The following is a 143,336-nucleotide window of genomic DNA, read 5'->3' as shown; positions in this document are numbered from 1 at the left end:
TTTCCTGTACTTTTACAATCCTTTCCATCCAAGGATCTCAAAGCATTTTACAAGAATTGATTAATTTAGCCCCACAACCCCTCCCCACTGTGAGGTAGACCAATATCATGTCCCCCATTCTCAAGATGAGGAAACTGAGGTTAAATGACTTGTCCAGGGAGTCTGGGACCCAGGAATAAGACCGAGTCCCTCTGGTCTCAGATCTGTGTCTTAAAACACAGCACTGTCCTTTCTCTAGTTTATTGTTGGAATCACTCAGAGATCTGCATGATAGTCTCTCAGCTGCTATCCTTAACTGGTCTCATTAGGGGACCCTGACCCACCTGTGTCCCATCTCCAGTCACTACGTTAAGTCACGGGGACGGACACACACACCCCCGCATCTGCAATTCCTATGGATTTTGGTAGGAACATCTGATGAAGTGAGCTGTAGCTCACGAAAGCTTATGCTCTAATAAATTGGTTAGTCTCTAAGGTGCCACAAGTACTCCTTTTCTTATTATTACTATTATTTACAAGATTATTATTTTCAAGTTGCAGTGGGGGAGATTTAGGTTGGATATTAGGAAAAACTTTTTCACTAGGAGGGTGGTGAAACACTGGAATGTGTTACCTAGGGAGGTGGTGGAATCTCCTTCCTTAGAAGTTTTTAAGGTCAGGCTTGACAAAGCCCTGGCTGGGATGATTTAATTGGGGATTGGTCCTGATTTGAGCAGGGGGTTGGACTAGATGACCTCCTGAGGTCCCTTCCAACCCTGATATTCTATGATTCTATGATTAATTACAGTGGACAGCAAATGGTGCTTCCCCACCCCCCACCCCCAGCAAACTTTTGAGAAAAACAAACCATAATAATTTTTGTCATAACCTTCAGCTGAAAATACCAACTTTTCATCAAAAAAACGGGTTTGGGGGTTTCTGACAAATATGGAAAATTTCAGAGGAAAGCAGCCACTTCCACAAGCTACTGTCGTCCAGACAAAGCCCCAATTCACTGTCCAGAACAGTCTGGATGGAAGATTTGTGACCATCCCTAGTGTGAATAGCACTTAGCGTGTCAGACCGAGTGGAGGTGGATGTGTGTGCGTGTGTACGTACGGCCCCCAGCACGGCAGGGTTCTCACTCTCTGGAATGTCTATGCCCTGCTGCAGTCCATTATAATGATACATGATGGGGACACTCATACGTGCTTGGGTGCTTTCCAAACATAGGAGAATTCACAGCCTGTGCCTAAAGAACTTACAACATCCCATGCTGCTAAATAGGGCCTCGACCACCAAGGCACTTAAGCACATGAGTCAGCCCATTGGCTCACCTGTGCTAAGTGCTTTGCAGGCCGAAAAGGGAGTGCTCTTGTGTGCAGGGACCTGGCTGGAGGCCAGGAAGGACCACAGCCCAGGAGGCTGAGAGACTCACACCTAAATACTTTTTCCCTTTAACTGATGGATTCACTCCTTTCCCTGCCTCTAACCAAGTCTTTACAGCTGCATTTCCAAGGCTATTCCCCCTGAAAGTTCTGTTGTTTGGTGCGTGTAACTGCTGCTTTGCTCCCCTCCTTCTGGTTAATGGCCCATTAACTAGTTCTCGCCACACGAGGGGAAGGGTGTCCAGGAGTTGCTGAGCGCTGGGAAATCATCACAATCAAAGCACATTAACAAACAACACTTTCCTGGTTCTGAGAGTGGCTGATAATTGTGCTGGGGTCCTGGGGAGGGCGGGATCTGCGGGCAACCACCAGGAATGGGGGGTCAGCGTGTTCTCTGCTTCTTAGAAGAGAAAGTGACTGTGGAAGAAAAAAGAGGAAGACAGGCATCAGATTGTTAAAGGATTCAATGAGCTGTGCCCAATGTATTCGAAAGGTGCTTAAGCTAGGCACAGCGACTCACCAAACATACCCAGCAAAGAAACAACACAGCCACACAGCAAACGCATGCAGCAAAGGAACAACCGAACACACACACACACACAGGCACACACACATACACTGCAAAAAACACAGCCCCTCAGTCCAAATCCCACACCCAGCAAAGACACAAGACAGCGTATAGACACCTCTCTGCATACAGCACACACAGCACCGCCCACTCAGAGTCAGTACCTACACCCGCAGTACACACCTCTCACCCAGTGACCAGACCCAGAGGCCCACCGGGTTTTCAAAACACAGCCCTACCCTTCCTAAGAAACGGAGCCACGCAATATAGCTCCAGCACCTCCCCATTGCATCATCCTTCCTCCTGTGGACCCCTGCACACTCACTACGCCTGCCACAGACAGTTCTACACCTAATACAACACACAGATACACCCAATGCAACACAGTACGCCAATGCCATGTCCCTAATGCCCACACAGAACACGTGCACCAGAGAGTACACACACATATACCAACTAGAACGCAGAGAACATTCCCACCCCACACTGCACACACTACACCAGCTGAGATGCTGTACATGTCCTGTTGCGTGCACGCACAGAGCCACAGCTCGTACACCCGCCGCTGGGCACACACACACACTCACAGCATTCCACCGCTCGGCACATGCAGACACCCAGAGCAAGTACACCGCGGACTGCACCCGCACACACACCAGACCGTGCACACCCACCGTTGAGTGCACAGACACCCCAGCATGTACACCCGCCACTGGGCGCATGCACACACCCACACAGCACGTACATCCATCTTCGGGCACATGCACACACCCACAGCACGGACACCCGCCGCTGGGCGCACGCAAACGCCCGCACCATGTACACCCACCGCTGGGCGCACGCAGACACCCGCTGCATGTACACCCGCCGCTGGGCGCACGCACACGCCCGCACCATGTACACCCGCCGCTGGGCGCATGCAGACACCCGCTGCATGTACACCCGCCGCTGGGCGCACGCACACGCCCGCAGCATGTACACCCTCCGCTGGGCGCACGCACACGCCCGCACCATGTACACCCGCCGCTGGGCGCACGCACACGCCCGCTACATGTACACCCTCCGCTGCGCGCACGCACACGCCCGCAGCATGTAACCCGCCGCTGGGCGCAGGCACACGCCCGCAGCATGTACACCCTCCGCTGGGCGCACGCACACGCCCGCACCATGTACACCCGCCGCTGGGCGCACGCACACGCCCGCTGCATGTACACCCGCCGCTGGGCGCACGCACACGCCCGCAGCATGTACACCCACCGCTGGGGGCACGCACACGCCCGCACCATGTACACCCACCGCTGGGCGCACGCACACGCCCGCACCATGTACACCCACCGCTGGGCGCACGCAGACACCCGCTGCATGTACACCCTCCGCTGGGCGCACGCACACGCCCGCTGCATGTACACCCTCCGCTGGGCGCACGCACACACCCGCTGCATGTACACCCTCCGCTGGGCGCACGCACACGCCCGCTGCATGTACACCCTCCGCTGGGCGCACGCACACACCCGCTGCATGTACACCCTCCGCTGGGCGCACGCACACGCCCGCAGCATGTAACCCGCCGCTGGGCGCAGGCACACGCCCGCAGCATGTACACCCTCCGCTGGGCACACGCACACGCCCGCAGCATATAACCCGCCGCTGGGCGCACGCACACGCCCGCACCATGTACACCCACCGCTGGGCGCACGCACACGCCCGCACCATGTACACCCATCGCTGGGCGCACGCAGACACCCGCTGCATGTACACCCTCCGCTGGGCGCACGCAAACGCCCGCACCATGTACACCCACCGCTGGGCGCACGAAGACACCCGCTGCATGTACACCCGCCGCTGGGCGCACGCAGACACCCGCACCATGTACACCCACCGCTGGGCGCACGCAGACACCCGCTGCATGTACACCCTCCGCTGGGCGCACGCACACGCCCGCAGCATGTACACCCACCGCTGGGCGCACGCAGACACCCGCTGCATGTACACCCTCCGCTGGGCGCACGCACACGCCCGCAGCATGTACACCCACCGCTGGGCGCACGCACACGCCCGCACCATGTACACCCACCGCTGGGCGCACGCAGACACCCGCTGCATGTACACCCTCCGCTTGGCGCACGCACACGCCCGCAGCATGTAACCCGCCGCTGGGCGCACGCACACGCCCGCAGCATGTACACCCTCCGCTGGGCGCACGCACACGCCCGCACCATGTACACCCACCGCTGGGCGCACGCACACGCCCGCACCATGTACACCCACAGCTGGGCGCACGCACACGCCCGCACCATGTACACCCACCGCTGGGCGCACGCAGACACCCGCTGCATGTACACCCTCCGCTGGGCGCACGCAAACGCCCGCACACGCCCGCACCATGTACACCCACCGCTGGGCGCACGCAGACACCCGCTGCATGTACACCCACCGCTGGGCGCACGCACACGCACGCACACGCCCGCACCATGTACACCCTCCGCTGGGCGCACGCACACGCCCGCACCATGTACACCCACCGCTGGGCGCACGCACACGCCCGCACCATGTACACCCACAGCTGGGCGCACGCACACGCCCGCACCATGTACACCCACCGCTGGGCGCACGCAGACACCCGCTGCATGTACACCCTCCGCTGGGCGCACGCAAACGCCTGCACACGCCCGCACCATGTACACCCACCGCTGGGCGCACGCAGACACCCGCTGCATGTACACCCACCGCTGGGCGCACGCACACGCACGCACACGCCCGCACCATGTACACCCGCCGCTGGGCGCACGCACACGCCCGAACCATGTACACCCTCCGCTGGGCGCACGCAGACACCCGCTGCATGTACACCCTCCGCTGGGCGCACGCACACGCCCGCACCATGTACACCCGCCGCTGAGCGCACGCACACGCCCGCTCCATGTACACCCGCCGCTGGGCGCACGCACACGCCCGCACCATGTACACCCTCCGCTGGGCGCACACACACGCCCGCAGCATGTACACGCGCCGCTGGGCGCACGCACACGCCCGCACCATGTACACCCACCGCTGGGCGCACGCACACGCCCGCACCATGTACACCCACCGCTGGGTGAACGCAGACACCCACTGCATGTACACCCGCCGCTGGGTGCACGCACACGCCCGCAGCATGTACACCCTCCGCTGGGCGCACGCACACGCCCGCACCATGTACACCCTCCGCTGGGCGCACGCACACGCCCGCACCATGTACACCCACCGCTGGGCGCACGCACACGCCCGCTCCATGTACACCCGCCGCTGGGCGCACGCACACGCCCGCTGCATGTACACCCTCCGCTGGGCGCACGCACACGCCCGCTCCATGTACACCCGCCGCTGGGCGCACGCACACGCCCGCACCATGTACACCCTCCGCTGGGCGCACACACACGCCCGCAGCATGTACACCCTCCGCTGGGTGCACGCACACGCCCGCACCATGTACACCCACCGCTGGGCGCACGCAGACACCCGCTGCATGTCCACCCTCCGCTGGGCGCACGCACACGCCCGCACCATGTACACCCTCCGCTGGGCGCACGCACACGCCCGCACCATGTACACCCTCCGCTGGGCGCACGCACACGCCCGCAGCATGTACACCCGCCGCTGGGCGCACGCACACGCCCGCAGCATATAACCCGCCGCTGGGCGCACGCACACGCCCACTGCATGTACACCCTCCGCTGGGCGCACGCACACGCCCGCTGCATGTACACCCACCGCTGGGCGTACGCACACGCCCGCAGCATGTACACCCGCCGCTGGGCGCACGCACACGCCCGCTGCATGTACACCCGCCGCTGGGCGCACACACATGCCCGCAGCATGTACACCCGCCGCTGGGCGCACGCACACGCCCGCTCCATGTACACCCTCCGCTGGGCGCACGCCCGCACCACGTACACCCGCCGCTGGGCGCACGCACACGCCCGCACCATGTACAGCCTCCGCTGGGCGAACGCACACCCCCGCTGCATGTACACACGCCGCTGGGCGCACGCACACGCCCGCTGCATGTACACCCACCGCTGGGCGTACGCACACGCCCGCAGCATGTACACCCGCCGCTGGGCGCACGCACACGCCCGCTGCATGTACACCCGCCGCTGGGCGCACACACATGCCCGCAGCATGTACACCCGCCGCTGGGCGCACGCACACGCCCGCTCCCTGTACACCCTCCGCTGGGCGCACGCACACGCCCGCTGCATGTACACCCACCGCTGGGCGTACGCACACGCCCGCAGCATGTACAACCGCCGCTGGGCGCACGCACACGCCCGCTGCATGTACACCCGCCGCTGGGCGCACGCCCATGCCCACACCATGTACACCCGCCGCTGGGCGCACGCACACGCCCGCACTATGTAACCCGCCGCTGGGCGCACGCACACGCCCGCACCATGTAACCCGCCGCTGGGCGCACGCACACGCCCGCAGCATGTACACCCGCCGCTGGGCGCACGCCCATGCCCGCACCATGTACACCCGCCGCTGGGCGCACGCACACGCCCGCACCATGTACACCCGCCGCTGGGCGCACGCACACGCCCGCACCATGTACACCCACCACTGGGCGCACGCAAAAGCCCGCACCATGTAACCCGCCGCTGGGCGCACGCACACGCCCGCAGCATGTACACCCACCGCTGGGCGCACGAACACGCCCGCACCATGTACACCCACCGCTGGGCGCACGCACACGCCCGCACCATGAAACCCGCCGCTGGGCGCACGCACACGCCCGCACCATGTACACCCTCCGCTGGGCGCACGCACACGCCCGCACCATGTAACCCGCCGCTGGGCGCACGCACACGCCCGCAGCATGTACACCCACCGCTGGGGTAACGCACACGCCCGCAGCATGTAACCCGCCGCTGGGCGCACGCACACGCCCGCACCATAGTACACCCACTGCTGGGCGCACGTACACGCCCGCTGCATGTACACGCAGCGCTGGGCGCACGCACAAGCCCGCACCATGTACACCCTCCGCTGGGCGCACGCACACCCACGCACACGCCCGCACCATGTACACCCGCCGCTGGGCGCACGCACACGCCCGCACCATGTACACCCGCCGCTGGGCGCACGCACACGCCCGCACCATGTACACCCGCCGCTGGGCGCACGCACACGCCCGCTCCATGTACACCCGCCGCTGGGCGCACGCACACGCCCGCACCATGTAACCCGCCGCTGGGCGCACGCACACGCCCGCACCATGTAACCCGCCGCTGGGCGCACGCACACGCCCGCAGCATGTACACCCGCCGCTGAGCGCACGCCCATGCCCGCACCATGTACACCCGCCGCTGGGCGCACGCACACGCCCGCACCATGTACACCCGCCGCTGGGCGCACGCACACGCCCGCACCATGTACACCCGCCGCTGGGGGCACGAACACGCCCGCACCATGTACACCCGCCGCTGGGCGCACGCACACGCCCGCACCATGTAACCCGCCGCTGGGCGCACGCACACGTCCGCAGCATGTACACCCGCCGCTGGGCGCACGCACACGCCCGCACCATGTACACCCACAGCTGGGCGCACGCACACGCCCGCACCATGTACACCCACCGCTGGGCGCACGCAGACACCCGCTGCATGTACACCCTCCGCTGGGCGCACGCAAACGCCCGCACACGCCCGCACCATGTACACCCACCGCTGGGCGCACGCAGACACCCGCTGCATGTACACCCACCGCTGGGCGCACGCACACGCACGCACACGCCCGCACCATGTACACGCGCCGCTGGGCGCACGCACACGCCCGCACCATGTACACCCACCGCTGGGCGCACGCACACGCCCGCACCATGTACACCCACCGCTGGGTGCACGCAGACACCCACTGCATGTACACCCGCCGCTAGGTGCACGCACACGCCCGCAGCATGTACACCCTCCGCTGGGCGCACGCACACGCCCGCACCATGTACACCCTCCGCTGGGCGCACGCACACGCCCGCACCATGTACACCCACCGCTGGGCGCACGCACACGCCTGCTCCATGTACACCCGCCGCTGGGCGCACGCACACGCCCGCTGCATGTACACCCTCCGCTGGGCGCACGCACACGCCCGCTCCATGTACACCCGCCGCTGGGCGCACGCACACGCCCGCACCATGTACACCCGCCGCTGGGCGCACGCACACGCCCGCACCATGTACACCCGCCGCTGGGGGCACGCACACGCCCGCACCATGTACACCCGCCGCTGGGCGCACGCACACGCCCGCACCATGTACACCCGCCGCTGGGGGCACGCACACGCCCGCACCATGTACACCCGCCGCTGGGCGCACGCACACGCCCGCACCATGTAACCCGCCGCTGGGCGCACGCACACGTCCGCAGCATGTACACCCGCCGCTGGGCGCACGCACACGCCTGCACCATGTACACCCACAGCTGGGCGCACGCACACGCCCGCAGCATGTAACCCGCCGCTGGGCGCACGCACACGCCCGCACCATAGTACACCCACTGCTGGGCGCACGCACACGCCCGCACCATGTACACCCGCCGCTGGGCGCACGCACAAGCCCGCTCCATGTACACCTGCCGCTGGGCGCACGCACACGCCCGCACCATGTAACCCGCCGCTGGGCGCACGCACACGCCCGCACCATGTAACCCGCCGCTGGGCGCACGCACACGCCCGCAGCATGTACACCCGCCGCTGGGCGCACGCCCATGCCCGCACCATGTACACCCGCCGCTGGGCGCACGCACACGCCCGCACCATGTACACCCGCCGCTGGGCGCACGCACACGCCCGCACCATGTACACCCGCCGCTGGGGGCACGCACACGCCCGCACCATGTACACCCGCCGCTGGGCGCACGCACACGCCCGCACCATGTAACCCGCCGCTGGGCGCACGCACACGTCCGCAGCATGTACACCCGCCGCTGGGCGCACGCACACGCCTGCACCATGTACACCCGCGGCTGGGGGCATGCACACGCCCGCACCATGTAACCCGCCGCTGGGCGCACGCACACGTCCGCAGCATGTACACCCGCCGCTGGGGGCACGCACACGCCCGCAGCATGTACACCCGCCGCTGGGAGCACGCACACGCCCGCTGCATGTACACCCTCCGCTGGGCGCACGCACACCCCCGCTGCATGTACACCAGCCGCTGGGTGCACGCACACGCCCGCACCATGTACACCCACCGCTGGGCGCACGCACACGCCCGCACCATGTAACCCGCCGCTGGGTGCACGCACACGCCCGCACCATGTACACCCGCTGCTGGGGGCACGCACACGACCGCACCATGTACACCCGCCGCTGGGCGCACGAACACGCCCGCACCATGTAACCCGCCGCTGGGCGCACGCACACGCCCGCACCATGTACACCCGCCGCTGGGCGCACGCACACGCCCGCTGCATGTACACCCGCCGCTGGGCGCACACACACGCCCGCAGCATGTACACCCGCCGCTGGGCGCACGCACACGCCCGCTCCATGTACACCCTCCGCTGGGAGTACGCACACTCCCGCACCATGTACACCCGCCGCTGGGCGCACGCACACGCCCGCACCATGTACACCCTCCGCTGTGCGAACGCACACCCCCGCTGCATGTACACCCGCCGCTGGGCGCACGCCCATGCCCACACCATGTACACCCGCCGCTGGGCGCACGCACACGCCCGCACCATGTACACTAGCCGCTGGGCGCACGCACACGCCCGCAGCATGTACACCCACCGCTGGGCGCACGCCCATGCCCACACCATGTACACCCGCCGCTGGGCGCACGCACACGCCCGCACCATGTAACCCGCCGCTGGGCGCACGCACACGCCCGCAGCATGTACACCCGCGGCTCGGCGCACGCACACGCCCGCAGCATGTACACCCACCGCTGGGGGCACGCACACGCCCGCAGCATATAACCCGCCGCTGGGCGCACGCACACGCCCGCTGCATGTACACCCGCCGCTGGGCGCACGCACACCCCCGCTGCATGTACACCAGCCGCTGGGCGCAGGCACACGCCCGCACCATGTACACCCACCGCTGGGCGCACGCACAAGCCCGCACCATGTAACCCGCCGCTGGGCGCACGCACTCGCCCGCAGCATGTACACCCACCGCTGGGAGCACGAACACGCCCGCACCATGTACACCCGCCGCTGGGCGCACGCACACGCCCGCACCATGTAGCCCGCCGCTGGGCGCACGCACACGCCCGCACCATGTACACCCACCGCTGGGCGCACGCACACGCCCGCACCATGTACACCCACCGCTGGGCGCACGCAGACACCCGCTGCATGTACACCCGCCGCTGGGCGCACGCACACGCCCGCACCATGTACACTCGCCGCTGGGCGCACGCGCACTCCCGCACCATGTACACCCGCCGCTGGGCGCACGCACACGCCCGCACCATGTACACCCTCCACTGGGCGCACGCACATGCCCGCTCCATGTACACCCGCCGCTGGGCGCACGCACACTCCGACTGCATGTACACCCTCCGCTGGGCGCACGCACACGCCCGCACGATGTACACCCTCCGCTGGGCGCACGCACACGCCCGCAGCATGTACACCCGCCGCTGGGCGCACGCACACGCCCGCAGCATATAACCCACCGCTGGGCGCACGCACACGCCCGCTGCATGTACACCCGCCGCTGGGGGCACGCACACGCCCGCTGCATGTACACCCTCCGCTGGGCGCACGCACATGCCCGCAGCATGTACACCCACCGCTGGGCGCACGCAAACGCCCGCTCCATGTACACCCTCCGCTGGGCGCACGCACACGCCCGCACCATGTACACCCGCCGCTGGGCGCACGCAGACACCTGCTGCATGTACACCCGCCGCTGGGCGCACGCACACGCCCGCTGCATGTACACCCTCCGCTGGGCGCACGCACACGCCTGCACCATGTAACCCGCCGCTGGGCGCACGCACACGCCCGCTCCATGTACACCCGCCGCTGGGCGCACGCACACGCCCGCTCCATGTACACCCGCCGCTGGGCGCACGCACACGCCCGCTCCATGTACACCCGCCGCTGGGCGCACGCACACGCCCGCACCATGTAACCCGCCGCTGGGCGCACGCAGACACCCGCTCCATGTACACCCGCCGCTGGGCGGACGCACACGCCCGCACCATGTACACCCGCCGCTGGGCGCACGCACACGCCTGCACCATGTCCACCCGCGGCTGGGGGCACGCACACGCCCGCACCATGTACACCCGCCGCTGGGCGCACGCACACGCCCGCACCATGTAACCCGCAGCTGGGCGCACGCACACGTCCGCAGCATGTACACCCGCCGCTGGGGGCACGCACACGCCCGCACCATGTACACCCCCGCTGGGCGCACGCACACGCCCGCACCATGTAACCCGCCGCTGGGCGCACGCACACGCCCGCAGCATGTACACCCGCCGCTGGGCGCACGCATATGCCCGCTACATGTACACCCGCCGCTGGGCGCACGCACACGTCCGTAGCATGTACACCCGCCGCTGGGCGCACGCACACGCCCGCACCATGTACAACCGCCGCTGGGAGCACGAACACGCCCGCTCCATGTACACCCGCCGCTGGGCGCACGCACACGCCCGCTGCATGTACACCCTCCGCTGGGCGCACGCACACGCCCGCACCATGTACACCCACCGCTGGGCGCACGCACACGCCCGCACCATGTACACCCACCGCTGGGCGCACGCAGACACCCGCTGCATGTACACCCGCCGCTGGGCGCACGCTCACGCCCGCACCATGTACACCCGCCGCTGGGCGCACGCACACGCCCGCACCATGTACACCCACCGCTGGGCGCACGCAGACACCCGCTGCATGTACACCCTCCGCTGGGCGCACGCACATGCCCGCACCATGTACACCCGCCGCTGGGCGCACGCACACGCCCGCACCATGTACACCCACCGCTGGGCGCACGCACACGCCCGCTCCATGTACACCCGCCGCTGGGCGCACGCACACGCCCGCACCATGTAACCCGCCGCTGGGCGCATGCACACGCCCGCGCCATGTAACCCGCCGCTGGGCGCACGCACACGCCCGCACCATCTAACCCGCCGCTGGGCGCACGCCCACGCCCGCAGCATGTACACCCGCCGCTGGGCGCACGCCCATGCCCGCACCATGTACACCCGCCGCTGGGCGCACGCACACGCCCGCACCATGTACACCCGCCGCTGGGGGCACGCACACGCCCGCAGCATGTACACCCGCCGCTGGGCGCACGCACACGCCCGCACCATGTACACCCCCCGCTGGGCGCACGCACACGCCTGCACCATGTAACCCGCCGATGGGCGCACGCACACGCCCGCAGCATGTACACCCACCGCTGGGCGCACGAACACGCCCGCACCATGTACACCCTCCGCTGGGCGCACGCACAAGCCCGCACCATGTAACCCGCCGCTGGGCTCACGCACACCCCCGTTGCATGTACACCAGCCGCTGGGCGCAGGCACACTCCCGCACCATGTACACCCTCCGCTGGGCGCACGCACACGCCCGCACCATGTAACCCGCCGCTGGGCGCACGCACACGCCCGCAGCATGTAACCCGCCGCTGGGCGCACGCACACGCCTGCACCATGTACACCCACCGCTGGGCGCACGCACACGCCCGCACCATACTACACCCACTGCTGGGCGCACGTACACGCCCGCTGCATGTACACGCACCGCTGGCCCACGCACAAGCCCGCACCATGTAACCCGCCGCTGGGCGCACGCCCATGCCCACACCATGTACACCCGCCGCTGGGCGCACGCACACGCCCGCACCATGTACACTAGCCGCTGGCCGCACGCACACGCCCGCAGCATGTACACACGCCGCTGGGCGCACGCCCATGCCCACACCATGTACACCCGCCGCTGGGCGCACGCACACGCCCGCACCATGTAACCCGCCGCTGCGCGCGCGCGCTCACCCGCACCATGTACACCCGCGGCTCGGCGCACGCACACGCCCGTAGCATGTACACCCACCGCTGGGGGCACGCACACGCCCGCAGCATATAACCCGCCGCTGGGCGCACGCACACGCCCGCTGCATGTACACCCGCCGCTGGGCGCACGAACACGCCCGCACCATGTAACCCGCCGCTGGGCGCACGCACACGCCCGCACCATGTACACCCGCCGCTGGGCGCACGCGCACGCCCGCTGCATGTACACCCGCCGCTGGGCGCACGCACACGCCCGCTCCATGTACACCCTCCGCTGGGCGCACGCACACGCCCGCTGCATGTACACCCTCCGCTGGGCGCACGCACACGCCCGCTCCATGTACACCCTCCGCTGGGCGCACGCACACGCCCGCAGCATGTACACCCTCCGCTGGGCGCACGCACACGCCCGCTCCATGTACACCCTCCGCTGGGCGCACGCACACGCCCGCACCATGTACACCCTCCGCTGGGCGCACGCACACGCCCGCAGCATGTACACCCGCCGCTGGTCGCACGCACACGCCCGCAGCATATAACCCGCCGCTGGGCGCACGCACACGCCCGCTGCATGTACACCCGCCGCTGGGGGCACGCACACGCCCGCTGCATGTTCACCCGCCGCTGGGGGCACGCACACGCCCGCAGCATGTACACCCTCCGCTGGGCGCTCGCACACGCCCGCTCCATGTACACCCGCCGCTGGGCGCACGCACACGCCCGCTGCATGTACACCCGCCGCTGGGCGCATGCACACGCCCGCAGCATGTAACCCGCCGCTGGGCGCACGCACACGTCCGCAGCATGTACACCCGCGGCTGGGGGCACGCACACGCGCGCACCATGTACACCCTCCGCTGGGCGCTCGCACACGCCCGCAGCATGTACACCCGCCGCTGGGCGCACGCAAACGCCCGCTCCATGTACACCCGCCGCTGGGCGCACGCACACGCCCGCTGCATGTACACCCTCCGCTGGGCGCACGCACACGCCCGCACCATGTACACCCACCGCTGGGCGCACGCACACGCCCGCACCATGTACACCCACCGCTGGGCGCACGCACACGCACGCACACGCCCGCACCATGTACACCCGCCGCTGGGCGCACGCACACGCCCGCACCATGTACACCCGCCGCTGGGCGCACGCACACGCCCGCTCCATGTACACCCGCCGCTGGGCGCACGCACACGCCCGCACTATGTAACCCGCCGCTGGGCGCACGCACACGCTCGCACCATGTAACCCGCCGCTGGGCGCACGCACACGCCTGCAGCATGTACACCCGCCGCTGGGCGCACGCCCATGCCCGCACCATGTACACCCGCCGCTGGGCGCACGCACACGCCCGCACCATGTACACCCGCCGCTGGGCGCACGCACACGCCCGCACCATGTACACCCGCCGCTGGGCGCACGCACACGCCCGCACCATGTAACCCGCCGCTGGGCGCGCGCACACGTCCGCAGCATGTACACCCACCGCTGGGGGCACGCACACGCCCGCAGCATGTACACCCACCGCTGGGCGCACGCACACGTCCGCTGCATGTACACCCTCCGCTGGGCGCACGCACACCCCCGCTGCATGTACACCAGCCGCTGGGCGCACGCACACGCCCGCACCATGTACACCCGCGGCTGGGGGCACGCACACGCCCGCACCATGTAACCCGCCGCTGGGCGCACTCACACGCCCGCACCATAGTACACCCACTGCTGGGCGCACGTACACGCCCGCTGCATGTACACGCACTGCTGGGCGCACGCACAAGCCCGCACCATGTAACCCGCCGCTGGGCGCACGCCCACGCCCGCAGCATGTACACCCGCCGCTGGGTGCACGCACACGCCCGCACCATGTAACCCGCCGCTGGGCGCACGCACACCCCCGCTGCATGTACACCCACCGCTGGGCGCACGAACACGCCCGCACCATGTACACCCTGCGCTGGGCGCACGCACACGCCCGCACCATGTAACCCACCGCTGTGCGCACGCACACGCCCGCAGCATGTACACCCACCGCTGGGGGCACGCACACGCCCGCAGCATGTAACCCGCCGCTGGGTGCACGCACACGCCCGCACCATGTACACCCACTGCTGGGCGCACGTACACGCCCGCTGCATGTACACGCACCGCTGGGCGCACGCACAAGCCCGCACCATGTAACCCGCCGCTGGGTGCACGCCCACGCCCGCAGCATGTACACCCGCCGCTGGGCGCACGCACACGCCCGCACCATGTACACCCGCCGCTGGGCGCACGCACACGCCCGCTCCATGTACACCCGCCGCTGGGCGCACGCACACGCCCGCACTATGTAACCCGCCGCTGGGCGCACGCACACGCTCGCACCATGTAACCCGCCGCTGGGCGCACGCACACGCCTGCAGCATGTACACCCGCCGCTGGGCGCACGCCCATGCCCGCACCATGTACACCCGCCGCTGGGCGCACGCACACGCCCGCACCATGTACACCCGCCGCTGGGCGCACGCACACGCCCGCACCATGTACACCCGCCGCTGGGCGCACGCACACGCCCGCACCATGTAACCCGCCGCTGGGCGCACGCACACGTCCGCAGCATGTACACCCGCCGCTGGGCGCACGCACACGCCTGCACCATGTACACCCGCGGCTGGGGGCACGCACACGCCCGCACCATGTAACCCGCCGCTGGGCGCGCGCACACGCCCGCACCATGTACACCCGCCGCTGGGCGCGCGCACACGTCCGCAGCATGTACACCCACCGCTGGGGGCACGCACACGCCCGCAGCATGTACACCCACCGCTGGGCGCACGCACACGTCCGCTGCATGTACACCCTCCGCTGGGCGCACGCACACCCCCGCTGCATGTACACCAGCCGCTGGGCGCACGCACACGCCCGCACCATGTACACCCGCGGCTGGGGGCACGCACACGCCCGCACCATGTAACCCGCCGCTGGGCGCACTCACACGCCCGCACCATAGTACACCCACTGCTGGGCGCACGTACACGCCCGCTGCATGTACACGCACTGCTGGGCGCACGCACAAGCCCGCACCATGTAACCCGCCGCTGGGCGCACGCCCACGCCCGCAGCATGTACACCCGCCGCTGGGTGCACGCACACGCCCGCACCATGTAACCCGCCGCTGGGCGCACGCACACCCCCGCTGCATGTACACCCACCGCTGGGCGCACGAACACGCCCGCACCATGTACACCCTGCGCTGGGCGCACGCACACGCCCGCACCATGTAACCCGCCGCTGTGCGCACGCACACGCCCGCAGCATGTACACCCACCGCTGGGGGCACGCACACGCCCGCAGCATGTAACCCGCCGCTGGGTGCACGCACACGCCCGCACCATGTACACCCACTGCTGGGCGCACGTACACGCCCGCTGCATGTACACGCACCGCTGGGCGCACGCACAAGCCCGCACCATGTAACCCGCCGCTGGGTGCACGCCCACGCCCGCAGCATGTACACCCGCCGCTGGGTGCACGCACACGCCCGCACCATGTACACCCGCCGCTGGGCGCACGCACACGCCCGCACCATGTAACCCGCCGCTGGGCGCACGTACACGCCCGCACCATGTACACCCGCCGCTGGGCGCACGCACACGCCCCCTGCATGTACACCCGCCGCTGGGCGCACGCACACGCCCGCAGCATGTACACCCGCCGCTGGGCGCACGCACACGCCCGCACCATGTACACCCTCCGCTGGGCGAACGCACACCCCCGCTGCATGTACACCCGCCGCTGGGCGCACGCCCATGCCCACACCATGTACACCCGCCGCTGGCCGCACGCACACGCCCGCACCATGTAACCCGCCGCTGGCCGCACGCACACGCCCGCACCATGTACACCCGCGGCTCGGCGCACGCACACGCCCGCAGCATGTACACCCACCGCTGGGGGCACGCACACGCCCGCAGCATATAACCCGCCGCTGGGCGCACGCACACGCCCGCAGCATGTAACCCGCCGCTGGGCGCACGCACACGCCCGCAGCATGTACACCCGCCGCTGGGCGCACGCACACGCCCGCACCATGTACACCCGCCGCTGGGCGCACGCACACGCCCGCACCATGTACACCCGCCGCTGGGGGCACGCTCACGCCCGCACCATGTACACCCGCCGCTGGGGCACGCACACGCCCGCAGCATGTAACCCGCCGCTGGGCGCACGCACACGCCCGCAGCATGTACACCCGCCGCTGGGCGCACGCACACGCCCGCAGCATGTACACCCGCCGCTGGGCGCACGCACACGCCCGCACCATGTACACCCGCCGCTGGGCGCACGCACACGCCCGCACCATGTACACCCGCCGCTGGGCGCACGCACACGCCCGCACCATGTACACCCGCCGCTGGGGGCACGCTCACGCCCGCACCATGTACACCCGCCGCTGGGCGCACGCACACGCCCGCACCATGTACACCCGCCGCTGGGCGCACGCACACGCCCGCACCATGTACACCCGCCGCTGGGGGCACGCACACGCCCGCTGCATGTACACCCGCCGATGGGCGCACGCACACGCCCGCAGCATGTACACCCGCCGCTGGGCGCACGCACATGCCCGCTGCATGTACACCCGCCGCTGGGCGCACGCACACGCCCGCACCTTGTACACCCGCCGCTGGACGCACGCACACGCCCGCAGCATGTACACCCGCCGCTGGGCGCACGCACATGCCCGCAGCATGTACACCCACCGCTGGGCGCACGCACACGCCCGCACCATGTACACCCACCGCTGGGCACATGCACACGCCCGCAGCATGTACACCCACCGCTGGGGGCACGCACACGCCCGCAGCATGTAACCCACCGCTGGGGGCACGCACACGCCCGCAGCATGTAACCCGCCGCTGCGCGCACGCACACGCCCGCAGCATGTAACCCGCCGCTGGGCGCACGCACACGCCCGCAGCATGTACACCCGCCGCTGGGCGCACGCACACGCCCGCACCATGTACACCCGCCGCTGGGCGCACGCACACGCCCGCACCATGTACACCCGCCGCTGGGGGCACGCTCACGCCCGCACCATGTACACCCGCCGCTGGGGGCACGCACACGCCCGCAGCATGTAACCCGCCGCTGGGCGCACGCACACGCCCGCAGCATGTACACCCGCCGCTGGGCGCACGCACACGCCCGCACCATGTACACCCGCCGCTGGGCGCACGCACACGCCCGCACCATGTACACCCGCCGCTGGGCGCACGCACACGCCCGCACCATGTACACCCGCCGCTGGGGGCACGCTCACGCCCGCACCATGTACACCCGCCGCTGGGGGCACGCACACGCCCGCTGCATGTACACCCGCCGATGGGCGCACGCACACGCCCGCAGCATGTACACCCGCCGCTGGGCGCACGCACACGCCCGCTGCATGTACACCCGCCGCTGGGCGCACGCACACGCCCGCAGCATGTACACCCGCCGCTGGGCGCACGCACATGCCCGCTGCATGTACACCCGCCGCTGGGCGCACGCACACGCCCGCACCTTGTACACCCGCCGCTGGACGCACGCACACGCCCGCAGCATGTACACCCGCCGCTGGGCGCACGCACATGCCCGCAGCATGTACACCCTCCGCTGGGCGCACGCACACGCCCGCACCATGTACACCCGCCGCTGGGCGCACGCACACGCCCGCAGCATGTACACCCTCCGCTGGGCGCATGCACACGCCCGCACCATGTACACCCGCCGCTGGGCGCACGCACACGCCCGCACCATGTAACCCGCCACTGGGCACACGCCCGCACCATGTACACCCACCGCTGGGCACACGCCCGCTGCATGTACACCCACCGCTGGGCACACGCCCGCACCATGTACACCCGCCGCTGGGCTCACGTACACGCCCGCAGCATGTACACCCGCCGCTGGGCGCACGCACACGCCCGCACCATTTACACGCGCCCCTGGGCGCACGCACACGCCCGCACCATGTAACCCGCCGCTGGGCGCACGCACACGCCCGCAGCATGTACACCCGCCGCTGGGCGCACGCACACGCCCGCACCATTTACACGCGCCCCTGGGCGCACGCACACGCCCGCACCATGTACACCCACCGCTGAGCGCACGCACATGCCCGCTGCATGTACACCCGCCGCTGGGCGCACGCACACGCCCGCAGCATGTACACCCGCCGCTGGGCGCACGCACACGCCCGCTGCATGTACACCCTCCGCTGGGCGCACGCAGACGCCCGCACCATGTAACCCGCCGCTGGGCGCACGCAAACGCCCGCACCATGTACACCCGCCGCTGGGCGCACGCACACGCCCGCACCATGTACACCCGCCGCTGGGCGCACGCACACGCCCGCACCATGTACACCCTCCGCTGGGCGCACACACATGCCCGCTGCATGTACACCCGCCGCTGGGCGCACGCACACGCCCGCACCATGTACACCCGCCGCTGGGCGCACGCAGACACCCGCTGCATGTACACCCGCCGCTGGGCGCACGCACACGCCCGCACCATGTATACCCTCCGCTGGGCGCACGCACACGCCCGCACCATGTACACCCACCGCTGGGCGCACGCAAACGCCCGCACCATGTACACCCGCCGCTGGGCGCACGCACATGCCCGCACCTTGTACACCCGCCGCTGGGCGCACGCAAACGCCCGCACCATGTACACCCACCGCTGGGCGCACGCACACGCCCGCACATTGTACCGCTACAGCTGCACATATATACAGCTAACACACAGACACCAGTCAAGATGCTGCACACAGATGTACACCTGAGAGCACACACACATACAAGTGATAAAACACACTCACACAGACAAGTTGGGAGAGGCAATATCTTTTACAGCACTATCTTCTGTTGTGAGAGAGACCAGCTACACAGAGCTCCCCTTCAGACCCTGAAGCACGAGAGCTTGTCTCTCTGACCACCAGGAGTTGGTCCAATAAAAGCTATTTCCTCCCCCACCTTGTCTGTCTGATCTCCTGGGACAAACACAGCCACACCACCACTGAGCATGGACACACACCAAACAGGATCCTGCACACTGGAGCACACAACACTGACGCTGCAGGCACATGGGGATCCCAGGGCAGCACACGCCAGGCCCACGTGAATATGGCCATGCACCCTCTGGCCAGCTCCTTTAAGGACTGCGGATGACACTAAACTGGGAGGAGTGGTAGATACGCTGGAGGGGAGGGATAGGATACAGAGGGACCTAGACAAATTGGAGGATTGGGCCAAAAGAAATCTGATGAGGTTCAATAAGGATAAGTGCAGGGTCCTGCACTTTGGACGGAAGAACCCAATGCACAGCTACAGACTAGGGACCGAATGGCTAGGCAGCAGTTCTGCGGAAAAGGACCTAGGGGTGACAGTGGACGAGAAGCTGGATATGAGCCAGCAGTGTGCCCTTGTAGCCAAGAAGGCCAATGGCATTTTGGGATGTATAAGTAGGGGCATAGCGAGCAGATCGAGGGACGTGATCGTCCCCCTCTATTCGACATTGGTGAGGCCTCATCTGGAGTACTGTGTCCAGTTTTGGGCCCCACACTACAAGAAGGATGTGGAGAAATTGGAGAGAGTCCAGTGAAGGGCAAAAAAATGATTAGGGGACTGGAACACATGACTTATGAGGAGAGGCTGAGGGAACTGGGATTGTTTAGCCTGCAGAAGAGAAGAATGAGGGGGGATTTGATAGCTGCTTTCAACTACCTGAAAGGGGGTTCCAAAGAGGATGGTCCTAGACTGTTCTCAATGGTAGCAGATGACAGAACGAGGAGTAATGGTCTCAAGTTGCAGTGGGGGAGGTTTAGATTGGATATTAGGAAAAACTTTTTCACTAAGAGGGTGGTGAAACACTGGAATACGTTACCTAGGGAGGTGGTAGAATCTCCTTCCTTAGAGGTTTTTAAGGTCAGGCTTGACAAAGCCCTGGCTGGGATGATTTTACTGGGAATTGGTCCTGCTTCGAGCAGGGGGTTGGACTAGATGACCTTCAGGGGTCCCTTCCAACCCTGATATTCTATGATTCTATGACTCTGGTTCTTAGCAGGTCAGACTCTCTCAGCTAGAAGGCAAGTGCGGTACCCTTAGATGAATTCAGATTGTCAGCTGTTTGGAGCAGGGGCCGTCTCTTGGCTCTGTGTTTGTACAGCACCTAGCACCATGGGACCCTGCTTCCTGGATGGAGTTCTTAGCTGCTACCACAATACAAATAATAATACCCTAAGCTGGCTTCCCACACCTTTTGTTAACGACTGCACCCAATACCTTGCTACCCCAGGTGCTCTAAATAGAAATTAAATAGCTCTCTGGATTTATTATGATAAAGCCTAGCTTACATACCACTTTTCATCAGTAGGAGTACAAAGGCAGTCAGTCTCACTGTGGAGATGTCAGTATCCTCTATGGGGAAACTGAGTCACAGAGCTGGAAAGTGATTTGCCCAAGATTATGGGAAGAGCTTGGAATAGAACCCTGGGCTACTGCATACCAGTCCAGTGCTCCATCCCCTAGGAGTCAAGTATCCAGATCTTTGCTGTGAGGATGCAGTTCTCTGAGTGCTACCCAGCTTGTTCCTGGCAGAGGTTCGGGTGAGGGTAGTTCTTGACACAGGGTTGTCCAGGATGCCGGGATATGCTACAAGTCTGATCCAAATGGGAAGGATTTGAAAAGCAGCCACCTTTAGTTCAGCCCAAGGTCCCCGGTGAGACAAGAGTCGCCGAGCCCACCCGCGCTGGCCTCCGTGCTCACTTCCAAGCAATGAATTCATCAGGCTGGAGGCCTGGGAAAGTTTAGACAGAAACTCACCCGACAATCATTCACAAAGTTTGACATTAAAAAGTGCTGACAGCAGCGAGGGGGAAAGGAATGGAAGAAGGGCCACTTTCATCTTGTGATAGCCTCCTCCTGGCCCCAGGTCACCGCTGTCTCCTCGTCCTCCCCCCCACCTTCCCAACACCACCTCCCTTCACCCCACTGCTCCTAGCCTCCCTCCCGCGCTCTCGGCATTTTATTAAATAGGGTCACAGCCCACATTCAGGTCCCTCCCACCTCCCAGCCGAAATGAAAACACTCATCCCTTTGCTCTTACCCTTGGCGCAAGGCACACGGCCCTCTCTCCTGCCGCAGCCTTGAACTTTCCCTGCGAAACATCAAGGCAAAGGCTGCTTCTCCCCTCTCATCCCCCACCCTTTTCCCTCCATTAATTATCTTCTTCTGTTGAAAGAAAAGTAAAAATTGGAGCCTTCCTTGGGCAATTTATGACGTCGGGAGACTGAGCGATCATTTATTGCTTGATCCAATTTTATTTTATGCGTTCTTTACAAACACACACACAAAGGTATGGGGAAGGGGAAGAGACACTAACCTGAATTGATCTGCCACATACCTGCCTGCTGGAGGTAAAGATTGGATGTAATTTACAGGGCAGGAGGGGGGCATTTAGCAGAGTTAATATTTGAAAGCTGGACTTTGAAGGTGGGAGGGGAAAAAAGCCCCAATAATTAAAACTGATGGGTCAATTTCAGAGGAAGAGTGTGATGGTAATGAAAATGCGCATGGGTGCCAGCAACAGTGGGGTGGTCTGCCCAAGAAGGTTAGACACCCACTAGGAAAACAGCCCTGAATTAAACATCAAAGTAGCTAATGAGAGCGTGTATCTATTTACAGGCTCATGGAGCCACTCACCGAAGTAGCAAGACACCAGGTGAGCCCTACTCAAAGCAAACCGGATAGGCCCAGCAGGGGGCACCCTTGCCACACCTGTATACGTGTTGTACCAGAACTTCCCTCAGGGTAGCCACCCTGTGTACCCTCGCCCCACCCAGAAACATGCCTCTTGGGCTAGTGAAGTTGCCAACAGATTCCCCAGCCATCCCCTTTGAGCCCTGTGCACTTGATGGTCATGGAAAGAGTTTCCTGCACCCTCTTTCTAGTGCATTCATGTAAGTGCAGGCATGATGTAGCCCTACATATGAATGAATGAATCACCTCACACAACACTGAAATCCAGCTACCTCTGGGGTGGAAGGAAGCAGCTGCAGAAATACTGCATAACAGTTTGAGACAGGAAGTGAAAACACAAATAGAAACGCACACCCAGATGCTGGTGCACATGCACGTACTAGATAAATGTCCTCTTATGAAAACTACAATGAAAGCTTTTTTCCAATTTCTCATCAATTCTTCTTGAACTTGAACTTCAGATTCTTAGTCTCAGGCCCACAGGTGAAGTCTGAGCAATGAGTTATCAGATATATTTTTTTGCAGTGTGTACATCCAGCAAAAAGTTAATTATGTGATATGGGTTCATTAGAATGCCATGTGCCTGTACTAAACACTGCCACTGTTGCAACTAATGTTCCAGCATGCACCTGTGTCCAATTAGCTTGGAGTGCGAGCTTGGGGGAAGAGCGGCTTGAGGGCTGCTGTTAAAAATTTTGCTGGCTTCTCAAATGATTTCATTGCTGTTTTGATGCCTGGCTCACTGGAATCTCTTTATTGCACTGGGTAAACGGGAGACCCCACAAAGTGGCTGCTTCATGAGTTTGCAGTACACTAACGCATAGGGCGAGACAGCAAGCAGAACGCATAGCTTTGCTATCTTGGAAAAAAGGGCTTCCATCCAGATCCACAGGGGAACTTCAGCTCCTAACTTCCACTGAAATCCCTAGAAGTCAGCACCAAAACACCTGGGAGGATCTAGGCCTTAGTCATTTTAAATAGACCCCGTCAACTTGGAAAATCACATTGGCCCGATCATTTTGTACCTATTATAGCTACAAGTAACACCCAAGATCACTCTAAAAGAAAGAAGTTGAGTGTATCTATCTGCCTATCTATCCAAGTACTTATCTGGCCCTCATCACCACACCATCTGAGGGCCTCACAATCATTAACAGATTGTATCCTGGGTATACACACACACACACACGAGGTAGGGAAATATTATCCCCTTTTTACAGCTTGGGGTCCAAGGCCTGCGATAGATCAAGTGAGGTACCTAAGGTTCCCCAGCAGGACAGTAGCAATAAACCCATGTCTCTTGAATCCACATCCAGTGTCCTACCCAGTGGCCAACCTTTCCACCCCAGGGAGCCCTCCAATTGACTTCAATGGGCTTTAGATCGGGCCCTGAGTTTCTTTCATCTGTGTAGAGTCAATTTCACGGTTTCTCATGTACAGTTAGTTACCTGTACATTGCAAAAGCCCTTAGAAACATCAAGAAGAGTACAGGAAAAAACCTTAAAACTTTTTTAAAGGATTTTTTGACACAGTACATTGGGAGATAAAGTTTAAAAGGGATCTCTGTGACAAACGGGACTTCCTTTCCATTTGTCACTTTAAAAATAGATCAGGGTGACATCGTCCCTTTAAACTTTTGAATTGTTGCAAAAGCGGGTGAGGCATTGACCATGCCTATTAGCCTATGATAGCAGATTCTGCTGCAAAAAAAAAAAAAAAAGTGATTTATACACGGATGCAGAACTACTGTGCAATTCGTAAGGATAAGTGTTATTTTTTCTTATTGTTTTAACTGTAGACTTCAGCTTACTCACAGATCTTACACCAGTATACAGCAGTGCTGTTAAACAGGTGAGGAAAATAGGGTTTTTCCTTATTGATTTAGGGATGGTTTCATTTATAAGCAAAAGGGCATCTGTCAGTACAGACTGACCAAAGGTCCAGCAGTTAAGCATGCGAATAGTCCAACTGATTTCAAGCAAGCATATGCTTAGATGCTTTACAGAATCAGGGCCTCAAGTCTCAACCTCATGGTACATTGACTGTTTACATTTCAGTGTAACAGATATGAGTGATCACATGAATGCAAAGGAGTTATACTCATTATTAAATAGGAAAAGGTGTCTATTTCTAGCTATTTCTATTCCAATAATATTAATAATACATTTATAAAAACAAAACAACATTAACCTTCACTCTTCTAAGCTTTCCACAAAGCCCCATCTACACTGTTTTGTTTAAATCCTACAGCAGACTATCCTAATTTGGGTCTGGTACAACAGGTAGCTCTTTGTAGAATAGTAATAATCTATCAGGAAAAAGAAATCACGGCAGGCAGTGAAGCTGCAGAACTATTTCTGCCTGGAAAGAACAGCAGTGAAGCTCGGGAAAAGTTTCTACATTTGTTCAGATAAAGTGGGTGTGAGAATTTCATTAGGATCTGCAACCCCCCAGCACCCACAGAAGTCCCAAATGCATCAGCGTGAGGGCCTGGGGTATTAAGAGGTACATCCAGTAGCATTTGAAGTATCAGACGCTTATGAGAGTAAAACTGAACTAAGGTTTGAAATTTCATAGAATCATAGAATATCAGGGTTGGAAGGGACCCCAGAAGGTCATCTAGTCCAACCCCCTGCTCAAAGCAGGACCAATTCCCAGTAAAATCATCCCAGCCAGGGCTTTGTCAAGCCTGACCTTAAAAACCTCTAAGGAAGGAGATTCTACCACCTCCCTAGGTAACGCATTCCAGTGTTTCACCACCCTCTTAGTGAAAAAGTTTTTCCTAGTATCCAATCTAAACCTCCCCCACTGCAACTTGAGACCATTACTCCTCGTTCTGTCATCTGCTACCATTGAGAACAGTCTAGAGCCATCCTCTTTGGAACCCCCTTTCAGGTAGTTGAAAGCAGCTATCAAATCCCCCCTCATTCTTCTCTTCTGCAGGCTAAACAATCCCAGCTCCCTCAGCCTCTCCTCATAACTCAATTTAATTTACTTTGCACCAGGTCAGAAAAATATGGCAGCATGATCTAACAGTCAGGGCAGAAGACTGGGAGTCAGAGGTCAGGATTCTATTTCCCACGCTGCATTGACTCGCAGCCTGGCCTTGGCCAAACCACTTAAAGTCACTCCGGGCCTCAGCTGCTCCCTCTCTAAAATGGGGATGATGCTACCCACCTCTGCAAAAGGCTTAGAGGAGAGGCATTATATAAGGGGATCCCTTATGCCCACTGGGTCTAACGCTAGGTGTGAAATATCAATATTTTGCTGCTGAGTTACTTCCTGAGCCAAAAAGAAAAGGAGGACTTGTGGCACCTTAGAGACTAACTAATTTATTTGAGCATAAGCTTTCGTGAGCTACAGCTCACTTCATCGAATGCAACTGAGCCAGTATCACCAACTCTCATGATTTTTATCACAAATCTGGATATCTTGGGTGTTACTTAAAGTGCCAGATCCTAGAATCATGAGATTAGAGGGGAGAATCTCCGCTTTCATTTAATTTAAAAAAAAAACGTTTCTAATCCTTGTGTTTGCAGAGAATATCTCGATTGCAAAACATGACTGCAGTCCACGCTAATGGCTATGCCACCAGACAGCAGATAAAAACAACCCCACATTTCGTATTGGTGGTTTTGAGATCTTGTGATGTTTTTAAACTAATCTTATAATTGTGGGGAGCTTTGCTTATGATTTCTGAACATCCCTTGGGGTTAGCCATGCTGGTTTAGCTTGTAAAATGAAACTAGCTTGGTCAATTTCACTTCCTGGTTCCCTCAGCCTAATATGATTTCTACTAAATGCATCTGATGAAGTGAGCTGTAGCTCACGAAAGCTTATGCTCAAATAAATTTGTTAGTCTCTAAGGTGCCACAAGTACTCCTTTTCTTTTTGCGAATACAGACTAACTCGGCTGCTACTCTGAAACCTGTCACGATTTCTATTGTGTTTGGAATGACAATGAGAACAAGGCGGAGGACAGACGTCCCATTTTGTGAACGATTTTGAAATCTGGCTTCCTTCCAAACCGGAATGAAAACTGAAAATTTAAAAACTCTCTGTGAAAGAAAACTGCTTCCGGTTGATCAAAGCATTTCATTGCAATTTTGACTTTTTTTTACACTTTGTGTTATATGAGAAAATACAAACTAAACCCAATGAAAAGTCATTTCGAAAGGAAAAATCAAAACTTTTGGTTCCAAAAATGTCAAAATGAGCCATTTTGCCACTTTCAGAACATTTTTCCAATTTTCTTCACAACGAAAAATCAGAAAAATCAACCTGATTTCAGAGTGTTTCAGCTTTGATGGAACCACATAAATCTGATGGAATATGGTTCCCCCGAAATTTCTACAACCAACTCAAGAAACAACACAGCGCTGCTGTGCTCGGGGTAATGGTGAATGTGGTGGTGCCAATTCTTGTGATTTTACTGGGAGTTGCACAGTTTAGGTTGCTGTTTTTTTCTGACAGCCCCCAGCTACTGGAATCTGGTTATTAGCTGAGAATCTCAGCTTTCATTTTTTTTAAAAATAAGAAGTTCCTGGTTGCAAAGAAAAACTCAAAAGTGTGGCCCCCCTAAAGTCTCTAATGTTAGAAGGCAAATAAAATTAACCTTAAATATATGACAGTACTTTTACATGATCATGACTTTTAGCACGGGATCCATGATTTGTGAACATTTGGGGTTGGCCATACTAGGAAGGGGAAAGGGGGGGTGGGATTAGATGCAAAATAGTTTTCATTGACATTTTTAAAGAAAGATCATGAAAACCCATTTCTCGCCAGAATATGTTTTCCAAAAATATATAGATGTATTTAACTTCTTTAAAGCAAAGACCTAAATTTGAGCCTTAAACTCCTTTCTACTATCTTTTTAATAGTGGCCTGGAGGAAGTATTGCTAATAAATTAATAAGAATTGTGACCAGTGATATTTTTAGTATTTATTCATGTTCTCAGGAAAACACTTAGGCAAGAACTTAATTTTAACCTACTTGCTTAAGTCTGCTTGATTTCAGTGGGACTAAAGCATGGGCTTAAAGTTAAAACCCTGTTTAAGTGCTTTGCTGAATCACTTTTGGAAAGGACAGACGGTCAGCCTGCAAAATTTACCAATGCCACAAAATTGTTTGATTTAGTCATTAATCCTAATGCACCAGGGCAACAAAGCAGCAGATGAGAATCATCTTGGATGGGGTAAGGCAAGGTACATTTTGGCAAAAAGAATCTAAGCTATTTCTATACAGATTGGCTCTGAACCTGTGCAGTCCTCAGAGGAAGAATGATGTAGGAGTCTCCTTGGTTAACAAAATGAACATGCCACCAAAATGTCCAAACCACAGTTTAAAATGAAAATCAACGGATTGTTTGGATGCATTTAGCATAGAAACCGGAAACAATACAGGAAATATTAACGGCCTGATCACTTGATCCAACACTGGGCAAAACTCCCACTGATATTCTTCTTCTTCCCCTTTCACAGAGGAGGAAACTGGGGCAGAGCAGGGATGCTGTGACTTACTAACGGTCACAGTGAGTGAGAGCCATGAAGAGAACTCAGGAGTCCTACACCAAAAAGACCTGGGACAAAAGTCTCTGATCTGTAGGTGCCATTATGTCTCTCACTTACTACTTTGTCAGATCACACCCTGTGCTGTTCACTCATCTAAATTTCAGCTTTGTAGTTTGCATCATTTTCAGGTTGCATGTACATAAAGCCTCAACTCATCCACATTAGGTTACCATCCCGTCAGGTTATACACTGGAGAGGGGGCTAGGAGAGCAGGCAGGCCATGCAGGGGAGGTGCCTTCACTTGCTATAAAGTACAATTCCATGGAGGTTTGTGAAGAACAATTCCCATCCTCACCTAGACCCTTGAAATTAGGATCATATGTGCTGATCTGTTGTCATTTTAATGCCTTCATTCAAATAGTGAAAGCCTGCTCCAATCTCTAGCTCCAAAACCCTCCAGAAATGGTAACTATATTTTGCAAAATATTTTGCATTTTTTCTGTTGATGTGTGTGTAAAAAAAATAAACCAAATTTTTGGGAGGTTTGGAGGTTTTCTCTCTTTATCCCCCATCTCCCGCCCCCTCCCCCCTTTGCTGGCAAGGTAGAAGAGCCACAAAAAGTCATTCAAAAGCGCGGGGTGGGGGGGAGGAGGAATGCCTTTCCATGCAAGACTGAAGGAGCTTATCAAAAAGATCAAGAGGTGATTTGATGACAGTGTTTATGTACCTTCACAGGGAGAAAATACCAGATATTCTTTAACCTAGTAGAGAGGGGCATAACAAGAACGGCTGGAAGCTGAAGCCAGACAAATTCAAGTCAGAAATGAGGCACACGTTTTCAGCGGTGAGGGTGATTAACCACTGAAACAAATTACCAAGGAAAGTGGTAAATGCTCTCTCTCTCTCTCTCTTGCTGTCTTCAGACCCAGACTGGAGCCTTTCCAGGAGAGACGCTTTAGTCAAACACAAATTAAAGGGCTCATCACAAAGGTAAGTGGGTAAAATTCTCTGCTCTGTGATATACAGGAGCTCAGACTAGAGGATCTAATGTGCCCTTAAAATGTATGAAGGGAAAAACCAGAGACCCCTGGAAAGAAAAAAAATTGGGTTCCCCCCCAGACAAAACAATAGAAAAGCTAGGGAACAAAACCTATTTTTAAAGCCATTTTTATCTGGAAAAAAGTTTTGGATTAAAAATGTCTAGCAGCATTCTGAAATGGGCAGCAGGCTCAAGAATTGGGCCTGTGACTCTAGAGAGGGGCTCCCTGGTCACCCACGGCCAGTTAAGTTGCACCCACCCCCAGAGCACAGAACGAGCTGCTCAGAACTCTCTGGTGAATCCTGTGGATTTCCAGCAGAACAGCTTTCCACACTCATGTTCTCTGCTGGTTTCAAGCAGGGACCTTCACTGGCTTGGAAGAACTGGTGCCATTTAGATAGCCCACTCCCAGGGTTTCCTCATGCCTTCCAATGGGGCCCGTCATTAGGATCTGTGAAGGGTTGGAGGAGAAAACATTATTTTCTTTTTACAGAGCCAATTTGATCACTCGCCTGTGATAACCGCTCTCCTCTTCTGACACCGAAATTCATTTCCTAGGTACATAGCACACAATAGGTTTCCAGTGCAAACAAAATTAAAAAATTAAAAAAACCCAAGCCCACCACCGAACAACACAGAAGAGTTAAAAATAGCCACGCTGTGGAGCAGGACGTCAGAGCAGACACAGCACAAGCAGGGGGCCATGGGAGACGGGAAGGAGTTTTGGAGGTGATGCAGCAGGAGCAGGCAAGAGCACAGGGCAGGGAGATCGGAGTGGTAAGTGGCGGAGGAGGGGGCAGGGGGAGGGTTTGGATGTGGTGATAATGGAATGCAAAGAAGACTGGAGGATAAGGGTGACCTGTGTGGCCATGGGGTAGCGGAAGAGACACAGGGGGTGGAAGGTGTAGTAGAAAGAAAGCTTAAGATCTAAGTCCGTGTATCAAAGGCCTGGTATGAGGCCTGAGCTAAAGTAGTGGGCAGGCTTTGCTAATTTAAAGCAAAGTTAGCAAAGTCAGGTTGTGAGCAAACCTCAGGCTCTGCCTGCTTGCGGGCTCACAGAACCCGGCAAGCACAGGGCTGGTATTGCAGAAACACACACTCCTAAGACGTGCTCGGCAAACCCATCCCAATATCAAGTGGTACCAAAACATCCCCATATCAAAAATGGTACAAAACCAGGATAATGAGAACACACTGACCCCTCCTAAAAGATAAGGTCAGGATGACAGTATGTAATAAAAATGTTTTAATCAAACCAACATGTATAATGCGATGGGTGAAAACTAGTCATGTCAGAGGGGCAGTACTAACTTGTTTGTATTAGGGTATAAAGATGTATCTCAGAGGGAGTCTCTTTGTCCGGTCTAGGGAGGAATGGAAAGTCCCACCGTTCACTGAGCTGGTCCACTGTTACATGCATACATGTATTAGCGGTCCCGTAGAGTCTGCAGGATAGTAGTACCGTGCTTCATCAACAACAAACCTGGCTGGATACCTTCATCCCTTAATGGATCTTGTGGTCACTGGGCAGTTTGATTGAGGTCTGCCGTGCCAGCTGTCTGCGTGGGGCTGGGGCGGCACACAGAGGGAACACACACACAGCCAAACATCTATCAACATCTAACCACAGAAGGAGTGATACACGGCCAGTGGGTAGCAGAAGGCTGGTTGGGGGTGTACAGCAGGTGTGACAGATATCATGGTGTCACTTGCCCCACCACCCAAGCTGTGTATTGCAGTGGGCTTGGTCTCTGCACTGCCGTGGGTTTCTGTCCTTGGAAGTCCCCCATCAGGGGGTTATTCTTAGGTCCTGTGCTGGATGGGAGGAAAGCTGCCAATTCCCAGTCCCTGCCAGGAAAGTCCCTCCCGACTAGTTTATCAGAAACCAATGCTTCAAAGAGCGATCAGCAAAGCTTCCGTACGTTTGACATTTCACACAACGTATCCATTTGGCAGAGCCAGGATAAATGACACAGCGTGAAATATACTCCACCGCATCAAACCCTATAAATCAGCGAGATTCCTGGTTTCTAAATGTCATGTGTGGAATATGAACTCCTTGGGAACATCTGAATCAGGCCAGAGGGCCCCTCCCTCCAGCACACTCCCCCGCTTTGAACAGGGGGCTCCTCGGCTCCCCTTTGGAGCCAACGTGTCCCCATCAATTCTTGTGTGGGCCACTGCCGACTGTTGGCCCAACATGGCAGCACGTCCACATAGAGCTGCTCACAACCTGCACGGGATGTAGCCGTATGGAAAGAAATCTGCACCCAGAGGACACAGCTGGAGGACTCTGGCCGTGATGGACCAATGGGCCGATCTGGAATGGCAACACCTATGTGTCAGTATAGGTACACACACACAGGCCAGAGAGAATGGAGTCTGCATCCCTAGCGCTGCTCATGTGGATCCGCTGGAGGGGATGGATCCGCAGATGGACGGGGAGGGCAGAGGGGCTCTGCTCAGCAGGAGGAAGAGCCTACAGAATTGCTCTTTCCTCTTGAGATCTCCTGATGGGTAGGAGTGGGAGCTAGGCTGGGCTGGGCTAGTTACACAGTACTTTGGGGCTATGTGGGCGCTGAGCACTACTGATCAGGCATCCCAGAGCGCGGTGTGAGCAGCAAGCAGGAGTCACTGGCCGGAAAGCAGGTGCAGGCAGGTGTCATTGACGTGCTGAGGGTACAAGAGAGAAAGTGACTAAGGGGGAAGTGTCAGACACAGCAGCCTCCTATCCCCATGTCCTGTCCCCTACACTGGGCTCTCTGATCTCACTCATTCCTGTGTCACTCTGCTGGCTTCAGCAGAGTCACTCTGGATTTATACCAAAATCCAAACCAGATCCACTATCTTACTCCCACCTCCGGCCTCCTGCGACCAGCTTCCTTGCTACAGGTTCCATTCCTGTCTCAGCAGAGCTCACTCACCGAATGCCAAGCACCTCTCCTGCCTGCCGTGCAGCGAACACTGCCTTTTGCTGGCCCTGATTCAGGCCAGAGGAATGCTCCCCAGCTCTGACCTGGGCGTGTTCTTATGGTGAGCATCCTGGGGCCGGGAAGTTGATCTGCTCTAACTTGTCCCTGCAAAGCCGGGCTGGGACTCTCAGGAGAAGAGACATTCCCAGGAGATCTCTATCGCTTCCTCGTGTCTCGCTGGACTCGAAGAGAGCAGGAATGCAGCGGCCTCTGTTGTGGCCTTTGATGCTGCTGGTGCAGCCAGCTCCTGGAGATGTCAAAATTCACAAAGAAAGAGAGACAGCAACAAAAGTACCTTGCAGAGCTCCAGGTCATTTGGGGTTTGTGCTTGAGGCAGAGGGGGGACTAAATCTTAGCTGGCTTCCCCCACATACATGGAGAGGTGGTGACACAGCCTGATCCTGCCCATATACCACCTCCATCCCCCAAGAGCCGCTAGCAAATGCCCCTCCTTGTGGTCTCCTGCTGGGGCACGAGCCAACTCAGGTGGAGAGCTTCCTGGTCTCTCTGCCCCTCCTAGCACCGGGAGGCAGAATTCAGTCCCAGCTGTGGACCAGCACCTGGTGTTATTCAGGCACTCCTGGGGCTGGGCAGAGACCTAGAGCCAACCTGCCAGCCCTGCCTGCCTCTCCCTTCGGAGGGGAAATCTGCACACATATTAATCTCATCTCACACACGACCCCACCATCCTGATCCCAGAATCCATCTATTAGGGGATTTACATAAATTACCAGCTATCAATAGGGCGCACAAGGTGCCGGGGCTCTGATTCGAGGGGCTTGGAAACTGGCAGATAGGGAGGGGGAGGGCTCAGCGGGGCTGGAGAAAGGTCGCTCCCCAAGCGAAGGAGAGATTGGGGTGCTGGGAGCAGGCTGCACAAGGAAACAGAAGAGATTAACCGTCACCCCCACCTTTGTTTTAAATCCATATTAGTTTCACTGCATTCCTCAAACGCTGGGTCCCCCCAGCACCGCTGACGCAAGAGCCTTCTCGTCTGCGTTCAGCCCAGCCATCCCAGACTCCCTCACCCTCAGGAGTGGATTGAGCCTCATAACCCCCGCCCCCCATGGGGAGTACCCTCCCCATTTTGCAGATGGGAAACTGAGGCACAGGGCAGACTAAGCGACCTGCCCAAGTCTCACAACACTGCTGCAGAGCTGGGCATTGAACCTGGGTCTCCTGACTCCCAAGTCAAATCCCGCACCACTAGACCACCCTTCCTAACCCCACGCTACCTCCTTTCCAATCTCCTCTGCACACATCTCTTTTCTCCATCACCCCCTCCCATTGCTTGTGTTGTTTAATGCTGCGAGGCATTTGGGGATGCGGCTGTATGGAAACCCTGGCCCTAAAGCCAGCTGGTATCATGGGTGGGAGGCAGATGATGGACTGGACTGGGCTGTTCCATCTCTAAGGCCTCCACGCCTCTGTTCCTAGGCCTCCTGCAGAGACACATGGGGATTCCATGCAAGCCAGACTCGGGTAGATGGGGGAAACGTGCAGATGTGAACGGCCGACGCAACTAAGGCCTCGCCCACCTGGCTCTGGAGAGCGCTCTGAGCGGTACGTTCATCCCAGTTTCCTTTAGCACTGTCACTCAGGGAGGCCTTCTGCAGCATCGCGTATTCACTCTCTAAATTGATGCCCAGTTTCGAGTTCAGTCACCTCCTTTCTAAGCCACAGGAACTCCTGGGAAAAGAGATCCAGGGCTGCACAAGAGCAATGAATGGATTCTGGTGCCAGCTTGTGTGTAACATGGATTTCTCCGGGTTCCTTTAATGTCTCTGCCACTGACTCACTCTGGGGATTTTGGCATGTCATGTCATTGCTCCGTGCCTCAGTTTCCCCATGGATGAAATGGGGGTAATTCCATTTCCCTCCCTTGCAGTGCTGTTGAGGGGTCTCAGTTAATGGTTGCAAAGCCACTTCGGAGCTGTAGCTGAAAGGCTGGCAGGAGAGGGCACAGATACCTGCAAAGGTTTCTCTTTATTCTATCATTTCCTGAAGCAGGGCCTTGTGCCAGGGCACACAAACTGAAGGACTTCTCACTGTGCCAGACTAATGACTTGGCGTATGGCATGCCATGACCTGCACCAGCATCTCCACTCATGCTCCCGAGCCCTGTGCAGATTGGCATAATGCGCCCATGTTCCTGTCTTGTTTGCCCACTCCACTTCTCACTCTACTTGGGATGGGACACATCCACCATCCCAGGAACCTCCCCTTAGTGTGGGCCTTTTTAAGTGGGAGACGGGCTATATGTCCCCTTCTTGTTAAACTCTACAATGGTTCATCAGCTCTGGGGGTTAGGGATAATTCTTGGATAGGACAATGGAGCCGACTTCTCCCTCAATGCACAGCCCTAAGGTAGAGAAACCCCCATTACCACCAGCCCTCTGGTCCATCTGGAAGGAGACCCAGACCCTGTGTATTAGCAGGGGTAAAAGAGCAACTTTTCCCATAGTGTTTTGCTGCCCCTTTGAGGCCAGTGGGGGGATTGCACCCTACCTGACTTGCAAGGGAAGTGACTCCATAAAAGTACATCTAAGCAACAAGTCATTCGTTCACACCCCAGACAGACGTCGGCGGGAGATTACTGGTCTAGGGGAAGAGCGGTGGAAAGGGAAGCAGAGCCAAGCGGGCAGCCCTGGCTGAGTGACAGATCAGTTGTGGTTGTTGCTTGGGCCCCTGTGTGGAGTGAGTTGGTGGATCTCAATTCAGTTCCTAGGGACAGATGTCCACACATGACAAACCCACTCACACAGCTGGCACCCAGGGGCCGTCTCTGGCAGTCTCAGCAAAGAGGCCAAGAATGGAATGAGTCAGAGAGTCAGACCCCTCGAAAAGGATATAGGCAGCGTGGGAGGAACTTGCCCTGCAGCTGCCTGTGCTCCATTCCTTCCTCTGGATGCACAGAGCCCTCCTGGCTCCAGGGCCGGCAGAGAAAAACCTGACAGACTATAAGCTCTTTGGCGCAGGTGCCAGCTGTTTGTGAATGTACGGCACCCTGCGGAATGGGGCCCGGTCCATGGGTTACTGACAGTGATCTGCAACCTTTCAGCAGCCTCTGAAATCCACCACAACTTCCTTCATACCATGGGGAAGAGTTCAGTCTACTCCAACTTCTCCACCACTGAGAAAGCAGCTGGTGATGCAGAAGAGGTGTTGCAATCCGCCCCAGGCAGAGCAGTCCTGAAGCTGAGTTACTGTATGGAGAAGCCAAGCAAGAAAGGCAGAACTTTTCCTTGAGCTTTTCTCTCCAGCTGCATCTACAGTAAGAGCCCAAAAGGAGGAAGACAAGCAGATCCTGGGGCCTTTAAGCAAAAGCATGGGCACAGCGCGCCTAAGCAGAGAAGGGGTCGGCCGGGAAAACATGTGTGACTGCAGGACAGTGGCTGCATCCATATGTGGGTATCTGCGTGTTTGCATGTATTAGTGCATGGTGTCTGGATCCTGGTTTCACCTGTATGTTTTTATGCGTGCATGTCTGGGGGTCTCTGCACACACATGCATGTGAGTTAGTGTGTGTACGCATATGGATGTGTTGGTACAGGAGGGTGTATGTGAGCATGCACTGTTTCTACAGCACCTAGCATAATGGGGTCATGGACCAGGACTGGGGCTCCTAGATACTACTGCCATGCAAATAAATAAGGAATGTGTGGGTATGATCCTGTTTCCCTGTGTGTTCACAGCTGTGTCTCTGCCTAGACAGAGGTGGAGCCAGTGCTCAGCTCTGGCTCAGGATTAACTCCGGGCTAGTGTTTGGCCTGTGAAGTAAAACCACAGATAACATTGGGGCCCTGATTTGAGGGCACTGAAATCTCAAGCTGTGCTCCCCTCAGCTCAGCCCCACGTAGTGAAAATCTCATGAAAACAGCTGCTCTTGAGAGATTGCAGAGGCATCCAAGTTGGCACCAGAAACGATAGGCTCCCTCCAGCTTCTTGGTCAGTCTCAAAGCTGGAACTAGAGGGTGGTTCGGAGCCAGCTGGATTTCAGACTGTCCCCTCCCCAAAATTCAAAGGAGCTGAGAGTCTGAGTCCTGGGTTTGGCCCATCTCTGTTTGTGTTTCTGAACATGTGGGCATATGTGAACACTGACCTGCTAAATGCTGCATGAAGACAGGCCAAGCCTGAAATACCCTCTCCAAGCATGACAGGTAACTCCAATGCCCTTTCTCAGCCTTCAGCAACTCACTAGGCACAGAACTACTGCAGATCAGGGGTCAGCACACTCCAAAACAGACCCAGTAACTGCCCAACACTGAAGCAGGTTCCTTTAAAATAGCTTCTCACCTGCCCCAAACAAATACTGCCCTGTTGAGCCCATATAGAACAAGGGCGCCACTCTGTGGCGAGACGGAAGAATTTCACTTTCACAAACTGATCACAGTGGCTGGAAGGTCGGTGACCATGTGCCCCATCTCCTTGAGGATATCCTGCAGTGCAGCCGCTGTGCCCAGGAATGCACATTCCTGCTGGTCGCGCATTCAGCCAAGTTAGCAGCTGCTGCTCGTTCAGTGCAGGACTCTCCTGTGTGCTGACCAGCCGGTGAGTCAGAAGTCCTGATATTCTCCCTTTATCCTGGCTAACTAGAGCTTTACCAGCTTGACAAGCTTGAACTAGAGCTTGTATCCAAGCCCAGACACCTTAAAGCCATCCCAATTTCTTTACTTGTTTCCTCTTAGCCCTGAGTACAAAAGGCCGCATGGGGCCCAGAGCTCCCTCACCCATAGGCTGGACTGTAACCCCATTACTGGGCTCACTCAGCCATTCTCAAATGAGCCCCTTAAAGCAACCCCAGGACTGGGTTGCACTTACCACTGCTGCCCAATGCTGGGCCAGAACTTCCACTGCCAACTGCCCCTTTAACCGCAGAACCAGGACGTAGCTACCAGCCTATTCAACAAGCCACCCCAATGCCAGGCTGTACTGCATCACCAACAGCTCCACCAGGGATCCACCTCCAATACCTTCCCTGCTGCCCCTCCCAAGGAAAAGTTAGTTAGCATGCACAGACCTTACGGGTGCTCAGGGGGGAGCCAGGCACATCTTCAGCACCATACTTGGAAGATGACAGGCAGTAACTATACCATTGTTGCAGAGATGGTAGGCCATAACCTGACAGCTGCACAACTCCTCCAAGGGTGACATGGTAAGCTGGCACGTGCTCCAGGAGTGAAAGGTTGCCTGGAAGCAACAGACATTAGCCGCCTAGCCGTACAGCTATGGAGTAACCATGCCGCTGCTCCAGGAGCAGTCAGAAATGCCCTGACAGCTGAACAGCTCCTGTCAGAGGTGACAGGCAATAACTGCCTCGCTGTGCAGCCACTCCGGGAGGGACAGGTAATCATCACCGTACAAACACACCAGCGCTCCAGAGGTGTCAGGCAATCACTGCACAGCCACTCCCGAGGTGGCAGGCAACAATCTGACAGCTGTACAGCTACTCTAGAGGTGACAGGTAATAATTGTAGAGCTGTGCAGCCACTCCAGGAGGGACAGGTAATCATCACAGTACAAGTACACCGCCACTGCAGAAGTGACATGCAGGGATGCAACAGCTTTACAGCTGCCCCTTGTGTGCAAGGCAAAAACGGAATCTGAAAAGGTGACCAACAACAATCTGACAGCTGTACAGCCACTCCAAGAATGACAGGCCTATTTCACCTAGTGGGATCACAACAGCCTGTGACATGCCCAGCGGTAAGAGGCTGGCATGGCACTCAGTGCAGCATCACCACCTACAAGACTCCTACTGCTGGACAGCCTTCTCGGGGTGACAGGCACAGCAGGGTCAGTGTACACAGTGATTCTGCAGTTGCAATCTCAATGGTTTATTCCAAGGGTTGTGAAGAAAATCTTGCCAAACAGACCTGAGTGTGCATCCCCCCAATGACGTCTGCAGACAGCCTGAACTAAGATCTCAGAAAGGTGTAAACTGCCCCCATCCACCACAATAGGATGTTGGCTCTGGAACTCAAAAGGGTTATTTAAAATGACAACAATGATGATTTCAACGCTGCTGATTTTAGCAGAAACTTCCAGCTAATGTGCTTATTCCACAGCCCTAGACTGCACCTAATAACTTCTCCAGTTCTAATAACTTCAGCTGCCCCTTACAAGCTGTCCAAACCTCCAGCTTGCCCCCGGACAACTTTGGCAGTGCCATCAGCATTGTCAAGATCAACATTTTTGGCATGCTGAAGACTGGAAATTACCTTGTCCCTACAAACGAGTTGAACTGACCATCAACCCCTCCCAAACCAGTTCAATCAGTTCCCGATTTAATTCAGAAAATTCATCCATTTCCTAATTTATGCGCAGTGGGAGCAACGCAGAATCCAGGTGTCTTGCTGCAGAATCCAGCGGAGCTGCGCGTGGAGTATGCAGAACCCAGGCAATGACTGAACAGCTGTACAGACCCCCTGAGACGGGCAGACAGTAGCCCCAGGGGTAACAGGCCAGAGTCATCCAGAGTGACCTTAGAGTGGTATTGCTGACCTGGTGTAAGAGACCATAACCAAACAGCTGCACTACCCATCCAACCACTGCAGGCACTTACTGTGCGGCAGCATGGCTCCCACAGGCAATAGCCAGACAGGAAGGGCCTGATCTTCAGAGCTGCTCAATCCCCGCAACCGTGACTGAAGCCAACAGGAGCTCTAAATGCTCAGCCCCTCACAGGCAGGCCTGGGGTGCCTTCAAACCAGCAGCAAAGCCTCGCGCCAAGCAAGGTGCCCAAATGCTGTGGAATTCCGGGAGACGGCTCAGGGATGTTGGAAAGTATCACCCGCTCCATGGATGAGCCCTGTTCCTTCCCACTCAGATCTCAGGCGCTTTCTCTCCAGATGAGCCCAAGCCACAAAGCTGAAGGGGTGTCTGAATGAGAGGTTCTCCTAAGCCCCATGGTGGGCCTCTCCTTTCCCGGTTCGCCCACCCCCTGGCGCCACAGCAATGCTGTGACCTGTGCTCACGTCAGCTGTCAGTGTGGTTCCTACAGTGCCAGGGCATGGCCCACATGCCAGCTAGTGCTCCTTAAGCCTGTCCGTGGGCTACAGTCACCTGCCCACTCCAGCAGCTGAACCCTGCCCTGACTGGGAACAGAACAGGGTCATGGAGGCTGGTTGTTGGCAGTGGGACTCAGAGCCTCTCACCTCCAGCCCCCAGTAGCAGGACTGAGAGGAGCTGCCTTGTGATGATCACTGGAGGTCCAGGGGAAATGTGGCTGGGGCTCGGTCCCATACCCCGTGCACAAGGTATCACCATCAGGAGAAACACAAGCACCAGCCGGCAGCCTCTGAAGAGAGGCCATGGGGGTACAGGCCAAGGAGACTGGCAGGTGAGGATAGGGTTGCTGGACAGGAGCATGCAATCCAGGGGAAATCCCCCTACAGCTGTTTCCCTGCAGACCTGCCTCCTCCCCACACGTACTCACGTGTACCTGGGAAACTGTTCCCAAGTCACCTGCAGGGCTCTCCATTAGCGCTCTCCACCTCAACTTGAAGAAGCTGCTCAGAGGAACCTGTCCCTGGGGGAACCATGTGTCTGGAGAACACAGCTGGGATCCATCCCACTCACCACTCCACACATGAGCCATGGGGACAGCTTGGGGACAGCCCATGCCAGTGCACATGGATCACACACACAATGGACAGATGCCTCAAAGCCAACCTTCCCTTCAATGTTTGCTCACATTCATAATGGAATTGGCCTGTGTTTGCACTGCCCCGTCATTTGGCCTTCACTCTCCCCCAGTCCTCCTGTCATTCAGCCTCCCTCACACCAACTGTGGGGAAGTTTGAGCTCCAGTCGTCAATTTCACACTTGAAGGTGCTACTAAAAATTTACTCTGCTCTTGGTTGTTAACCTAAGCCATCCAATCAGGGAGCAAAACTTATATCACATGACTTATGGAACTCATCACTAGCACAACTCAGATTCTGAATATTCACACATGAATTCTCGCTGAAGAGGTCCACCAGCTGCTTTGAATGCAGAAGGACCCTGAGAATTTCACCATCTTTGCCCAGACAATCCACAAACGGGCTAAGTGCATCCAGTAAACAATCCATCACAGATTATTCAGCCAGCTCTAAACAGGACCTGGGAGAACACTCCCCTCTACTGCTGCTCCCCAGGATCCTGGAAAAATTGTGTCGTTCTCCCCACACACACAAACACACACACATAAACGGACAGCAGGCAATGCTAACACAGTGATACTTTGGAAAAGGCTACAGTGACTCTCAAAAGAATGAAGCTGGGGGAGCGGGGGCTTTCTAGGTCCAGAGCATAACAAGTTGTCATGTGGCCCCCAAAGCTATGAAGAGCACAGGGTTGGGTTCTCAGCACTGCTGAGCGGTCTCAGGTCCTATCAAAGCGGCTGGAGTTGTGGGAGGCCAGCACTTGGGAAAAATCAGGTCCCTACTGTCTAGCAGGAGTGACTCCCATCAGACCCTGGCTATGCCGTGCACTGCTGCAGACACAGAATCAGGCTGTGGGGTCTGATTTTCAGAAGCAGCCAGCCCTGGTTTCACTCTGTTTCCACTGAAGTCCTTGGGAGTTTTCTCACTGCATGTAGTTGGAGCAGAGTTAGGTCAACCTGAGTGCTTTCAGAAAATCCCAGTGATACAGTATTTCTACAGCATCACACGTAAGCAAACAGGCTTTACAGAGAATGGGCCTACACAGAGGTGTTACACTAGGCGCTGGGCATGCACAAAGTAAGAGACAGTCCCTGCTCCACGCTCTGTTTGCGGTCTCAATGGACAAGACAAAGGATGTGTTCTCCCCATTTTGCAGGCGGAAAATGGAGGCCCAGAGAGATTCAGTGATTTGGTCAAGGTCATAGGAATCCTGATTCCCTGCTGAGCACCTTATCCACAAGCTCTCCCTATCGGGGCAGGGGAGAGGAGAGCCTGCATCACCACTGCTAAACCTTCTGCAGGAGCTTGAATGTCCTGAGCAGCCAGCGGATTGGTGGGGAGCGCCAATCAAAAGTAGGGAATTGTGAATGCAGCTGAGTTTGGATCCAATTCAGGGGGCCACAGCTCCGTTCAAAGGATATATATGCCCTATAAAGGACAGTGTGTTGCATTTAACTTAGTCAAGGTGTGAGGGGGGTGTGGGTTTTATGGACAGCACTTTTGGGCTGGCCTCGTCACCATTCCTAAATACAGCCAGCAATTAGGATGGAGGCTGGGTCCATACCTGTCATATTGGCAGATAGGTGTTCAAAGCCCTGAGTTTGAAGCCAAGTGTGTATGTCTGTACTGACCATGTATGGATATCCACAGGGATTCATTAGCCGTTATCACAATGGGGGCGTTATTGCATGCATCTGATGCATGTGTGTCCGTTTCAGCGTTGATCTTTATGAATCAGAGACTGCAAAGTGAGAATCTGGCTGCCCCTCATCTCAGAGTGCAGACGGGGCACTGCACAATAAAGGGACAAAAGTAAGAGAAGGGTGGAAGGGAAGGCAATATGGTCTAATGGAGAAGGCATATGATTAGGAGCCATGGGTTATATTCCCAATTCAGAGGCTTACCTTCAACAACTCACTTCATCTCCCCCTGCTACCGTCTGTCTATTTAAACTGCAATCTCTTCCTGGCTGGGCCTGTCTCTTCCCGTGTTTGCACAGCACACAGCACAAGGGGCTCCTGAACTCTAATTAGATTAATAATTAAAATTACTAGGATTATTTTGTAACTAAACTGAAGTGGATGAAAATATAAACAGAGCCATTTATTCAACACTCCCACCATTGTTGCCCATTTATTATACACAGAGTCGAAAGTGGGTGCATGACACGGCACAAACAGAAGATGGTACAGTCCCTGCCCCACGGTCTAAAGGCTTGATCCTGCAAAGAGATTGATGCAGCCCTCATACTGCCCTGCCAGAGTGCCTCAGCGCAGATCCAGAGAAGCCACTACCAGAGAAAAGGGAGGAGATCAGCCTCTGTGGCAGATTGGCTCCTTGGCTGCTCAGCTGAGCCCACAGTCACACACTGGCCAAGCGTATCTTCGTCCCTGTCATGGCTGCACCACATCTATGGGCCCATGATTTTAGATCCAGAGGACCGAGGTTCAAGCCCCATAGAAGACCCACCCAGGTGGTGGCTTACATGGGGATCTGAACTGCTGGTCCTCTGATGTCTGGGATGAGCTTCCCCAGCCAGTGAGTGCTGGTGGGGATGAAGCTTTGAGGGATTAGCAGGGGTGAATGTGGGCCAGTATGGTGTACCAGTAAGAAGCCAACGTTAACGCGCTGCCGCGGCAAAGGACCCTCTTGGGTGCTGCCCCAGGGCCAGCGATTTAAAAGGGCAGCAGCCAGAGCCCCCATCCCTTTTAAATCACCACCAGAGCCCCGGACAGTGCGGGCCAGGCAGCATGGTTGGGCTGGCTGGGGGAGGTTCACCCCCCCAACCCCGCCCCTTCCGCCCGAGGCCCCACCCCTTCCAGCCAAGCCCCAGAGCTGGGCCCCATACCGGTAAGTGTTTAATATTACTTTCATCTCTAGGGATTAGCCACTAATCCACTTGATCCCGTGACCGTGACAGGACAGTTCTGAGTCAGTGACTACAAACATCCTCTTCAAAACGTAGCAGTAAATGGCCAGGCTCTTTCAGGAGCAGAGGGGTGGGCTGGACAGCCACCTCCTGGCTCCCTCCTCTCTAGGCACAGACACCTGGCCATGGGACTGAAACCCCTGGCAGCTGCCTTGCTCTGGAGGACAAGGCTTGTTGAGCATGGCTGAGTGATCCCAGCCGCTCCTGTCATCACAGCTGCATGAATCCTCGTTCTCCCAACACAAGGCTCGCTGCCTCTCTGTATCACCCCATTACATTGCTAATATCTTATTGTTCTTTAAGATTTTGAAACTTGCTGGGAAACATTTACAGATAATTTTTTTTTTTGCCTGCAGTCACTGTGCCTAATGCCCAGTCATTGAGTGCCATATGTGTTTATATGCACTGCAATTTTCCACTTGATTACATTTTACCACAAACAGTTTCATCCACTCTGCAAAGACAGCAGCAACATATCCATAAGGTTCAGAGCAGCCCGAAGAGCGCCACCAGCCCAGACCGACAGAGCTCAGACAGCGGCACGGCCAGTGTCCAGAGCAGCCCAAACAACCGACTGAACCGACGCCCAGATACCTCCAACATCATATCCCAGGATGTCTCGAGCCTTCCAGACCCCTAGATGGAGCACACAGAGTTACCCTGCCGTCCCTAGCTTGCACCTGGAATATCTGGCTGTCTGAGAGGCAGCAGAACACCTGTAAGAGGAGGGCACACCTTAGACAACTCAGGCTATCCACGAGATACAGACTCTCCTTGGCGTTCCTGGGCACCTGGAGCTGAGCACACAGCTGTTCTGTGAGAAGGTAATAGCACCACATGCCAAGAATATTTTGTTCCCCTCTCTGTCCCTGGGCCCCAGACCGTCTCTGTCAGCGGGTTCTGCATGCCTAGGCTCTAGCATGGCCTCTAGGCAATCTGTCTGAGTGGTACCTTTCCCCCAGGGCAGAGGTTGTCAAGCTTTTCTAAAGCATGGCTCACATCTCACGGGTTGTCTCATGGAGCACGTCTTTCCCATTTGCAATCGGGTGGGCCATCTTTTCTCCCATTCACAACCACACAACATCCTGGCAGCACCTACAATTGCTTGCATGGGAAAAACTCCTATTAACAGCCATGAGCTTTGGATCAGGCCCACTGTGACTGTTTAGGCCCACAAGTCTGTCCTGCTCTGAAATGATCGATGTCACCAGCAAAGTTGAGGTACTGGATGTAGGAACATAGAAGCACAGAATCATAGACATTAAGGTCAGAAGGGACCATTATGATCGTCTAGTCTGACCTCCTGCACAACGCAGGCCACAGAGTCTCACCCACCAACTCCTGTAACAAACCCCTAACTTATGTCTGAGCTATTGAAGTCCTCCAATCGTGGTTTAAAGACTTCAAGGTGCAGAGAATCCTCCAGCAAGTGACCCGTGCCCATGCTGCAGAGGAAGGCGAAAAACCCCCAGGGCCTCTGCTAATCTGCCCTGGGGGAAAATTCCTTCCCGACCCCAAATATGGCGATCAGCTAAACCCTGAGCATGTGGGCAAGTCTCACCAGCCAGACACCCAGGAAAGAATTCTCTGTAGTAACTCAGGTTCCACCCCATCTAACATCCCATCACAGGCCATTGGGCATGTTTACCGCTAGTAGTCGAAGATCAATTAATTGCCAAAATTAAGCTATCCTATCATATCATCTCCTCCATAAACTTATCAAGCTTTGTCTTGAAGCCAGATATGTCTTTTGCCCCCACTGCTTCCCTTGGAAGTCTGTTCCAGAACTTCACTCCTCTGATGGTTAGAAACCTTAGTCTAATTTCAAGTCTAAACTTCCTGATGGCCAGTTTATATCCATTTGTTCTTGTGTCCACACTGGTACTGAGCTTAAATAATTCTTCTCCCTCCATGATATATTTATAGAGAGCAATCGTATCTCCTCACAGCCTTCTTTTAGTTAGGATAAACAAGCCAAGCTCCTTGAGTTTCCTTTCATAAGACAGGTTTTTCATTCCTCAGATCATCCTAGTAGCCCTTCTCTGTACCTGTTCCAGTTTGAATTCATCCTTCTTAAACATGGGAGACCAGAACTGCACAAAATATTCCAGATGAGGTCTCACCAGTGCCTTGTATAACAGTACTAACACCTCCTTATCTCTACTGGAAATACCTCACATGATGCATCCCAAGACCGCATTAGCTTTTTTCATGGCCATATCACATTGGCGGCTCATAGTCATCCTGTGATCAACCAATACTCCAAGGTCCTTCTCTTCCTCTGTTACTTCGAAGTAATGTGTCCCCAGTTTATAACAGAAATTCTTGTTATTAATCCCTAAATGCATGACCTTGCACTTTTCACGATTAAATTTCATCCTATTACTATTACTCCAGTTTACAAGGTCATCCAGATCTTCCTGGATGATATCTCGGTCCTTCTCTGTATTGGAAATACCTCCCAGCTTTGTATCATCCACAAACTTTATTAGCACATTCCCACTTTTTGTGCCAAGGTCAGTAATAAAGAGATTAAATAAGATTGGTCCCAAAACCGATCCCTGAGGAACTCCACTGGTAACCTCCTTCCAGTCTGACAGTTCATCTTTCAGTGTGACCCGTTGTAGTCTCCCCTTTAACCAGTTCCGTATCCACCTTTCAATTTTCATATTGACCCCCATCTTTTCCAATTTAGCTAATAATTCTCCATGTGGAACCGTATCAAATGCCTTACTGAAATCAAGGTAAATTAGATCCACTGCGTTCCCTTTGTCTAAAAAATCTGTTACCTTCTCAAAGAAGGAGATCAGGTTGGTTTGACACGATCTACCTTTTGTAAAGCCATGTTGTATTTTGTTCCAATTATCATTGATCTCAATATCCTTAACTACTTTCTCCTTCAAAATTTTTTCCCAGACCTTGCGTACTACAGATGTCAAACTAACAGGCTTGTAGTTACCAGGATCACTTTTTTTACCTTTCTTTAAAATAGGTACTATGTTAGCAATTCTCCAGGGGTACAACCCCTGAGTTTACAGATTGATTAAAAATTCTTGCTAACAGGCTTGCAATTTCATGTGCCAGTTCCTTTAATATTCTTGGATGAAGATTATCCGGGCTCCCCGATTTAGTCCCATTAAGCTGTTCGAGTTTGGCTTCTACCTCGGATGTGGTAATATCTATCACCATAGGCCTTTCTCACTTTATCCCTACATGTTCTGACCTCAGTAAGGTAGCTTTCCTTGCTAATCCCTCCCATCTTCCCTTCCTTGTAGGCTTTCTGCTTTTTCTTAATCACCTCTCTGAGATGCTTGCTCATCCAGCTTGGTCTACAACTCCTGCCTATGAACATCCAGACTAACAAAACTGTCCCCGCTCCACAACCAGGGCCCCCGGTAGAGAAATGCAGTGTGAATTCTATTCCTTTCTTTGCATCCGTTGCCCCTGGAGAACAGAGGATGTAGCAGAGGATTTCCAGCTACTGGGGACATCTGCACAGACACTACAGCTGGGGGACATTTTTTTGAGGAATAGTTTATTCACCAAAATATGCAGCTTCAGTTGATCTCAAACCATTTGCAAATTTGACACAAGTTTGGCCCAAAAAATTATTTCAGGCTACAGTCACAAGGGGACGTCAGCTTCATTCACAACCCAACTGGAGAAGTAGGTGGTGGTACCAGTGCTAGCCTTATAACCCTTTCCCAAGTAGTTAGAGCACTCACCTGGAATGGGGGAGAAGGCAGGTCAAACCTCACTCTGGAGCAGGGGTTTGAACCCGGGTCTCCCCCGTCCTAGGTGAGTGCCCTAACAGTTATAGGAAGGGCATCACCAACACCTTCTCCGTGAATCTAGCTCTTTAAAAATACCTGGACACAAAACATTTCGAGTCGAACAGTGTTTTGTTTGACCTGAAATGGACTTTTTGATTTGCCTAAAATCCTGAAAGAGTTCACATTCGATTCAACCCAAACCAATTCTTTCTTTTCTTTAGAGCTGCCAATGAATTAAAAATCAGTTATCCTCCCAGCTCTACTAGACATGTCAAATAATCTGTCTAGGTACTTCCCCTCCATATATTCTAGGTTACATGGACTCTGTGTTCTTAGTTAGAGAAAACCAAGAGCTCTCAAACCTAGCTCAGGGGAGTTTACTTCAGAGCAGCTTCCTGGAAGAGCTCCTTCTACACTTCTATCGCTAGGTCAGAGCTGGGTGGGAGACAGTTTGCAAGTGGGGACCACAGCTTCAAGCAGTACAATTCAGCTGTATACTCAGGCTGCAGTGTTTGTTATTCTCCCTTTATCCAGATCTGTGCATGAGATAGCCAGTAAGAGGGGCTGCATACCCAAGGCTCATTATTCTATTACATGAATAGGTTTTCAGATGGGTTTTGGATCTAGCTCATCTCACTGCAGACCTTTAGGGATTTTGCCCAGGCCACCTGGTCCTGCACGGATCACCTGGCGTAACATGATGTGGCATAGGACAGGCATGTGCTAGGCCTGGTTCTGCTCTCATGCTGGTGTAAACTAGGAATAACTCCACTAATGACACTGAAGTTGCCTGGTGTCAAACCAGCATAAAGCCAGAACACAGTCAGGCTAAAGCCACTGTGATTTTAGCAACATTTGGACATTCCTTCCCCCAGCATGAGGGAGAGTTTTCAGATGTGACCTGTGATTTTGGGCATCTCACATTTTGATTACCAGCTCTCAGAAAGTATACTGCACATCCACCCTCTGAAAAATCCGGCCTTTTTAAAGGGTCTCACTTTGGGTTCTCAGAGTCACTAGTGACTTTTGAACATCTCAGCCATAGGATGGCTAGGTAACTCGTGTTACTATTTCACATTAATGTTTTCCATCATGGTCAGTCGTCATTTGTATGAGATGGTGAGAAAAAGGCGATTCCCTCTTTTAAAAACAATGATAAAACTGAGTTTGCAAACAAAAGTAACAATAGAATTCAAATGAACTGCTGGAGTTCAGAGCTACCCTTTCCCATGTTAGTATACTCCCTTTGAGCTTGGAGGGAGAGAGGAAATACTGCAGTGAACTGGTGAACGCATGTGTGTCACCACTGACCTCTACTGGTTGTGGTCAGAACTGCTCAACTGTGCATCACCAGCCCTATACTGCAAAGTCCCTGAGGATCATCCTTTAGCAGTGGCTTTGAAGAAGGGGGTGAGATTTACCCCCCAAAGAAAGCCATGACATTCTAAATGGCCAGGGTGGGCAATTTAGAGACAACCATAAAATCCATAGCTGTCTAGGACTTGTTACCATACTTTTTAGCCAGCCAAGCTGATCAAGGTCCAGGCACTGATAGCATTTCGTAAGCTGGCCTGTCTCATTACTCGCATAGATCCTTTCTGCAGGTGACTAGCACTGGATAAACGCTGTTAAGGACACTGGACAATTTCACCTCTTTTTACGTTTTTATATTTAGGAAAAGTTACTTACTCCATTTTCTTGGCTCTGACAATTCAACCACCGGCGTGTCGCTCAGACAATCTCAGGCTCCCTCTGGAAAATACAGATCCACTAGACAATGATCTGTGGCCCCAATGGGCCACCTCCGAGCAGCTAGAGGACTTACCCAAAGTGAGTCAGATTCGGAGCTGGGAGTAGCGCTCAGGTCTCCTGACTGCTAGTCCTACACTATAACCACAAGGCCAGCCGCCCTCCCCATCAAGCTGTGCAGTATGGGCATGGTTGTTCATGGTGTGTTCCCACACAAAGGGCTCTGGTTGGGCGAAGTGCGATCACCTGCCCATGGCCCAGTGGGGAACCACCACAGCTCTGCCCAGCAATTGCAATCCTCTCTTTAAACTCTGCTGTGCAGAGTCTCAGGCACAAAATCAATACCCCCTTTAAGGAAACATCAGTGTGAAACAATGAGATGGTGACCTCCTCACCAGGCTCTTTCTATGCTGCTGCCGTTGGAGGTCAGGGGCATGCTGCGGGCTGGCTGGGAGGTACATGCAGCTGTCTTTCAACAAGGGTGCCCAAGAGGAGCTCTGCCTTTAGACACGTTGCTGCAGAGCTAGCACCCCCCTGGCTTTGTGTCACTTCATCCTCTGGAGACACAATTTGTCTTCAGTGCCAACAGGCGAGGAAAGACATGGTGAGGGAGTCCCCACTCACCTTTCCTAGTAGCTGGTGGCCACACCACTTTGAATTGTGACTGTATCAGCTCACGCCACCCTGGGATTTCTCCGGTCTGGGGAAATCACAGGGTGCTGCAGAAAGTAGGTGATGCTCTCCGCTCTGAGTCTGTTGGGAACTTATCTACACCCCAGCACAGTGCCAGGGAACCCTGAGCCTACTAGAGATACCATCTTTCAGTTGGGATGTGTTCCTGAGCCCATCTAGGCACTAGTGATCTTGTGTGTTTCACAAGACGAGGCATGTCAGCCTCTACCTATGTGAAAGGGGGTAATTACATCCTTCCTGCCTAAACTCCTCCTCGAGTTTTATCAGACTAGAGGTTTCTTTTCCACTGTGTCCAGAAGTTTAGTGCCACTGTGCTGTAGCTGCCACATTTAGTGCCACTGTGGTGGCTGCATTTCAGTGTTGGGGAAAGTAATCCCTGCCTTCATCCGGTCTCCTTCATGCTCATGCCTGGCTCACGCTTACAGTTCCATACTGTAGCCTCTCATCTAGAAGGACCCTTTTGCTGTCCTCTAGGCTCAGCGTCAGGCACCTCTGCCCAGGTCAGCCATCTTTCATCATTTTCGACTCCCTTTTCTCTTTCTCCAACTTCCCATCTCTGGGATTTTTCATTTCAACCTCTCGCTGTATGCTGGGCCTTCTGACCCCCTCAGACTCCACTCTGAGAGGAGGAGTCATGTGATGCTGGGAGGTGGAGTTTGTCCACCCTGTGAAGAACAAGTCCTTCTAAAAGCCTGTGGAGCTACTGGCCTAGGGAGAGTGGCCAGGTTAAGAAGCCCCTCTAGGAGCAGAGCAACCCCCGTCCCATGCTGAAGCACTGGGATTCGGAGATCATTCCTGTTACGTAGAGGAGAGAGCCCCTCCAGCAGCACAGCACCCCTTGACCCCTGGCTGAGGTAGAGAGATGCTGCATAGCCAGCTGAGAATGGATGGACCATACTTCCCGCAGCACAGCTCTCTGGCCCTAGTCTGGCTCAGGCTCTGAAGGGCGTACGTACCGCATGCTCTCCCCAAGACTCTACTGGCTGTGGAAGCATGTAGCACATCCAGGCCATGATACAGTGTGTCCATGGGAAATGAAATAGACACACAAAGGCAGCCTTCTTCCGGTATAGGGCAAAAGGAATTCTGGGGGTAGTGATTCAGGCCAGCCTCCAGCCAGATACTGTGATCACAGGTGCCCTCGATAGTCCATACGCAGATGAGGTTAGAGTCTATAGCTAGATCGGGTGAGATTCCACAGAGGTGGGCGCCAGGGGGAGCCATAAAAGATGAATAGATTTTAAAGCCAGAACAGACAGTTATGACCATCTATCTTAACCTCCCCAGACACATCTATCCTTTCCCTTTGCTCCTTTCCCCTCGCCACCCCTCTCCTCCCACATCTCTTCCCTCCAGCCACTTGGGTGGATGCTGTTATTTCCTCCCTCCCTCCCTCTCCCCCCCCCCCCCCCCGCCGATTTCTTCCCATCCAACTTTGCAGTGAAACCAAGATTCGAGAAATGACATGTTCAAGTTGCAGGGAAACGACAGATCCATCACAGCTAACAGTAGCCCACATGGCGCCCGGCCTGGCTGGCGTCCCGCTGCCCATTTCCCAGCTGGCAGTGACAAGGGTCCCCAGTTTGCAGCGGTGTCACTCCGGCAGAAACGGCTGGGCTGATTGGTGAGAGAACATGAGGGTGTCAAAAAGGTGCTCGCAGACATTTCTTGGCTGCCTCAAGGAAATAAAGGCCATTGCTGAACCTGTCAAAATGATTAATAGCTTACACAGTATGGGGGGAGGGAGGGAAAGAGAATGGGAGGAAGGAGAGGAAGACAGATGGGACGGGGGAGATCTATGAATACTGGGAAGAGCAGGAGATTTAAATAAATACAATATTACCTTTGTGCTTGGAGAGGAGATGGGAATAAGCAACTCGAGGGGCTCATAAGTCACATGCCCAGAGATACAGGGGGAAAGGAGAAAGCCAGAAGATGAGTGGGCAGGAAGTGGGACGCTCCAACACCAGAATCAGAACCACAAGATCCAGGCCTGGGCCCAAGCCTATGGAACAATCAGAACAGACTTCAGAGTGCTACCCCAGGACCACCAGTTCCGTGTGTGGCATCATCTGAATGCAGGCTCACCAGTGCCAGGCCCCCAAAAGCCTGTGAGTGCTATCTTGGGAGTGGCAAGCTCATAGGGAAGCCCCACACAGTGCCAGATCCACATGAACAGCCCTGTGAATGCTGGCCTACAAACATAGCTTCACAAGCAGAGGCTGCCAAACTCCAGGCTGACAAATTCCAGGCCCCCCAGCTCCACTCCCTGGAACAGGTTGCCAGCATTTGCCCAACATTCTCATCCTGAGCAGCTGGCAGTCCTGCTGGAAAGTGTTTGTGTGTTTTGATAACATACTGTTGCAAGTGGCTTCTTGCCCCCATGTGATTATAAGGGAGGTGAAAGCAGCTCTGAGAGAGAGGAACTAGTATGTGGGCTGAGCAGTTCTCAAGGAGGAACGCTGGGAGCAGCCAAGCTCGGGGAGTAGGTTTGGGGTTGATTTTCTGTTTCATTTTGAGTTCCTTTGGGGAATACAGCCAAACCTCAGGAAATGCAGCTTGTGTGGTCTGCATTTAATGCAGGTTTGTCACTTGGGCTCAATGTATACAGGCTGATGCTTTTAGTTCTGAAGAGTCCCAGTTCAATCCCCTGTCAAACAAGATAATGGTCATTACACAAATATCTCCCACTGAGCCATCCAACCTTTCAAAACTAAAACAAAAATTCTAGCCTTCATTGAGGCAAATGAATCCAACGACTGTGGTGGTTCCAGACCAAACTGTTCTACGGACAAGACACAACCCAAAAAGTCAGAACAGACTTGGAAAGAAAAAAAATCAGCCTTTTCCCTACTTTCTGAACGCTCCAGAATGGCTCATCCAATGAACCTCAAGCTTTCCACACACAAACATCGCTCTGATGCACAAGAAGTTTCAAGCAGAAAGGACTTGTTTGAGGCAGCTGAGGGAGCAGCCAACACTGGGATTCTGGAAGAGAGCGAGAACTGGCTACAGCAGCTCCATAACTTGGTTTGGTTGTTCAGCACTCATGCACTTATTCTAAAGGCTACTTGGTAATAAACTGAGCTGCTCAAAAAACAGCCAAACAACAAAACCAAAGCCAGAAGACCAGGGTTTTGACTCATGCAAGCCCTGTCTAGAGTCAGGGTCAGTGAGGAAGTTCTACTCACAGGGAGCCCGCTCTAGAGCTGAGTTTAGATTCTGGTGCTGATGGACATGGGGATTCCTTGCCACCATGAGAAACAGTGCAATCGATTCCAGCTGTTGGGCACTGATTTTACCAGAGGCCTTTGTGATAGTTGGAACTGCTAGGACGGTGTCTTCCAAGAGTCTCCACTAGGATGTAGCTGTGACAATGCTTCTTGCTAAAAAAGTGTAATCAACCAACTTGAGTCTAGCGTTTTAGGAACACAGAAGCTGCCAGAATGGTCAGACATTCAAAGGCCAGAAGGAATCATTGTGATCATCTAGTCTGACCTCCTGCATAACACAGGCCAGAGAACTTCTGCAAAATAATTCCTTTTGTGTCTGACAATAGCTACCAACCAGATGCTTCAGAGGAAGGTACAAGAAACTCTGCAGTAGGTTGTTATGGGAATAGCCTCCCTCCAAGAAAAGTGTCTGCACTGAAGCAGGAGGGTTTATATTAAAGCTGGTCAACATTGTTTTGGATTTATAATTTCAGTGAAAAAATAGGATAAAATTTGAGTTCTTTCATCATTCTGTCGGATTTTGATCATTTCCTGTTTATATCCCTTCCAAAACTTTTTTTTTGCGGGGGGAGGGGGAGAGTTCTTACGGTTTGGGAGTTTTGTAAATGATTATTTCTCATTCTAAATCTGCAGTAAGTGTGAAAACTGCTGATGGATAGTGCAAAAGGGTAATTAGGGCTTAATGATTACCAAACATCCGTGCATGAATTTCTCTGGAGCCTAGAGTTGAAGGAAGTGATAAGAAACGAGCAAGTGAAGGAACATGGTAATGGAAACAGATAATTCTTCTGAAGTAAGGCGTAAACATTGTCAGGAGTTGTTAAGTAGCAAGACAGAACAGATTCCTGCTTACCTCAAAGTGAGCAGAAAATCGGTGTCTCCAGCCTCTTCAAGATCAATTGAGCCACTGAATGAAACTTTGCTTGTTGAAGTGGTAGAGCAGAATATTGTATCCAAGTTAAAACAGACGCCAAGGAAGGGAGGGGACTACGGGGTGAAAGGGGGAGAATGGAAGCATGGAGGGCAGAAGGAGTGGGGAGGGAATTGGAACAAACACCCAGCCAATCAGGAGAGGGGGCAAAATGTCCAGCCTGAAAAAACTAGTTGACCACTGATAACATCAGAAGCCCTTGCACTCTGCACCCTCTCTTCTCTGCTCCTGCTGACTGAATTTCTGGGTAATGGTTTCTTCCTTCCCTGAGCTCACATGGCTTAGAAAAGGGGTGAAGGCCTCATAATTGGTTGAATCAATTTGAAAGAGGACCAATGGCCTAGCTTCCCACTGCAACTTGGTGGAACACTCCAGAAGTCTAGAAACAATAGTTTGAGACTTCAAATAAGGTGAAGTTTCTAACTTCCAGGGTAATCACCAGAATAACTCACCTAGGGACATGGTGGTATCTCCCTCACTTGAAGGCTTTAAATAAAGATGGGATCTCTTTCTAAAATGTATGCTCTAGCTCAACCTCAAGATATGGGCTGGTTGCTTAGCTGGCTTCTTAGCACATTCAGATCAACTTGATCAACAATAATTTCTGTTGAATGATCTTCAACCTGGGGCTCACAAGCAGGTGTAGAAGGACATGACCACTTTCCCCTTCCTTTACGGCTAGATGGGAGGGATCCCTGATACTTCTCTATTGTACCATCGGGTCATAGAATCATAGAACTGGAACGGACTTCGAGAGGTCATCTAGTCCAGTCCCCTGCACTCAAGACAGGACTAAGTATTATCTAGACCACCCCTGACACGTGTTTGTCCAATCTGCTCTTAAAAATCCCCAGTGATGGAGATTCCTCAACCTCCCTAGGAAATTTATTCCAGTGCTTAACCACTCTGACAATTAGGAATTTTTTCCTAATGTCCAACCTAAACTGCCCTTTCTGCAATTTAGCCCATTGCTTCTTGTCCTAGCCTCAGAAGTTAAGAACAATTTTTCTCCCTCCTCCTTGTAACAAGCTTTTATGTACCTGAAAACTGTTATGTCCCTCTTCAGTCTTCTCCAGACTAAACAAACCCAATTTTTTCAAGCTTCCCTCATAGGTCATGTTTTCTAGACCTTTAATAATTTTTGTTGCTCTTCTCTGGACTTTCTCCAATTTGTCCACATCTTTCCTGAAAAGTGAATCCCAGAACTGGACAGAATACTCCAGTTGAGGCCTAATCAGCATGGAATAGAGCGGAAGAAGTACTTCTTGCATCTTGCTTACAATACTCCTGCCAATACATCCCAGAATGGGGTTTTCTTTTTTTTTGCAACAGTGTTACACTTTTGACTCATATTTAGCTTGTAGTCCACTATGACCCCAGATCCCTTTTCGCAGTACTCCTTCCTGTGCAGTCATTTCCCATTTTGTATGTGTGCAACTGATTGTTCCTTCCTAAGTGGAGTACTTTGCATTTGTCCTTATTAAATTTTATCCTGTTTACTTCAGACCATTTCTCCAGTTTGTCCAGATCATTTTGAATTTTAATCCTAACCTCCAAAGCACTTGCAACCCCTCCCAGCTTGGTATCGTCCGCAAACTTTGTAAGTGTACTCTATGCCTTTATCTAAATCATTTATGAAGATATTGAACAGAATTGGACCCAAACTGATCCCTGTGGGACCCCACTTGTTATGCCCTTCCAGGATGACTGTGAACCACTGATAACTACTCTCTGGGAACGATTTTCCAACCAGTTATGCACCCACCTTATAGTAGCTTCATCGAGGTTGTATTTCCCTAGTTTGTTTATGAGAAGGTCATGTAAGACAGTATCAAAAGCCTTACTAAAGTCAAGATATACCACATCTACTACTTCCCCCCATCCACAAGGCTTGTTACTCTATCAAAGAAAGCTATCAGATTGGTTTGACACGATTTGCTCTTGACAAATCCATGCTGTTATTTACCACCTTATTATCTTCTAGGTGTTTGCAAATTGATTGCTTAATTATTTACTCCATTATTTTTGCAGGTACAGAAGTTAAGGTGTCTGGTCTGTAATTCCCCGGGTTGTCCTTATTTCCCTTTTTTAGATGGGCACTATATTTGCCCCTTTTCGAGTCTTCTGGAATGTCTCCCGTCTTCCATGACTTTTCAAAGATAATTGTTAATGGCTCAGATATCTCCTCAGTGAGCTCCTTGAGTATTCTCGGATGCATTTCATTAGGCTGTGGTGATTTGAAGACATCTAACTTGTCTAAGTAATTTTTGACTTGTTCTTTCCCTATTTTAGGCTCTGATCCTACCTCATTTTCACTGGCATTCACTGTGTTAGATGTCCAATCGCCACCAACCTTCTTGGTGAAAATCAAAACAAAGAAGTCATTAAGCACTCTGCCATTTCCACATTTTCTGTTATTGTCTTTCCCCCCTCATCGAGTAACAAGTGTACTCTGTCCTTGGTCTTCCTCTTGCTTCTAATGTACTTGTATTTGTATGGTATGGAAAAGGCCAGGAGACCTCAGGCTAGGATGATTAGATGTCCCAACATTAGGGTCTTTTTCTTATATAGGCAATTTTAAATCCCCACCCCCCAAAATAGTGTCCCGATTTCTCACACTTGCTATCTGGTCACCCTACCTCAGTCGTGTGTTCTAGTCCCAGCTCTGCTAGTGAGTGGCTGTGATGCCTTTGGCAAGTTGCTTGAGTTCCCTGTGGCAAGAGGCAATCACTGTTCTACTTACCTATCTCACAGAGTGGTTGTGATGCTTAATAAATGGCTATCTGGAACTTGGAGATCTTCTGCTGATGGTTGCCATATAAATGGTAGGAGTTATCACACACAACCAGGACTAGGCCTGGATCCTCCAAAGGCAGAAGGGAAGGGAAGAGGCTCCCTAGAACAGTGCTAACTTTGGTGCATGAAAAAAGACCTGCCTGCATTTTGTTTTGCCCATAGGCTGTTGTGAAGGCCAAGACTTTAACTGGCTTCAATCGCCATTAGCCAAGATGGTCAGAGATGAAACCCCATGCTCTGGGTAGCCTTAGGCCTCTGACTGGCAGATGCTGGGACTGGACAACAGGAATGGATCACTTGATGATTGCCCTGTTCTGTTCATTCCCTTTGAAGTATCTGGCATTGGCCACTGTCAGAAGACAGGACACTGGGCTAGATGGGCCATGGGTCTGACCCAGTATGGTCATTCTGTTCTGATGAAAATTAGATGCACCATTACCATGAATGGTGATGACTGAGGAGTGGGTAGGAGGGACTGTCCAGCTACACCCCTTGGGCAATTTCAGGAGGAATTGTATTATTAACAGTCACCGCAATTATTTATATCACTATAGCACCCAAAATTGGATTGGGGCTCCATTGTGTGAGGTGCTGTACACACAGGCCTGCTCTAAACTACGCAGTTAGGTCCATGTAAGGCAGTTACGTTGACCTAATTATGTCAGTGTCTACACTACAGCCTTGCTCCTGCCAATGTAAGTGCCCTACTACACAGACATAACTCCACCTTGACATAAGCCTTACGCCTCCTGTGGGTGTAGTTAGGGCAACGTTTAGTGTTGGTGTAGACACTGTGTTATTTACAGTGGCTGTTGGCAGTCTTGTCAATTTCAGAGCTCCATGATGCGCCTGCCTGGCTCCCCGCTGCAGGAGGTGAGAAGTCTTGGTGGTGCCCTCCCACACCTGCTCCTGGCAGGGAACAGGGAGACAAGAAGCCTGGATGGCAGCTTGGCTCCAGGTGGGGAGCTGGTGGTTAAAAGTGTTTTTTTTTTTTTTTTTTTTGGAGATTAAACTGGTTTAGATGGGCTACAGCCCCTGCCATAAGCACCGCACTTTTATCACTGTGTAGGATCCCTTTAGATTAATGCAACACCCTCAAAGCCCTTCAGGGCAAAGATTGTGTCTTGTGTTTGTACAGCACTCAGCAAAATGGGACCACAACCCCTGTTGGGATCTTTGGATGCCACCATACTATCAATATTTACTACTATATTTGTGTCTGAAATTGGCTTATCTACTAATGGTACAGGTAATATCTAGGCTTGTTGGAACTTAAGAGCTAAAAGGGGAAAAAATCAGTTTATTCCCTATGTATTTGACAGTACTTTGTGCATAGTAAATTTCACCATTTCTCAAATTTGAGAGTGTCTGACCCACAGCAACAGGGAGAGAAAAGCTTTAAGAACAGGAAAATGTGACTGTAAGAGACACAAAAATTGACCAGGGAACTTGGGGGCAGATGGAAAACACGAAATTCGTTTTTTGAAACTAGCTACATTGCCAGTTAATGATGTCCCTTTAACTTTATTATGGATCTATGCTTCCTGGCATCTTGTGAACACTCCAACTCAAAAGTGATACTATAAACCAGTGTGTGAACAGGTTTAAGCTATTGTTTTCCTATCTACTGGATTTGCTCTTTGGAACACCAGATCACAGAACTGGTCTATCATGTCAGTCTGGTATCTTGCTTCTGCCAATAACCAGTGCTTCAAAGGAAAGAGCATCAGAGCTCTCAGAGCTAATTGTGTACTGCTATAAGGATGGAGAGAATTCCTTCCTGAGGCATGCAGCAGTCCTGACATACTGATGCATGAGCTTTGAAAGCCTTTATTTTTCAGCATCCAAAATAGTACTTGTACTCCGGTAACAACTACACCAGGTGAGGCACTTGTCCATACAGAGAGGAAGACGCAACAGAAATTAAAATCCAAGACAAAGAGGAGGAAGACAATCACAATATACAAGAGAGTTTAATATGCTTTAAACATATGCATCTTTTAGCTATACCCCAATGCCACTCCACAAACCCATTAGTTGCTGGCTAATTTCCTCTTGGCATTAAAGAAGTGAATCCAGAGGAGAGATCTGAAGAAGAGTGCAGCAACCTGATGTATCAGTTCAGAGAGAGCATTCCATGAAAGAAGGGGCAGCATCCAAGGAGATGGTTGCAGGAGATGCAGACAAGTGGGCAGTTTAGTGAGCACTGGTCAAATTAGCCATTGATGCTATGGGACCAGATGATGTCCTATGCTAGTGAATGACAGAGAGAAGCTACCGGCTGTGTGGATACTGCTCCCTTCTTTATTTGCCTATCATGCATCCATCAACCACCTCCTTGTTCTCATATGCTACAACATCAGGAAGGGAGCGTGAGCAGCATTCACTTTGCCCATCCTAATCTTACATGTGTCAATCAAGACCACGCTGGCCCTTCTCTGCCTTGTGAATCACTGATCTGAGTGAGGCTTTAGGAAAAATTCTCTGCAAGACTAAGCTGTCCACACACCTATTGCTGGAGGTTTGCAGCAGGGCCCTAAGAACTGAACCCAGGTGGCTGAATGCAGCAGGGAGATGGATCGGTGATGTGATCTCTTCCTTACAGAGCAGTCGGCTGGGAAGCACTGACCAAACGGAAAGATTTTGCGCACGGTGATTCCCTGAAAGTTTTCTGGCCATGCAGAAGTAGGCCTGTGGTCCCCTTCACAGCCCCTTAATGCTACTCCTCACCTGGGCAGAGGAGGTGCTGTAGAGCAACACTGACACTTCGAGTTGCGTGCCTGAAGGCTGCCTTGCTGTGGAACGCCTGGCACGGTGATAGCCAAGTTGGCGGCTTCCATTGTTTGTGGGATATTTTTCCTCCTTTCTCACATTCTCCTAACAAAGATTCTGATTAATGATCGCTCATTCCTAATTGTCAAATTTCTTTTCCTTCATCCTGTGTCTAATCACCAGTGACAGAAGCCATTACGCAAATGAGAGCAGACGACTTCCCACAACTGTTCTCGTTGGTAAAAGCCTTGTAATTTAAAGCTCTGATTTGTAGAGGAAAGCTGCGTTTCCCCAAGGCGTCCGGGCATCTGTTCCACTTACACTCCGAGAGCCTCCACTTCCGCTCCCTCCCCCGCCAATTAATCCTCTGCTCGCAACAAATATTTGACTTGCAAGGCAGTAATTAGAACTTACTTTGCATGCGTTCACCACAGCGAGAGCTTTGCCTCCTTCCTCCTCGGCTTGCTCATCTCAGAACCCATCCCATGCAGCAGCAGAGCAAAACAATGCACGAAGGAGGTGGTGACTGCTTGACTCCTCAGAAGGAAACTTCCCGCTGACCTCCAACCTCCCAAGACATCGTGGTGGTTGAAGCCCAGCTCTTCAACTGGAGGGAGCTGAGCTCCAATAGCCATCAAAATGCACCAGGAACCGCCTTACAAAAAGAAGGTGGCAGCAGAGGGGAATGCAGAGATGTAGGAATATAAAGGAAAGACCAGTGGAAGGAAAACACAGTGTTTCCTACCTCATATGATGGTTGTGAGGCTTAATAAATGGCTCAGGGCAACACACTAAGCTGCGAAACAGAAGGCTGCAGCTAAGGGAGGTAGGAAAGCTGCATGATCATGGACTGCATACCATGTCTTGAAAGCTACTGCCTGACCTCCCTGCTCCCTTGGTGCCTCTTAATGCAGCCAGCCACAGGGCAGTTCATCTATATGAAGACAGTAGCAACCTGCCACCTTTCTACAGGACACTGTTCAGCCATGAAAGCACATACAGCCTGGAACCCTATGGCCAAAAGGAGGCCTTCCACTTCCCTAGGAGAATCTGCCTTCAAAAGAACGGGGGAGAGGGTGAAGACAAAGAAAAGCAAATGGGAGCTAGAGAAGAGAAAGAGAAACCTAGAGAAGAGACAAGAAAAGGATGTAAATTAAACATACAGGAGTCAGATCAGGCGTGTTTTTCTCAAGAGCTCTAACACACTCACTGGATGACTCACTTCACTTTTGTGCCTCAGTTTCCCCATCTGGAAAAAATGGGCGAATTCATCCCTCCCGATTCTGTTGTGAGGCTTGTTGGTAAAGTGCTTTGTGTTCAGTGGATGCAAGCAGCCACCAAAGGGCGAGTGGACATTTCTGAACTGTGGCCTGTCACCAAAGTAAGTTACTCAAAAGGCATGCTCACAGCACAGACACTAGACAGGGTTAGGACAGGCACTAGGAAAGGGTCAAGCCAGGCACTCTCACACATACCCATAATCTGACTGCACCGTGCTAGAGCTCCTCAGACCAAGTAACCCACTGCCAGTACCTCTGTCCACCCAGCTGCCCAGCTCTCCACCACCCCCCTCCACTTCATATTTGCCATTTCCTCTCAAACAGAGATATCAAGAGACCTAAGAGCAATCACACGCTCACCACCCCCATTCTGCAGTTTTGTTTTACAGGTTAAACACAAAAATCCAATCAGAACATTGGGTTAGGGAAGTTCCCAAAACACCTTCATGAAGAAGCCTGATCTTGCCCACCCAGCCCTTCCTCAGCTTACTACACCTGCACAGTAGTTACCTAAATCAATTCCCACCCATTGAGGTTTCGCAGGTGGCTGAATACACACGACAGTTCATAATGAGCTACCAGGCCTGTATGTACTCATTTCCTGGAAGTGTAACAGACATGAGGCAATACCCATAGGCATTGATGCACACCTGAAGTATGTACAGGCAAGCTCCCACAAATACTAACCTGGACCTACAGGTGCAGATCTGCTGATTACCAAATAAAGTGAGGAATTGGCTGAATGCACAATGGGGATGAGATGGCTCAGGGGACTGATAATGGGATATGCGGCTTTTCATCTCTACGCTGCGCCTGCATCTCCAGCACATGCTGGTGCTGACTGACAGTCATGACTACCTGACAGACTGGGTGGTCTCTGGGAAAAGTTCTCATGCTTGTTGCCAAAGGACAAGAGTCCATATTGAAGGCCATAAATCAAAGGGGACTAATTTACACTCGACAGTGCTCTCAAAGGTAAAGGATTGGATCAGCCATATCCTAGACTCCTTTCTCACTCTTAGAGGCATGGTTCCTTCAGATCAAGGGAAGGCTGCTTGGAGGGGCAGTGGTCACAGCTTGCACTGCTATTACTCCTGCTACACTGGCTCTGAGGATAAAAGGATGTCAGAGGCTAGGGCTGTCAATCAGGCACCTTTCACCTGCTCTGAATTCATTCAAACAATCTGAAGTGAAAGAGTTCTGAGTTCTAACCTCCATCTGCAACCAGCCTGGGTGGCCAGCTCCATGTCGCTTCCCACAGGAGTCCTGATCAGATGCCTTCCTGTTCTCCTTTAGGGAGCAGCACTCAGAGAATAAAAGCCACACACTTCTGTTGTTCAACATTGGTTGTATTTAAGAACTACATTTCAGAAGGTACCATGTGTTTCTCACACACACACACATACATAACTTCCCAAGACCAGGGTAGGGGCACTGAAAACACAGGGTGGAAAGGGGGGAGGGGGGGAAAAAAGAGAGAGTCCATCAGTGCATTGTAAACTGAGCTTTCATGCCAGTCAAGTGCAGCAAAAACTGTTCTGACACTTCAAAGTTAGACCTTTGGCAAATAAAGAAGAAAGGACCCTGAAGTTCCAGATATACCATCCTTCATGAGCCCCTTGGAATTCTCAGCCTGGGCTTCAGGAGCTGGTGGCGCCCCACGAGCTGCTCAGAACACTGGCTGAGACTGCTGTGCTCCCAAGAGTGGCACGCAGGTGAGACTCCAGCTGAGTGTCTTCCCACCAAGGGCGGAGAGACTGCACACACCAACAACTCTTGGGAAGGCTTCACTTTCAGGCAGAGGCAGAAGAGGGTCCTTCCTCCCTCCCCCAAGGCTGAACGTTGACACGAATCCAGCTGAGTGACCTTCATTCTGACCTAGACAGTGCTCTGGAGAGGAAGTTTGTCTCCTGCTGCTCTCTTTGACCTTGATTATATACTGCTAAGTCAGGGACACAGAGATGTTTGGTAACAAGACTCCTGCTCTGACCCGTAGCACCTCTCTTGGTATCAGAGCCACAAATAGTGATGGTCAACAGACAGACACCGAAGTTCCATCCAGATGCTGTCCAACAACTCAGTTTTGCTGAGTCTTTCTTCTATTCCTGCATAAGAGAAGTTCACAGTAAACGGTACAAGAGTCGTCCCAGCACAAGATGGGACATGGCATGCCATGGATATCATTCTGTTTCCGCAACAACATCTCCTCTCTGGGCTACACACTTCACAGAAACCCAAATGTCACAATCAGCCCTAAACAGTCAAGGAGACAAAGCACTACGAAACATAGTGAAGAGAACACCCTTCACTGGTCAGCGGGGTGAATTAGATGGGATCCAAACCAGCTTTTCTAATCTTGATTATCAATTACAACCGTGTTCAGTATGCAAGTTTCCCACCCAGGAACAGCAGAGCAAGGCAAGGCAAGGCAAGGCAAGGCTCCATGTGAGTTTGGAAGGCTCTGCAGGGAAAGGACTAGGAAGGCATGCTAGTTTTTCAGGGCGATTGCCAGGACTCTAAAAGGAAGTTCTGCTGCTCCTGTAGACTCTCTCTTCTCATTCTGAAAATTGTTGTGCCAAGTATGAGAACATAAAGGATTCAAACAAAATGAACACAGGTATGAAAGTTTCCCCGCCTCCCCACATGACCATACAAGGAAGGGAGCAACACTACAGCCTCACAACACACACAGTTAATTAGTAAAGGGCACTTTCTGTGTTTTGTCCAGGAAGCCGGCACCCCCTGGTGGAGAAAAGGGAAGCTGATTTTAACTGGCTATTCATCAGTCTCAGGGCCCCAGGAGATCAATTTTGACATGGTTTCATCGTGGGAGACTTGGTGAGTGCCCTCGTAATCTGTCTCCCTCACCACGTTACATCCACTTCTAACCATGCTGCAGCTTTAGAGAAAAGCAGGAGACCTTCACTCCTCAAAGAACTCTGCTGTGAACGGGAGAGAGGAGGTTTCCTGTGACACATCTGACAGAGGCAGGACTCAAAGGGTGGCGTTGTGTGCATACATACTGTATGGATTCAACTTGATCACCCTGCTAGGTACCAAGCTCCCAATACCCTGAGCACTGCATCTTTTGGGAGCAGGGTGGTGGGGGGGGTTCCAAACCATCTTTCCAGTTTCTCCTCAAACAAGTCATCACATGCTCATTCCTGCTGTCCCACGGTGCCAAGACCCAGCAAGAACAAGACCTCTAACACAACAGGATCATGGAACCTAAGGCTTTCTGCTATCCAGGCTGACTGTCCCAGATTTCAGGGGTACTGTGTCCACTGCCAGCACCATCACAGAAACCCAGCCACTGGGCTTGTGGAAACAAGACCACTCTTGGCTCCCTTCCAAACTGTTCTTTCAACACTTTAAATTAAAACCCAAAGAAGAAAAGCATTCGAGTGCCAGACGCCACATTCCTCGTCTCGGCAGACAGGGGAAACACACTTATTGGAAGCTGGATTCTTGCTCACTAAGTGCAGGTTCTTTCTTGGGAGATTCAGTTGGATGACAGTGAGGGAAGGGGGAAGGAGGTGGGCTAATGGTTTTGCAGTTCCAGTAGTCCCCTTAATTGTCGTGGAGTGGGACAGAGATGGGCCAGCAGCCCATCAGTCTTAAGTGCTGCGTGCAATACCAGCGCTCAGTATCTTCCATTACTCGTGAATGAAGCAGCTCCACCGTCAGTCACCCAGGTGGCCAGGGTCTAGTCATACCGACCCTTAATCATCATGTTCAACAGGGGACCCACCTGTTCAAAGCAAAAACAGATTATTAGCCATGGCAAGCGCAGAGCAACAAGGGCGGCACAGCCTGCAGCCTAACTCCCACAAGCTAAGCTGGGCCGGGCCAGGCCAGGCCAGAGAAGGGGATCTCAGAGGAATACAGATTGGGAAGAAGTGGAGCTGGTTATTCTGCCCAGTTAGCAGTGAACCAATCTCCTGATAAGATTCAGAGGAGATGTCAAATGAGTCTTGATCGCTTATGGTTATTAAAGATCCCCTAGCATCTTCCACCAGAGTTAACCACAGTGTCCTGGCGAGTAGTGACAACTTTCCTACACAAAATCCCACCTGCAGTTTCAACTGGAGACAGTTTTCTTCACTTCCTGTTCTAATCTTATGCCACACTGAACAGGGGCTGCTTTATTTTCGAGTGGAGAAGGAGCATTTCCTCTGTATCACCAGTAAGGTACTCTGGGGTTACTTAAAATCACAAGCATTATAGAAAGGGAAGACAATATTTGTCCCTCAATCCTAAGGTTTGGCCTGCAGTCAAGGCTGCTCCTATCCCTCAGCATTCCCTGTGAATAGTCAGGGAAGGAATCTCTCATCATGCATTAGTATTGAAAGGCATTTTTATTTGGATCATCCAGATAGCATGTAAATTGGATAAAGAACATTTGTTGACATTATACAGAGATTTAAGTGTTCTTGCACTAATCAGTGGTCTAGGACCAGTGCTTGGAAGGGTTTACTGGCCATGAAAACGTTTGTATTCCACACCCAGTATTTCAACCTCCACCAAAGAGATAACAGCCCTTCAAAACCAGATTCTGATTCCCAGTTTAATCCACTGCATCATGAGATGCCAGCTGGTAAAAATCATATTGGAACTCAAGTCGGGGGGAAAAAAGCAAGGTGGTATTCAAAATGAGTCAGTTTTGAGGTCAAATCTCTCTCAGCCCAGCAGAGCTAAAAAATAAAATTGTGTATCCCACTGAAAAACTGATTATGGAGCATTTATTTATCACCCTCCCTGCTCCTGAAATATCATACCTTAATGTTGTCACTAGTGCCTCTGACCAGCATCCTTTTCTGCCAGCATCCGCAACCAAACAGCGCAAGCTGTGGGCAGAAGAGACTATTTCCCAGTTTTTGCACTACGTCACTGGTTGTACTCATCAGCCCAAGCACTGTACTTTGAGGATCTCAGCCTTTTGTGTCCAAGGACTATTAGGGTAGAGGATGAAGAATTGCCACTAGTGCGGTGTCACCCATCCCCATTAATATCACAGGCAGCCTCAGGTGGTTTGCTGGGATCCAGAGTTCTGCAGTCCACACTTGGACATTTCAGTGGGGGTGGCAGCATCTCTAACTTTTACTTTACCTCTTGTGGGTTTCCCAGGGCCTCTCCCAGCATCTTCTCAATGTTCCTCATTATCGCCACTTTCTGATGCGCCTTTAAGGGATACTCAATTCTCTTTGGGGTGGGAGCACCCTGAAAGTAAAGAGAAAGAACACCTCATTGTGTCCTTCCTGAAATGCCTCAACCTTACCCCAATCTTAGCAAACAATGCCACTCACACCCAAGCACCCTGGCTATTCAACTGCAATACCCCCATGCCTCCAGAGGAAGAAACCTTGCTAGTGACAAGTCCTTATAGACAAGATTAAGAATGGGTTAGAAGAATACATTCCAGGGATGGTCCAATCTAGGCACACTTAATCCTGCCTCAGCACAGGGGGGGTGGACTACATAACCCCGTGAGGTCCCCTCCAGCCGTAAATTTCTATGATTCAGGCAGTAGAGTTCTCCATGCTTGCCATCCTGTCTTCATGGTGGGGTGCCACAGGGACAGTGGGAATCCTACTGAATAATGGGCTCCCACAGGAGTGCAGATGGACATGTGCTTACCTTGTACCAGAAGTTCACAGTGATGGTGGTTCCGCCATTCAGCAGAGACTCAATGTGATGCCACCTACATGGAAACACAAAACGGGAGAGCTACTATCAAAAGAATGAGCTACACAGACATAAGTGTTGGATGCAAGCCAGAGTGCAGGAGAGGCACCTTGGCATGTCACTCAGTCACCAGCACAATTACTTGAACAACTCCCCTTAGTTATTTAAATGTGCATTGCTAGAGCACATCTCACTGTAGTATGCGAATGCCTCATGCACATTAACAGATTTATCCTCAACATTCAGAGGTAGCAGATATTATTACTCCCATTTCACAGATGGGAAACTGAAGCATGGAGTGGTTAAGACTTGTTCAAGATCTCACTACAAATCTGTAGCTTGGCCAGAAATAGGAGCCGAGATCTTCTGAATCGCAGTGCAATGCTTTAATCAAAAGACCACCCTTTCTGTCTAAATCTCTGCACCTGCTGGCCACACTCCCTCCCCTCCTTCTCCCAGCTCATTGGATCCTCCTTACCAGTACATAGGGATGTAGAGCACATCACCCGGGCCTACCACTGTCTCATAGCCAACCACGTTCTGGAAATTGGGAAACTTCTCATAGTCAGGATTGTCAAAGTCCACCTAGCAGATCAAGAGACAAGGATGCAGCACTGATCAGCCAGAGGGAGGAAATTCAGGAGTGCACTCTGCTCAGACAGCAGCCTCTACTGCAGGTTCTCCCTGCAGGTCTGTCCTGTGCAGCAGTTACATTCCTATACAGTGTACCAGTCCCAGGTGCGGTGTATAGTTCCACACACACTTCCAACTCCTGCAGCACAGCCCAAGGCAGATCTGCGTCGAGTAGCTCTCTTGGAATAGGTGTCTTGTTAAATACTTAAGAAAAAGAGGGGAGGAGGGAAAGGTACGAGAGAAGAAGCAATGTCCCTGTTATTTCCCATCAGTAGGAAATGCTTATGACTAAAAGAAAAACGTCTTTGGACCAAAGCAAACAAAATAAGAATACTGGTACCATTCCAGAAGAGTTATGTTCTGTGGCTGACAAATGCACCACTCAAACACCCAAGGCACAGTAAACAACACTTGGCATTTCTACAGCATCTCAAGGAACTGCCAACATTCAGCTTCATAACACCAGTGTGCTAGACAGAAGATCGGAAAACTGAGACACTGAGACTGACATGCCCTACTCAGGGCTAGAGCTCTGTCGGCTCCAAGCACTAAAATATACTGCCTCACAGTGACACTAAAGAAGTCTAATTCATAACTCTGATGCACAATAGAGTCCCATTTTCCAGCACCACATATCGATACCAAAGGTAACAACTAGTGGACGTGCTCTAAAGGTTCAGCATCAGGATAGGCACTAGTACACTGTACTGATACTGGCATATCGCCCATGGATTTAGTGATTTTTATGCACGTTCTTTTTTGGTGCATAGTAGGGAACAGATCCAGTTCACTATAGATCTTATTCTCACCTGGCTCTGCCTGTCACATGGATGGTGCACAGGGTAAGGGTAGAGGCATTCAAACTGATCTGGAGGGAACAGGATACACCGCTTGTAGCCCTTAATCTGAGCGAAGAAGTTCTGTTGCTCATCATAGTGAGCTGGTGTCACATTCCCTGGACAAAGAAAGAGACTGATAACTCTCACATATACTTTAAAGGCTTGGGCAAAGGAACAGGTTATAGGCCTCACTGGGGCAACAACGAACTGCCATACATGTCTATAGAACTAAACAGAGCAAAGGATCCTAAAGCACTTTACAAACCAGGCATTACAGCAGGGCTAGCAACTGCTAGAGTTAAAGTTACAGAACAGTTTCCGTTTTAACCCTCATTCTCAGTTACTCCCAACTCTCACTTTTCATTATGAGTTTTTCCAATTTGGTCTCAGCCTGAAGGTGGAAGGTAACATTTATAGAAAGTTTTAAGAAAACCTGTTCAGCTGTTTGAGTACAAGAGTGGGAAAGAACTTGTTTTAAGAAGACCCAATAACTTAAGAACCTTGATGCCTGAAGAAAGGAAGATGCAATTATGGCATAGAAACGGCCCTCTCTAAAAAGGGCCCCACATGGTACATTTGCATGCTTTGCTCACAAATTTCTTTCCACTCCCATGAGATGCCAAATGACAGTTCCTTCACAGTAGGTCTTTATAACATGACTGTCCCTCCCCTTTCTCTGATACTTTGACCAGCAGTGAGATAGTTAGCAAGACTGATTCTTTTGGTTAGACTTGAGTCAACTAGCCCTTAAACCAAACCCTGGACACCACTCTGAGCTATTGCTTCTGTAAATTCAGACCTCACTGCGATGGTTTACATTTTCTTTGCATTTTGAAGGTATCTTAGTGACCACAATGGCTAGACACTTAAAAGGAATTAACTGGAACTGTAGATTCTGAACCACAAGATGGCAACCTCCAGAAACATGTCCCATTTCACCATAGCAAACTGACCCAGTCTGAACCCTCAGTGACTGACTGCCCTGATGAGATTTGGAATTCATCTGACCAAGATACGACCCTTTGAAAAGTGCCAATGTAGTGTTTTTGAAAGGTTTCAGAAACACACACAAAAGGCTGCTCTGCACATGGATGAACAGCTTACACTTCACTGCATAGGGATAAGTGTAGCCAGAACTTGAACAAGCCAGCAATTTCTGAGGATTTTAAGATTGTACCCCAGGAGATACAAGTATGATGGACAGCTGGATTACGTTGCATCCAGCATGCCTCAGAACTTTTAAAGTTCATCCTCAAAATGTCAAGGTAAAGAAATATCAACCTTCTACTAAAATGCTCTGTATAAAGGAAATGAAGTAGTGTATATATTTTCCAGTACCTAAGTCTACATATCAGTCTCTAAATTAATTAGAGGTTCCACTTTATGCTATATTTTAGGAGTTATCTATTTCCAAGTTCCCCAGTGCCCGATATAATTTTGCAATATCAGATTTAAGTCTCATTCAAGAGACAGCTCCTCCCTGCAATACACTGCCCATTAACACTATCCTGAAGCACTGCTTCAGTACTGATTCAGGAAAGAACGTCTCTTAGTAAGTTACCAGCATCTCCTCCTGCAATATCTGGGTTTTCCTTGGTGGTCTCCCATGCAAATATTGAACAGATCTAATCCTGCTTAGCTTGCAAGATCTTAAACTCTGATCTTCTCAGTTCTACTGCTGGTCCCTGCTTGCAGTTAATTCGAATACATAAAAATAAGTTAGAGGACACTGTACTGAGCATCAAATCCAAAAAGCCTGAAGTGCTCAAGTAAGACACAGGGATCAGTTCATCCCCCACTGATATATGCCAGGGGTGGCTATGTCAACTATTAGTTCAAAACACACTGCACAACTTTTGTCTGTATCAGAGTTGACACTTCAGGGAGTAATTAGACACGTAGAAATTTATCTTCCAGCAACCACAAGCAGAAGGGTACTCTCCTGACCCTCTCTCCATGCAACATAAATTAAAAATTGTGTGTACAAGGAGTCCCCCCTTAAAGCTATCTGTGCTGCTTCAGAGACACTCTGCAAACAAGTGGTAAGTTCAGATTAAAGCGACCCCCAGAGTTGAAATACACCAGAATTACCAAGTCTCCCTCATGCCCTTCAGAATCAACACTGGTTGCTTACCTTCCATGCCAATAAGCAGTAAGTTGGAAGTCAGTTGCCCCCAGCCACGCTTCCCTTGCTGCTTGTTAATCCAGTTCCAGTTAAAGCCCAAGAAATCCACCACAATCTTCCTTCCAACCGTGTCATTCAGAGTCTGCTGCAGATACAACCTGTATTTCCCAAGGGAAAAATGAGTGTTACGCATACATATGGATACACAGGCATCTTCTCATCCACCCTTAGAGAGATGTCTTTCCCGGTCTTCTCACACACACACACACACACACACACTCCATACTAACAGAGACAGGTAGATTTCATGTATGTGAAACATGTTAAGAGGAGACCAATATCACAAGTTAACTTCAGGAACTACGTGGAGAATTACATGTCCCACTCAGCTCTCTGCAAAAGAGGGAAATCTAGTTTTTAGAAATTCTACTCTGTCACCAACAGTGGCAAGCAAAACTATAAGAAATGTAGGTGTCTGTGGAAAGGAAAAGTTCCAAAAATCCGAGGGATCAAACTTCGTCTGCAGAATTTCCCACCATAGGAGGAAATTAAATCTAATTTAGATCAAACAGTAATCGGTTGAGTAAAGATTTTGGGATGAGTGGGGCTTTGGAGCAATCCAAAACGATTTCCGAGATCTCAGAGGAATGGCTAGAAGAAACACTAACCAGCAAGTGCAGCAGGAGGGAAGCTTAAATCCCAATCCATTATCAAGCAAGCGACTGTACAGTCAAGCAAAGTTAATCAATATCCCCCAAATTAACTCTTCCACTTACTTTCCGTCACTAACCACCAGAGGGGCCTCTCTGATTAAGAGTTCCTGTGGGCAGAATGTCTGTGAAGGAATATAGCACATCAACCTCAGACCTCAGCTGGTCATACACTAAGGTGCCTTTAGTTGTAGGAGACCAAACTATCAGTGCCTCAGTCACTGCAATCTCAGCGGTACATGCATTAGACACCCTATACCCATATTCACCAGCAAAGCTGTGTAAGATCTGTGATAGGTTCTGGCATATCATCTAAAAGGGCAAAACCTGAGGGGGAACTGAATGGCTCTGAAAACTGGTAATGGCATACAGAGCCACTGGGTGGTATATAGCTTGTTCAACCTCGGCCAAGGTTAATAGCATCCAGAAGTTGTTACCATCCAGTAACTGCTTGGTGGCCTGTTGAAAGCAGTTGCTGGGATAAGGCTAGTTGCTAGTGGATAAGCACCCACATAAATATTGCCAGAACAACTGCCACTAATTTGCACCATTGCTAGCAGTCTCAGAAGAGAGGCCATGCAATATACAATAAGAGACTCGACACCATTCTCATCTGCCAAGTCAGAGCTAGCATACATTGGTGGGACAGCATAGGAAAAGTTGGATTGCCAGTGGGTGACTTTTCTAGGGATCATGGCCTTTAGCCTTCAGTGCTGCCAAGCAAAGCATCTTTCACGAGCACTGTATTCCTGCCAAAGAACGTGAAAGTCCTATCAGGAAAACACTGAAAAATTCTGTGATAAATGTAGACAGACATCTTTGAAACACTTAACAAGTGGATGACCAAACCCAGGACACCTGAGAACACCACCCTCCTCCAACACTGAATCTGAGGAGGAGAAATCATAGTGAAGATGAAAAAAAGCGGGTCCAAATGCTCTCTCAAATCATTTACAGTGCCTAAATCTTAAATCGATCACCAGTTAAACCTGTGCAACTGGAGAGCTTTCCAAGTATCACCTACCTCTCACCACTCCCTTGCTGCTGTATTTCCTGGAGTCTCTCCACAAACTCACTAAACTTCATCTCTTCCCTGTTCGACTTCGGCTTGAAGTTCTTGAAATTGGCCATTTTCTTCTCATCATAGTACAAAAACTTGTATGTGCTGGCGTTATACACTGAGAAGTCCCCATTGCCAATGTTCTCCTGGAGGTAGTCCAGGTCCCACTTCAGGGCAGGATACACCAAGTTTGTATCTGTTAGGACCACTGGCTCCTAGACAGGAAAAGAAAGCACACTGGTTCAAGGATTTCTGGAGAAACTGGGAGATACTTTAACTCATTATCATAACCATACAGTTTCCCTTCTGAAGCAGTAGGAAGGGGGAGGAGGAAAATCAGGCAACAGGGTCTGGGAAGGAGGAGGAAGAAAGTCCCAAAAATACAAGAAAAATTAGGAACTAGTCACCACTTTCTCGTGATATGCTCACAAAGGAGTGCCAGATGCCACTAATCAACTCTATAAACCAGTCATAGAAGCATGTCAGGGAAGGATACGGAAATTACTTTATTTGGTTATACCACATGGTCTTTCTAGTCCAATATCCTGACTTGGACAGCAGCTAATGCGAAGGATAAGACACCCCCATAATACATAGAGTATAGGATAGGATATGAATACTCCACACCGCCTTATAGTGGTCTCGGGTTTGATTCCTGGACAGGTGAATCTAGGAATGACGCTGAAGAAGAGTGTTCTGTTCCAGGAAAGTAGGTAGAAATATTTGTATTGATCCTTAGAAGCCCCTTTGGTAATTTAAGGAGCAGTGCTGAAATCTGAAAGGAACCAGTCTCTGTCTCATCCTCCTCCAACAGAAAGGTCAAGCTGAGGTACAGGCAAAGGGATAGCAGAGATTATCCCATTTCCTAGATGGACACAGATGTAGTCAGAATCCTCCCTAGAAGGAAATTCCATCCATCTCCCCTATACCATAAACAGTTACTTGAAAACACCCCAGCCTTTTCCATACTTCTTTCCACACATACTCCCCAAACTTCCTAAGAACCACCCCTATGTTTCTAAAGGCTAATCTACACTAGAAGCACTATATCGGCACAGCTGCACTGCTGTGGCATGTTTGGTGAAGACGCTCTTCTGTCAGCATAACGCCACCTCCGCAAGAGGCCAATAGCTGTGTCGGCAGGAGAACATCTTCATCAACATAGTGCTGTCCACACCGGCGCTTAGATCGGTATAATGTACGTCGCTCCGGAGAGGTAGCTTTTTCACACCATGAGCAACGTAAGTTATATCAACATAAGCGGAAGTGTAGACGAGCCCTGAAACTTGCATGCCCACTTCCCTTCTTATGGATTTGCTTCCATGAAACCACAAGTACCTCACTCATTTCATAGACATTAAAGATGGGGAAGCCTTACTAAATCCCATCTACTTTGAACCATGGCAACGAGTATAGGATTGGTCCCTACGGTACTGTCTTCAAATTGGTGACAACACCCAAATTTGGCATCAAAGTCCAAGTCTGTAAAAACATTGCTTTCCAAAATAAAGTTTTCATGATTTACATTCCAGAACAAAGATCTAACTTTCCCTGAAGCTTTCGCAACTGCAACAGTGCAGCAACTGACAGAAAGGCTAACTATGAACAAAAGGGGAAAACAAACATTAATTTTTCAATGCCCAAATTGAGAAAAAAGGGAAACAGCCAATGTGAGAAATGATAATTTAATTACTTTCAATATTAATGTTGTTCCTCACAACACAAGAAATTAAAGCACTGCTTACAGTGTATGATCTTGTACACGGCAATGACTCAAGTGGCTTCTCTTGGGAGGTGATTCCACAGCCCAATTCTCTCTCCTTCAGAAAGCTTTCCCCATACCTAACCTACATTTCCTCTCTAATCTTCTCTCCTTTACTCTTAGTTCTATCACATATACCACCTTCAGAAATCCCACTCTTGCTAGGTGCTCTCAGCCTTTGGAGATTTCCTCCATGAGCCCTTTACCCACAGCACATAGATCCCTGGGCTGCTAACACCATCCAGAGTGAGTCAGCAGGTGCTCACACCTGCTCACCAGGAACCCCAAGTGCACATGATCTCCCCCACACAAACACACTCCTTGACAGATACACATCAGCCCCTGCTATCAGCCCCAGCCTCCCACCCACGACACCCCTGGGCTTTGTCCCCACACACCCCCAGCACTACCAAGTGCCCTGCCCCCCCACACCGTCACACTCTGTACCTCAAAGCAGCACCCTTAACCCCCATATTCAGCACTGTCATATAATTATGATATGTTCTGTTCAAAGTATGCCTTGTGAGGTATCATTTTGAAAGGCTTGATCTGTTGAACATTAATATTCTGTTTAATATTCTGTCATCTTTAAGATGACTGGAAAAAGGCTAATGTAGTGCCAATCTTTAAAAAAGGGAAGAAGGAAGATCCTGGGAACTACAGGCCAGTCAGCCTCACCTCAGTCCCTGGAAAAATCATGGAGCAGGTCCTCAAAGAATCAATCCTGAAGCACTTGCATGAGAGGAAAGTGATCAGGAACAGCCAGCATGGATTCACCAAGGGAAGGTCATGCCTGACTAATCTAATCGCCTTTTATGATGAGATTACTGGTTCTGTGGATGAAGGGAAAGCAGTGGATGTATTGTTTCTTGACTTTAGCAAAGCTTTTGACACGGTCTCCCATAGTATTCTTGTCAGCAAGTTAAGGAAGTATGGGCTGGATGAATGCACTATAAGGTGGGTAGAAAGCTGGCTAAATTGTCGGGCTCAACGGGTAGTGATCAATGGCTCCATGTCTAGTTGGCAGCCGGTATCAAGTGGAGTGCCCCAAGGGTCGGTCCTGGGGCCGGTTTTATTCAATATCTTCATAAATGATCTGGAGGATGGTGTGGATTGCACTCTCAGCAAATTTGCGGATGATACTAAACTGGGAGGAGTGGTAGATACGCTGGAGGGGAGGGATAGGATACAGAAGGACCTAGACCAATTGGAAGATTGGGCCAAAAGGAATCTGATGAGGTTCAATAAGGATAAGTGCAGGGTCCTGCACTTAGGACGGAAGAACCCAATGCACAGCTACAGACTAGGGACCGAATGGCTAGGCAGCAGTTCTGCAGAAAAGGACCTAGGGGTGACAGTGGACGAGAAGCTGGATATGAGTCAGCAGTGTGCCCTTGTTGCCAAGAAGGCCAATGGCATTTTGGGATGTATAAGTAGGGGCATAGCGAGCAGATCGAGGGACGTGATCGTTCCCCTCTATTCGACATTGGTGAGGCCTCATCTGGAGTACTGTGTCCAGTTTTGGGCCCCACACTTCAAGAAGGATGTGGATAAATTGGAGAGAGTCCAGCGAAGGGCAACAAAAATGATTAGGGGACTGGAACACATGAGTTATGAGGAGAGGCTGAGGGAGCTGGGATTGTTTAGCCTGCAGAAGAGAAGAATGAGGGGGGATTTGATAGCTGCTTTCAACTACCTGAAAGGGGGTTCCAAAGAGGATGGCTCTAGACTGTTCTCAATGGTAGCAGATGACAGAACGAGGAGTAATGGTCTCAAGTTGCAGTGGGGGAGGTTTAGATTGGATATTAGGAAAAACTTTTTCACTAAGAGGGTGGTGAAACACTGGAATGCGTTACCTAGGGAGGTGGTAGAATCTCCTTCCTTAGAGGTTTTTAAGGTCAGGCTTGACAAAGCCCTGGCTGGGATGATTTAACTGGGAATTGGTCCTGCTTTGAGCAGGGGGTTGGACTAGATGACCTTCTGGGGTCCCTTCCAACCCTGATATTCTATGATTCTATGATTCTATGTTGGATTGTACGTACTATCATTGTATGTGAGGTTATGAAGTTTTGCTATGTGTGTGTTACTGAAATATGTTGTGAGGTTGGGAAGACCCACAACCAGCTTTTTAGATACAACAATGTTGTATCCAGAAGTATTGATGGCCCATTGAAGAGAATCCACTTTCCCAACAACCATCTCAGAGAAACCACATATACAATGGCGACTGCTTGACCCACATCATAGCAAAAAATCTTTCCAGCAAACTTGTGGAAGTAACATCATCATTTAGCCTAACTCCCCCAACAACTCAACACCTGGAAGAAACATCTAGAGGACAAAGACTTTGAATTGGGGAGGGTGGTCCTGGGCTGGAGGCATAAGCGCCAACTCCGGACGTGCTCCAGCCCCAGAGCACCCACAGGAAAAAAATAGGGGGAGCTCAGCACCCACTGGCAGCCCCATGGAGCAGCACCTCCTGCCCACCACAATCAGCTGTTCAGCAGCGTGCAGGAGGGGAAGGAGAAGCAGGAGTGGGGTGTGCTTGGGGTAGAGGGTGGAATGGGGTGAGAAGAGGCAGGATGGGGATAGGAAAAGGGCAGGAAGAGGCAGGGAGTGGGTGGGAGCTTGGGGGAAGGGATGGAGTGGGGGCAGGGCCTGGGGCATAGCGGGAGCTGAGCATACCCGCCCCACCCTGGGCAAATCACAAAGTCAGCACCTCTGGCTGGAGGAGAGTCCCAGGCTGTGTACTGAGGAACTATACTGTCTGTCAGGGCAAGACATTGCTTGATTCAAATCCTGTTTAGCTTATAAAACTTAGACTGCAAATTTATTTTATTTCATTTCTTAGGTAACCAACTTTGATCTCTATGCTAGCTATTTATAATAACTTAAAATTATCTTTCTGTAGTTAATAAATCGGTCATATTTTACCTAAAACAGTGTGTTTTGGTTGAAGTACTTGGTGCTCAGTTTACAAAGGCTAGTGTGTGTCCCCTCCAGTCGAGGGAGGGGCCAAGTGGGTAATGAACCTTACACCGGGCAGGCTTCTGACCGGGGCAGGACCTCACAGCTCTGAGGCCCGAGGCTGGGGGGAACTGGATGGAGCCTCTGTGTTGTTGGCTCATGAGCGTCTGGGACGAGCATTCACGTAACTCAGCTGGGTGTGTCCTGTCCACGTTTGCGTAAGCCCAGCACCCGCCAGAGCTGCCTCGCTTGACACAGCCTCACCCTGTGAGGGATGCCCCAGGCTGGTGGGGCAGAGGCTCAGCAGCCCCGCGGCCCCTCTCGCCCCGCAGAGCCCTCCCCACACCCAGCGCTCCCCACCTCACGCCCCTTGTCACGCAGGCGTCAGCCCCCGCGGCCCGGGCACCTCGTTCTCGATCAGCTCCTCGGCGCGGGGGTCGCTGTGGCTGAGCCGGGGGATGGGCTGCGTCCGGAAGGTGTAATGGCGGAACTGCGACTCGCTCCAGCCGGGCCCCGCCGTCTCCTCGGCCTCCTCCCGGGCCCCGGAGCCCCCCGCCTCCGCGGACGAGGAGGAGGAGGCCGCCGCCATCGCCGCCTACACCGGAAATGGAACCCGGAACCGGAAATACCCGACTTCACCTCCATAGTGACGCCGGAAACAGAAGGAAAGCCATAGAGAGGAGAAGCCTGGGGGGCTCCGAAGTGGGAGCGGCGCCCCCAGCAGCACGGGTGGGAGAATTGCCCTGGGGAGAGGCTACAGCGCCCCCAGCGGTACAAAATGAGATAGTAGCAGGGAGAGGATTGGGAACCTCAGGATTGTATTCAATAATGTAAGCCCCCAGTCGAGGAAGGCCCAGATCCCCAAGGATATTTTAAAATTTTATTAAAGCTAATGTTAAAAAATATATATAATACACAGGTTGGGAAAAGAGTGTCTGTACATCTGGGTATGGTGCTTAGATTATCCACAAATACAAAGTTAATTTTTAAAAGTCATATGATACCTAGAATCAGAGGGGTAGCCATGTTAGTCTGGATCTGAGAAAGCGGCAAAGAGTCCTGTGGCACCTTATAGACTAACAGACGTATTGGAGCATAAGCTTTCGTGGGTGAATACCCACTTCCTCAGATGCAAGAAGTGGGTATTCACCCACGAAAGCTTATGCTCCAATACATCTGTTCGTCTACAAGGTGCCAGAGGACTCTTTGCTGCTTTCATGATACCTAGAGTACATAATCAGCAATAACCCAAATTTAGGTGAATAGATTAACAATACAGTTTAGATATCAGCATCTGAATACTCCGATACATCACTCATGAAAAGTTGTACGGAAATTTGGTTGTGGAAAGCAAAATATACCACTGCGTGGAGATTGTCTGCTCAGTAGTTGAGAATTAGGTTGGTTCAGAGGCAGATTTACCATGAAACAAACAGCGCAGTGGCACTGGGCCCCCAATGACAGTGGGGCCCCCAAAACGCAGGACAAATCTCATCTGACAACCTGCCCCCGAGTCCCAGCCGGCAGCGCAGCAGGAGACCCGCTGTCCCCGTCCTCACAAGCAGTGTGCAGAGACATGCCAGCCGCAGGGCTAAGGTGGCTCCCAGCTCGCTTTGCCTCCCTCCCTCTGCGCCGCTCCTGGAAGTGGCCGGCATGTCCCCGCAGCCCCCGGGGGTCTCTGTGTGTGTGTCTCTCCGTGTGTTGCCACCGCCCTTACTCCGCAGCTCCCACTGGCTGGGAACTGCAGCCAATAGGAGCTGCTGGGGCGGTGCCTGCAGGCAGTGGCATGCAGAGATCCCCTGCCCTCCTCCACTTAGGAGCCACTACCAGAGGGATGTGCCGGTCGCTTTGGGAGCCATGCCCCCCAAGGTAAGTGCCGCCCCCTGACCCCTCCCACACCCCAACCTCCTGCCCTAGCCCATAGCCCACACCCTGCACCCAAACTTCCTCCCAGAGTCCTCAGCACCTCCCAACCCCGTCCCAGCCCAGAGCTCGCACCCAGCACCCAAACAGCCTCCCAGAGTCCACACCCCCTCCTGCACTCCAAGCCCCTGCCCCAATCAAGGTACCTCACTTTATTTTCATTTACTTCCTATTATTTATCATATAGGAGGAGGATGAAGAAAAAAATAATGAAAAATGGGGTGGAGGAGAGATAAGAGAATGTTCTTCTTCTTGGCTGGGTCCTAGGAGAAGGGCCGGGGGGTGGGGGGGGGGCAAAAATGAAGCTGCACACAGGGCCCCACTAACTCTAAATCTGCCACTGGGTTGGTTGTCCATTTAGAAAATACAATCCATGAGGAAAGTATTTGTTACTTTCCAGACTGTGCTTCTCATCAGCACTCCAGCTCATCCTTCCTAGTATTGCTGATGTCCAGTGATGTGTTCTATGTAGGTGTCCCTCAACCACCTGATGCTGTCCGACACCATAAGTTGCCGCATCAGCCGAGCGTAGCATTGACCGATTCCACATTCTCTCAGTAGTCACTTGTTACTGGGGTCCCATGTGCCTACGGTTCCAACGATCAGTGAGCGTGTCTGGACTGGTAACCCTTAGCTCTCAAGGTTTCGGCCAGAGGGGCATATTTCTCTACCTTTCAAGCTTGGGCATCATAGAAGGCCGGGGTCCTGTTCTCGAAGGACACTGTGACGTCCACCATGATGATCTTCTTCCGGTCCTCGTTGGTGATGACGATGTCCAGTCACAGTTGGCTGTCAGTTCCGGAGATGGTGGAGTTTACAGCAACCTTCCCCACGGGGGGCGGGACGGCTCTGGCCAAGTGATCTTGGATGGCATTGTGTCGCAGCTGCCAACCTCTTGAGTGGGGCTTGCAGCTACACAGGACATGGGGTAGTGTCTCGTTGACATAGCCACACTTCCTGCATCACTTGTCCCGATTCCCGTAGCGGACGGCTCCGTTCAGTGGGATGCAGTTGAGCTGGGCCCTGTGGATGAACCTCCAGTCGGCAAATCGGGTGAAGCTGCCCCCGGGGAGGAAGTGGTTGCTGGCATCCCCCTTGCATGTCACCTCGAACGCCTTCCCTGGTCTGGCTTCCGTTTCAGGATTTCCACATATTGGCAGCGGATGGCATCCTTCAGGGTCCTCTCCAGCATGGTTCTAGCTCTTGTAATGATGATAGTGTGATTTGTATTCTTCACCTGTGACACCAGGACTCCCAGCTCCTGGCTTTCCTCGCACGACATCTAGTGGCAGCCAATACGCTTCTCCAGTCGTCACATAGCATTGTGGGCACAAGTCCACAGCGAAGCAAAGTCTCCCCTGTCTCTTTCAAAGTCACCTTCCAGCGAGTATTAAACTCCTATTGATTTCTGTGGGAAGTGGGTGGGAATACCTTCAGGAAGTGGGTGCAAAGCCTTCAAGGACATAACTCTGTCCATGTTCTACAAAGTGCATGCTTCAATACCACCGAAGTCAAATTAAACACATACTTGAGTGCTTTACTGAATAGGGGTCAACAGCAGAACTAGGGCCTAGGGCTGAGGTTTCTTTGGGCTGGATAGGATGGCTCCACGCACAGGTTTCACTGGATTAAAATGTTGCATGTCACTTTAACGTGGCTTGTGTAGTTGTGGCATAGTGCTGGGAGAGAGCTCTCCCAGCGCTCTAAAAAAACCCCCCTCCGTGAGGGGCGGTGCACTGTCTACATTGGCACTTTACAGCACTGAAACTTGCAGCACTCAGGGGTGTGTTTTTTCATACCCCTGAGCGAGAAAGTTGCAGCACTGTAAAATGCCCGTATAGACAAGTCCTAAGACAAATAGGTTTGTTTACATTTACAGGTTTGTAAAAAAACAAATACATTTGTTTACATTTATACTGCCCTCTTCTTATTTACATCACCAGAAAGTGAAAGCAGGCATTTGTGTAGCACTTTTGTAGCCAGCATTGCAAGGTATTTACGTGCCAGATAGGCTAAGCCAGGGGTCAGCAACCTTTCAGAAGTGGTGTGCCGAGTCTTCATTTATTCACTTTAATTTAAGGTTTTGCGTGCCAGTAATACATTTTAATGTTTTTTAGAAGGTCTCTCTCTATAAGTCTATATATTATATAACTAAACTATTGTCGTATGTAAAGTAAACAAGGTTTTCAAAATGTTTAAGAAGCTTCATTTAAAATTAAATTAAAATGCTGATCTTACGCCGCTGGCCCGCTCAGCCTGCTGCCAGTCTGGGGTTCCGTTCACCTAGGCTGGCAGCAGGCTGAGCGGAGCCTGCAGCCGGGACCCCAGCTGGTAAGGGGCCGAAAGCCAGAACCCCAGACCAGCAGTGGGCTGAGTGGGGCCGGCAGCTGGGACCCCAGACTGGCAGCGGGCTGAGCAGCTCAGCCCGCTGCTGGTCTGGGATTCCATCCGCTGACTCCTGCCAGCCAGAGTCCCGGCTGCCGGCCCCTCTCAGCCCGCTGCCAGTCTGGGATCCCGGCCCTGCCCACATAGAGTGGGTACCTATCTTCTCCCTAGTTCTAGCCCATTCTCTTCCTCTCTCTCTGCACTGAGCTGAGGGTGGGAGTGCACTGAGCACAGGGCTGGGGGTGAAGGAGCAGGCTGGGGGTTAAGGTGCAGGGTCTGGCGTGGAGCTAGAATGAGGAAGGGGGCTCAGGGTTGGGGCAGGAGGTTTGGGTGTGGAGTACTTACCTGGGCAGCTCCCATTTGGTGCGAGGGGTTCAGGTGGTAATGTGCGGGGGGTGGGGGGTTTGCAGGAGCTCCCGTTTGGTTCTCAGGCTGGGGGTGGGAATGTGGGGGGTGCAAGAGTCAAGGCATGGGGTGTGCAGAAGTCAGGGCAGGGGGCTGCGTGTATGTGAGGAGGGTGCAGGAGTCAGGGCAGAGGGCTGGGGGCATGTGAGGGGGGTGCAGGAGTCAGGGCATGGGGTGTGGGGGGACTAGGTATGTGTGGGGAGTGCTGGAGGCAGGGCTGGGGTTGTGGGGGGTGCAGGGGTCAGGGCACAGGGGTGTGAGAGGGTGCAGGGGTCAGGGCAGAGGGCTGGGTGTGTGTGTGTGAGGGGGATGCAGAGGTCAGGGCAGAGGGCTGGGAGTGTGTGGGGGGGTGCAGGGGTCAGGGCAGAGGGCTGGGAGTATGTCAGGGGGTGCAGGGGTCAGGGCAGAGGGCTGGGGTCGTGGGGGTGGAGGGTATATGCCCTGATTCCACCCCCCTTCCCCAAGGCCCCGTCCCCACCTCTTCTCCGCCTCCTCCCAGTAGCAGCGAGCCCCCTGCGGCTCTGCTTCTCCCCCTCCCTAGCTAGGGCCATCAGCTGATTGGCAGCAGGGAGGGAGAGGAGGAGGGGCAGGAACCCAGCACACTGGGGGAAGAGGCAGGGGAGGAGGGAGCTTGCACAAGCTTCTTCACCCTGCCCCCGTGGGGGGGTGGAGAACAGCAAGCCAGGGCAGGCAGGATTTTTCGTGGCACGCTACTGCCTGCCGAGGTCCAGGCCTGGGTTCGCAGCGGGCTGAGCGGGGCGCGGCTGGGACCCGGCAGGCCACAGTGTGCCATTAAAAATCGGCTTGCGTGCTGTCTTTGGCACGTGTGCCATAGGTTGCCGACCCCTGTGCTAAACATTCATATGCCCCTTCATGCTTCGGCCACCATTCCAGAGGACATGATTCCATGCTGATGACGCTTGTTAAAAAAAGAATGCATTAATTAAATTTGTGACTAAACTCCTTGGAGGAGAATTGTATGTCCCTTGCTCTGTTTTACCTGAATTCTGCCATATATTTCAAGTTACAGCAGTCTCAGATGATGACCCAGCACACGTTGTTCATTTTAAGAACACTTTCACTGCAGATATGACAAAACGCAAAGAAGGTACCAATGTGAGATTTCTAAAGATAGCTACAGCACAAGACCCAAGGTTTAAGAATTGGAAGTGCCTTCCAAAATTGGAAAGGGACAAGGTGTGGAGCATGCTTTCGGAAGTCCTAAAAGAGCAACACTCCAATGCTGTAACTACAGAACCCGAACCACCAAAAGAGAAAATCAACTTTCTGCTGGTGGCACCTTACTCAGATAATGGAAATGAACATGCATCGGTCTGCACTGCTTTGGATTGTTATCGAGCAGAACCCGTCATCAGCATGGACGCATGTCCCCTGGAATGGTGGTTGAAGCATGAAGGGACATATGAATCTTTAGCGCATCTGGCACATAAATATCTTGTGATGTCTGCTACAACAGTGCCATGAGAACACCTGTTCTCACTTTCAGGTGACATTGTACACAAGAAGTGGGCAGCATTATCTCCTACAAATGTAAACAAACTTGTTTGTGTGAGCGATTGGCTGAACAAGTAGGACTGAGTGAACTTGCAGGATCTAAAATTTTACATTGCTTTATTTTTAATGCAGTTATTTTTGTACATAATTCTACATTCAGAAGTTCAACTTTCATAATAAAGAGATTACACTACAGTACTTGTATTAAGTGAAATGAAAAATACTTTCTTTTGTTTTTTTACAGTGCAAATATTTGTAATAAAAAATAAATATAAAGTGAGCACTGTACACTTTGTATTCTGTATTGTAATTGAAATCAATATATTTGAAAATGTAGAAAACATCAACAAATATTTAAATAAATTGTATTCTATTATTAACAGTATGATTAATCACAATTAATTTTTTTAATCATTTGACAGTCCTGATGCATATGCTTAACTTTAATCACGTGAGTAGTACCTGTCACAGTTTCCTCTGTAGTTCAGCAAAGGCACCTACCCTTAGGCTTCTGGCTGCCAAGCCATCGCCTCTCTTGGGTAGTGACCTGAATCTCTCTCTCTCGCTCCTGACCAGGTGTGATGCAGTATAATTGAATATGATCATTTATACCATTGATATCACCACTGTTATACAATTGCAACATATCTTGTACAAAGTATATCATGTCAGGCATCAATGGAAAAATTATGAGTAGCTAACTATGATTATCCTGTTTATAAACATGTATCGTCTTTGTTTCTGAAGTTATGAATATTGGCCACGTACTGGTATGTTATGCATATGTTGTAACAACCCTCCCCAACCCCCAGAATTTACATTAGGGTCAGTCAGCTATGTGTTGATGGCCCATTAAGGACACTCAGCTCACAACGGGCCATAGAAGAAGTTCATCCTGCCCAGTAAGCCTTTCCTGTGGATGGCCTCAGAAAGAATATGGATAACAGCTAGTCCTGTGGGTCATCAAAGCATGTAAGGGCATGTGATATGATCATGTGACCCTGGATTCCATCTTGGGCCAGTAATTTTCCATGCATCTGGGCTGTGGGCTTTGTTTGGGACAGTAAAATTCCATGCACACGGCAGAGGATGTCAAAGAACCCCTGAGAGCTCTCCATTTTGTCTTCATTTACTGCTTATTTCTCTGGACTGGATTTCTAAGACAGCTTTGAACAAGGACTGATGAATACCAATCTGTTTGTGAGCTAGCAATTTATTCCATGACTGCTGTGATGCTGATCTATGAACACTGAAAATCAATTGTATGTATATGATCTTGTGACGGGATCCCTGGGGTGCAGCCTGGGATTGTGGGACCACTGTGTACCCTTAACTCTCCAGCCTGGGCTGTCTCTCACAATGCTTTGCTAGTGACAAGCAGCAAACTCTTCCAGGTGCTGTTATCACTCAGCACAATCGCATGTGAAGCCCCACACCCAGCTAGATTGCATGAATGCTCCCAGAACCACTCATGAATCACACAGAAAAAGGCACCAGCCAAATCCCCCCAGCTTCCAGCCTTGTTCCCCAGGAATATACCATCTTGTAATCTGCCCTATTTCTCAGTGGTCTGTCCTGCATTTGGCATCCTCAACTGTGACCCACTAAGGTCCAATGACACCAGGGTATTTTAAGGCCAAACAGTTCCCTGCCTTCACAGTGTTCTTCTCAGCAAAAAGAGTCTGTCTGAACAGACCTGCTTGGTTTCTCTTCCGAGACTGATAACAGTGTGACTGCCCAGTTATAAATTACCACACAGTTCTTCCTATGTAAGCCAACTCTATTCTTAAGGTAAAAGCACTACTGAGAAAACATATTAAAAACTACATGCAAGCTTACCAAAGATCACCCCAATCCTAACACAGAGTCTGGCATGAGCAGGCCTTCGATACTCCATCATAGCTTCAGCTCAGAACAAGCTCACAGTCTTATGGGGCCTAAATAGGACCAGTCCTTCCAACCCATCTCTCGGGTGTGGACCAGGATTCCTGTCCATTTGCTAGACCTGGAAGAAGGCCTTGAGCCCCTTTAAAGCCAGGCTACTTATCTAAAAATTCTTTCTTTGTGTGTTGTTCCCTGGAGAATCCAGTTTGAACTAGTTTATGCAAACCTCTCCTGCTTCAAAAGAGGATAACTGGAGAATTACATTAGCATCCCCCTCCTCCTAGAGGAGTTATTCATACACAATTGCAATTTTAATGCAATGGACCCCAAAGATATTAAACCTAATTCAATGAGGTTTAACTTCATTCAACAGAATTTATCTTAATTCCGTAAGGTTTATGCAGGATATTCTCAGCCTGTCATAGTCCCTCTTAAATCAATGCAATTACTCACGTATACTTAAAGTAAAGAATCCTTTAAGGTATCTAGGTGCCTAGCTCCCAATGATTTCAGTGGGAGTAAGGCTTCTAACTACCTCTGAGTATCTGGGCCTTAGCGTTTTCAAAACTGGGACATACGCTTTGATCCTGCTCACACTGAAGTTAACGGCAAAACTTCAGCTGACTTCAGTGGTGCAGGATTGGGCCCTAAATTAACAACTATACTAAATAATTTAGGTCCAGAATCCAAAGATATTTACACTCCTAACTTCCATTGAGCCCTGGTCTACACTAGGACTTTAGGTCGAATTTAGCAACGTTAAATCGATTTAAACCTGCACCCGTCCACACAGTGAAACCCTTTATTTCGACTTAAAGGGCTCTTAAAATCGATTTCCTTACTCCACCCCTGACAAGTGGATTAGCGCTTAAATCGACGTTCCCAGCTCGAATTTGGGGTACTGTGGACACAATTCGATGGTATTGGCCTCCGGGAGCTATCCCAGAGTGCTCCATTCTGACCGCTCTGGACAGCACTCTCAACTCAGATGCACTGGCCAGGTAGACAGGAAAAGAACCGCGAACTTTTGAATCTCATTTCCTGTTTGGCCAGCGTGGCAAGCTGCAGGTGACCATGCAGAGCTCATCAGCACAGGTGACCATGATGGAGTCCCAGAATCGCAAAAGAGCTCCAGCATGGACCGAACGGGAGGTACGGGATCTGATCGCTGTTTGGGGAGAGGAATCCGTGCTATCAGAACTCCGTTCCAGTTTTCGAAATGCCAAAACCTTTGTGAAAATCTCCCAGGGCATGAAGGACAGAGGCCATAACAGGGACCCGAAGCAGTGCCGCGTGAAACTGAAGGAGCTGAGGCAAGCCTACCAGAAAACCAGAGAGGCGAACAGCCGCTCTGGGTCAGAGCCCCAAACATGCCGCTTCTATGATGAGCTGCATGCCATTTTAGGGGGTTCAGCCACCACTACCCCAGCCGTGTTGTTTGACTCCTTCAATGGAGATGGAGGCAATACGGAAGCAGGTTTTGGGGACGAAGAAGATGAGGAGGAGGAGGAGGTTGTAGATAGCTCACAGCAAGCAAGCGGAGAAACCGGTTTTCCCGACAGCCAGGAACTGTTTCTCACCCTAGACCTGGAGCCAGTACCCCCCGAACCCACCCAAGGCTGCCTCCTGGACCCAGCAGGCGGAGAAGGGACCTCTGGTGAGTGTACCTTTTAAAATGCTATACATGGTTTAAAAGCAAGCATGTGAAAGGATTACTTTGCCCTGGCATTTGCAGTTCTCCTAGATGTAGTCCTAAAGCCTTTGCAAAAGGTTTCTGGGGAGGGCAGCCTTATTTCGTCCTTCATGGTAGGACACTTTATCACTCCAGGCCAGTAACACATACTCGGGAATCACTGTAGAACAAAGCATTGCAGTGTATGTTTGCTGGCATTCAACCAAAATCCGTTCTTTCTCTCTCTGTGTTATCCTCAGGAGAGTGAGATATAATTCATGGTCACCTGGTTGAAATAGGGTGCTTTTCTTCAGGGACACTCAGTATAGCCCATTCCTGCTGGGCTGTTTGCCTGTGGCTGAACAGAAATGTTCCCCGCTGTTAGCCACAGGGAGGGGGGAAGGTTGAGGGGGTAGTCACGCGGTGGGAGGAGGCAAAATGCGACCTTGTAACGAAAGCACATGTGCTATGTATGTAATGTTAACAGCAAGGTTTACCCTGAAAGAGTGTAGCGACTGTTTTATAAAATGTGTCTTTTTAAATACCGCTGTCCCTTTTTTTTTCTCCACCAGCTGGATGTGTTTCAATGATCACAGGATCTTCTCCTTCCCAGAGGCTAGTGAAGCTTAGAAAGAAAAAAAACGCACTCGAGATGAAATGTTCTCCGAGCTAATGCTGTCCTCCCACACTGACAGAGCACAGACGAATGCGTGGAGGCAAATAATGTCAGAGTGCAGGAAAGCACAAAATGACCGGGAGGAGAGGTGGAGGGCTGAAGAGAGTAAGTGGCGGGCTGAAGAGAGTAAGTGGCGGGCTGAAGACAGGGCTGAAGCTCAAATGTGGCGGCAGCGTGATGAGAGGAGGCAGGATTCAATGCTGAGGCTGCTGCAGGACCAAACAAGAATGCTCCAGTGTATGGTTGAGCTGCAGCAAAGGCAGCTGGAGCACAGACTGCCACTGCTGCCCCTCTGTAACCAACCGCCCTCCTCCCCAAGTTCCATAGCCTCCACACCCAGACGCCCAAGAATGCGGTGGGGGGGCCTCCGGCCAACCAGCCACTCCACAACAGAGGATTGCCCAAAAAAAAGAAGGCTGTCATTCAATAAATTTTAAAGTTGTAAACTTTTAAAGTGCTGTGCTTAAAGTGCTGTGTGGCATTTTCCTTCCCTCCTCCACCACCCCTCCTGGGATACCTTGGTAGTCATCTCCCTATTTGTGTGATGAATGAATAACGAATGCATGACTGTGAAGCAGCAATGACTTTATTGCCTCTGCAAGCGGTGATTAAAGGGAGGAGGGGAGGGTGGTTAGCTTACAGGGAAGTAGAGTGAACCAAGGGGCGGGGGGTTTCATCAAGGAGAAACAAACAGAACTTTCACACTGTAGCCTGGCCAGTCATGAAACTGGTTTTCAAAGCTTCTCTGATGCGTACCGCGCCCTCCTGAGCTCTTCTAACCGCCCTGGTGTCTGGCTGCGCGTAACCAGCAGCCAGGCGATTTGCCTCAATCTCCCACCCCGCCATAAACGTCTCCCCCTTACTCTCACAGATATTGTGGAGCACACAGCAAGCAGTAATAACAGTGGGAATATTGGTTTCGCTGAGGTCTAAGCGAGTCAGTAAACTGCGCCAGCGCGCCTTTAAACGTCCAAATGCACATTCTACCACCATTCTGCACTTGCTCAGCCTGTAGTTGAACAGCTCCTGACCACTGTCCAGGCTGCCTGTGTACGGCTTCATGAGCCATGGCATTAAGGGGTAGGCTGGGTCCCCAAGGATACATATAGGCATTTCAACATCCCCAACAGTTATTTTCTGGTCTGGGAAGAAAGTCCCTTCCTGCAGCTTTTGAAACAGACCAGAGTTCCTGAAGATGCGAGCGTCATGCACCTTTCCCGGCCATCCCACGTTGATGTTGGTGAAACGTCCCTTGTGATCCACCAGAGCTTGCAGCACTATCGAAAAGTACCCCTTGCGGTTTATGTACTCGGCGGCTTGGTGCTCCGGTGCCAAGATAGGGATATGGGTTCCGTCTATGGCCCCACCACAGTTAGGGAATCCCATTGCAGCAAAGCCATCCACTATGACCTGCACATTTCCCAGGGTCACTACCCTTGATATCAGCAGATCTTTGATTGCGTGAGCTACTTGCATCACAGCAGCCCCCACAGTAGATTTGCCCACTCCAAATTGATTCCCAACTGACCGGTAGCTGTCTGGCATTGCAAGCTTCCACAGGGCTATCGCCACTCGCTTCTCAACTGTGAGGGCTGCTCTCATCCTGGTATTCATGCGCTTCAGGGCAGGGGAAAGCAAGTCACAAAGTTCCATGAAAGTGCCCTTACGCATGCGAAAGTTTCGCAGCCACTGGGAATCGTCCCAGACCTGCAACACTATGCGGTCCCACCAGTCTGTGCTTGTTTCCCGAGCCCAGAATCGGTGTTCCACAGCTTGAATCTGCCCCATTAGCACCATGATGCATGCATTGGCAGGGCCCATGCTTTCAGAGAAATCTGTGTCCATGTCCTGATCACTCACGGGACCGCGCTGACGTCGCCTCCTCGCCCGGTATCGCGTTGCCATGTTCTGGTGCTGCATATACTGCTGGATAATGCGTGTGGTGGTTGATGTGCTCCTAATTGCCAAAATGAGCTCAGCGGCCTCCATGCTTGCCTTGGTATGGCGTCCGCACAGAAAGAAGGCGCGGAACGATTGTCTGCCGTTGCTCTGACGGAGGGAGGGGCGACTGACGACACGGCTTACAGGGTTGGCTTCAGGGAGCTAAAATCAACAAAGGGTGTGCCTGTACATCAAGGAGTATTTCAGGCAGGACTGCACGGAGGGTTCCAATAAGAAATGGTGCACCAAAGTTATCGTTGTTATTGGAACAAGGAGGTTAGCCTGGCCTCTGATTGATACATGGCTAGATTAACCTCGCTGCGCCTTCTCTGTGACTGACTGCAGTGTGATCTAGACAGGGGAGGAGGAAAATGAGTACAAAACAAATCTGGTCTATTTCTTGTTCTGACCCACTCCATCTATCCTTTACATCTTTGGCTGGCAGCAGACAAAAAAGGCGCGAAATGATTGTCTGCCCTTGCTTTCACGGGGGGAGGGAGGGTGGGAACGGGGTCCTGACGATATGTACCCAGAACCACCCGCGACAATGTTTTAGCCCCATCAGGCATTGGGATATCAACCCAGAATTCCAATGGGCAGCGGAGACTGCGGGAACTGTGGGATAGCTACCCACAGTGCAACGCTCCAGAAGTCGACGCTTGCCTCGGTACTGTGGAAGCGCTCCGCCGAGTTAATGCACTTAATGCACTTAGAGCATTTTCTGTGGGGACACACACACTCGAATATATAAAACCGATTTCAAAAAAACCGACTTCTATAAATTCGACCTAATTTCGTAGTGTAGACATACCCTGAGACAAATGGAAGCTAGGAGCCTAAATACCTTTCTGGATCTGTGCCAAATTGACTTAGGAACTTCACTGCATGCTTGTTTGTTAACTACAAAGGACTTGGCAGGGCTCAGCTACCAACATCTAAACAAGACAAGACATTTTAGAAAAAAATTACATAGGTTCAAATTTCAACCTCCCCACCCCCATCCACACACTTGCACTGTATTTCAGATACATCTACGCAGTTTATCGCTGTCTGAGCTGTAGCTCACGAAAGCTTATGCTCGAATAAATTTGTTAGTCTCTAAGGTGCCACAAGTACTCCTTTTCATTAAATTAGTAGGTTTATAATTAATGTTGTTATTAGAACAAATGAGTTTTATGACAAATTATCTGTGATAAGTTTTGATCTGCAAAGGTTTATAATGTAGATCGTTATAGAGACATTACCCGTTATGGCTGATGTGAATAACTGAAGGAAAATGAGTTCAACTACCACCGAGTTTACATAATGAAGTAAACTGTAGAATCTGTTAATGTTAATATCGATCTTATCTACAATAATATATGGCCTACATTTGAAAAATAACATCAGTAAATTAACATACTTTTTCAGCTGTTCATATTTTCCTGGCTCTACCAAGATAAGACAATTACATTCCTGTATTAACTTTAATAATATTGATACTGATACAGAAAAGGCAATCTGCATAATAGAGCCAACTGCAGAATTGATCTTATTTAGTATTGATCCTATTTTTCCAATAAGATGCTGCCCTGTATTCGAAAGATAATATCTGTAATAAATTCTCATTAACATATAGCAGATGATGACATCCAGAGAGAAATATCACATCCATGCCCTTTTCATGTATTAGCTTTTAAATCAATATTATAATAACAATAGTTTATTAAATAATATTTTTAGATGTGAGAGTTTGCTTCTTGAGAGTAGGTTTTTGATGGGTAGGCACAAACTGAAAATGCAATTCTCTCAAGTTGCAAGAGTGTGTATGTTGCGTCCTTGAGCAACAGAATGGGCAGAAACAAAAGGGTTGACACCTAATTTCGTTCCCTTTGCTATATTTGTCAAATGAGAATCTAAGGCCAGGTTTATACTAGTCACTTTGCCAGCATTGCAATGTCAGTTCGATGTGTGATTTTTGTGCGTGCAATATTTCTATGCAGCAAAAGCCTTAGTGTACGTGCACTTATACAGGCATAAAAGGGCTCTTGCTGGGATAGTTTATTTCACACACCAAATTGATATGAGCTATTCCAGCAAAACTTTGTAGCATAAACTAGGTCTAAGGCATTTCTATCCATTTGTGAGATTCACTATTAAAGGAAAGCAATTTTGGCATAAACTAATAACACTGATACAGACAACTATGAACTTTTGAGAGAAGCTCATGAACAAATCAAAACAAAAAGACAGTGTTGCTCAAACCCATTTCAGACTAAGGCTCTGATCCCGCAAAGACTTACACATGTGAACCATTCCACTGAACCAGAGGCCTGGTCTAACCAGCAGCAGCATGTGAGCAGAATCAGTGGGTGCTGACGAATGCACAATTCATTGTGGAATGAAGCCTAACCTCTTATCAGTACCACTTATCAGTGACTTCTGGTCACTACTACACTACTTCTGGTCACTACTACAGGACAGGCCTAACAAAAAAAATAACAGAACGCCACTAGCTGTCACCTTCAGCCCCCCAACTAAAACTCCTCCAACGCATTATCAAGGATCTACAACCTATCCTGAAGGATGACCCAACACTCTCACAGATCTTGGGAGACAGGCCTGTCCTTGCCTACAGACAGCCCCCCAACCTGAAGCGAATACTCACCAGCAACCACATACCACACAACAGAACCACTAACCCAGGAACCTATCCTTGCAACAAAGCCTGTTGCCAACTGTGCCCACATATCTATTCAGGGGACACCATCACAGGGCCTAATAACATCAGCCACACTATCAGAGGCTCGTTCACCTGCACATCTACCAATGTGATATATGCCATCATGTGCCAGCAATGCCCCTCTGCCATGTACATTGGTCAAACTGGACAGTCTCTACGTAAAAGAATAAATGGACACAAATCAGATGTCAAGAATTATAACATTCATAAAACAGTTGGAGAACACTTCAATCTCTCTGGTCACGCGATTACAGACATGAAAGTTGCGATATTACAACAGAAAAACTTCAAAACCAGACTCCAGCGAGACACTGCAGAATTGGAATTCATTTGCAAATTGGATACAATTAACTTAGGCTTGAATAGAGACTGGGAGTGGCTAAGTCATTATGCATGGTAACCTATTTCCCCTTGTTTTTTCCTAACCCCCCCATTCCTCAGACTGTTCTTGTTAAACCCTGGATTTGTGCTGGAAATGGCCCACCTTGATTATCACACACATTGTAAGGAGAGTGATCACTTTAGATAAGCTATTACCAACAGGAGAGTGGGGTGAGGGGAGAGAAAACCTTTTGTAGTGATAAACACCCATTTTTTCATGGTTTGTGTGTATAAAAACATCTTCTGTATTTTCCACAGTATGCATCCAATGAAGTGAGCTGTAGCTCACGAAAGCTTATGCTCAAATAAATTGGTTAGTCTCTAAGGTGCCACAAGTACTCCTTTTCTTTTTGCGAATACAGACTAACACGGCTGTTACTCTGAAACCTTTCCCTAACAAGATAATGGTGGGTGAACTCTTGTAATGACAACTTGCAGCTCTGAGCCACGGGGACGGAAGAAAAAGAAAGCAGAGGAAGTCCTGTAAAGTAGCTGGATAAGCGTGAGCTGGAGAGGATGGCAAAGGGGAAATGGGAAAACAGGAAAGCTCCTGTAATGCTATGGTGGGGAGCCGATGGAACTAGAGGAATGAGAAGGCATCTTATAATACTGCAACATGGATGTGAGACAGGGAATAAGAACACAGAGAGAGGTAAGAAAGCATGGCCGCTCCTGTAATGCTGCAGGACAGGGCTGTACCGGGAAGGCAGAGAAGGTTTTTGCAGTTTGCATTGTGGAAGAGCTATCCCAAAACTGGCAGTAATCCAGGTAACCACACTGATTAGGGCTGGTTTAGTTTTCCATATGACCTCCCTGGAAACAGATGCCTTTAATTGGTATGAGTCTCTCTCTGGCTCTGTAGAGCTGCCAGTAAAACAGCCCATTCCCTATACCACACAGGATTAGGTTTGTAGAGTGCCATTTGGGAGAGCAACTGAGCAATTAAGTGCTCCATCCCCTGGAGAAGGGCAAAAGGAGAGGGAGAGGCATCACTGCCAGGTTAGGGGCACAGAGCTGTGAGATACCTGCCAACCAGCCACAGCCCAGGGCAGGAAAGGGCTGCAGGGCAGCTGGCACCCCAAGAGCCACCAGCTCACCCAGGCCTCTTTAATCCCTTCTCTGAGGCCCCCACCTCTTTAACCCCTCACCTAAATCCCCATCTCACCTCAAATCACCGGAGTTCCCTGCCCCATCCCACCCCACCGCCCCTCTAACCTAACCCATCCCTTCCATTGGGCCCCAGACCTCCCACATACCTAACCCATCCTGTCCCCCAACCCCCTCTAGGCCCCACCATCCTAATGCTGCCAACCCCCAACCTCTCCAAACCCCTCTAACTTCCCTCCCCAAACCTCTCTGAGCCCCCACATCTTCCCAAACCCCTCTAACCCCCCACCTCTCAACCCCCCTCCTCTCAACACCCCCACCTCTCAAACGCCTCTAACCCCCCCACCTCTCAACCCCCTTCCTCTCAAACGCCTCTAACCCCCCCATTTGAGCCCCCCACCTCCCCTAAGCCCCCGAGCCTCTGACTTCGCTCCAGCCCAGCTCCGCCCCGTCTAGCCTAGTAAACCGAATCCGCCCCTCCGCGCTATTGACCCTACCCGGCCGCCGTCCTTTTAGCGCCTGCGCACTGTGGGCAGAGGGCAGCTGATGGCGGCGGTGGGGCTGCGCGGTGTCCGCTGGCTGCGGGCGGCGGCCTTGCTACGGGCGGCGGGGGCCCGAGCAGGTCAGCGAGCGAGCGGCGTCCTGCGCCGCGGGTGACGGGGCAGCGCAGCCCCGAGGCAGGCCTGGGGGGCCGTGTCCTTGGGCGTCTGCGGCGCCGGGCTCAGTGGAGGGACGGGGCCGGCTTGGGGCTCTGGGTGCCCCTGGGGGAGGGGGTTGGGGGCTAATTGGGGGAGAGGGCTCGGTGGGGAGGGGGTTGGGCGCCCTTTACTTGGGGCAGTCTCTTGTGCATCTCTGGATCCTTGTCTGTGATTCAGGAATTGCAGAATCAGGTGGGGAGGAGGAGGAGCCCCGCCCCCCGCACACAGACCCTGGATTCTTGTGTCTGATGACCCCAATGCAGGTGATTTGCTCCCTATCCTGGGGGTGATCCTGTGAAGCAGTCTCTCCTTTCATTGTCTGCCATGTATTGGGGTGCAACCATCATCGGCTGCTCCCAGCTGTGCTCTGCCCTGAACATAAGCATGGCCATACTGGGTCATACCAAAGGTCCACCTAGTCCAGTATCCTGTTTTCTGACGGTGGCCAATACCAGGTGCCTCAGAGGGAATGAACAGTACAGGTAATCATCAAGTGATCCATCTCCTGTCGCCCATTCCCAACTTCTGGCAAACAGGCTAGTGACACTATCCGTGCCAGTCCTGGCTAATAGCCATTGGTGGACCTATTATCCGTGAATTTACCCTGTTACGATGAGACTCCCAAAGAGCTCTGACTTGTGTTTTCTGCCTTCAGCTTCGGGCTTGCCCAAGCACTTGATGCCTGGACCTTACCCCAAGACCCCAGAGGAAAGGGCAGCTGCTGCTAAGAAATACAATATGAGGGTGGAGGACTATGAGCCACATCCGGATGATGGCATGGGGTGAGCTACATAAGGCACTGAGATTATTAGACCCTTGAAGAAAGGCAGAGGCAGGTATCAGCTGGTACCCGGCTGCAGGGAGGATCTATTTAACTGAAAAAAACTGAGGGGTCCTTGTGGCACCTTAGAGACTAGCAAATTTATTTGGGCATAAGCTTTCGTGGGCTAGAACCCACTTCATCAGATATATGAAGTAAAAGATACAGGAGCAGGTATAAATACATGAAAGGATGTGGGTTGCTTTACCAAGTGTTAGGTCAGTCTAATGAGATCATAGAATCATAGAATATCAGGGTTGGAAGGGACCTCAGGAGGTCATCTAGTTCTAGTCCAACCCCCTGCTCAAAGCAAGACCAAGCCCCAACTAAATCATCCCAGCCAGGGCTTTGTCAAGCCTGACCTTAAAAACTTCAGAGGAAGGAGATTCCACCACCTCCCTAGGTACCAGTTCTTCACCACCAGTGCTTCACCAACCCTCCTAGTGAAAAAGTTTTTCCTAATATTCAACCTAAACCTTCCCCACTGCAACTTGAGACCATTACTCCTCGTTCTGTCATTCTCTACCACTGAGAACAGTCTAGATCCATCCTCTTTGGAACCCCCATTCAGGTAGTTGAAAGCAGCTATCAAATCCCCCCTCATTCTTCTCTTCCGCAGACTAAACAATCCCAGTTCCCTCAGCCTCTCCGCATAAATCATGTGTTCTAGTCCCCTAATCATTTTTGTTGCCCTCCGGTGGACATTTTCCATTTTTTTCACATCCTTCTTGTAGTGTGGGGCCCAAAACTGGACGCAATACTCCAGATGAGGCCTCACCAATGTCGAATAGAGGGGAATGATCACGTCCCTAGATCTGCTGGCAATGCCCCTACTTATACAGCCCAAAATGCCATTGGCCCTCTTGGCAACAACGGCACACTGTTGACTCGTATCCAGCTTCTCATCCACTGTAACTCCTAGGTCCTTTTCTGCAGAACTGCTGCCTAGCCATTCAGTCCCTAATCTGTAGTGGTGCATGGGATTCTTCCATCCTAAGTGGAATTCTGCACTTGTCCTTGTTGAACCTCATCAGATTTCTTTTGGTCCAATCCTCTAATTTGTCTCGGGCCCTTTGTATACTATCCCTACCTTCCAGCATATCTACCTCGCCTCCCAGTTTAGTGTCATCTGCAAACTTGCTGAGGGTGCAATCCACACCATCCTCCAGATCATTAATGAAGATATTGAACAAAACCGGCCCCAGGACTGATCCTTGGGGCACTCCACTTGATACCAGCTGCCAACTAGACAAAGAGCCATTGATCACTACCCGCTGAGCCTGCGATAAATCAATTAACAGCAGGATACCAAGGGAGGAGAAATAACTTTTTGAAGTGGTAAGAGAGTGGCCTATTACAGACAGTTGACAAGAAGGTGTGAGTAACAGTAGGGAGAAATTAGTATTGGAGAAATTAAGTTTCGGTTTTGTAATGACCCAACCACTCCCAGTCCTTATTCAGGCCTAATCTGATGGTATCTAGTTTGCAAATTAATTCCAGTTCTGCAGCTTCATGTTGGAGTCTGTTTTTGAAGTTTTATCTCATTAGACTGACCTAACACTTGGTAAAGCAACCCACGTCCTTTCATGTATTTATACCTGCTCCTGTATCTTTTACTTCATACATCTGATGAAGTGGGTTCTAGCCCACGAAAGCTTATGCCCAAATAAATTAGTTAGTTTCTAAGGTGTCACAAGGACTCCTCGTTTTTTTGTTTTGTTTTGTTTTGTTTTACTGATTCAGGCTAACACGACTACCTCTGAAACTTACAACTGAAGTGCTTGTGGTATGCTGCTGCAATATTAAAACACTTCATGTACCCCTCAACACTCCAGAAAGGCAGTGTTCTCTAAAAGGTTAAATTAAAAACAAGTCACTGAAGCTGAGTATGCAACACATTATGGAGGGCGGAGAAATAATGTTGGGATGGAGGATGGTTGTATAGGCACTGGACTGGGATGCAGAAGGCCTGGGTTCAATTCCAGGCTCTGCCACAGACTTTATGACCTTGAGCAGGTCATTTTCTATGCCTTAGTTCCCTGTGAAATGGGGATGATATGTCCCTTCTTCAGAGGGGTCTTGTGTGGCTAAATTAACATTTGTGAGGTGCTCAGTTACTATGACAATGGGGACACAAATATCTGGAATATGGTGTTAATGGTGATCTAACTGCAAAATGCCTTTCAAGTTAAATGCTTTAAATATGGGGAGGGATGGCTTGAGATAGTCACAAGGAGAGAGGAGGAGAAGCTGAGCATATTCCAGTAGCACTTGCAATTTGCCCGTATAAAGACAAAATAAATAAACCAGGGGAAGAGGATACACCATATAAGCAAAGTCATCAGTATGAAGGCAAGCAGTTAATGTGTTTTTAAAAGGTGTTTACAAAATACTGTAGGTTCAAGAGCTACTATAGCTAATAATTTTCTTGCTCTGTTATTCCATTTTAATAGATTTTCCTAATGATCTGTACCATACAATGGATATAAATAATTTCTGTTTTATTTGTATGTTTCCAATAGGTATGGTGATTATCCCAAACTTCCTGACCGATCTCATCATGAGAGAGACCCCTGGTATCAGTGGGACTACCCCGGCCTGAGACAAAACTGGGGAGAGCCGGTAGGGATGGTGGATCTTTTTGTTTCTACTGAGCATTAATGTTCAACTAAAATAATATTTATGTAATACTTTACCATCTCACACCGATGTTTGGAAAGGAAATCTTAGGCCAAGAAAGTCAGGGTAAATCCCTATTCTGCCCCCTTTCCCATCCACCCCAAAAAAGGCCAAAGGATTTTCAGTGTCCATACAGATGAGACAGGGCATCTGTACCTTAGTATCTTCCACAGTAAGTTGAAGGGCTGAGTCAATCATACTGGGATTTGAACGTGTATCGAAGAATCTTAAATGCTTCAGATCCGATGTCTGCATCACTAAACCATCCTTTCTGCTAGATCACAGAAGTTCACGCCCTCTCAGCCCAGTGGGTCCTGCCACTGCTGTCACTGGTTCTGGGGTTGCTTCCCAATGGAATGGGTGCTGGGTGGCCTTTTCCCTAGAAACTGCTTGAAACTTCCTTTCTGACACTAGAAAAGTAGACTTAAGAGCCAACTCCTAATGACTAGTAACTTTTGCTGGTAAGAGAATGTGGGGTTTCTGTAGGTGGTTGAAACTGAACCATAATTATTTCACTTGGTGGATGACATGAGCTGTCCCTAAGCAACAGAACTAGAGGGAAAACAAGCTTTTGAGTGCGTACTGGGGATTCCAAAGTGCCCGGCTGAAGAAATTGATTATAGCGGAGGGATAACTAAAAGGAACTCAAGGCAGTGTTTTTACCCTGTAGTAATGCTGCGACTTGAATTTACGTTGAGTAGTTATCTAATCTCTCTCAGTACATTCTCTCATGTAGCGAGGATCATAGGTGCAGTATAGAAAGGCTTGGGAATCGTCAGCTTGGCTATTGAGCTTTTAAAAGCAATGGTGCATGAGAAGTGTTGCAGTGATTCAAGATACCTATGTGCTTTGGCTCTCTCTAATGCTGAGAAGGCTCTGTATTAATATTTGCTGTCCCTGGGGTGATTTGGGGTTGTGGTAATTTCCCGTTGCACGTACTGTCTCTTGGTCACAGTGGAGCACAAGTTCTTTCAGTGAGAAGTGTTGGAAATAGTAAAAACTGCCCTCTTTGCTTGTAAGAGATGGTTTCGTTTGTAATGGTGAGAGTATGGCTCCCCTGGTGTTAGATCAAACAGCTGTGCAGTCAGACCCACCATCAGCCACCATCTGAAGTAATGAACTGGGAAAGTGAAGACAGTATGTGATCAGAAATATTGAGTTGTCTGCATTCTGGTTATGTGTTCTGCTTAGCTGCTCATGTTTAAGATGCTTGACTTTTAGCTTCTAGGCTGAAAGCCCCTTGTGAATGAGAAGCTTAAATGTGCATCTGTTCAAGCAATTGTATTCAACCTGTGGAGGTCATAGGATAACTCCCATCCCATCTTTAATCTGTTAGAGTTAAATAATGGTGCCTGGTGCATTATAGACAAGTATGTAGATAAGGAACCTGTTCCAAAGTAGCAGGAAATCACTTGCGATTTTTTTGCTGTTCTAACTCCACTCAGCAATATACATCTGTGGGGTCCTCGGATGCCAGGAACTCCTCACAAACCATTGTACTAATTCCTGCTGTGCCTTTTTGTGAAGCACCATGAGAACAAGAGGTTTGGAGACACAGTTGAAGTGGTTGTGGGTGGATAAATGTAGGTTCATAGTATTTTTTGAAAAATAAACAAAAATTGAAGTAATATCGTTTAATTGTTTGAGCAGAAAGCTGGAACTCAGGGTTCCTGAATTCTGTCCTTGACCACCAGCAACTCACCATGACCTTGGACAAGTCACTTATTTTCTCTGTGACTGTATCCCCATCTGTAAAATGAGGGTAACATTTTCCTTCTGGCAGTGTTGTGATGTCTAATGTCTGCAAATTGCATTAAGTTTCTCGGATGAAGAGCCAGAGAATTGTAGAGTGCTACTGGAATAATGTAACCGAGCCTCTCCCTTTATTGTTTAGATGCACTGGCACTTTGACATGTTTCTCCGGACCCGTGTTGACACGTCCCCCACTGTGGTATCCTGGCACACCATGCGCAATCAGTTCTTCTTCTTTATTGGCTTCATGCTGTTTATGTTCTGGCTTGGAGAAATGTACCCATCCTACATGCCTGTGGTGAGTAATGAGGTGGGGCAGGGGGAATAGGTCTCCTAAGAACTGTTGCTGCATGCCGTTGCCAGATGCCCAGAGCAGTGTCCTCTTGAGGTTGAATAACTTGGGATACGAAAGACCCGCTGCGCCAGCGGTGTGGCTTTGGACAAGTCACTTAGGCCCAAGTCCTCAGAGGTACTTAGGCATTTAATTCCTGTAGAAATCAATAGGAATTAGATGCTAAAATACCTTTCAGGCTGTTGGCCTTAGTGTCTCAGGGCCCCACTGTCTCCATCTGTAATAGTGGTAGAACATTTTGCTTCAGAGTGGTGCTGTGAGTGTTGCATGGTGCATCAAAGAGACAAAACACTCTGTGAGTGTGAAGTATTTGCCCACAGGTTTTCTAAGTTGCCTGTTTGAATGTGTTGAGCTTGCTGCTTCACAGTTATGTTCCTCTGCAGGGACCGAAGCAATATCCCTACAATAACCTGTACCTGGAGCGAGGGGGCGATCCCAGCAAAGAGCATCCAGAGGTGAAGAACTATGAAATCTGAAAGATGCATGGAAATGTAGCTCTTCTCCTGGGACATTTACTCTGGGGGTCCTCCAGAATGTTCACTGCAGGATGCACTAAACACTTGTTCTCTGAGACATTTACTCTTAATGAAATATATTGTGAAAACTCTTGTGGTGGATTTCTTTTCTTTGAAGAGGCTATAAAGTGGGCAGTGACGTTACAGTGACTCCACCATTGTCTCTGAGCGTGGGTCGAATTCCCTTGTGTATAGGATGGTGCTTCAAGAAGAAGGCCAGGGGTGTTGATCCTTTTGAATCTGTGTGTAAGATGGACACTGGAATTCTTTAGATAAGTCTGATTCCAGTGCCAGCTACCAAGGTTGTCCTTGCAGCTGTTGGAAGGAGAAGAAAGTAAAACAGAATTCTATTATGTTCAAAGATGGACACAACTCCTTTGGGTTATTCAAGTCTTCCATGATGCCATCTATACTATGAATAATTCTACTTCCTCATTGGGTTGGCTCTTCTTTCTCACCCCTCCTCAGGCAGTAGCTGCAATCAAAGTTTAAGAGTTGCCTTATGTACTGGTGGATTAGGACCACAGAAGAACCTAGCCTTTGAAGTGATACATCTCACTTTAGATAAACCTTCCATCCCTCACACAGGACAAAATCTCCCTCTACTCTTATACCCATTTTTGAGCAGTAGTGCTGCTTACCACAGTCTGCCACGTTAGTGTAGGAGTAACCTATTGCTGTGTCTTATTGACCTTGGCTGTTGAGGGCATGGTTGGTCTTCTGAACTCAACAGTTATTCCCCAATGTTTTAGAGAGTTTAAGGAGTGTATGTAGTAGCATACTTCATCCGATGAAGTGAGCTGTAGCTCATGAAAGCTTATGCTCAGATAAATTTGTTAGTCTCTAAGGTGCCACAAGTACTCCTTTTTGTGAATACAGACTAACATGGCTGCTACTCTGAAAGTAGCAGTATGTTACTTTCCTTAAATAATTTCAGTGTGTTGCCTTTTGCCTAGAAGTAAACAAAAGCATTTTCTAAAGTTCTTAGACCTCAAAGCTGCAGTAAGTGTTCAGCAGGTGTTTGAAACTATAGTAAAGAACAGAATTATCAAACACATAGATGAACACAATATGTGGGGGAAGAGTCAACATAGCATTTGTAAAGGGAAATCATGCCTCACCAAACTATTAGAATTCTTTAAGGATGTCAACAAGCATGTAGACAAGGGTGATCTAGTTTATATAGTATACTTGGACTTCCAGAAAGCTTTTGACAAGGTCCCACACCAAAGGCTCTCAAGCAAACTAAGCAGTCATGGGATAAGAGGGAAGGTCCTTTCCTGGATCAGTACCTGGTTAAAAAATAGGGAATAAATGGTCAGTTTTCACAGTGGGGAGAGGTAAATAGAGGAGTCCTCCCAAGGATCTGTACTGGGACCTGTGCTGATCAATGTATTCATAGATGATCTGGAAAAGGGGTGAAACAATGAGGTGGCCAAGTTTGTAGACAATACAAAATTAACCAAAATAGTTAAGTCCAAAGCAGACTGCAAAGATGGAGATCTCCCTAAACTGGGTGCTTAGGCAACAAAATGGCAGATGAAATTGAATGTTGATAAATGCAAAGTAATGCACACTGAAAAACACAATCCCAACTATACACACAAAATAATGGAGTCTAAATTAGCTCTTACCACTCAAGAAAGAGATCTTGGAGTCATTGTGAGTAGGTTTCTGAAAACATCTATTCAAGGTGCAGTGGTAGTCAAAAAAGCTAACAAAGTTAGGATCCATTAGGAAAGGGATAGATAAGACAGAAAATATAGCTCTATTATATAAATTCATGGTATACTTACACCTTCAATACGGCATACAGTTCTGGTCGCCTCATCGCAAGAAAGATATATTGGAATTAGAAAACATACAGAGAAGGACAACAATGATTAGGGGTATGGAAGAGCTTCCATATGAAGAGAGATTAAAAAGACTGGGACTGTTCATCTTAGAAAAGATGACAGAGGGATATGATAGAGGTCTGAAATGATGACTGGTGGGGAGAAAGTGAATAAGGAAGTGTTTTTGCCCCTTTGCATAACACAAGAACCAGGACTTACCCAATTAAATGAATAGGCAGCAGGTTTAAAACAAATATAAGGAAGTACTTCTTCATCTAACATACAATCAACCTGTGGAACTTGTTGCCAGGGGATGTTATGAAGGCCAAAAATATATCTAGGTTCAAAAAAGAAGTAGATACGTTCATAGAGGATAGGTCAGTCAATGACTATTAGCCAAGATGATCAGGGACACATCCTCATGTTACATTACATTGGCTATTAGCCAAGATGATCAGGGACACATCCTCATGTTAGTATCTCACTGGAAGTGTCACATACAGTGGAGGTCTTTGAGGAAGCACATAGAGGGATAGTTTGGGGTCCAAGGAACAGCTGAAAGATACAGGCATAGCCAATACTGGGCTAAAGCCCTGGTTGTTCCCCCTTCTCTTACCTGGCACAGTAATTGAATGCTCCAGTGTTGTGTGGAATACAAGAAGGGAGCAGGGGGTTAATATGGGGTGGGGTAGAGTGTAGTGACTAAATGTCCCAGTGTGGGAGGGGGATAGTGGAGATGTGGTTAAAGCCAGAGTGTGAGATACTACAACAAAGGGAAAGGGGGAGTGACCCAGTGGGGTGGAGGGGTTGATACCTGGGGGGCAAGTAGTGGGGGGTTCATGCCTCAGTGGAGGGAGGCAGTGCGGGGGGGGGGGTGATGCCCCAGTGGAGCAGAGTCCTGTTGGGTAGATACCTAGGGGGGTTGATGCCCCAGTGGAGGGTTGATGCCTCAGTAGAGGGAGGCAGTGCGGGAGTTGATGCCCCAGTAGAGGGAGGCCCTTGGTAGGGTTGCCAGGCATCCAGTTTTTGTCCGGATGCTCGGTCAGAAAGGGACCCTGGTGGCTCCGGTCAGCACCGCTAACCAGGCTGTTAAAAGTCCGGGTGACGACACAGTGGGGGCCTGGGGCCAAGGCAGGCTCCCTGCCTGCCTACCCTAGCTCAGCGCAGCTCTGGGAAGCAGCTGCCAGGTCCTTGTGGCCCCTAGGCGCATGCACATTCAGGGAGGCTCAGTGCACTGACCCCTCCCTGAGGGCCGGCTCTGCAGCTCCCATTGGCTGGGAACCACAAGTAATTGGAGCTGTGGGGGTGGAACCTGCCTCACCCAAACTCCCTCTCGGAGCCCGCCTCAACACTCCAACCCTCTACCCAGCCTGGAGCCCCCTCCCGCACCCAAACTCCCCCAACACCCTCACCCCAGCCTGGAGCCCCCTCCCGCACCCAAACTCCCCCAACACCCTCACCCCAGCCTGGAGCCCCCTCCTGCATCCCAAACTCCCCCAACACCCTCACCCCAGCCTGGAGCCCCCTCCCGCACCCAAACTCCCCCAACACCCTCACCCCAGCCTGGAGCCCCCTCCTGCATCCCAAACTCCCCCAACACCCTCACCCCAGCCTGGAGCCCCCTCCCGCACCCAAACCCCTCATCCTTGGCCCCACCCCAGAGCCTGCACCCCCAGCTGGAGCCCTCACGCTCCCCAAACTCCAGCCTGGTGAAAGTGAGTGAGGGTGGGAGAGACTGAGGGAGGGGGAAGGGAGCGAGCGGGGGCGGGGCCTCGGGGAAGGGGCGAGGCAGGGATGTTCCCCCTTTGGGCAATGAGTTGGAAAGCCTAGGCCCTGGGGGTTGATACCCGGGGGGGGGCTGATGCCGCAGCGCATGTGGGGGCAGAGATGGGGGGAGGCGTTTGATGCCCCAGTTGGGGGCGGGGTTAGTGTGTGTGTCTGAGGGGAGGAGTCATATTATACGCTGATCGGCAGGAGACGCTTCGCGGGCGGAGCTCTTTGGGTTGCTGGCGGCCACCATAGAGCAGGGAGTCCCAGCCGCCCTGGGTCAGGAGTCGCGATAGGGAAGGTACCGGAGCCGGTAAGGGCCGCTCCGCCGGCCCCTGTCCCCCCCCCCAGCTCTGACCCGGGCGCGGGCCCTTCCCACCCAGGCCCGGCCCCAGCACGCCCCCGCCGGCCGATCCCCCCGCGCAGGCGCGGGCCCGGCTCTGGCGCGGCCACTGACAGGGAGCCCCCTCCCCGAGCGCCCAGTCCCGAGCCTCCGCGCGCCCCGGCCGGTTCTGAGGACTGGGGCCCCGCCCGGAGGGGCCGCGCCGCGCCGCGCCAGGCAGCCACAAGGCCGCCCGGGGGTCTGAGTGCGGCCGCCCCACGGACGGGCTGGAGATCGGTGGCGTGGGCGCTCTGGGGTCTGGGCCCCGACCTGCGGGCTGGTTTCACGCGTGGGTCGTCGCACAGCTCTCTGCTAGTGGCCACATCCGCAGCCCTCTGAGCCCCTCTGGCTTGGGAGTGTCAGTAGTCCTCTGTAGTACAGCAGCACCCAGGGGCCCAGCCGCGCTCGGCGCTGTACGGACACATAGTGAGAGACAGTCCCTGCTCCCAGGAGCTTAGAGTCGTCAGGCGACACCGGTAAAGGGTGGAGGAATAGGAGTGTGTTTTTAACTTGGTGAGGTTGTGTAAGGGTAGGTGGGAAGCGAGTGGCAGAGCTGGGATTGTGATCCCAGTTCTCCTGTGTCCCAGTCCAGTAATCACTAAGCTGTCCATTGTGTGTACCGCAGTGCAATGTAGGGCTGAGTATTAGCCCTGTATTCTTGAAGGAAGGTAGGAAGTCCTTTTGTAGGTTGCCCTGTGTTATGCTGAGTCCTGCCTTCCAAAAAAAAAAACCCTCCTTGCACGCTGCAGTGGCTTTGCAACTGGCGTTAGAGCCATTCCAGTGTCTCCCCTTTGGGTTCCTACTGCCTGATGTTTATTTTTATTTATTAAAATAGGCTCAATCTAGGACAGTGAGAATTAGGGGAGAGAGAGATCAGGGAATCCAAACAGAGGAGCATGTAGTATAGTGAGGGCTTCTGATTTTAGGTTTTAATTGATAAATGCCAATAAAACACACCCTCGATTTAAAAAAAAAAAATCTGTGTTTATCCAATCAGCACTGGAAATGATTACTCAGTTCATGCTGACTTCACCCCTTTCCCAGTGCAGTTTGTTTATACAGGCGATGCTTCCTGTTTTGTAGCTAAGCACTTGTGTACACAGAGCTGTAATGTGGACTGCAAAGGTGTGATTTCTGAAGTGCAATAACAGCACATTAATAGGCCCGTGTAGACCCTACTGGTGCACACTAAAGGTTCCCTAGTGCACTGTGCAGTGCAGTTTGAAACAGTACTATGTGTATGTACAAAGAGAGCCCCAGAAAACCCTGATTTTTGGACATCTACCTGGAAGTCAAAAATTGCTAAAAATAAATTCTGAAAAATGAAATTAATAAGCCCAGAAAAACAGAAGCCCTAAGGGTAACCTAGTGTGTGTGGCACTGAACTAGCACTCAGGAGACCTGGGCTTAATTCCCAGTTCTGTCATTGGCTTCCCTTTCTGTGCCTTATTTTCCCTTCTGTAACATTGAGCTAGGGTACTGACCTCTGTAGTAAAGCACTTTGAGATCTAAAGACAAAAAGTACAATGTAAGAGCTAGGTATTGTTAATTCTAGGAGGAAGTTTTGAGATTTGGGTTGAGTAGGGAGGTCTGTAGGAAGGGATTTCAGGTTGACAGTGTTGGGATTGTAAAAGAGGGAGTTGATCTTATTAAAGGGGGATTGGGAATGCTGTTATCAGGCCAGTAGTTGGGTTCTGGCTGCTGTTACTACAGTATCAGTTGTAGCTATTTATAATGCCTCCATCACTACAGTAGCTGGGCACCTGTGTTTCCTGTGTAGATGACATATTGCTGCCTCCTTTAGCAGTGTCTGTATGATCCATCAAGAAGATGAGACAGATTGTTTTAATTTTGACAGCTGGGTATCTCAATACAGTACCTTCTCTTCCCTCATGTCCCTGGTGGACGGGGCTTGTCTGACCTGCTAGGCCTAGGTTCCCCCATTCCTAGAGTACTTCCCTCAGGACACTTTGCAACAGATTGTGGCTAAGAGAGGCTTCTGGGAGTGCTGAGTGTCAATAGCAGCTGAGACTTGTTGCTATCTGGGATTTGTCAACTGCTCCCCTCCTGCAGATAGTGTAGGAATTGATATGACTAATGAAAGAGATCTTGAAAGAAGCCTGAACTTTCTCAATGACCTGAGATGTTACTTCTAGAATTAAATAGAACGCCAGATGGTGCACTCTCCCTGTGAATCCAGCTGATTTAATAATTTCACAGCTGTCTGGCTCTTCCTACAGCAACCAGAAGAGGTAGCTAGAAGACTGTTTCCTTACTTTGAGGGTCATTAATCCTGTCCTGGACACAGAGAGATAAAGTGTGCAGAAACATCATGGAATTCTGAAGGCTCTTGGTTACTGACTATCCTTGATCTTGTCTATCAGTGTAGGTCTCAGAGCTGCGGTTTTGCCTTCAAGCCTGAAACAGCAGATTGGTGTCCCGAAAACCCCTCCTATTGCGGAGTGAGACACTGTTGTCCCCAAAAGGCCCCCAGTGCCAATTCATTTGACCTGAATTGATTTCTCAGCCAAAGTAAATGGAAGGTGCCTGGAAGGCCTGTGAGATTGTAACCTCTTGGCTGGATCACTCTAATCCAGTTTATTTCGGCCTTCCTTTGTTCTGCTGACATAAAATTTGGTAGCATAACTACTCCACTGGCTTGAGAACCAGGGATGCCCATGTTCTGGAGTGGCAGCCTCTTCAACAGCATGGTCCAGGGTCTCTCTCTTAGTATTGTTAATATCTGGCTAGTCCAAGTGACGCACTCTCCATTATTATTACTTATGTTACTGTAGCAGCTAGAAGTCCAGGTGTGGACTTCATTTCGCTCTCTATACAGACCCGTCCTTTCCCCAAGGAGTTGATATCTAAGTATAACACAAGAGCTAACAGGTGCATTCAGACAGATGGGGGAGTACAGGTAAACAGTGAGAACATTGACCAGCATCTTGGGTCAAGTGTTTTGTAGGCATCATGGCAAAGGAGCGTTCAGAGGAGGGATTTGAAGGTGGATTACACATTGGTTTTGTGGATGTTTATGCAGCGAACCTCCCAAGCATGTGGGCACTGGGGGAGAAAGAATGAAGGTGTTTGAAAATGTAACAAATGGGCAGTGGGTACTGGCATCAGGGACTGATCGAAGGTGAGCACTGACAACTCAGTAGCTAATGAGAGCTGATAGGTAGAGTAGGGATTGACGGTGAAGGGCCTTGAAAGTGAATGTCAGCAGCTTATGTTTGCTGCCCTGCAGAAGGGGGAGCCACTGGAGGATTCAGGAATGACATAGGTTAATGATCTTTGCAGCTGCATTGCCAATATAGAGTCAGTCTAAACAATGCACTCTTTGATGTGCTGTGTCCTGCTGGGGTAGCTGGTTGGGACTACCGACTGTCCTAGGTATTGGGTGTGGTCTCTAGGGGACTGGCTGCAAGACCTTCCCTTGACATACTCGTGGGTACATGTGATGTCCTCCCTGGCCAGGCTCAAGACTGTAGATTCTTTTATAGTGTATTTGTGCTTCATTGCTCTAATTTAGATTGTAAGCCCCTCCTAGCAGGGCTTTCTTTGTTTTTGCCTGTTAAATGCCAGGCAACAGCAATCAACACAGGGCAAGGAAGACCTTGAAAATGTTATTCAGATGCCACTCACCCCAGCTGCTTCCCTGGTGGTGGCCCGTGGTCCCTTTCTTCTCTCTCCTAATGATTGCTATTCCCTTCCCCGTCTTCCAGTGATCTAGTTTGGAGGGAAGAGACCTCCTGGCTGCTTTGGGGTGGTGTTGCTTGGTAGAGGGGCTCCTTTACTAGGCGGGAGACAGGGAGCCCCAGGTGTACAATCTGCTCCTGTGTTGATTGCACTGAGGAAGCAGGAGCCAGCAGAGAGCCAGGTAAGGCGGCTTCAAAGAAGCCCCCAGCTGCTGTCCCAGTCTCTAACGTCCGTGTGGTCCGTGAGTGCTCAGCATACTGGGGGGGGGGGCGGCTTGGCAGCTCTACCTGCCTCCAGGAAGTGCCTGCTGCTTCCCTCTCCCTCATGTGCCAAAAGTAGGCTAAACTGATCTCAGTTTCACTCCCCATGACTAGTATGCGGAGCTGACCATGAGGGTTTTTCTGGAGCCATGCCGGAGAGAGGTGCCTGACAGAGAGTCTGATAGAGCCTAAAAGGAAAGGGGGCAGAGCATGCACTTCAGGGCATGAGAACAAACATATAGCTCTCTGTCTTCCATGAGCCGCTTTGTCTGCTGCTGCTGGGGGGAGACTCTTTCCACCCCAGAGCCCTAGGATGCCTAGGGAAATGGTCATGTGATCTGTGCTGTATAGCTCCTGATCAGATCCCCCCTGGGCCTCTGATAAATTAGGGTGAGCTTAGCATGAGAATGGCAGCAGGTAGCATGAGCTTCAGTAGATTCCACAACAGATTAACACTCACAGCATTAAAGAAATTCTGATCAAGCAGCCTGCCCTGTAATGAAAGGGGAAGGCCTTTGGTGGAGGAGAGGGACAAGAAGACCGTACCGCTTGCTAGCTCCAGGTACACTGGGAATACCTACCAGACTCCCCTTCTGCACACACTTCAGCTAATCAGTGGCCCTGGTTACACATAGGCCGAACTAAGGCTGGAAGTGGTTTCAAATCTGATGTCTAATACACGTTGACTGGCCTTTGGGGATGGGCCCCTGAAATCAGAGAATGCATCCATGACAGAGAACTCTGCTAGGAATAATCATTCCAATTCTAGCATGGATAGGGCAAAGCATGGAATGCAGATACTTCCTATGTCTGGCCTATGCTAATGAGTGTTACAGTGTCTATTCTATAGAAACTTGTAACACAGATCAGATTCTAGAGCTCAGTCCTAACTCAGTCCTGATCCTAAAGCTCAGTCCTAACTGTGTTCCAATAGCCAGTGGACTATGGGTGAGTTTGGAATATTACTGTGCTATGTGTATTGCAGTAATATCTAATCCCATTTCCCAAGAATTAGGGAAGCTTTTTTCCCATTTTGCAAGCAGGGGCAACTCCTGTACTGAAATGCTGAGTGAATTGCCTGGGGTCGCTGACGGAGTCATTGTCAGAATGGGAATTCAGCACTTCATGATTTTGAGCACGAGACCACTTATTTCACTGTTCACAAACTGAAGCAGAATTCCAAGTGAATTTCCTTTTGGGCCTTTGAATGATATGGAAGTGAGAATAACATGCATTAGCTAAATCAGATAATGTAGCAGTTTGCCTTGTTCTATGTTACCGCATCTCTTTTGAGTTTTCCCTGCTCATTTTAACTCTGTGTATGTATTGACATCAGTATGTTCAGTGAGCTTACAACCCTGTGAGTAGCTTAGCTTGAATGCCCTTCTGTAGCTAAATGAAACCAAACCCAGACTGAAGACTTAAGTATGTAATTTAGATCCCTTTCCTGTAACTGAGGGTCCTCTGTAATGAGAGTATGGGAAGAGCTCAAGCCACAAAGTAGAGTCACATACTGGAACCTGGGTTAATTTGGATTTTTTAATGAATTCCCAAACACCCCAGCTCAGCCCTGCTAAATGCTATTCACCCACCAGGATTTATTTTATCATTTTACAGGTAGGCAAGTAGATTGTGTGGCTGGGTTGGTGAATTTCCATGCTGACGTTGCAAGACTGTGCTAACCCCAGTATACATCTCTTCTAGAATCCAGAAAATGAAGCTAAAGGAAATTGAGCGAACAGCTGTTCAGGTGTGGAGTCCAGCAAGCAACCACCCCATCTACCTAGCGACAGGTACAGCTTCCCCTAGCCGTAGGATTCATGTGAGAATGAAAGTGGGAGCCACACAGGTGGTGTAACCATCCATTATATGCAGTGCAGAGAGACAGGACTATCTTATATTCCATCAAGAACCACTTGAATTCTTTTTTGAGCTGATTAAAGTGATATTGGCAAGATAAATATCAGGATCTATTTTTTAAAAGGTGACTAGTGACTTTTGGATGCCCAGCTTGAGACCTTGAAGGAGACTGCTTTTCAGAGTGTAAATTCTCAGACCTTTCTGATGTAACGTCTTAATGAGCCCATGTAAAGCGTAAAGGCACCTGGCATTGGCTACTGTCAGAAGACAGGATACTGGGCTAGATGGACCATTGGTCAGACCCAGTATGGCCGTTCTTATGTATAAATTTGGACAACTGATCACTTTTTAAAAATCTAGTGCCACATATTTTAAAATGACTTTGCACTTTATTTGACTGCATAAACACCTCCAATTATTCAACATGATAGGACCTTACAAATCAGGCGCTTGCTTTTCACCATGTATTTCTTCTCACTTCACTCAGTTGAGACGCTGGACCACAGACTAATGTTCTCTTTCAGTATGGTCAGTTTCATTTCCTGGTCTTCAGACGCTATTGCTTTTGCCCAACACTGCAAAGTGAACACTCAATATGAAGTTGTTGTCAATGGAATTCCATGCCATTTCTATTTGCATTGTTCAGCCCCCAAACTTTAGGTTTCACTGAAACACTTAGCAATGTCCTTTTAATATCTGATTTGCAGAGTTTGCAAATTCCTTGGATTAGCAGCAGTACAGGCTGGTGTAAATGAGGAGCTGATGACCTGACATCGCTACATTGTGACAACAAGCGAGCTGTGTCTCCTGTCTAGGACAGTCTGGGCTCCCATCTTGTCTGCCTTCTTGCCTATTCACTCTCACAAACTTTCTTCGGTTCTGGTTATCAGGGCCTCTCTACACGACAGACACAAGCAGGTCCGGGCAACTGGCTAAAGTTCAGTTGATTATAAGTATGGCTCCAATTTGCAATCTAGACTGATCCTTAATTGTGTTTTGTAACCAGGCTACATCCATGGTCAGCCCAGGAGCACTGGCTGTAGTCCCTCTAGATCAGGAGTGGCACAATTTCATAGTTTGGATCACTTTTCTATAGGGTATGTCTCCTGTGCACCTCCTTTCCCATTGGCAATCAAATAACATTCCAGTGGCAGCTACAGCACTTGCTTGCATGGGAAAGTTACATTAGGAAATTACTCAATATATCTTTAGCTGCTTTTATTTGAATGTAGCAGCCGGAAACAGGGAAGAGAACCAGCACCACATTAGCAGCCAACTCTCCATGGACCATCAGCAAGTATTTGAGAAGCCCCAGTTAAGGAACCTCTGGTGTGAATTAGATCTCGAAGGTCTGACCAAGACTTTATGAACACAATTAAGGCCCAGTCTACAGTACAAATTGGAACCCTAATTGTAACCAGGGTCCCTGAAATAGCTGCATTAGTACAGAAGACAGGGCCTTTGTGGGTGAGGCTGGAAGTATTGTAGGGAGCGGACACAGGGACTTTATTTGTGTTGTTCAAAGGGAAAGGCACATTTCATTAGAATTCTCAGGATCAGAATTTCTTGAGAAAGATCTGATCTCTTTTTAAAGCCTTTGTCTTAACGTGTGGTTCTCTAAGCTGTATGTGCAGGCAGAATGCTCCCACAACACCATGGTAATGCTGACCGTCTTTAAAGAATTGGCTTATTTTGCCTTGCAAAAGCCTTGTTCTTTCTGTACCCGGGGCCCATTGAGAGTTCTCACCTGTGTCCCCTCTCTGCGTACTTTTGTGTAGGAACATCTGCTCAGCAGCTGGATGCCTCCTTCAGTACAAATGCCACCCTGGAAATCTTTGAGATTGACTTCAGGGACCCTTCCCTGGACATGAAGTGCAGAGGAATCCTTCCTGTTTCCAACAGGTAATGGCGCTTCCTGCTAACGTGTTGGTACAGTGGCTGGATCTGACTAATGACCAGTGCAGGGCGAGGTGGGGGGGGTTGGGGGGGGTTGTTCAGATCTTCAGGGTGAAGCTGATCACATGTTGGGGCCTGGAAAGAATCCTGCCCAGCACCAATCCTCCAATGCATGCTCATTGCACAGCTTGGCAAGGTGGGAAGAGTTTGGCAACTCATCTGTTCAGATGTAGGACCATGGTACATCCACATTGATCAGTGGGGAAATCTGAAGGTGCCATAGGGTGGCTAGGGGTGGGTGGGTGAGTGGTGACTATTGGCCCACATCCCATGTAGTATTTTGATGAGGATATGAAATTAAAAGGCCATGAGATGAAGTAGTGAAACTGGGCAGGAAGGGGCTGATGGTAAACCTATTCACCAGATAATTTATTAATAGGCGGCAGTCCTGGGGTTCAGGGATATTTACACCACAGAGCTATAGCGGTGCAGACGCCCAGTGTAGATGCTAACGCTGATATAAAGCAGGGCTTGCGGTGGTTCCACATATCCTGGTTTCCACCCAGGATATTTTCACAGAATTCAAGGCCACAAGGAGCAATTATGACCATCTAATCTGACCTCCTGTATAACACAGGTCAGAGAATTTCACCCACTGATTCCCACAGCCAGTTGGGGCAGTGTATTTAAACTGGGTGTTTAGATCGGTGTAGCTACATCAGTGCAAAGTCCCTAATGTAGCTGTGCTTGTACTGGGCTGACCTTTGCAATTCTCCGCCTTGGAAGGTGTTGGGGGGGAGGCACAGCTCTTGGGTGATGAGGACCCATTGCCCTCTGAGAAAGGGAGCTGCCCTTTGAGATGGAGGGTGATGGGATACCACTTGGGATGTCTGATGGGTGTGAGCTGGGAGCATCACCCCCTGGTGCTGGGATTCTTAGCAAAAGTGCCTGTGCGTGAGTTAGCATGAACTGACTCATGTCAGATGCTGTTGCTCTGCCCTGACTTTACTCTGGCCAGGTTTCTCTTTTCTCCTTAGGTTTCACAAGCTGATCTGGGGCAGCTTTGGAAACGGGCCTTCTGATTCCTCTGGGGTGATTGCTGGTGGAGGGGATAATGGAGTGCTAACGCTATTCAGCGCAACCCAGATTCTGACATCAGGGACAGAGCCTGTGATCGGACGGAGGGAGAAGCACACTGGCCCCGTTCGAGCTCTTGACTTTAATCCTTTCCAGGTGTGCAGCCCGTGAAATGCTACAGCTGCCTTCTATCATGACCTGGCGCAGCCATCCTGGCTTCCACACTGACTAGCTCCCTTGTTCAGAGGGATTATGTCTTGAGTGGACAGCCTGTAGACCGGAGCAAAGAAGGGGCTGCTTGTAAAGGCACTCAACTGGGACTCAGGAGATCTAGATTCAGTGCTCCAGACTCCCTGTGTGACCTTGTACAGATCACTTCATCTCTCTGTGCCTCTGTTGCCCATCTGTAAAACTGAGATGCTAATACTCCCTTTGTCTTGTCTAGTTAGACAGTTAGTTCTCTGTGGCAGGGATACTCTTAGTATGTGTTTGTACAGTGCCTAGCACAGTGAGGCTTTGATCATGTTTGGAGAATCTAGGCCCTATTGTAAGACAAATATATCATAGTCTGAATACTGAGGTGTCTGATGGTCACAGAGACCTAGATGCCAGTTCAGGGCTTGCCTCAGCCCTTGTGGATGCCCTGCACCTTCCTGGAGCTTGGAATGCCTTTGGCTCTCGGCCATTGGACTGTGTTTAGTTGGACCGGGAAGCTTTGGCATTCTGCCCCTTGGCAGGGTGTGCTGGGGGGTGTCAGGCTGTACACGTGTTCTGAACATGCAGTTTACTAGGCAAAAAAAGTAGATGTGATCCACAGCCAAAGAGGGGAGGACTGGAAAGGAGTCCGGGACCGTGACTAGTCATAACCTGGATAATTCTTCTCTGCTCCCCAACACTCCCCCTGCAGACCCAGTGGAGTACAGGCGTCATTTCTAACTCCATCCTGTTGTCACGGTGCACTGTTAAATAGCTGCCTTTTCCCACCTTATCAATGGCTGCGTTTCAGAGATCCCTGTTTGTGGTCACTCTGCCCAATCTGCTCAGTATTTTGGGATCCTTTGGGGTAGCAGGTGCCAGAGATATAAAATAATCTTCTCCTCCCTCACCCCAGTCCCTAAGGTCCACTTGGGGTTCCGTCTCCTTCCCCTTTGTACTGTGGGCACGTTTTCTGGGGGGGCCCACTGCCCCAGCAGGGATGCTTTCTGGGCTGGGCCGAAAATCAGTGATGTATGATTCCACTTAGCTCACACCTCCTCTCGTTTTGTTGTTTTTTTTTATTGTGGTTAGTCTAAGGATATCCGTTCTCTGCCCCCATGGATCTCGTGAGTGGAGAGATAACAGTGCTTTTGCTTTCCCTGCAGTGTAACCTCCTGGCCTCTGGGGCCAACGATTCTGAAATTTACATCTGGGACTTGAATAATTTCAGTGTGCCAATGACGCCAGGGGCTAAATCTCAGGTAAAGGGGCTTCTCTGTGGTCAGGGTCCTTGTTCACTAGAAGTGCTGCGTCCCTGGACAGCTACCTGAGACTGGAGGGAGCGGGGAGTGATCCCACTCCAGTAACAGCCAGGGATCCATCTGGTAGGTGGGGCATGGAACAGACCCAATCAGTCACTGGGGAAATAGATCAGAACCTAAGAGCAGGCCTCTTTTCTGGGAGATGGCAGAGGTGGTCCATGTGGCAAGGGGGAGGTTGTGCGGTGTTGGTGGGTGTGCTGCTGGGCGGGGATAAATTCTCTATGGAGACTTTGCACTAGGTGGATTTGAATGAGATAACCAATCAGTGTGTTACATCCTCTAGCTGGGCAGGTCGGGCTCTCCGTAATATGCTTATCGGGCCTTTCTGGGGAAATAAGGGTTCTGCTAGCGATCTTGAGAGACACCAGAGGCTTCGATTAACGTAATACCACAGCGCAGCCAACAAGCAATAGGTGGGGCGGGGCTCATCTGTCACTCCTGGATGGTGTCCCTTGGCTTTAAAGGGGAAGCAGCCCTTTCCAATAGTGATTTATAAGCGAGCGAGCTCCCCCTTGTGAGCAACACAATTAGCTGTTGTCATTCACTCAGTGAAAAGACTGCTGAGCCTCTCCTGGGACAGAACACCCTCCTTTCCTGCCTTGTGCATTATGATAGGGTGAGGGGAGTTAGCCCTTGATTCTGTGCGCTCCTGAGATGCTGCAACAGGTCCTCTTCCCATGTGTGTTCTCTCACTGAGGTCTCTAGTCTGCAGCCTAATCTCCGTATATCCCAGGCTGCTGAGCCCTTCAGCCCTGTCTGATTGCATTGCTTCACGTTGGCATTAATCGTGTATGACACACGTGGCCGATACAGACTGTGGCGTGGAATCCAGTACATGCTTCCTAAACTTCATGGCCTTTCCTAGGGAACGTTCCCATTCAGAATGGCGTTTTCCTTAGTGTTCTCCACCTAAAGGCTTCCCCGACCCTAGCCAGTTGCTGTCAGTGCTGCTGATCTTTCCTACCTGATCAGCAACTCACTCAATCAGTGATTGTGGCACAGAATCTATAGATCCTCTGGGAATGCATCTGAGCCCTTAGTGCACTCTGAGTCAAGCCAGTGATGGGAACCCCATTCTCCCACACGGGTATAATGAATCTGTGGCCTCTCTTACCTCGTCAGCCTCAAGAAGACATCAGCGCGGTGTCCTGGAATCGTCAGGTGCAGCACATCCTGTCCTCTGCTCACCCCAGTGGGAAGGCCGTCGTGTGGGACCTCAGGAAGAACGAGCCCATCATCAAAATCAGCGACCACAGCAGCAGAGTGAGTGGGGGAAGGACTGTGGGCTGGCCTCCCAGGGCTGGCCTCTCAGTTGCCCTGCAGCCCACCAGTGCAAACAGGCTGCATGGGACCCTGGGGGAATAGCCCCGGAGCAAGAGGCCTTCTGTGCAAATGGCAGGGATGACTCTGCAGTACCTACCCCTCCCATGGGATGCACCTTTGCACGGGGCATCTGATGTGCAACGTTTATCAACGATGTGCAAGAGAGCCTGGCCGGGGCATTCTTACACCTTAGGGATTCTGTGCCACTGCGGTGGCCCAGAGGGTCCTGTTGTTTGTCCCTCTTAGCATGCTGAGGAGAGAGGCAAAGGATCAGATGGGCCATGGGAACAAACTACCTGCCCGCTCCTTAGCGTGCTCCCTCCAGATCAGTTTTGAGGCGCACAGGCATGTGGGAGGTGTGTGGGGAATTGACGCTGCTGCTGTGCTGTACATGGGGTGAACACAGGGCAGCACTCTACTGGGCTGGGAACCTGCACCTTCCACCACCACTAGGTTCACGTTAAAGCAGCGAAGGAAAGGAATAAAGTCACCAATCTGTCAGAGATCAGAGGAGCTGCAGCCAAATGTCTGATGTTTCTGTATGTCCCATTGCTGTTACAAATGTTTCTCTGAGGAGGGGAGAGCCAGATTCTTGTGTGTCTGGGCCAGCAGTCAGGTGAACATATGACCTTGCCGGGGTGAGATGTGTGCTACAGAGGCAAGTCTGGGATCTCCATCTACAAGGCAGATGAGGAAAACTGTTCCTTAAGCAAAGATTGTGTTAGAAGCTCCATGGCTGGTGAAAGAAAAGAAAAAGTCCCTGCACACTAACCAAGTGAGAAATGAGACCCTTTGCCTAGGGTGCGCTTGCCCTGGAGTTTTAGCTCATTCCTAAGAGGAGTGTGGTCTAGTGGACTGGTCAGGGTACTTGTGAGTTTTAATCCTGGCTCTGCTACTGATTTCCTGTGTGGCCCTGAGCCAGCCCCTACATATGTCTGCTTAGTTTCCCCATCTGTGTAACTGGTGCACCAATGTTTACCTTCCACGTGGGGGTGTTACGAAATTTAGCTGGTCTCTAGTGCTCTGGAGAGTTAAGTATTAAGTGTTATGTCTCTGGGCCACCGAGGGCATGTCTACACTACAATCTTAAATCGACCTATGTTAAGTCAATTTACAGCCATTGCAGGTTACATGCAGTAATTATTGTGGTGGCTAATGTCCACACTACCCTCCTTCTGTCAGTGATGTGTGTCCTCACCAGGAGCGCTCCCACCAACTGAAGAGGGGGCAGTGTTGGGGGCCAGCTGTTCTCTGGGCTTCTCGCCTCCAGCGGGGAGATTCATGCCCAGAGTCCAGTTGGTTGTCATGCTCTCAGAGGGGGATCCAGAGAGGAGACAGCCAGGCTCCCAGCCAGGAGGGAGCTGGGGGGGTTAGCTGGGCTCCCCGCCAGAAGCATGGAGTCAGGACCCCAGGGGACAGCAGGGCTCCCAGCAGGGAGCCCAGGCAGCAGCTCAAGCTGGGAGCCTGGGTGGCAGCCCAGCTTGGAGCAGAGACCTGGCAGCAGTCTGGTTGGGGACCCAGGTGCTCAGCTTTCCTGTCAATTTCACAGCTCCAGCCCTGAAATTGACCAGACAGCCAACAGTCTACACAGACACTGCATCGCCTTAACTACATCAACATAAGCGCTACGCCTCTTGTGGAGATGGATTTATGATGTCATTGTAGTGGGGCACTTATATGGGCAGAACAAGGCTGTAGTGTGGACACTGACATAATTAGGTTGAGGTGAGCTGCCTTACCTTGAGCTAACTGATTAGTGTAAACCCAGCCTTCATTTGTTGTCAGTCAGCTCTACGGTGTTGTCAGCCTATGCTGTTGTGTCCTCAGATGCACTGCTCGGGAATGGCCTGGCACCCAGAAGTTGCTACCCAGCTGGTCCTTTCCTCTGAGGACGACCGCATGCCGGTGATCCAGATATGGGACCTACGCTTTGCCACCTCTCCTTTGAGCCAGCTGGAGGGGCACACAAGGTAGGAGCCTAGCTGTTGCTCTGCCTCTCCGAGGATTCCCATCTTTCAGGGTCCGACTGTCTGGCGTTTGAATTGAGGAGCAGAGATGTCTGAGTTTCATTCTAGCCTGACTGAGGCAGAGAAGTGATGTAGCAATGCTGCTGCTGTGCTAAAGTGTCCACATAAGCTGCTACAGTGTGACTGGAATAGGGAGCGGGGCCGTCTTGCTTTCATGGAGCGACTGTTACGTCTGGTCTGTTTCAGGGGAGTCCTGTCTATCTCTTGGTGCCAGGCTGACCCTGAGCTCCTTCTCAGTAGTGCCAAAGACAACCAGATCTTGTGCTGGAACCCCTGCGTTGGTGAGGTACGTTGCAGGTTTGATTCCATGGCAGTAAGTACAAACTTTCTGCCTGGTATGTATTTGCATGCTGTGCCGAGGGTGTGTCATTTAACATGTTGTCCCACTTTGGTGCATTTTCCAAACCATTCCAATGCCCATTCTGGAGAGAGCGAGAACGTGCGCTGTCTGTCCGTCTACCCCAGGACTTTTCTTTTGTTGGTTTATTTCTCCCTTTTTGTTGCTATTTTTCTTCTGGGGTATCTCCTTCCCTTGACAGCAGGTGCTACCATATTACAGTGCTGGGAGCAGAAGCACTTTAAGTATGTCTGTCTACACTTCTGGTGGTGTGTCGCATATAGACGCTTGCCCACCCAGCTAGCATGGATAAAAATAGCAGTGTGGCTGGAGAGGTGCAGCTTAGGCTAGTAGAGTAGAATGCCCTATACCTGAACCCCTAGGTATATGCCCTATGTGGGCTCTCTGTGTACCCAAGCCATGACCCCCACATCTACACTGATTTTGCAGCATAGTGTCCCTCTGTCTCTCTGCTTCCGGACTCTCCCCCTGCTGCTGGAGGCTTCCGTTGTGGTGTGTAGCTGCAGGTGTGGTGCCTGCAGGATACATGCCACCCCAAGGCTAGTCATAGCCTTTGAAAACAGAGTGAAGCTGACTAGGGTTCCACATTCCAAATCAATTTCACTCTGCAGCCCAAACCCTTCTGCTCTTACACACTGCAGCTCTCTGGGGCCTCCTGGTGTTGATGCTAGTTACTCTGAAATATTGCACCTGCAGTGTGTCCTAACTGGTGGACTACAAGGAAGTTGATCGTGCTCAAGGTGCATTATGCATGGTGAGATGTCAGGAATGTGTGACAGACCTGCCATGCGTAAGTGGCTTGGGGGAAAACAAGTGACTGTTCCTTATAACATTCTGCCTCCTCCCCATCCATGTTAGGTGATTTATGAGCTGCCCACTCAGAGCCAGTGGTGCTTTGATGTCCAGTGGTGCCCTCGGAATCCATCAGTCTTCTCCGCTGCCTCTTTCGATGGGTGGATCAACGTTTATTCTGTTATGGGTGGGAGCCTAGCAGCTCAGCAGAAGACTCAAGCTGACAAGGTAGAGTCCCATGGAACAGAGAACAGGCGTGCTGGCTGGGCCAGTGATGGTGTGGCAGTTGGTGCTTGGGTTGAGGGGGCACTGGAAGGTAGAGTGTTGTTTCACTGTGGCCACAGGTGCTGCAGTGAGCCCACCTGTGTGGGGGTCTCTGGTCCACACGCTGTTTGTGAAAACCAAAGATTAATTGTGGGGAGGTGGTCTGGCTTTAGGCTGGCCGGCTAAAGTCCAGCCAGAGCCTCAAGGATTCTGGACCAACGTTGCTGATTGACAGAAATCTGACTCAGTATCCTTTTATCAATTTTATTAAAGCTATTAAACAAAAATAAAATGAAGTAAACATATCACCTCGACTAAAGAATTTTACCCAAGCCATCCTAATCTATAGCTTGGAGCAGGTTTTTGGTATTAAAACCAAATTGTCATCTAATGTCAGGAACACAGCCTCTGAGCCAATTACAAAGTTTCCTTCTTAAATTTCAATTCTCCCTTCCCCCAACAGAAATATTACAATACAGGCCTTAGCAGAATGTTCTGATAAGCCAAAGTTTGTCAACTCTTATTTGGCAGACAGCTTGGAGTTTCTTAGGACTCTCAAAAGACAGGACATGCTTTAATGAGCATCTTTATGATGCTGTTTAGAGATGGTAAACCTGGTGAACTTTCTGGCACTTTCCCTGTGTAGACGTCACTGGTGCATATACACATAAATGTGCAACCAACCACGCTGTTTTATTCTCTAATATTAATCTGGGATGTCTTCCACTTCATACAAACAAGGGCAAAAATAGAAAAAAGGGAAATAAAGCGACAGGCAGGTCACAGACTCCTCCGCTCTTGTGGGGTTCTGGACTGTTCGGAGATAGGAGCTAGAACTGCCGTCAAGGAGTTAGCAGGTCCTGTGGCTGGCCCAGTGCTTCACGTCAGCAGGCTTTTTCAGGGCGTAGAGAGGCTGGTGGAGGGTTGGCATAGCCGGTGTGGTGGTGTGCTGACTGCCTTCCCCTGAGGTGATCAGTTTTGGGGTTCTGGAAGGTCAGTCTTCCCCCAACGGCCTTGTTGACCTAAAAGGTGAAGCTTCTCAGCCTTACCCTGGGTTCTTATTCTTTGTCATCTTCGCTCACTCTGACTTCCCTGCCTCCCTCCAGGATCTTTGGATAAATCTAGTGCGAGGCCTATCTTGGAGCCATGCAATTTGGTCCTGTTAGGTTCGAGTTGGGTCATGCATAGCGAACTTCAGTTCTGGGGAAGGACCTGCTTAAGCCAGCAATTTAAAAAAATGGTTAATGTTTGCATGCCACAGGGGCTGCATGTCCGTGATCTCCCAGAAATATTTAAAAAATACAGCTCAGGACACTTTTGAGGAGGCTGCCACAGTGTCCTCTGGGTGAAAATGTCGTGAGATGTCGTCATAGCGCCAGTTGACAGAACATTCAACACACAATCCTATAAAAATAACTGGTTTAAAAGACCCTCGCAACAAACAGCCACTCAACAGTCCCCCATTAGCAAAAATTAAAAACAAGTCAGACAAGTTATGACCAGTTGTTCGCCTTCTTTGTGGGAGACAATGACATTTAGTAATCTTTTTATTTAGGAGTGAGGTGGTAGGACAAACAGCTTCCCTTTGGAAGTTTTCATGTTAATAGAGAGAAGTAACTTCTCAAGCTGAAACCCATTTAAGAACTAAAACTCACTGAGGTTTGTATAAGGTGTGTATCCCAGGTATGCTGTGTCGCTCATAAGGATGTGCTGTCACTGCCCCTGGGAACATGCTAATATCCTATTTCTTCACCACCGAGAATAACCAGAGGAGGGTAACTAACAACTGGGCCGGGCTGAATGATCTTATTGCCTGGAGAGTGAGATGTAACTTTTTTTATTTCCCTCCTCTGATCTCAGATCTCCTCCTCCTTTAACAACCTGGACCCCTTCGGCACGGGACGGACCCTTCCTCCTCTTCAGGTGCCAGAGCAGGTGGCTCAGACCACCTTGATCCCTCCACTGAAAAAGCCCCCCAAGTGGATTCGCAGGCCGGTGGGGGTCTCGTTTGCAGTAAGTGTGCAGCGCATCCTTGCCTGGAAAGGAGAGTGGTTATGGCCCCCATGGGGGGCTCAGAGGGGATCTGGTTCCCATGTTAGGAACCGTTGTGATTTTTATGGTGCTGGCAGTTTTGATGGAGGGCTGTGTGGCTCCGTTGGCAGGGAATCCTTTGCTGCGGTGTTCAGAGGCCTCGCCAACAACATCTGTCCCTATAGCAGTGATGGGGGCTTGCTCTGAAGGGAGGGACTGCTGTTTGACTCCCATGTCCTTCCCATTGGATATTTAATGAAACTAGCCCAGTCTCAGAAGCGCTTTCCTTGTAGGCAAGGTCTGTTCTCTCCTGCCTTTCCTCCCAGTCCATTGTCCATCTTTTCCCCTTTCCCTATTCCCTCTTCTCCCCCATATCCTTATTGTCTCCCTCTCCTCTTCTGCCTCCCCGCTTTTCTCCCAGATTGTGCTGCTGCCCTGCTTTCTTATCCGCCGCCCTGGCTTGTGCCATTTCAGAGTAGTGTTGTAGCCAGTTTGTTCCTTCTGTTATCCATTTAGCATTGTATTGTGTGCTGTTATGATCAGTTCATATGCTATTTCATCTATAATCAATGTATGCTAAATAGATGTATGTTACTAGGCCATAGGCTGAAGAACGCTTGACATGAGTGGGTGACCTAGGAATAACCCTATGCCAGTAAGGTCATTGTGTCTGTGGTCACTATCCTTGGACTTCGTGTGCTCCTAGAGTCTCCACATTTGAGAAAAGCACCAGTGGTGATTTTCACTCTGTTAAGCTTGAAACTGTAGCAACAGGAGGTGAACCCACAGTAGCATAATACAAAATTACTAAATTAAATAAGTAAAGGCTCCAGTGTACTCCATTAGTTTGATGATGTCTGTTGCAGTTGGCCCCTCTGTTGCAGAGAAGAGTCATTCCAAACAGCATCTGGTCCTCTGTGCTGTTGACGTTTGCAGTGAGCTACAATATGACTGCATACGCACAGTGGGTGTCACTGAGGATTGTGGTTCTGATGCTGCAGGTCCTGGGTTTGATCCCTGCAGAAGACAGCAGCATCTGTGTGTGCGCAGCTATGGTGTGCCTGGGTTCCTCGTGATTACCCTGTTCAGGGCCATTGGCGTCTGCTGAGGCCTCTCCAGCTCCCAAGATTAGTGTGTGCTGGTTTTTACCCTCACGTGTATGGACACTTACTTTTTCCCTCTCTCCTTCTCAGTTTGGGGGGAAATTAATCACGTTTGGCCTCTCCAAGGCCCCAGCACCGCAAATGCAGCAGAGTCCCCCACGCCAGGTGTTCATCAGCCAGGTCGTTACTGAGACAGAGTTCCTGGCCCGATCCAGAGAACTGCAGATGGCCCTGCAGTCGGGAAACCTCCTGGACTATTGCCAGAGCAAGATCCAGGCAGCCCAGTTGCAGTTTGAAGAGAATCTCTGGAACTTCCTGAAGGTAGGACAGCCATGATGAAGGCCAGAGACCTCATTCCAATGCCTCTGCATTCCTGGCATGGGTTCTCCACGTGCCCATCACACTTGTCCCTGGCCTCATGTATTCCCAGCTCTTCAAGGGACAGCAATAAACAGAACAGACTGACTGGGAGTTTCGCTATAAACACACCCCATAACCACCCGCTTGGGCAAAGCCTTGGTTAAAAGCTAAACACATAGGGCTGGAGGCCTCCTCTCCTTTTCATAGGTACAGTGCTGGCATCAGACTGTGTCGGGGGCTCAGTCAGGATATTGTACACAGCAGTGCCAGGCAGACACTCAGCCTCCTCTTGGCCTGTAGTGATCTCAGTGGAGTGCACTCCCTCGTTCCCCAGGCAAAAGCCCTAACGGGCTGAGATCAGCCTGGAAGGGTTGAGGCACCTGTGATGTCAGCAGGATTGTTTGCTCCCTCCCTCAACCCTTTTGCCATGTAGACCATCCAGAAGGTGATTGAGCGCTTTGCCTCTATCTTCCGTGCCAGACTCCAAGGTCCTTAAGGCCCATCAGTTTAAGGTCCTTAAGGCCCATCAGTTTGAGGTCCTGCTTAGTGTTTGAGGCCCAGCCAGCCTTGCTGCTCCCTCCAAGTACAGCCAAAGAGAGGTGCTCTAGCCAAGAGTGCTTCACTTTCTAGCCAGGGCCTGCAAGAACTAGATCAGCTTCTGTCTAGCTTGGACATAGTTGGGCTAAATCCTCTGTCCACACTTGGTCAGAACTCCCGACAACATCACTGGGAGCTTTGACTTCAGATGGGCTGAGGGCTGGAATCTGATCCCCTTCCTCAAATGGAACAGTACCTTACTCCACAAGTAGTCCCATTGACTTAAATGAGGCTGGCTGGAGGAGTTAAGTCCTACTCAACACAAGTAAGGATGTGAGAATCTGGCCCTGAGTAAACTGCTTGATTAGTCCCTTCTTATATTGGGTGATCACCTTTGAATCCCACCCAACTTCTCATCCATTGGGACAGAAACAACTCTGTGTTCCATGTATCACTGTCGGCCACAGACTACAATTGGAGATAGCAGCCTGCTCCATTCACTGGTCCAGTCCAGTTTTCTCTCTAGTAGACAGCACTGCCTTCTCCGACTGTGGCCTGTAGAGCGCAAGCAGGCCATGTTGTGAGAGAGGAAATCAGTAACACACGTCCGTGAGCAGTGATAGTACTAAGTTCTTATATAGAATTCTCCATGCCTAGATCTCAGAGAGCTTTACAGAAGTCCCGTTTTACACTTGGAGAAACTGAGGCATAGAGAGACGTGACTTGCCCAGGGTCACTTAGTGACACAGATCTCCTGACTCCCAGCCCGGTCCTCTGTCCACTGGACTGTGCTTCCTGATGGGTGCTATAGGCATCTCTTATCACAGAACAGCTGTACTTTCAAGTACCGTTCCAAATCACGGCAGCTTGCAGGAGTGATTCTGCAGTGTGGGGATCATTACCATAGTGTAACTGGCTAAAGGATGTGTATTAAAGGAAGCAGTACCTGTGTTAGTTAATCAGTGTCTGTGCCAGAATGCGATGACCAGGTTTTATTGCATTGCTGGTAGATGAGGTTAACAAAGTCTCAGCCTTCATCTTCCAAAGGGCAGCTTATTCCAGCTCCTAGGGAGCACCCAGGGTCCCCTGGTGCTAATCTGTAAACTGAGCACTACATTTTGCACTGCCATCGGCAGCTGGGTGTTGTCTCTGTGCAGATGCCTGGTTTTACGCACCTCTTTGTCTCCGATCCCTTTTGGGGCCCAGGTGAACATGGAACCAGAATCCAGGACTAAACTCCTGAAGCTGCTGGGTTATAGTAAAGAGGAGCTGCAGAAGAAGGTGAGTGGCCTTTTTGCTAAGCAATGTCTTTATTTAACAGAGGCAGTGACTGGTGAATTAGGGGACGGGTGAAGAACAGATTCAGGGGGTGCAGGAAAGAGGTATCTGCTGCACTATGTATTTTATAAGCAATTCCTCCTGAAAGGTTTCACTTGGGGGTGTTGCTTGAACATCTTTGCACCTGAACTAGGACTGGTCCTGTGGACTTAGAAGTGCATGCTTGTTTTGTTTCATTTGTGACCATGTGACTAGTGCTACAATGTGCTGGCTAGGGCGGGGCATAGTTCAGGTTTCAATCCCTGCCTCCAGTTCTCCCAGTGCACCTTGATCCTGACTTCCATCTCACCTGTGCAGCTCCTCCAGCACGTCTGGATGTGGCCTGCAGAACGCTCTGGCAGGCTCTGCCTTGGTCGAATGCTGGCTAATTGTGTGGGGGGTCCGTGATACGCACATGGGAGCTATCATGAGACCACCACTTGTGATCTAAGCTGAGACTTGAATCCTGGTCTCCAGAGGTGAAAGGTTAATATACTTAACCCACTGAGCTGCTAGGTGGGAGCAACGGGGAGGGTGGAGTTAGGAAGTTTTCCTTCTCTCTCTTCTAATCTCTCCTGATCACTAGGCTCCTGCCCTACCCAGGGTAGCTTTACAAGATGCCAGCCCCTAACTCAAACCTTCACTCATTTCATGAACGAGTCCCAAAGCAGGTGACTCTGAGGGAGTGTACCAGCAGCCTCTGGAAATTTCAGGAGTTCAGCACAAACAGAGGTCCCATTAAAAGGAAAATTCTCCTGCAGCTTTAACTGATGCATCACGGCAATGCAGCTTTGTCCAAACTGTCTCTGCAAGCGCCACGTGTTATTAACTCCCCTCCGAATACTCGGCGAGAAGAGAGAGATCCGGGTGAGGTATGGAAATAGGTGGAAAGTGGATGAGGTGGTACGTTACTGGAATACTGCTCCAGGTGGCACCGACAGAGCTGCAAAGGAGAGGGATCTTGCACCAGTGAGGACAGTGTTATGGCAAGGGGCAGAGAGGCCTGTACTAGCTGAGTAGCAAGGGGAGCCGGGAGAGATAGTGCCTGTGATGCAGGATGGGGGCGTTAATACAGAGTGTGATTTTTGAACCGGCTTTTGATGTGCTTGGGGAAGCCAATGGAGTTGTTTGTGGCTTCAGGCGACTTGGCCTTTTTGCTGCCCGCACGTTCAGCTTTGTGACAGAGGCTTGACTCCGCAACTCTGTTTCTTCGCAGATCACGTCTTGTTTGGGGAACGGTATCCCAGAGAAACAGAACTTTCCTGAGGCAGATGGCTTGGCTCAGGCTGCACAGCCGGCTCAGGTAGGCCCTGGTCTCCTCACTGGTCACTGAGAAGTGGGAGTCAGGGAGCAGAATGAACGAGGAGGACAAATTCCGACAAGTTCTGGGGCTCAGTGCAGGACTCCCTGGGCTGGACTAGGCAGTCAGAGCAAGGGAGGGTGACATGCAGGCTGTTGATGACACTACAGCAAGCCTTGTTCGAGCAGCTCTCAGTTAACCCAGCACTCAATGCGAGGGTTAACCTTAACCCTAACTTAACTCCATGGCATAGCTTCTGGATGTCCTCTTGGGACCTTCTGGGGCAGGCTGGCACTCCTGTCATTGCTACACCGGTGGAGCTGCACTAGTGATAGTGCAGTGGCAGGAGATATGAAGGAGGTGGCCTGTGGGCTTCCATGCTGAAATCAGCTATAGAGAGGAACAGCCGCAAACCACCCTCACCCAGCTCTGTAATCCATTGAAACTGTCTTAGTCAGGCTCATTCTTCTGGGCGTGGCTCACGTCAACGTACACTCTCCCTGCTCTCTTTGCACAGGGCTCAAGACGCTGCGTGACCGAAGTGGATACTGCTTCCTCCTCTTCAGGGTTCTTTGACAGCCTTGTCCCTCAGGACATGAGCACGCTGGAGATCCCAATCACAACAGGTATTGCATGGCCCGCATTATGGGAAGGGAGCCTCTGCCCTATAAGGTACACAGCCTGGCCCATTGACGCGCTGTGCAGTGTACCTCAACCCACCTCCTCTCCCCGTGCCCTTGGCATTGACCAGTGCACTTGCAGTGGGAGGCCCACAGAGGACAGAAACCCTAATACTGGATGAGGATCCACTTTCAGCACACGTGGTTTCTGGAGTGAAAGGCCTGGAGATGGATCGCAGTTGTTGCAGAGCTGCCATTCCACTAGTGTCCACGGTTCATTGCAGCCAGGGTGGTGGTGGGGCCCCTGGATGAACTGTTCAGTTGCTCGCCATAGTGCTGTGCATTTCTTTCCCCCTCTCCAGACACGGATGGGCTGATCAGCCAGGCGCTCCTGGTGGGGAACTTTGCCGGTGCTGTGAAGCTGTGCGTGAGGGCTGACCGTTTTGCTGATGCCATCATTCTGGCTATCGCCGGGGGGGAGACGCTACTGCGGGAGACCCAGATGCAGTACTTTGCCAAACGGAAAACAAAGATTTCTCAGGTGAGTGCCCAGCGGTGTATATCCAGGCAGAGATGGGCGGGGCAGGGCAGGAGAGAGCAGACTGAGGTGGATGGCGCCCGGGCCGGTGTGCTTGCCTGCGTATACGCAGGTGGCTGTGAATGCCCCTGTGAGTGCATTGGCAGGGGTGAAATGCTGAACCGAGGGCTCTGTCCATCTAATTTCCAGCTCTGTCTAGGTATTTACACTGTGCTCATGATACCTTTATAAAACTTGCTCTCATCCAACAAATGATCTCTGCCTGCAGAGCCAGGATTTCCGCCCTTCTCTTCAGCTTGTGTCCAGCTTCTGGTATCTTCTGCCTCAGGAGGTTGCCGTTTAAATTATCCAACCCTTTTAGAAACCCATCGACGTTCCCTGAGCCTTAATGACCCTTTTCTTATGTTACCACAGAACTGTTTGAATCCCATGCTGCATGGCATAAACTGATCATTGTAAGGACCAGGAAAGAATTTTCCTCCTCCTTTCTACAGCATAGCATTACTAGACAGGGCATGGGTGGGTTTTTGCCTTTGGAAGCACTAAGAGCCAGTTACTGCTGGAGGCACAGTGGTGGACCATGGGGGCAAGTTCACGTGAGCAGCCGTGATGTGGACACTGCATGCGAGTGTGACTCTGTGTGATGTCTTGCTCAGACCACCTAGAGCTGAGAGCCACTGTGTTACCACTCTGCCATAGCAAGAGTGAGCGCTCTGCTGCTGCGAAGCTGTGCATCACTTCCCTGGCTGCCTGGCCAGCACGCTCGTCAAGACTCTGCCCATCTAAACCTTGCCTTGCAGGGAACAGTCAGTGAACCCCTCGCCCGAGTTCCCCCGAGACGTGTCTCTGCCGCATCCGGTCCCTCTCTTTGGGCACTCACAGCTGGTAGCACATTTGCTGCCTCCAAAGAGACAGAGCACACGCCAGCCTGTTAGCTTAGAAAGCGTGCTGTGTTTTGTTTGGACCCAGGCCTGTCTCATTCTCTGGCTTAGTATCACTTAAATCCTTGTACTTTAAAAACGTTATTCTAGTTTTATGACTAACATTTAATCTTAGCAAGTTACAATCTCTGCCTAAGCAGTTTTCTTAGCCTGGTCTACACTGAGAAGTTAGGTTGGTATAACTACATTGCTCAGGGTGTGAAAAATCCACACCCCTGCATGGCGTAGTTAAGCTGACCTAACCTCCAGTGTAGAGAGTGCTAGGTCAATGAGAGAATTCTCCCGTCACCCTGGCCAGTGCCGCTCAGGCTGGTGGAGTACCCGTGTTGATAGAAGACCCCCTCCTATCGGCATATGTAGTGTCTTCATTGACTCACTGCAGTGGGGCAACTGCACTGCTGCAGCATTTTAAGTGTAGACAAGTCCTTGCTCACCTCAAGTTACCAGCGTCTCTAGCCCACTGGACCCAGCATTCACTGAATCAAACAGTGCTGTTCCCTAAGTGACGGGTAACTAAAAGGTCTTTTCGCTCCTCTTGTATTACCCAAAGTCCATTGTCTCTGCCTCAAGAGCCAGGAAGGCTTGCTGGTGTGCAGACTCTGTCCCCGCTATGATTGTTAAGCAGTCTTCTCCCCAGCTTGTTTAGCCTGATGGCTTTGTTTACCTTCTATGTAAATGTACTTTCATTGTACTCTGCCTGTAGCCAAGCTTGTCAGACTGGTAAAGGCACATTCCTCTGTCTAGGGCTGGCTGAACAGGTCTTAAGCACACATACAGAACTCTTTGCACACACCCCATACATACATCACAATGATTTTTCAGGACCAGCTTGTCACCAGTTTACATACGATACCTTATAGAACACCTTTGAGGTGCATATTCTGACAGCAGTGTGTTGAGGGAATGAGTATGTCAGGCCTGATGTGAGTTACGGTATGGGGGGCCCTCTGCCAGCTGGCACTAAGGGTTCTCCCAGGGTCACACTGTTAACCCAAGTGCAAGATAGATCTCTGTGTGAGCACGTATGAACCTTTACAGCTGCATCTGAGGTTTGAACCTGCGGGCTGACAGGCTGTTTGCTTCTCCTGCAGCTTCTTTCCTCCATCGTGCAGCAGAACTGGCCAGAAGTAATCTGCACATGTGACCTGCAGAGCTGGAAGGAGGCACTGGCCATCTTGTTAACGTACTCCAAACAGGAGGAATATGCCCTGCTCTGTGGTAGGTGGGACGCTTCATTTGGTGCAGAGTGCCTCCAGACTGTCTACAGAGAGAGATGGATGGAGCTTGGGAGGAAATACTTCGAAAATGGGCTAAGGGCTTTCCAGACAAGACAAATGAGAGCGTGACCCATCTGTGGGCTAAGGCAGGAGAGACAGAATCAGTGGAAGTGGGCTATATGAACGGTAAGGCAGGGCAGAGTCTCATGATATGAGACAAGGCTGTGTCAATATCTCCTTCAGCCTGCATCCATGACTTGGGAAGAGCTATGGGCAGAGAGGGCAGTGACTTCTAATGCTGCCCAGACCTAGGTCCTGAGAAAGGTGTGTATATGTACAGGGCTCATCTGGGAAGGGGACGGAGCTCCTGGGGAGAGGGAAGGTAGGAGGGATGCACCCCACCTGCAAGTGGTTCTTCCTACTGCTTGCAGTCCTCACACACTTGCAAGCCTGGGAACAGGCTGAGAGTCACTTGGTGAGGGCTCAGTAGTTTTCCTCTTAGAGCCTGTTTAGGGCTAGGATTGGCCTGTGGGAAATGTGGCCAGCCAGGAATGAGCTAGTGATCGGGGTATAAAAGCTCTGGAGGCCATTACCTGGGAACCAGCCGGTGAACGGTAGGTGACTGACAGGGGTTTGCTATATTGTTTCCTTCCCTATTTAGCTTTAGCCAGGCTCTTGGCTATGGATTCATTGGTGACACCAGCCTCTGCATCATGGCACATTAGCTCTCTGCATGTGGCTCCTAAGTTGCCAGTGTGCAAAGCTATTGCACGATTTCTAAGAGCTGGGCAAGGGGAGAAGGAGCTGATGGGAGCAAATAAGTGGAAACTGCCCCTTTTCCTCCTCCCTTTAGATATGCTGGGGGCCCGTCTGGAGTCAGAAGGCGAGGGGCTGCTGTCCAGCGAAGCCTGCCTATGTTACATCTCATCTGGCAATGTGGAGAGGTTGGCAAAATGCTGGGTAAAAAACCATGAGACCACATCGCCCCTAGCTCTGCAGGTACAGATGCTTTGATGTGGGCATGAAACCTCTATAGGCTAGGATCTGTCTGCAGGCTCCCAAACAGATTGGAGCCTGAGCTCCAGCTTCTCCAGTCCTGCAACTTCCAGCTGTCTCCTCCTAGCCTAGGTTCTGGCTAAAGGAGCTTTGTGTTAAGTTGCAAGGAGTTGTCTGTTGGCACGAGAGGGCCTGGATCAGCATGTGCTCAGTGGCAGGATGGGCTGCTGTGCGATGGACAGGGCGTGGTGGTGATCTGTCTGTCTAGGAACTTAGATGTCACTTACCAGCATGGTTTCTGAGCACCTCTGCGCATCATCCTCTCCCCCCTGAGAGGCAGGGCCGTGCTTTCCCTGGTGTGGGGGGAACTGAAGCCCTGGAAGTCTGTGACTGAGCTGGAAATGGAAACCAGTCTCCCAAGTCCCAGCCCAGCACCTCTGTCCACTAGACCATCGTTCCTACCTGGGCAACCCTCGGTGTCTTTGGTGTCATCCAGTGAGTCGCCCACGGACACCCCTCTGCCAAAATGGCCCTCAGCCCTGTTGCTCTGTGCCCGACAAATAGGATAGTGGTGTGTGTGTCTTCAGTGCCTCATCTGGTTCTGTTCAGAGCTGGCCTTTCCCCTCCTGAACTGGGAGTCAGGACACCCCTTCACGTCCCAGGAAGGGCCAGCTGATGATCACCGCAGCTGGCTCTGCTGCTGGGTCCTGTAGCCCTGGAGAGCCCTTCTCAGGACAATGTTTAACGCTTTCATGCCCAAGGTGGGATTTTCTGTCTCATGGAGATGCCCTGAGGAAAGCCCATTAAAGAGATGCTGGCAGGTGCGGTTTGGTTCCTTACCAGGAAACTAGCCCAGTCAGTTTCCCATCCCAGATCTCACACCCGAGCAGTGCTGCTGCTCTTGTGTTCCTGGCTCTGAAATAGGTGGTGCTGAATGAAATTCATTCTTGTCCCGAGCGTGTTCAAGGAGACCTTCCTTCTCTCCCTTGGGCTGACTTCTGGCCCTATGCCACCTCGGGGTGTGTGTCCGAACGAGATGGATAGTAAAGCAAGGCTCACGCTCAGTGGAGTGCTTATGGCATATGTTGTCTTCATCCCGCCCTGTCAGGACCTGGTGGAGAAAGTGATGGTGCTGAGCAGGTCCATTGAGATGCTCCGAGGCTCTGCGGGGCCAACCCTGGGCCCTGTCTTGGCAGAGCGGGTCACCCAATATGCCAGCCTCTTGGCATCACAGGGGTGTTTGGCGGCAGCAATGAGCTATCTACCCCGCAGCTCTGATGAGGTAGGTGAAAAATGGATAGGCGGAGAAGGTGCTGGAGAGTGTTGTATGCTGGCTCTCTACACCGCAACTTCCAACAGGAAGCTGTCGATTCTGAGTAAGGTGGAATCTTTCCCTTGGGGGTGGTGCTCTCCGTTTTCCTTGGGAGCATCATCTGCCTCAAAGAGTCTCCTCTGGCGCCCTAGAGGCCAGGGCAGGTGAGGGGATCTCCGTGCTGCTCTTTGCAGTTCTTGGCAGCTAATAACCAAAAGGCTGTCACTCTGGTGGGGCAGGCATGGGTGGGAGGGTGCTTCACAGGGTTTGGTGATCCACTTTGGAGGAAGGGAAAAAATTGGTGGGCCCCCAAGAGGGAGAAAGCCCTGGAGGTTGGGGAGCCTTGGCACGGCTTCAGAGAGCTCTCCGAACGGAGATCAGGGTGGTGTCTTGGATCCTGAAGCTTGCAGCTTCTCTTTAGGCCCCCAGGATTGGTTATCAGCTGCTGTGTATTGATGAAGGCTTCATGCCGCCGCCAGTGTATTGCACCTAGTGGCCTAAGGAGTTATTCATAACCCTAGGGAGCCTTCCACCTGTGGCTCCCGAGGCACTTCATTAAGTCTCATTTTTTCAGTTTCTGATCCAGCAGCTCCGAGACCGTCTCTTCCATGCTCAAGGGGAGAGCATGGGCGTTCAGCAGCCTCCTCCTTTCCCCTATGCTCCTGTGCACGTCGGACCAGTTAGCCACCCATTGCCAGCAGCCAAGAGCAGCTCAGCTCCGGAAGCGTCGGCCCAAAGACCAAGTCCCAGGCATCCAGAGAAGGTAAGTCTCAAAGCCTAGTGCCATGCCCAGGGCAGAGAAGCACTGGGGAGAGGGAAGAAGACGGCTAAAGGAGGCTGATGGGATGGCATCTGCCCTCGGGCAGCTTGGCGCAGCTGACTATAGGGCACCCCCAGCTCCATGGTACGAACCGCGTTAGCTGAGGGCTCTTCCTAGTGCTGATGGGCTGAAGAGAGTTTGGGGAAAGACTCGACAGTTCTGGGGCACACGGGTGACCAAAGAACAAGGCACTGGTCTCTCCCGCGCACCCAGCGTCCTCTTCCTCGTGGAGTGTGGCCTGCACAGAGGACATACCCAGCATGCAATGGTCCATCTGGATCCCATTAGTCCAGACCTCCTGACCTGAGACAGCATGTTTTCTGCAGTGCCCTGGGGTCCTGCAGGCTGCACCTCTGTGTTGAAGATGTGGGGGGCTGCAGCTGGCTCCTTTGTGCTTTCAGTAGGATGGGTGCACCTGTCACGGGCTGAAAATACTGCCTTCCACAGCAGCCAGGTCCTCCAGAGCCAGGTCAAAGCAGGAACCCAGCCGGAAGGGAATCAGCGTCCCCGTCCCTGGCTAAGGGGGTTACTCTGGTCCCTTTCCCGGGGGATCGTAGGGCCCTGCCCGTAGCTAAGGGGGTTGCTCTGGTCCCTCTCCCAGGGGAGCGTAGCCTGAAGGAAGGGGATCTAAGAGAGGGCAAAGGATGAGTGCGTGGTGCCATTGCAGAGCTGGGCCTTCTGATGGGGAAAGAAAGCAGCCAAGCCCTGCACTGGTACGGCCAGCAGCCGCGGCGCTGGCAAAGTGGAGCCAAGCCAAGTGCCTGCTGCCCGACCAGGCTGAGCAGGGCAGCCGTTGTTGGAGTCTCCAGTGTGCCCTTTTTGGGCAGGAGAGGCTAGTGACTAGCCACTAGTCACAAGAGAGCTGGGGCAGCGCCCGGAGTGGCCACAGCTCTTGTTCAAGCGGGACTGCCAGGTGGGGCTCACCGCAGTGTCTCTGTTTCCATTACAGCCCATGTACCAGCCATCCTTCACCCTTCCAGGGTCAGTTCAGTCTTCAGTGCCTTCACTCTTCACGCCTCAGCCAGTGCCCATGGCTCCTCCTCAGGCCAGCACTGCCCCCCCTACCAGTATATACTCCAGAGCAGGAGGCCAGCCCCCTTACAGCCAGTACACCTCTGGCTTAGCACCAGCTACGGTTCCAGGGCCAGGTGAGAATGCGCCAGAGGCACAGCCTATAAAGCCATTGTGTCCATTAGGGCAGGGAGCGGCAGGTGTGCACTTTGGGCCCATGTCAGACTCTGTTCTGTACATGCCATAGTGCTTGCAGCTTGGCTGGGGAGCAGGCTGCTCCGAGTTCCCGTGCACTGCCAATCCCACAGACCTCGCTGCAGCTTGGCCATGTGCTCCTGGCTCGGTCAGGAGCCCAGGGAGAGGCCTCCGGTAAGCTGCGGGGTGGGATGAGGCTTGAGGATGGGCATGTGGGAGAAGGCCGGGCATGTTTCTGAGGGCATAGCTTGGGAGAGGAGGGCGCTTGCCAAAGCGGGAGGGAGGGCATGGGAAACACCCTCCTCCTGGTAGGAGAGGGGCCGCCAGCTGATGCTGTTCTCCTTGGTTTCAGCATTGTCCCAGCCTCCACCATTGAGCCTGCCAGGAGCCAGATTCACTGGACCAGCTGCCTTTCCCAATCAGCCTCCTATTTCAGGACAGCCTGGGCCTGTTGCACGCCCTGGCATTCCACCACCAGGATCAACCTCCTTCCCTCCAGCCTCGGTCCCTGCACAGCATCCTGCTGCAGCCTGTCCTCTCCCCATGGCGGGGCAGTCCCCTATGCTTTTCCCTTCAGCTCCTTTCAGCTGCCCCCCGGGTGTGGGCTACCCTCAGGGGGGCCCTGGAGCTCCTAGCATCCCTCCCCCTCCCACCGGTGAGTATAGTTTGTGTGTCTTCGTCCATGCCCATCCCACATGGGATCTGGTAACGAGGGTCTGTTGTACCAGGAAGTTGGCAGCTGGAGCTCCCTGAATGGGCTAAGAGAACTCGTGGCATTAGGGCTGGGGTCGCTGAAGTGCTGAGACCCCCAGTTCTGGTGAAACACTGTTAAGAAGACTGACTCACTCAGGCTCCTCCGCGTTTCCATCCTGCTCCCGACAACCTTGGGAGGAGCTGGCCCGGCACGGTCCCAGTGTGCGCTGGGGAAACCACTGCTTCGGTGGCAGCTGCATTTCCATGGGGACACTCCACACTCATGCTCCGACCCTGGTGAGGGGTCATCTCTCCACTGGCATCCCTGCTTAGCTAATCAGGATGATGGGTGCCTTAGAAGTGCTGGGAGTGGTGGGTTCTCTCTCCAAGGAAGAGATCTTCGCTCACCTGGCTGTGGGATAAAATGCTTCCTTCTGCGGCACTCCAGCTTCCCCTCGCTCCCCATTTCCAAGGGGCTCTCCACTTGTTTCAGACTATCCTGGGCCTTGAGGGTTGTTCGTGGGTTCTGGTGCTGGAACCACAGGCACCAACTTTTGTCGGTGCTGGTGGGTGCTCTCACCCCAACTCCGCCCCTCCCTGCCCCATTGGATCCCTCTCCAAATCCCCACCCCGGCTCTGCCTCCTCCCCCAAGTGTGCCACGTTCCCCCTCCTCCCCCCTCCCTCCCAGGCTTGCCGTGCATAACAGGTGTTTTGCGGCGCAAGCACTGGGAGGGAGGGGGGAGAAGCAGGACCCAGCGGTGCGCTCAGGGGAGGAGGCGGAGGTGAGCAGGGGCAGGGCAGGGCGGGAAGCTGCCAGTGGGTGCAGAGCACCCACCAATTTTTCCCCGTGAGTGCTCCAGCACCTATGGATGGAGCTGTTTCCCACCAGGTGGCTGGTTTGAATCCAGCCCAGCTGGAGAGTGATGTGAAGTCATTGCCACCTGCTGGCCCAGGAGAAACGAGCTGGTGGTCTTTGACTGGTCCCTGGTGGACAGATGTTTGCATTGCCTGTGACACCATCACACTGGGTTGCAGCCTCAGAGGAGAGGCTGATGAATGAAGGTCATGGAGACCATCCTAGGGGTAGTCCCTGCAGGACATGACTGCAACACATTGTTGGAGCCCAGGGGAAGGCTGCAGTGTTTGTGCCTGAGCTGTATCTTGTGTTGAGCTAGAGCCAGGAGCGTGGCCTCCAAGAGCTGTCAATCCAGCACTGCTCCTCGGAACCAAATTCACCCTGGGGTGCTGAAGGAGGGGTTCCTTGGATCCCCTAACCTGGCATCCAGCCTCAGCTGAAAGGGAAAAGTTCTAGGGTAAGCGGCTAGATTCTTGCCCCCTTAGCTCAGGATGGACCAAACCTTCTGAAATGGTCACTGGGTGCTGTTGGGATGTTACTGATGAACTAGAAGCTTGATGGTGACTCTGACTCCAAAACCTGCCTTGATTTTCAGGTGTCTTCCCCTGGCTAGATCCCCACCCAGATCCTGCAGGCAGTACGAAGAGCAGCCCCCTACCTCTGCGTGGGGGGAGGTGGTCCCGCTGCTTCCAGTGAGATGATGAGATTGCACGCGCGCGTGCTCCCTCGCAGTGCGGTGTCTGCCTCGCACGCCTGGGCAGTTGTACCAGTGGCTGTGCAGGAACCTAGGTGTCAGCATTGCGGCTTGGCACTGGAAAGCCGCACCGAGGGGCCGGCTGGGAGTGCCCGGCATGCGTTTGTGGGAGGTGCAGATGTAATTAAGATGCTGCAGACCTAATGCAATTGGAGCCCAGGAATGTAAAGAGGGGCTCTTGGCCTCCAGCCCCTCTACGGCTTCCCACCCAGCCCTGGAGGGATTGGAGCATGACCCCTCTGTCTCTCTCCTCTCCCCACCCTGGTGTCAGCTGGGCTGGGGAGCAGCTCCTCGTCCTCCTGCACAGCTGACAGCAGATACCACACCTCATCTTCCTTCCAGCCCAGCACTATGCATCTCAGGCTCCCCGAGGCTCTTCCCAGGTGTGCTGGGGAGGCAGGTCTCTGCTGTGGGTAGGGCTGTCAGGGAGGCATGGATGGGCTGGTTTCCCAGGGGAATTTGAAAGCCAGTTTAAAGCTGCTTGCCAGCTCCCCACCCTCCATCAGCAGACAGGAGTGAGAACTGGGCTGTGGGCATAGGCGCCAACTTCTACTGGCACCACTGGGTGCTCGACCTCCCTTTGCCCCTGGCCCCGCCCTGACTCCAACCCTGCCCTGACTCCACCCCCTTCCTGCCCCCACTCCAACCCCTTCCCCAAAATCTCTGCCCCCTCCCTGCCCCTATTCTGACTCCTTTCCCATATCCCCTGCCCCCCAGCCCCGCCTCTTCCCCCAGATGCGCCATGTTCCCGCTCCTCCTCCATCCCTCCCGGAGCTTGCTACAGCTGTTTGGCGGCGGCAAGTGCTGGGAGGTAGGCTGAGGAGTGGGGACACGGTGCGCTCAGGGGAGAAGGTGAGGCGGGGCGGGGAGCTTGCCTGCCGGTGAGCTTGCCTGCCAGTGAGTGCAGAGCACCCACTAATCTTTCCCTGTGGGTGCTCCAGCCCTGGAGCACCCCGGAGTCGGTGCCTATGGCCGGGGGGTGATGGCAGGTCTAAGTCCCAGTCCCATGTCTGTCGCTGTTCCTGGGTACAATCTGCTGTGAAGCGTCAGCCCCTGCTGCATTCCTGGGCATTGTTTTGCGGCTCTTGCTGTGGGGAGGGGGTCTTGTCCAGTCATCCCTAGTGAGTGTAATGCTAGGTGACCGCAGGAGCCATCTGCACAGAGGGGCCTGCGGGCCCAGAATCCCTTGGGCCAGTCTCTGGAGCTTAGCAGTGGGAGGCTTTGCCTGCCTGGGCATTGGGCTCTTGTGCAATGGCCAGTACAGTATGTAGGGCAGAACTGCAGGAACAAAGGGTCCCCACTACTGTCCCTGCGACAGAGGCACAAACAGCCCTGGGGCTTCGCACAAATAGGAACACCAAGCTTGGCATTGGGCCATTTGAGATCCGCAGGCTGAAAGCCCCAGGATTTGGGCTGAGGATGAAGTGTGCGAGGTCTCGTATCTCAGGGCACAGATGGTTAGTGCTAATGGGGCTGGGGTGTACACAGATAGCATACAAATACGCTTTCCGGAGAGTGTGTTCCTGATTTCTGGAGTCGGTGCCCCATGGCTTCCCCCTCCCATTTTAGGGCCCAAAGACCCCAGTCGGATCATCCTGCCTGAGCTACTGCGTCACACTGGCGGTAGTGTTTCACCCAGCGATTCCTAGGCTAGTGAAGGGTGGCCGAACTAGATTTAGAGAGCGCCAGACTGTCGTTTGGAGAAATCTCCATTGCTCTCAGAGCTCCTCAGCAACAGGGGGAGGGCTGCAAGCCTGTTGGAGGGGGCCTGCTCATGGCAAAGGAGAATCCCTGGACCCGTCCTGGGCAGGGTTAGTCTTCCCAAGACCGCAGGAAACAAGGTGGTCAGGGTGCACCCAGAAGAGCCTGATGCTGACTGTAAGTTGCCCAGAGTGAAGTAAAAGGCTTCTGGGTAAAGCAGAGTTCATGCAAGGGCTGAGAATCGGGTTGGTCTAAAGCCCTGGAGCAGTGCCAGAATGTGCTAGCCTCAAGTGTCCTTGTGGGCATGGCAGCATTTTAAGACACGGTCTCTTAGGAATCACCAGAGCTAGAAATAATTGCAGACTTAATTAAGCTACTGAGCCGAACTCCTCCGAGAGTGATCCCTGAAACCCGCCGGGAGGAATGGCTGCAGAAGTATTCTAATAATCATTCAATGCACTAAGTACCTTTGCATCTTTCCCAAGTGATTAACAAGCCACCTCCTGTGAGCAGATAAGGATTGGGGTGATTTACTAAGCTGTCGTTTATTTCTAACTCCACTGACTCCTTCGATTTTGTGCCTTAAAACGAGGCTGTACCCACACCAGCTCTTCTCTTAGTAGGAGGGCTATTTGGCTTGTAATGTTGAAGGGCTCCAGTCAATTCTCTGGCCCCCTTCCGGATAGCTACTGTACAATCACTAATCAAGAGAGACTGCCCCAGGAATGTACTACTGAGGTGAAATCTACACTGCGGGTGGGAACGGGTAAACTTTCCCAAGGGCTGGTCCCGAGCCTGCTATCGGAAAAAGAAAATCTCTCTTCCCCCACCTGCCCGCATTTCTGCCAGTGCTCCGGACTGCCCCTGTGTGGTGTTCCTTTTGCTGTCGCTGTCACCCACAGCATGGAGCTGTGTCCCCGGTACTGCACAGGCCATGTTCTGGTTTTGTGGGAAGCCTGGAACTTGGCTCTGGACCTTGGAGCCCTTGAACACTGCACACATGTTGGTTCAGTCTTGGCGGTAGAAGTTTGAAGCCAGGGTAGAGATTTGGAAGCTGCGGACAGTTGAAGTGGGGGGAGGGATAGCTCAGTGGTTTGAGCATTGGCCTGCTAAACCCAGGGTTGTGAGTTCAATCCTTGAGGGAGCCATTTAGGGATCTGGGGCAAACATTGGGGACTGGTCCTGCTTTGAGCAGGGGGTTGGACTAGATGACCTCTTGAGGTCCCTTCCAACCCTGAGAGTCTATGAAGTGCTTTTCTTGCGCCAGTGGCATGAGACATAGCATGGAAACAATCCACAGCCCACACATGTGCTCCAGTGCCTGAAGCCAGAATTAAGGGACTCCTCCGGGGGGAGCAGGGGATCTCAGACTGTGGCCTGTGGACCCAAAGTTGACCACAAAGCCTTTCCACGAAATGTTCTGCAACCCAAACAATGGGGGTTGAAAGGGGAGGTGGGTCTAGGCCCAGGCCCTTCCACTTACAGAGCAGTAAGAGATTGAACCCCACCACCTTGGAGTTCTCATCTAGTCTCATGCCTGTGTCTTGCTTTTTGTCCCCACAGGTCAGGAATCTTGGAACGATCCCTCTGCTCTCAGGGGAGGCCTTCAGAAAAAAAAGGTAAGCCTTGGCCAAAGCATCTGCCTCACTGTACCTCCAGGGACCGCAGAATGAATGAATGGCCCCTCTCCACGTCCCTGTGTCACTATCACCGTCCCCACTTGGCAAATAGGGGAGCAGAGACATAATTGATTTGCTTGAGGTCATGCAGTGAATGACCCAGGTCTCCCAGCTGCCCGCATAGTTCCTCTACCAGGGTGCCAGCCGTCTTCGCTTGGCTTCCCAGGACAAGTGTTTTTGCAGTGTGCATTTCCCTACAATGGCACCTCGAACACCATCCTCTCTGCTGGCCCTCTCCCTGCTGTGAGTGCCGCTCTGCTATAGCACCTGGGTGGAAAGGTGGAGGCTGCTAGCGCGGTCTCCCGCCTCGGTGGGAGCCAGGATCTTCTTCTGAGAATGGCGCTGTCGCTAAAACACAGCTTTCAGACCAAAGCCCCTCCCTCTGCGTCCACGAGAGAAACCAGGCTAGAAGCCTGCTAGCACCACCAGATTTAAACATGGTGATTGGCTGTGCCCCGGCACCACCCCTACAGCACCTCCTGTTGGAGTAACCTTGAGCTCCCAGTCACCAGTGCGGTTTACTGCCTTCTGCGGGAGACCTTTGGCTGGAGTTGCTGTGAGCTCTCCCACAGCCAAGTGGCCCTTGCAGTGACTCCTTCAGCGGGATCTGTGAGCTGAGATCCCCCACAGCAAATGCTCCTACACCATTTCCATCGCTGCCTCCTGCTGGCTGGTGCAATAAGCAGCCCTCTGGCACACTCCCCCCCCCCGCCCCTTTTGTGCTGAGCAGATGCCGGGGGCTTTCTGGCAGCTTGGCTGGGAACCTGCTTCAGGCTGTGCTCACTACAACAGGATTAGCCTCTCGTTAAAGCCATCTCCTTTTGATCTAGCCTGGTTGGAGCGAATCTGTCCTGACTCCCTGGCTTTCCGGGGGTGGGGTGAAGTGTCTGCAGGAGACGCTCCCCCACCACCCCAGGTCCTGGGATTTTCCCTGAGGCTTGGCGCTCTGTGCGGCTAATCTCAGCATTCATGACTCGTGCCGCGGCAGAGCCGAGTCGGCTTTCTGGGGAGCAGCGGTGCCTGCTGCGGCACATCCGTTTGAACGATTTCAGAGAGCCCAAGGGGTTTCTCCGTGCAGCCCTGGTCACCGGCTGGGCATTGGGGGCCTCCCGCTCTCATTCTGAGGGCCCTCGGGGTTTAGAGAGAGGTGCACATTGTTTCCTCGTTTGGGATTGCTCTGCAGATTCCCAGGCTCTTGAGCTAGCAAAGATGATGAATTTGGCCTGGGAAAGTGCAGGCAACCCCCCGGTTCTCTGAAGTCGTTCAGTGGCAGCACTGAATCCTCTTTTGCTGTTTTCTGTTCCCTGGTAGTTGTCAGAGAAGTTCACCCCTCCAGCTCCAATCACAGCTCCAGTAATGAGCCTCCCTACAGAGCCACGGGCCCTGCTGCCTCAGGTTCCCAGATCCCAGGAACCTGGCCAGGCACCCCCGGGAGCACCCAAAGAAGGCAGCATGCAGGTAACCCAGGGGCATCACTCACACCCCAGACTCCTCGCAGGTGTGAGGAGCAAGCTGGCTTGTAAGAGCTTTATCGTTTGGTGACACTGGGGCTTGGATCTGTCTCTTCCCCACCGTAGCATGGCCAGGACCCCAGGGACCGCTCCCTGAGCTTTGTAGGAAATGACTGCGTTCGGGCAGGGCAGGGGAGGAGGGAGTGAGCCATGCTGCGTAAGCAAGTCAAGAGGACCCCAGAGGGCTGCAGGCTGTAGGGGAACAAGCTGCAAGTGCAGCCATGTGTTCCCCACAGTGGCAGGGGAGTGAGCTATGGGGTGTGGAGTTCACCTGCCCTGGGCTCAGCACGCTGCCGTTGGCTGCTTTTCGTTTGGTGTCAGTTTCCCCAGCTGCCCACAGAGAGAATCGAGAGGAAGGAGCTGCCCCCGGAGCACCAGGGGCTGAAGACCACCTTCGAAGGGCTGGTGCAGCGCTGCAGTGCCGTCGCCACCGATCCCGTGAGTTGCCTTTGCAGCTGCTCTTCCTCCCGGGTTGATCTCATAGCTAAAGCACAGGGCCAGGACTGGGGTCTTGTCCCAGCTCAGCCGCTGACTTCTCTCCCTGCCTCACTCCATCCACTGGTGCTGCTTCTCTTACCAGGGGATTTCCTCTTCCTCTTCACTCCCCCCCACCCCCCCATGCTCTACTGTCTTTCTATGCCCTTCTCCTTTCCTGCAGAGCGGATACTTCCGCCCCTGCTGAGCCTCTGCCACACAGGCCCTTCCCAGGGGCTTGTTTGTCTCCCCACGGGTCTCTAGAAGGGATGGGGAATGGGCAGGGGAGAAGTGAGGCCAGGGCAGGATATTGCTGGGAGCAGCCGGGCAGAGGCTGCCCCTGTCCAGCCTTGCCGTCAGGCCCGCCGGACTGTTTCTCGAGCAGCTGCTGTGGCCTGCGTGCTGTGGAACAGGGTGGTTGCTCAGGGCTTGCAGTGCGGCCGTCTGGGCTGCATCTCTGGAGAGGGTGGAATGGGCCAGTGGCATTGCAGGCACAGCATTGTTGGCAGGTGCAGTGGGGGGATGTTTCCCATGGGGCACAGCCAGGGGGTGCTCTGGCGGTGCTTGTCACGGTCCATGCCAGGACTGTTTCAAGCTGAGCCAGGGGTGCAGCTGTTTGCAGAGCAGCCTGGGAGGAGATGGGAGCAGATGTGGCATGGAAGGTTCGCCCCTGGCAGAGCCCGTGGTGAGGATTTCTCTTCACTTCAGAAAACCAAAAGGAAACTGGAGGATGCGGCGCAGCGGCTGGAGTGCTTGTACGAGAAGCTCCGGGAGCAGGCCGTAAGTGTGCAAACCCCTCCGCTGGCTCCAGCGCCCTCCTGCGTGCCCATCCTTGGCCCCCTTTGCAAAGAGCTGTGCTCTCTGCGTGGCCCCCTAGAGATCCGTGACCTTTAACTCCTTCACCCCATCCCTCAAACCAGCTGAGCTCCCCTTCTTCCCCAGCGCCCCCACAACGGCGCCAACTCTGGCCAGCGTGGGGTGCAGGAGCCGTGTGGCTGGGGCGGGGTGCAACGTGCTGCTGTTACAGCATCAGGAGAGACTCCTCGTGTGTATGTCAGACAGCCACTGACCAGTCAGAGGCCACTGGCCTCTCTCCTCCCCTTGGGCAGGAAGCAAACTCCCTGACAGGTGACTCAGCAGGGTCTTGGCTTAAGGCTGGGACTGGGTAGCTTGATCCACCAGAGAGGAGCAGGGAGAGGGTCCCAAGGGCCGTGGTGAGGCTGAGGGGTGGGGATGGCCCTTCAGGCCCCGTCACTGAGCAATGCCTACCCCAGCTATAGGTGCCCATCTGGTGTGTGGCTGGCGTGGGGGGCTTACGGGTACAGCGTGAGGCTGAGGCGGCAGTGCTCCTTCCCGCAGCTCTCCCCTCACATCCTGATGGGGCTGCACGAGATGGCTCGCTGCATGGAGGCCCGCAGCTACCAGCAGGCCCTGCTGGTCCACACCCAGGTGGTGGGCAGCAGCAGCTTCAGTGAGGTGTCTGGCTTCATGCCCATCCTGAAAGTCCTCATGACCGTCGCCAGCAAGCTGAACGTCTAGTGCCTGGTGCGGAGGCGGGGGGCACCGTCGCCGTGGAGACCGAGCGGGATGGCGAATCCGAGCGCTGCGCTGCAGGCTCCCTCCAGCTCCCGAGCAGCGTGTGGGAGCCAGGCCAGCCCCGTTCCCCTGGAGAGACCCCATGGGGGAATGACTCTTTCCTTCCCATGGCTTGTCAGTGTTTGTATGGCCGGCCAGGTTGCACTGAGATCCGCCCAGAGCAGCTGTGTGTCTGCTCCACCCCCGGCCCCATACACAGATGAGAGGAGACTTGGCCGTTTTCAAACTGAGGCTGGCCCCCTTGGCCCTCTCCATGCCCCCTCGCCCTCTAGGCCGATGGTTCAGCAGGGGCGCGTGCTGGCCTCTGCTCTTCAACTGCCTTCTCCTCAGCACCCTGCACCTGGCTGCCTTTTCCTTACCCACCCCCACTGTGCCCTTTGAGCGCCTCTCTCCACACCTGACCCCTTCCGCGTCCTGCCCCGGTGCTCTCTGGCTCCCCTGCTCCTCGTGGGGAGCGCCGGGTGACTCTCTGGGCTCCCTCACAGCATGCAGTGTTTGTTCGGAAAGCTGCACTGACTGGCCCCCAGCCTCACATGAGCACCTGTCCTGCTGCCAGCCAGTATTTTGTGAAAGCCCCTAGGCTGGGATTTCAGAGCTGGCTAGGGGATTTTGACACGTGGGAGATGTGCTAATCCCCTAGCCAGCTCTGAACACTTCACCCTAGATGGGGAGGGGCCCCAAAGCTGGGGGCACAGTGGGTCCCTCCCAGCCAAGTCTGGGACACATCCCCTTCATCCTGCAAGGCCCATTGGCACAGCAAAGGGAGGGCCCTTGCTGCAGGGAATGGTGCTGTCTGAGCCGGAGGCCGTGCTGAGCCCTGGCTTGGCATTCAGCTGGCGTTGGCTCTAGTGAACCCGAGCGGTGATGGGGCCATGGGGTTGGCTCTTGGGGGCACAGGGTATTTCAGGGACATGTAGCTCTCGTGCTGCCCAGCCCCCTGCTGGTGAAGCCCTCCCCTTGCGCTGTGACGTTCCATGCTGTTTGACACCCCTGCTATCCAGTGCAGGGGCAGCCTCTCCCTCCCGCCAGTTGGATCGGGAGCACCCCTGCTGAATCGGGGTGCTCTGCCGGGATCCTCGGGGGGGGGGTCTCTCTCCCTCGCTGTGTCAGCACAAAGTGCCTCAATAAAGCTGCTTTTTGTGAAATTGGCATTTCATTCCTTGGCTCTGGGTCTCTTCCCCCCCTCCCCCCCAGCTGCTTATGAAGAGAGATCCCTTTGGGGAAGCTGCCAGTCTCAACAGGGCTTGAGGGTCATCTCTGCCTTCAGGGGCAAAGGGCAGAGCCTGGCTCTGCAGCTGGCTATTGGTTTGGGGCACTGCTGCAAACTGGATGCTTCCCTTGTGGGTTTGTGCTTCAGCGTTTTCTCAGGCATGCTGGGAGCCCAGGCTGCCTTGGTTACAAACCACTTAGAGTTGTAGCACAG

The 143,336-nt window shown here is 52.0% G+C and overlaps 3 protein-coding genes and 1 long non-coding RNA gene across 11 annotated transcripts; 2 read left to right on the top strand and 2 right to left on the bottom strand.

Annotated features, from left to right (window-relative positions):
• Nucleotides 1-29,523: 29,523 nt before the first annotated feature.
• Nucleotides 29,524-53,266, bottom strand: LOC140915301 (uncharacterized). Its single transcript, XR_012160126.1, has 3 exons — nt 53,157-53,266; nt 50,914-51,075; nt 29,524-29,756 (listed from the first exon to the last, which is right to left on the bottom strand). It is a non-coding gene; the product is annotated as an uncharacterized LOC140915301 (long non-coding RNA).
• A 4,721-nt stretch (nt 53,267-57,987) lies between these two features.
• On the bottom strand, nt 57,988-76,487 carry HIF1AN (hypoxia inducible factor 1 subunit alpha inhibitor). Its single transcript, XM_073352917.2, has 8 exons — nt 76,270-76,487; nt 71,099-71,349; nt 69,374-69,522; nt 67,210-67,355; nt 66,246-66,352; nt 65,720-65,783; nt 65,192-65,302; nt 57,988-63,833 (listed from the first exon to the last, which is right to left on the bottom strand). Exons 1-8 carry the CDS (start codon nt 76,450-76,452, stop codon nt 63,789-63,791), a joined length of 1,056 nt encoding a protein of 351 aa, XP_073209018.1. The 5' UTR covers nt 76,453-76,487; the 3' UTR covers nt 57,988-63,788.
• A 16,510-nt stretch (nt 76,488-92,997) lies between these two features.
• On the top strand, nt 92,998-99,379 carry NDUFB8 (NADH:ubiquinone oxidoreductase subunit B8). Of its 2 annotated transcripts, none has more exons than XM_073352915.2 (5): nt 92,998-93,096; nt 93,828-93,954; nt 96,515-96,614; nt 98,566-98,721; nt 99,159-99,379. In XM_073352915.2, exons 1-5 carry the CDS (start codon nt 93,021-93,023, stop codon nt 99,249-99,251), a joined length of 552 nt encoding a protein of 183 aa, XP_073209016.2. In that variant the 5' UTR covers nt 92,998-93,020; the 3' UTR covers nt 99,252-99,379. The 2 variants fall into 2 exon arrangements, with proteins under 2 accessions (XP_073209016.2, XP_073209017.1); XM_073352916.2 differs by lacking the exon at nt 92,998-93,096 and adding an exon at nt 93,336-93,654.
• Nucleotides 99,380-103,081: 3,702 nt separating this feature from the next.
• On the top strand, nt 103,082-143,043 carry SEC31B (SEC31 homolog B, COPII component). Of its 7 annotated transcripts, XM_073352908.1 has the most exons (27): nt 103,082-103,205; nt 107,003-107,157; nt 108,941-109,029; nt 110,875-110,998; nt 112,030-112,225; nt 113,431-113,526; nt 114,709-114,849; nt 116,737-116,879; nt 117,123-117,222; nt 118,153-118,314; nt 120,211-120,363; nt 121,575-121,805; nt 123,588-123,662; nt 124,915-125,001; nt 125,516-125,624; nt 125,981-126,159; nt 128,189-128,315; nt 129,168-129,313; nt 130,419-130,592; nt 131,197-131,385; nt 132,392-132,590; nt 133,001-133,303; nt 138,217-138,272; nt 139,644-139,790; nt 140,165-140,281; nt 141,026-141,097; nt 141,677-143,043. In XM_073352908.1, exons 3-27 carry the CDS (start codon nt 108,951-108,953, stop codon nt 141,854-141,856), a joined length of 3,585 nt encoding a protein of 1,194 aa, XP_073209009.1. In that variant the 5' UTR covers nt 103,082-103,205; nt 107,003-107,157; nt 108,941-108,950; the 3' UTR covers nt 141,857-143,043. The 7 variants fall into 7 exon arrangements, with proteins under 7 accessions (XP_073209009.1, XP_073209010.1, XP_073209008.1 ...); XM_073352909.1 differs by lacking the exon at nt 107,003-107,157 and having other exon boundaries at nt 103,082-103,193; XM_073352907.1 differs by lacking the exon at nt 107,003-107,157.
• Nucleotides 143,044-143,336: the final 293 nt, after the last annotated feature.

This window comes from Lepidochelys kempii, chromosome 7 (assembly GCF_965140285.1).
Source record: "Lepidochelys kempii isolate rLepKem1 chromosome 7, rLepKem1.hap1, whole genome shotgun sequence".
NCBI classification, from domain to species: domain Eukaryota; kingdom Metazoa; phylum Chordata; order Testudines; family Cheloniidae; genus Lepidochelys; species Lepidochelys kempii.
This window is presented reverse-complemented; position numbering and strand designations above follow the sequence as displayed.

Bases quoted from the DNA above. Each gene is read 5' to 3' on its own strand.
- NDUFB8 (XM_073352915.2), top strand. From the start codon at position 93,021: ATGGCGGCGGTGGGGCTGCGCGGTGTCCGCTGGCTGCGGGCGGCGGCC. The intron at 93,955-96,514 runs GTGAGCTACATA...TGTTTCCAATAG, and splicing joins CATCCGGATGATGGCATGGG to GTATGGTGATTATCCCAAAC. The intron at 98,722-99,158 runs GTGAGTAATGAG...GTTCCTCTGCAG, and splicing joins ACCCATCCTACATGCCTGTG to GGACCGAAGCAATATCCCTA.
- SEC31B (XM_073352909.1), top strand. From the start codon at position 108,951: ATGAAGCTAAAGGAAATTGAGCGAACAGCTGTTCAGGTGTGGAGTCCA. The intron at 131,386-132,391 runs GTAAGTCTCAAA...TTTCCATTACAG, and splicing joins GTCCCAGGCATCCAGAGAAG to CCCATGTACCAGCCATCCTT. The intron at 133,304-138,216 runs GTGAGTATAGTT...TTGTCCCCACAG, and splicing joins CATCCCTCCCCCTCCCACCG to GTCAGGAATCTTGGAACGAT.
- HIF1AN (XM_073352917.2), bottom strand. From the start codon at position 76,452: ATGGCGGCGGCCTCCTCCTCCTCGTCCGCGGAGGCGGGGGGCTCCGGG. The intron at 71,350-76,269 runs GTGCCCGGGCCG...TTTCCTGTCTAG, and splicing joins AGGAGCTGATCGAGAACGAG to GAGCCAGTGGTCCTAACAGA. The intron at 69,523-71,098 runs GTAGGTGATACT...TGGGAAATACAG, and splicing joins CAGCAAGGGAGTGGTGAGAG to GTTGTATCTGCAGCAGACTC.